This window comes from Sebastes umbrosus, chromosome 6 (assembly GCF_015220745.1).
Source record: "Sebastes umbrosus isolate fSebUmb1 chromosome 6, fSebUmb1.pri, whole genome shotgun sequence".
In the NCBI taxonomy this organism is placed as follows: Eukaryota; Metazoa; Chordata; class Actinopteri; order Perciformes; family Sebastidae; genus Sebastes; species Sebastes umbrosus.
Genome location: NC_051274.1, coordinates 29,811,005 through 29,949,718, shown reverse-complemented (window position 1 = coordinate 29,949,718; position 138,714 = coordinate 29,811,005). Strand labels below are relative to the sequence as shown.

The 138,714-nt window shown below is 40.2% G+C and overlaps 9 protein-coding genes and 1 long non-coding RNA gene across 18 annotated transcripts; 7 read left to right on the top strand and 3 right to left on the bottom strand.

The window, feature by feature from the left end:
* The first annotated feature begins 1,189 nt into the window (after positions 1–1,189).
* tsr2 (TSR2 ribosome maturation factor) lies at positions 1,190–3,630 on the top strand. Its single transcript, XM_037772745.1, has 5 exons — positions 1,190–1,342; positions 2,286–2,376; positions 2,705–2,796; positions 2,945–3,103; positions 3,317–3,630. The coding sequence occupies exons 1-5, from the start codon at positions 1,265–1,267 to the stop codon at positions 3,425–3,427; spliced, it is 531 nt and encodes a 176-aa protein (XP_037628673.1). The 5' UTR covers positions 1,190–1,264; the 3' UTR covers positions 3,428–3,630.
* abt1 (activator of basal transcription 1) lies at positions 3,257–6,399 on the bottom strand. Its single transcript, XM_037772730.1, has 4 exons — positions 5,709–6,399; positions 4,529–4,704; positions 4,259–4,444; positions 3,257–4,061 (listed from the first exon to the last, which is right to left on the bottom strand). Exons 1-4 carry the CDS (start codon positions 6,118–6,120, stop codon positions 3,879–3,881), a joined length of 957 nt encoding a protein of 318 aa, XP_037628658.1. The 5' UTR covers positions 6,121–6,399; the 3' UTR covers positions 3,257–3,878.
* A 558-nt stretch (positions 6,400–6,957) lies between these two features.
* rad51c (RAD51 paralog C) lies at positions 6,958–9,264 on the top strand. Its single transcript, XM_037772717.1, has 4 exons — positions 6,958–7,156; positions 7,482–7,758; positions 8,306–8,522; positions 8,631–9,264. Exons 1-4 carry the CDS (start codon positions 7,039–7,041, stop codon positions 9,129–9,131), a joined length of 1,113 nt encoding a protein of 370 aa, XP_037628645.1. The 5' UTR covers positions 6,958–7,038; the 3' UTR covers positions 9,132–9,264.
* A 1,664-nt stretch (positions 9,265–10,928) lies between these two features.
* Positions 10,929–22,162, top strand: cdk16 (cyclin-dependent kinase 16). Of its 2 annotated transcripts, XM_037772692.1 has the most exons (17): positions 10,929–11,147; positions 12,125–12,319; positions 13,377–13,532; positions 14,036–14,154; positions 14,581–14,709; positions 14,884–14,940; positions 15,468–15,582; positions 15,728–15,822; positions 15,916–15,978; positions 16,322–16,445; positions 16,687–16,807; positions 17,063–17,160; positions 17,250–17,355; positions 17,615–17,657; positions 18,161–18,251; positions 18,346–18,420; positions 18,536–22,162. In XM_037772692.1, the coding sequence occupies exons 1-17, from the start codon at positions 10,940–10,942 to the stop codon at positions 18,571–18,573; spliced, it is 1,833 nt and encodes a 610-aa protein (XP_037628620.1). In that variant the 5' UTR covers positions 10,929–10,939; the 3' UTR covers positions 18,574–22,162. The 2 variants fall into 2 exon arrangements, with proteins under 2 accessions (XP_037628620.1, XP_037628621.1); XM_037772693.1 differs by lacking the exons at positions 10,929–11,147; positions 12,125–12,319; positions 13,377–13,532 and adding an exon at positions 13,660–13,664.
* Positions 22,163–28,681: 6,519 nt separating this feature from the next.
* On the bottom strand, positions 28,682–35,963 carry LOC119489209 (alpha-tectorin-like). The gene is made up of 11 exons (XM_037771382.1): positions 35,918–35,963; positions 34,822–35,069; positions 33,750–33,906; positions 33,453–33,540; positions 33,313–33,375; positions 33,019–33,229; positions 31,876–31,996; positions 30,830–31,017; positions 30,358–30,512; positions 29,232–29,474; positions 28,682–28,992 (listed from the first exon to the last, which is right to left on the bottom strand). Exons 1-11 carry the CDS (start codon positions 35,961–35,963, stop codon positions 28,767–28,769), a joined length of 1,746 nt encoding a protein of 581 aa, XP_037627310.1. The 3' UTR covers positions 28,682–28,766.
* Positions 35,964–42,798: 6,835 nt separating this feature from the next.
* On the top strand, positions 42,799–67,827 carry otud5a (OTU deubiquitinase 5a). Of its 5 annotated transcripts, none has more exons than XM_037772699.1 (9): positions 42,800–43,755; positions 50,893–50,983; positions 61,925–61,989; positions 62,062–62,218; positions 62,331–62,479; positions 63,351–63,569; positions 64,538–64,754; positions 64,948–65,019; positions 67,036–67,827. In XM_037772699.1, exons 1-9 carry the CDS (start codon positions 43,108–43,110, stop codon positions 67,170–67,172), a joined length of 1,755 nt encoding a protein of 584 aa, XP_037628627.1. In that variant the 5' UTR covers positions 42,800–43,107; the 3' UTR covers positions 67,173–67,827. The 5 variants fall into 5 exon arrangements, with proteins under 5 accessions (XP_037628630.1, XP_037628627.1, XP_037628626.1 ...); XM_037772698.1 differs by having other exon boundaries at positions 42,801–43,755; positions 50,890–50,983; XM_037772701.1 differs by having other exon boundaries at positions 42,802–43,755; positions 50,890–50,983; positions 63,396–63,569.
* Positions 67,828–69,675: 1,848 nt separating this feature from the next.
* Positions 69,676–75,614, top strand: pim2 (Pim-2 proto-oncogene, serine/threonine kinase). The gene is made up of 6 exons (XM_037772731.1): positions 69,676–69,964; positions 71,247–71,347; positions 71,744–71,794; positions 72,736–73,114; positions 73,251–73,427; positions 73,541–75,614. Exons 1-6 carry the CDS (start codon positions 69,907–69,909, stop codon positions 73,702–73,704), a joined length of 930 nt encoding a protein of 309 aa, XP_037628659.1. The 5' UTR covers positions 69,676–69,906; the 3' UTR covers positions 73,705–75,614.
* Positions 75,615–77,691: 2,077 nt separating this feature from the next.
* Positions 77,692–92,086, top strand: slc35a2 (solute carrier family 35 member 2). Of its 2 annotated transcripts, none has more exons than XM_037772716.1 (6): positions 77,692–78,063; positions 81,184–81,366; positions 81,602–81,753; positions 82,514–82,636; positions 82,809–83,398; positions 91,811–92,086. In XM_037772716.1, exons 1-6 carry the CDS (start codon positions 78,000–78,002, stop codon positions 91,836–91,838), a joined length of 1,140 nt encoding a protein of 379 aa, XP_037628644.1. In that variant the 5' UTR covers positions 77,692–77,999; the 3' UTR covers positions 91,839–92,086. The 2 variants fall into 2 exon arrangements, with proteins under 2 accessions (XP_037628644.1, XP_037628643.1); XM_037772715.1 differs by lacking the exon at positions 91,811–92,086 and adding an exon at positions 84,008–84,248.
* On the bottom strand, positions 80,449–84,115 carry LOC119489836. Its single transcript, XR_005207265.1, has 3 exons — positions 83,985–84,115; positions 82,523–82,663; positions 80,449–81,353 (listed from the first exon to the last, which is right to left on the bottom strand). It is a non-coding gene; the product is annotated as an uncharacterized LOC119489836 (long non-coding RNA).
* Positions 92,087–95,712: 3,626 nt separating the features above from the next.
* Positions 95,713–130,722, top strand: slc6a8 (solute carrier family 6 member 8). Of its 3 annotated transcripts, XM_037772686.1 has the most exons (14): positions 95,713–95,728; positions 97,997–98,949; positions 109,496–109,627; positions 111,730–111,991; positions 113,871–114,003; positions 119,619–119,753; positions 119,879–119,982; positions 121,147–121,271; positions 124,344–124,456; positions 125,622–125,759; positions 126,738–126,840; positions 127,876–127,976; positions 128,466–128,636; positions 129,546–130,722. In XM_037772686.1, the coding sequence occupies exons 2-14, from the start codon at positions 98,619–98,621 to the stop codon at positions 129,678–129,680; spliced, it is 1,983 nt and encodes a 660-aa protein (XP_037628614.1). In that variant the 5' UTR covers positions 95,713–95,728; positions 97,997–98,618; the 3' UTR covers positions 129,681–130,722. The 3 variants fall into 3 exon arrangements, 2 of the variants coding, with proteins under 2 accessions (XP_037628614.1, XP_037628613.1); XR_005207257.1 differs by lacking the exons at positions 95,713–95,728; positions 129,546–130,722 and adding an exon at positions 128,115–128,284 and having other exon boundaries at positions 97,399–98,949; positions 128,466–128,607; XM_037772685.1 differs by lacking the exon at positions 95,713–95,728 and having other exon boundaries at positions 97,400–98,949.
* Positions 130,723–138,714: the final 7,992 nt, after the last annotated feature.

Sequence of the window (138,714 nt, the reverse complement as noted above, 5' to 3'; positions counted from 1 at the left end):
GCTCCTCAGGATTTAATATTTCAGATAGAGGAGGGAATGAATAATTAGTTTGATCTTCACTGGTGGATTCTGTAGAGCTCAAAACAAATAGAGCAACTTCTATTTTGTTTTACCTCAACTGTTAAATAATGATATGATAAATATATTTAAAAAAATATAAATAAAAAGCTCCTGTTATGTAATAAATTAACTCTCTAAATATGAGATTTAAAGGGACTGTTTGTAACTTTTTACACGTATAAATCAATCCGGGTCGGTGTCATATGCGCGCTCCCGTGTGGCTACGCTGTTCAGACTCAGGACTCCAACACAAACTACACGGAAGCAGCAAAACCGCGAAGCTCTATCTAGTGAAGCCCGTCTTGCAAAACAGTGTTGGCCGCGGTCGGAGGACGCGAGGGAGACCGTAGCTTTGGTCTCCAGAGCCGGAGTCTCTGCTGTACTCTGCTCCTCTGCTCCTCTGCCTGCTTGACTTCACTCAGCTCGCTCCACCTCACGTGCATGCGCGCACACTCCATACTGCAGAAGAGTTAGTAGCTCTGAGAATATCTAGTGAATGAACAGTGGACGTTTGTGCAGAAATAAATGTTGCAGCTCCTCCAGACCAACAGAGGTTTCCCGTGTCTTGTGAAGTGACGGGGCGCCGCATAGGGAAACGTTATCGTCTCCGACCTGGTGCCGATGTCTCCCCTGTTCCGTCCGCCATGATTCATGGAGAGTCCTTCGTCTGGTCAGCTAACATTACTGCCAAGCAGCTGAAATATAGAGTGATATTGTGTTTTTAGCTGACGTGTGTCGCCTCACTGTTTTGAACGATGCTCGTTCATGTCTATGTAGAGCGAGCACAAGCGCGAGCAACATGACGCTGACTTTCCTTGACTTAACGGCCACATGTGCCGCTGTTAACAAGCATTTGTGATTCTTATAAACAGTCCCTTTAAATAATGATAAATATATTAAAAAATATATAAATAAAAAGTTCCTGTTATGTAATAAATAAACTCTCTAAATATGAGATTCAATGACTGAAAACTCTTCAATCTCACTGAGAACAAACACTTTGATATTAAATGAGTAGAAGAAACACAGTGACTGATATGAGATCAGTAGAAGAAGACTGTAATATGAGATCAGCTGCTGCCTCCTGCTGGAGCATCCTGACATCTGCTGTCTCTGTCTGATCCTTCGGGTCTGGATCAGCTGCTTCTGTCTGATCAGGACTCTCTCTCTCTGAGCTCGACTGCTTCTGTCTGTCAGATCCAGCATGGCGGTCTCTGCATCTTCTCGTGATCTCTTCACTGAAGGAGTGAGAGCTGTTCTCAACACGTGGCCGGTTCTACAGGTAAATATGATCCGTGACGGCACACCTGGACCAACAGACACCAGACACACCTGAGCCACTGGGGCTGCATCCCAAAGCTCTTAATTGCATCCTCGTTTCACTCACTTGCGTCTTAGTCCCTCCCACCGGGGAAGCGTGGAGAGACGCAAGGAAACCATGCGAGGACAGAGGAAACGAGGACGTTTTAAGAGACATGAGACGTTGTTGTTGTTTCCTCTGAAGCGTCACGTGAAGCGACGTCCGTTTCTGATGACAGCAGCAGCTGATCACATCTGGATCAGCTGTCAGTCAGCTCTAACAGCTGTTTATGTCTGAACTGATCTAATACTAATAAAGACACAGTTATTCTCAGTGGCAGGGCAGCAGTGTTTTCTCTCTGTAGTCTGTTACCTGTTTAACAAACACCTGCACATGAATAACAGCTGGTCTGTATTTCTACTGTGGACTGAGTCCTGCTTAGAGGACCAGCAACCATCTCTACTGGCACAATATCTTTATATCATTTATTCATTATTAGCGTCTGTAGTTATTGATATTCTGACAGTAGAATTTATTAATTAGGCTGAATGTTTCAGGGAAAATGTAAATGATGTAACTCATATCAAACCCGAGGTTCAGGAATTATCAGCCTCATGTGACTGAATGGAAATGAGGATAAGTTATGTAAAAGGTGTTTGTTGCTGACAGACACTCTCCTTCTCTCTCTGACTTTAATAGTATCATTAATAAAAGTTAACGGGGGAAATAACAGATTATGAAAAGAAAAATCTTTCTAATAAATGAAGGAAGTTATTTTAAGTCAGTTTGTCTGCTGCTGTTCAGAGCTACAATTAACACCGATTTTAACTACATGGTGAATCAGAAGACAACTAAAATAAACATAAGAGTGACCCGGGTTGTTACTATAGATATAGACTCACATCCTTTGTGTTTATGTGCTCAGATCGCGGTGGATAACGGGTTTGGAGGAATGTACGGGCAGCAGAAAGCTGACTGGATGGTGGATGTGGTCCAGCAGTACTTCCATGACAATGGTAGGTAACCATGGTAACCGGTCAGCTGCTGACTATTGTATGTGTTTACACTGGGATAGTTTATCGTTTATTGATCGATTGAATGATTTATTAATCTATCACAGCTGCTCAGGTACTCTGTTCACTACCTGCTCAGGTACTCTGTACACTACCTGCAGAGTTTCTGTAGAAACTGTACTACAGTAACACTAATATTCGGGATTAGACTCTAATATATGATAGGACCTTTATTCTGGTGATATTCTGTACATGTCAGAGTGAGTCTGGTATTTACTGTATGTTGTCTCATATTGTGTGTGTGTGTGTGTGTCTGTCTGTGTGTAATCAGCTGACCTGGAGCGGTGTGAGGTCGAGGACTTCATTGCTGAACTGATGAATCAGGAGTTTGACACAGAGGTGGATGATGGGAGTTTACCTCAGGTACACACACACACACGCACACACGGACCAGGAGGTCGCCGCTTGCATGAGACCGACATGTGAAATTACCATCAGATTTAATATAAGGTGGTCCAGGTGTGAACGGTGTTTATCTATGATGTTAACCCTGTTCCACCTGTATTTCCAGGTGTGTGAAAGTCTGGTGCAGTTGTTCAGCCAGTGGCAGCAGGGGGCGGTGCAGCAGCTCAAACACACCATCAACACTCTCACACAAAAGACGAGTCAGAGGGCAAAGGTCACAGCTGCTCCCTCACAGTCTGATGAAGACAGTGATGACGACACACAGGTACGTCTCACCTGATACACAACTCTGATCGGTCAGTTTAACCTGACACATTAAGTTCTGATATACTATAATATAGTATAGTGTGATGATCAATGCATTATGTGATGTTACAGAGTATTATCTTACAAACAACAACAATCAGCAGTCACACAGTCACGTGATTCAGGAGTCTTCTTTATTCACAAATAGTAATTAATGTCTTCCTGTGTTCAGGTGATGGAGTGTGAATCCTCCGGTCCATCAGTCAGCATGAAAGATCCTCCTCCACCTCCTCCTCCTCAGGAAGAAGACGACGGGTGGACGGTGGTGCGCAAGAAGAAGTGAAGAGGAAGATGAAGAGCAGTATGAACTGTTGAACTCAGAATCAGCTGACCTCTGACCTTAAGGAGGAGCTGTGTGTGATGCTGAAAAAGACTGTAATGGTGTCTCGTGGTGTTGTGGTCTGCAGCCTGAAGGGACAGAAGCTTCATTAAACCGGACTCACTCTGGTTTCTCTGCTTGTTTTTATATTAAACCTGTGAAACTCCTGCGCTGTGTCCTGTACAATGTCATCACTCTACTGTGACTGTAATACTACATTCTGACATATACTATGACTACACAAAGTACTATGAACAGAACAGTACACTGTGCAGAGGACTTAACAAGTTCGTTAAGGCGGGAAGAATTGAATGGAGGCTGGGACACGGTCTTGAGTGCAGACCAGATTTTGTTGTCGTGACCTCCCTCCTTGTTTCTGATTTTGTCCTGCAGCCAATCAGCTGTCTCTCTGATGTTACTCTGATTGTTTGGAGTTGAAAATCTTGGCTAGCAGCGAGACGTTTGATTGGCTCTTCTGCTGTATGAGGTGGGTCTTGTCCAGGTGCTTCTGGGTAAAAGAGTCTTTCTTCTTCTTCTTCCTCATCTGGATCTCCTCTTCTGTCTGACGCTGAGTGAAGTCCCACGTCTTGTCCTCCACCTGACGACGACAAATAAAGTTTTAGAACAAACACAAGGGTCTGAGGACAGAGGGTCCGAGGACAGAGGGTCTCGTATGCTGTACAGATTGTAAAGCCCCTTGAGACAAACTGATGATATTGGGCTATAATATAAAGTTACTGTGACTCCACCTGTATTGGAACTACAGGTAGATTCAGCTGAGTGTTTATAGTTTACCTGTTGTCCGTCTCTCTGTCTCTTCTTCCTTAGCTTGTCCATGTTAGCGCTTTTATCCACATTGTTCAGGTAGAAGTTTGTTTCTCTCTTCGCCTGAGACACCTCAGTCCTGAGTCTCTGCTGGAGGACGGTCTGCTCGTAGGCCAGCCGCTCGCTCAGGTGAGTCCACTGGAACCTGTGCAGGTACTACAGAGACAGACAAGACAGGTGAGTCCTAGGATTGCATTTTCAGTCATTCAGATCTAGTTTTAGTTACTGAGCAGATTGTACCTTGATGGACCAGAGGTCGGAGGAGAATCGTTGGCGTTTCCTGGTTCCCATCGGTGTGTTGTGGAGAGACGCTGCCACTCTCTTCGCCATTCGTTTATCTCTGAACTCCACCCATCCTTCAGTAAAATCACACCTCCTCAACCCAGACTTCTTCTTCCTCCTCCTCACCTGACCATCTGAGGGATCAATAATACAGTGATCAGAAAATAAACAGGCAATAAAAACTGTCATCTCACCATCTGAGGACAGAGGAGACGAGGACAGAAGGAGAGGTAAATAGTAGAAATTTTAAGTCTCTTCCGGTTTGTCTGGTTTATCTCAGCGAGTCGGGTCTATTTCAGCGGGTCGGGTTTATCTCAGCGAATCGGGTTTATCTCAGCGAGTCAGGTCTATTTCAGCGAGTCGGGTTTATCTAAGCAAGTCGGGTCTATTTCAGCGGGTCGGGTTTATCTCAGCGAATCGGGTTTATCTCAGCGAATCGGGTTTATCTCAGCGAGTCGGGTTTATCACAGCGAGTCGGGTTTATCTCAGCGAGTCGGGTTTATTTCAGCAAGTCGGGTTTATCTCAGTGAGTCGGGTTTATCACAGCGGGTCGCGTTTCTTACAGCGGGTCGAGTTTATCTCAGCGGGTCGGGTTTATCTCAGCGGGTCGGGTTTATCTCAGCGAGTCGGGTTTATCTCAGCGGGTCGGGTTTATCTCAGCGAGTCGGGTTTATCGCAGCGAGTCGGGTTTATCGCAGCGAGTCGGGTTTATCGCAGCGAGCCGGGTTTATCGCAGCGAGTCGGGTTTATCTCAGCGAGTCGGGTTTATCGCAGCGAGTCGGGTTTATCGCAGCGAGTCGGGTTTATCTCAGCGAGTCGGGTTTATCGCAGCGAGTCGGGTTTATCGCAGCGAGCCGGGTTTATCGTAGTGAGCCGGGTTTATCACAGCGAGTCGGGTTTATCTCAGCGAGTCGGGTTTATCGCAGCGAGTCGGGTTTATTGCAGCGAGCCGGGTTTATCGTAGCGAGCCGGGTTTATCACAGCGAGCCGGGTTTATTACAGCGCGTCGGGTTTATTTCAGGGAGTTGGGAGTTGTGTATTTGTACCTTCAGGTTGGAGGAAGATGCGTCCGATCTCTCCGAACGCTGACAGTATTCGTGTATATATATATTTGTGTGTATTTTTTGTGTATTTGTACCTTCAGGCTGGAGGAAGACGCGTCCGATCTCTCCGTACACTGACAGCATGTTCCTCAGGTGTTTTGGGCGGAACCTCGGAGGAACGTGACCGATGTAGATGATTCCTGGAACACACTTCACTCCAGCAGCTTTCTGTTTGGTCTTCTTCTTCATCCCTGCACCACCACCATCATCATCTTTGTTTTCCTGCTCTTCATCACCATCTGAGTGTTCATCTTCATCATCGTCCCCTCCACTTTCTGCAGCAGCTCCCTCCTCCTCCTCCTCCTCCTCTTCCTCTTCTATCTGAGCAGTAGTCTTCATCTCCTCCTCCTCCTCCTCCTCTTCTTCTTCTTCTTCCTCCTCTTCCTCTTCTGCTTCTATCTGAGCTGTAGTCTTCATCCCCTCCTCTTCTTCCTCTCTTCTCTCCATCACTGTGTAACTATGTTCCTGTTGAACCCTCTGATAAACTGATCACTAATCGATAAACTGCTTTGAGATCAGATCGATCATCAGCTGTTTTTGATCAGTTTCTTCTTTTTAATCGAGCAGAATCACTTCCGGGTTTTCTTCCTTTCACATTAAAACGTTTCTCCTGTATAAATGAATGTGTAAATAAATCTCACCTTCAGTGTAAACTCCTCATCAACACTGAAACTAAACATGCAGGTCGCCTCTCACGTGTGGAACCTCTGTCGCGTCTTAATGACGTAACTGAGCGTCATGTTAGCAAAAACAATCAGCTGACATGCAACTTCCGGTTATGCCTTCAAAATAAGAACTTGGTAACTGACAGCATAGTATGAAAGTCTGTTTTTGACCTGGCAATCAATTCCATAATCATTCTTGGAAAGAAGTTTATACATAAAAATAGATTCCTGAAATCAAGATCAAATTTCTATGTTTTTCACAAGGAGCTGTGTTTTTACTTTTCATCTCTGAAACATATGAAGAAAAAGAATGCTATGAAGCTTTCAATGTTAGTTGAGGACCTTAACCTTACAGAGAACCCCTATAGCACTATTAGCACTATTCACACATTCCCTTACTTTTCTTTTTTTTTTGTTTGTTGTTTTTTTTCTTTTTTCTCTCTCTTCATCCACACTCTTATGCACTGTACGACAATTTCCAGGCTTGTCTGTTCCCTTGTAGTTGTGGACTGTTCTGTACGATTACATATTGTAATGTCAATTTCTCAATAAAAAAAAAGTGTTTTTAATCAGCTCAAAAGCTCCTGGATGCCTTTACTTTGAAAAGTCACCCCGGAAGGTTGGGGTCGGCTTCCGGTCATGGCGGGATGTTTTGAAGAGGAAGCTACCGGTAGTGTTGGTGTAGAGTTAACCAGTGGAGATGCAGAGGTCTGTGTCCAGTCTGTCTCTGAGTCCCGGTGTGAAGATGAAACTGGTCAACGCTGGTTTCCAGTTCACCGCAGACCTGCTGCACCTCAAACCACTACAACTCAGCAAAGGTAACTTATATTATTATTATGTTTACAGACATATACACACACACACACACACACACACACTCACACACACACACACACACACGCACACACACACACACACACACACACACACACACACACACACTCACACACACACACACACACACACACACACACACACACACACACACTCACACGCACACACACACACACACACACACACACACTCACACACACACACACACACACACACTCACACACACACACACACACACACACACACACACACACACACAGTATATTAGTGTTAAATGAATGTAATGGGATGTTTTGTGTTCTGTTGCAGAGGCCAGTCTGTCCCAGCAGGAGGCGCTGGAGGTTCTGCAGACTGTGAGGAAAGAGGGAGCAGGAGGTGATGGAGCAGCAGGAGGAGGAGGAGGAGGAGGAGGAGGTGGAGGAGCGTCAGCCTCTCTGACTGCTCTGGAGCTCCTGCAGAAGGAAGAGGAACTGAGGAGCATCGTGACGTTCTCCTCTCAGCTGGACGCTGCTCTCGGAGGAGGACTTCCTGTCGGGAAAACAACCGAAATCTGTGGAGCTCCAGGAGTCGGAAAAACACAACTATGGTCTGACACACTGTAACACACTGTGACACACTATAACACATTATGACACACTATAACACACTGTGACACACTATAACACACTGTGACACACTGTGACACACTATAACACATTATGACACACTATAACACACTGTGACACACTGTGACACACTATAACACATTATGACACACTATAACACACTGTAACACACTGTGACACACTGTGACACACTGTGACACACTATAACACATTATGACACACTATAACACACTGTGACACACTGTGACACACTGTGACACACTATAACACATTATGACACACTATAACACACTGTGACACACTGTGACACACTGTGACACACTATAACACATTATGACACACTATAACACACTGTGACACACTGTGACACACTATAACACATTATGACACACTATAACACACTGTGACACACTATTACACACTGTGACAAACTGTGACATGCTATAACACACTGGGACACGCTGTAACACACTATAACACACTGTGACACGCTGTAACACGCTATAACACACAACATCATCCTCTCAGCCTGCAGCTGGCGGTGGACGTTCAGGTGCCTCAGTGTTTCGGGGGGGTCGGAGGTCAGGCGGTCTACATCGACACTGAGGGCAGCTTCCAGCTTCAGAGAGTCGTCGACATCGCCACCGCCGTCGTCCAACACTGCTCCTTATTGATCGAGGACGAAGAGCAACGAGTCGCCATGACGACCTTCACCGTTGAATCCATCCTGTCCAACATGTTCCTGGTAATGACTGGTCGTCATGGTAACAGACCACCTCACTGTTTCACAGTGATGTCATCACACAGCAGCAGGTTGTAATGATTCCAACTGGCCGTCTGTCTCGCCTCTCAGGTGCGTTGCCATGATTACGTGGAGCTGCTCGCCGAGCTCCATCTGTTGCCTGACTTCCTGTCTGACCACCCAAAGGTCCGCCTCCTGGTGATTGACAGCGTGGCTTTTCCGTTCCGGCAGCACTTTGACGAGCTGTCGCAGAGGACACGCCTCCTCAACGGCCTCGCCCAGCAGCTCATCGCCATGGCAACCAGTCACAGCATCGCCGTGATGATAACCAACCAGATGACCACCCGGCTGCAGGGTGGCCAATCACAGCTGGTTCCCGCCCTCGGGGAGAGCTGGGGCCACGCCCCCACCATCCGGCTCCTCCTACACTGGGCGGGGTCACGGCGGCTGGCGGACATTTTTAAATCTCCAGATCACAGGGGGGCCACCGTTCAATACCAGATCACCTCTGAGGGATTCAGAGACGTCGAACAATCAGAGCAGCCGCCGAGCAAACGACCCCGGACACAATCCGTCGAATCAGCGGCCAGCCAGAGAGACAATAGCCGCTGATTGGTCAGAGACCTGAGAGTGACCCTGATGAACACGTTTAGAGATATTCAGTGAAACTCTTTCAGATTGGAGCGTGAAGCTCAAATTAAATGTTCTGTAATATTTACGGATTTAAATAAAGTTCAGTGAAACACGTCTGTGTGTCTGTAAACAGGATGAGAACGAGAACCAGCAGAAATGTGAATTTATTTAGTTGTGCTGCGTCTGTAGTCTGACTAGATGACGTCACGCCGAGGGAGTGAAGTAAACAACCAGGACGATGGCGTGGTCGTAGAATCCCAGCCAGCAGGTCAGTGTCAGGGTAACCCTACCTCTACTGTAACTCATCTGTTGTTAACACCTTTCCTCTCGCCCTCGCCCTGCACTTCCTGTTCACCTGTACAGTCTGAAGGCCGTTGACAGACACGGTGGAGTCCGGGATGTCGTTGGCTGCATCTCAAGTCTCCTAAACTGTATCCACGTTTTCTCACTTGCATCCTTTCCTTGCGTCCTTCCCACCGAGGATGCAAGGAAAGATGCAAGGAAACGACGCAAGTGAGGACATGTGAATGCAGAGAAACACAAAACACTCTCTTCCTGTCTGTCTGTCTGTCTATAATTATGATAATAATAATAATAATAATGTTAGAATACTTGTATTATAGTAAATATATATTATTATAGTAAATATGTTAAATAATGTTAGAATACTTGTATTACAGTAAATACCTATTATTGTAAGTATGTAAAATAATGTTAGAATACTTCTATTATAGTAAATATATAAAATAATGTTATAATACTTGCATAAAAGTAAATATCTATTATTATAGTAAATATGTGTAATAATGTTAGAATACTTCTATTATAGTAAATATCTATTATTATAGTAAATATATAAAATAACGTTGGAATACTTCTATTATAGTAAATATATATTATAGTAAATTTGTGAAATAATGTTAGAATCCTATTATAGTAAATATCTAATATTATTATTATAGTAAATATGTGAAATTATGTTAGAATACTTCTATTATAGTAAATATACTGTATATATTATTATTGTAAATATCTAAAATAATGTTAGAATACTTCTATCATAGTATATATATATTATTATTATTGTAAATATGTAAAATAATGTTAGAATACTTGTATTGTAGTAAATCTCTATTATTATAGTAAATCTCTATTATTATAGCAAATATGTGAAATAATGTTAGAATACTTGTATTATAATAAATATTTATTATTATTGTAAATATGTAAAATAATGTTAGAACTTGTATTACAGTAAATATATATTATTATAGTAAATATGTAAAATAATGTTAGAATACTTCTATTATAATAAATATCTATTAATATTGTAAATATGTGAAATAATGTTAGAATACTACTATTATAGTAATTATGTATTATTATTTTATATAAGAAATAATATTAGAATACCTGTATTATAGTAAATATTATTATTAATAGGTGAAATAATGTTAGAATAACTATTATAGTAAATATTTATTATTATTGTAAATATGTGAAATAACGTTAGAATACTTCTACTATAGTAAATATGTGAAATAATGTTCAAATACTTGTATTAAATATCTATTATTATTGTAAATATTGTAAATAATGTTAGAATACTTGTATTATAATAAATATCTATTATTATTGTAAATATTGTAAATAATGTTAGAATACTTGTATTATAGTAAATATTATTTTTGTTGTTTGTTTTTAAAAATGAACATATTATTTTTTATTTTTTATGATGACCTCATTCATTTATGTATTATGTGCGTGTTTATTGTTTGTATAATTAAATGATTTTAAGAAAACAGAGTACCGGGACGTGCTGTGACGTCACTCCCGGTGCTGTGAGTGTCTCCGTCAGGACGCACCGGAGGACCGGAGGAGGACCGGAGCAGCAGCAACATGGCTGCAGATTACTGGGAGCCAGAAAGACCCGAGACTCTGTCAGACTGAACCGAGCCGAGGACGACCCGGGACAGACCGGGACCAGCCCTCCCGGTGAGTCAACCACACCACCGAGCTCCGTGTGTTACCGGGGAAAACCGTTATATCCGTTATCCAAAGAAACGGAGAGAGAAACCCGCTCCGCTCCGCCTCCGCTGCTATTTATATCACACTGATGACATTTACTGCAGGACATAGACGGACCCCGTCCTCCACACTGATACAGTGAATACACAGTTACTGCAGGAATTAGACGGACCCCGTCCTCCACACTGATACAGAGGAAACAGCACGTAGACGGTACCACAGATCCAGGTACATAGCCAGGTGATAGCATGTTAACTGTCAGATAGTCTGTATTCATTTCACCTCGGCAGACCAGAACACAACACATAATACAAACTAAACACATCAATGGACCAGGTTAAATGATGTGAACTGGACCTGTTTAAAGGTCCCATATTATGCTCATTTTCAGGTTCATACTTGTATTTTGTGTTTCTAATAGAACATGTTTACATGCTGTAATGTTCAAAAAACATTTTATTTTCCTCGTACTGTCTGTCTGAATATACCTGTATTTACCCTCTGTCTAAAACGCTCCGTTTTAGTGCATTTCAACGGATTGCAACAGAATTGTGTTGCTAGGCAACAGCCTGGGTCCATGTTTACTTCCTGTCAGCTGATGTCATTCACATACACTGCAACAGGAAATAAACTGGGACACATTTAGAATGTTTACGTTTAAAACCGTGTAATGGTCTAAATATTGTATATTTGTGACATCACAAATGGACAGAAATCCTAACAGCTTGTTTCAAACGCACAATTTCTGAATACGGACTACTTGTATTTCTCAGTATATTGAGCGCTTTGATAGTTTAACAGTATATATAAAGCACTTAAACCTGCTTTATAATATAAAAGACATGAAAATCTCACTTTTTACGATATGGGATCTTTAAACGCTGTGAACTGGACCAGTTTAAACGCCGTGAAAAACCCTGTTGATTTCCTGTTTCCCTGTGCAGGTGTTGTCTGCAGGCTGGCTGCCCCGCCCCCCTTAGCGTCACGCCCTCCCCTGCCCCCCCGCCCCCCCCTCATGGAGAGGATGAGGAAGATCAAACGGCAGCTGTCACTCACCCTAGGGAGGGGAGGGGCCGGAGGAGGGGACAGGACACTGAGTGACACCATCAACCAGGAAGTGACATCACACAGTGACTCAGGTAACACACACACACACACACACACACACAAAGGATCAGGTGTGACCTCCATAGGGACACACCTGTGAGGTCACAACTTGAAGCATCACAGTGATGTTATGGAACAGTGTCACCTGACTCCTCCCTCTGATCTGATTGGTTGGTTGGATTTATGATTTTGATTGGTTGTCTGTTGAAACGATCAATCAGTCTGCTGCTGATCTGATGACATATTTCTTTTCTTTTTCTCCTTTTTTCCACAAAATCAACCAATCATCATCCCTCCATCACCCCTCCATCATCCCTCCATCACCCCTCCATCACCCCTCCATTATCCCTCCATCACCCCTCCATCACCCCTCCATTATCCCTCCATCACCCCTCCATCATCCCTCCATCATCCCTCCATCACCCCTCCATCACCCCTCTATCATCCCTCCATCATCCCTCCATCACCCCTCCATCACCCCTCCATCATCCCTCCTTCACCCCTCCATCACCCCTCCATCATCCCTCCATCATCCCTCCATCACCCCTCCATCATCCCTCCTTCACCCCTCCTTCACCCCTCCATCATCCCTCCATCACCCCTCCATCATCCCTCCATCACCCCTCCATCACCCTTCCATCATCCCTCCATCATCCCTCCTTCACCCCTCCATAATCCCTCCATTACCAATCCATCATCCCTCCATCATCCATCCATTACCACTCCATCATCCCTCCATCATCCCTCCATCATCCCTCCATCCCTCCATTACCCCTCCTTCACCCCTCCATCATCCCGTCATCACCCCTCCATCATCCCATCATCACCCCACCATCACCCTTCCATCATCCCTTCATCACCCCTCCATCACACCTCCATCATCCCTCCATCAACCCTACATCATCTCTCCATCACCTTTCCATCACCCCTACATCACCTCTCCATCATCCCGTCATCATCCCTCCATCACCCCTACATCACCTCTCCAACACCCCTCCACCATCCCTCCATCACCCCTCATCATCCGTCCATCACCCCTCATCATCGCTCCATCATCTCTCCATCACCCCTCCATCATCCCTCCATCAGAGGTGATGTCACTTCGAGGTTCTTCTGGAGGTTTGAAGGTTCGAGGTTCGTCTTCTTCAGTTCAGTCTCTTCTTCAGTCGTACAGCAGCTCACTGAGGAAACCTCGAGGCCTCGGACGCAGCCTGAGCTCCTACCTGAACCACACCGCACGACTGGGTACTAATACTACAAATACTACCTGAACCACACCGCACGACTGGGTACTAATACTGGAAATACTACCTGAGCCACACCGCACGACTGGGTACTGATATTACAAATACTACCTAAACCACACCGCACGACTGGGTACTAATACTGGAAATACTACCTGAACCACACCGCACGACTGGGTACTAATACTACAAATACTACCTGAACCACACCGCACGACTGGGTACTGATATTACAAATACTACCTAAACCACACCGCACGACTGGGTACTAATACTACAAATACTACCTGAACCACACCGCACGACTGGGTACTAATACTACAAATACTACCTGAACCACACCGCACGACCGGGTAGTAATGCATGATGGCCAGGTGTGGTACATCCCCCACCACGGGGTGTACCGCAGTGGCAGCCTTCTCCAGTCACTTCACCCCTCGGTAAAAGGTACCCCTGTTATGTACTGTGTTCATGTTCTCTGTGTGTATGTTTGTGTATTTTCAGAGATCGTCCATGAGGATGTAAAGATGAGTTCAGATGGAGAAAGTGATCTGGTGTCTTCTTCAGACGATGTTCCGAGTCCAGTTAAAGTGAGAATGAGAAACAAGAAGATCTCTACAGAGGTACACACACAGTAACACACATACTGTATACACAACAACCCACACTTACGTTGGTTTATTACACGGCCGTGTTGAATACTCGATTCTGATTGGTCAATCATGGCATTCTACGGTCTGTTTTTTCTTTATAGCAGACCGTTGCTATGTATAACAGACCGTTGCTATGGGCGCAGTTCTGATGTCGAATTCTGGCGGACCGTTTTTGTGTCAAATTATTGATTTCTTCAGTAAGTAGCCGTGTAATAAGCGGGATAATGTACAGCTAGCGGGTCATTGTTACGTCTGGAATGCCCTGCTACCTGCTGCCCCGCGACCCGGCCCTGGATAAGAGGAAGAAGATGGATGGATGGATGGAGGGGTAATTAACGCAGTAAGAATTATGATCTTAATGTCTCTCTCTCTCTCTCTCTCTCTGTTGTGTTTCAGGACATTAACAAACGTCTCTCGTTACCGGCTGACATTCGTCTTCCAGACGGTTACCTGGAGAAGTTTAATCTGATTGGTCCGGCTCTGTTCGAGCAGCCAATCAGCAGACGCCTGCGCAGAGTGTCTCTGGTATATCTACCTGCTTCTACTCTTCCGGTTTCTATTGTATTCTATTATTAGTATTTGATGTCTTCACAGATTATATTAACCATCTCCTGTCTGTCTGTCTGTCTGTCTCTCTGTGTGTCTGTCTGTCTGTCTGTCTCTCTGTCTGTCTGTCTGTCTCTCTGTCTGTGTCTGCAGTCAGAGATTGGTTTTGGGAAACTGGAGACGTACATCAAACTGGACAAACTGGGAGAGGTGAGGACTCACCTGACTGTGTTGATGTGAACAGACCAAACTGTTTGAATCGAACCCTCTCTACCTATCTGTCTCACATGTCTTCCTCTCACCTGTCTCCCTCTCACGTCACTCTCTCTCACCTTTCTATCTCTCACCGGTGTCTCACCTGTGTCTCTCTCACCTGTCCCTCTAAATCTGTCTCTCTCACCTGTCCCTCTAAACCTGTCTCTCTCTCACCTGTCCCTCTCTACCTGTTTCTCTCACCTGTCCCTCTCTCACATGTCCCTCTCACCTGTCCTTCTCTACCTGTTTCTCTCACCTGTCCCTCTCACCTGTCTCTCTTATCTGTCCCTCTCACCTGTCCCTTTCTACCTGTTTCTCTCAACAGTCCCTCTCTACCTGTCCCTCTCACCTGTCTCTTTCTCTACCTGTCTCTCTCTCTACCTGTCTCTTTCACCTGTCTCTCTCTCTACCTGTACCTCACACCTGTCTCTATTTCTACCTGTCTCTCTCACCTGTCTCTCTCTCTACCTGTCTTTCTGCAGGGGACCTACGCTACAGTGTATAAAGGTCGCAGTAAACTGACTGATAACCTCGTGGCTCTGAAGGAGATTCGTTTGGAACATGAAGAAGGAGCTCCGTGTACTGCTATCAGAGAAGGTACTACAGTACTTATGCTGTACTGCAGAAGCGATACCACAGTACTATAGAGTACTACAGTGTACTATAGCTGTGCTGATCAGACTGCTAGCTCCCCTAGTACCTGCGTGCGTGCGTATATTAATGTGTGTGTGTTCTCCCTCAGTGTCTCTGTTGAAGGATCTGAAACACGCCAACATCGTCACGCTTCATGACATCATCCACACACAGAAGTCCCTCACACTGGTGTTTGAGTATCTGGTGAGAGACACACACACACACACACACACACACACACACACACCTTGATATTTGGTGTATTGAGCCTTTAATCGTGTTTCTTGTGTGTTTCAGGACAAAGATTTGAAACAGTATCTGGATGACTGTGGAAACATCATCCATGTTCACAACGTCAATGTGAGAAAACCTGTAATGTACCTGTCAGTACTACCGATACAGCTGTTTGTATATATTTATTAGGGGTGGGAAAAAAAATCTAAAAAGTTCACAAAAATCACAATAACGAATTGCAATACTTAAAAATCGCAATACATATCGATTCGGCACATAAGTATCGTGATAGTATTGAATCGGGAGATGGGTGTATCGTCCCAGTCCTCATATATATACAGCAGTTTACAGATTACATATCACTGACTGACATGGCATCATTGACGCTGATATAAGACGTGACATGCTGCTCACCTGATGTTTACCTTCACTCACCTCTCATTCAGCTTACCGTTTTTTGTCTCCTCAGCTCTTTCTTTTCCAGTTGCTGCGAGGTTTGTCGTACTGTCACCGGAGGAAAGTTCTCCACAGAGACCTGAAACCCCAAAACCTGCTGATCAACGAGCGAGGAGAGCTCAAACTGGCTGACTTTGGTGAGTTTACTGCGTCTGTTTACTGCTGCTTTTTAGCACAACATGTTAACGTGGACAGTCTTGTGTGTGAGAATATGAATTCAAATGGTAATTTAAGATGTTACTTTTGTTCTTGTTGTGGATGAACTGAATTGAAAACTGCCAAATGAATGTAATGTAATGTTGTGATGTTACTGAAGGGTTGTGAACACAGTGATGATGTCACTATAATGATGTAACTCAGGTGTTGTGTGTGTTTCAGGTTTGGCTCGAGCGAAGTCGATCCCGACAAAGACGTACTCTAATGAGGTGGTGACGCTGTGGTACCGACCGCCGGACATCCTGCTGGGCAGCACCGACTACTCCACTCACATCGACATGTGGTCAGTACTGTAGTTTTGTGTATATATACTGTATACTGTATATACTGTATATATATATATATATATATACAGTATGTGTGTGTGTGTGTGTGTATATATATATATGTATACTGTATATATTTATGTATTATACCATAATTGATCAGTTTTCCAGAGATCCAGACTCTAATGACCTGTCTGTCTCTCTGTCGGCCTAATGGTCTGTCTACCTGTTTCTCTGTCTCTCTCTCTGTCTGTCTGTCTGTCTGTCTGTAGGGGTGTTGGTTGTATCTTCTATGAGATGTCGACAGGTCGACCTCTGTTTCCTGGTTCCACGGTGGAGGAGGAGCTTCACTTCATCTTCAAACTCCTCGGTGAGAACCAATCAGCTTCTGTTATTTCTGTTTATAGAAAACTGTGTTTTTTGTGTGTTTGATGTATATTGTGTATATTTCTTGTGCAGGTACTCCCTCAGAGAAGAGCTGGCCTGGGATCAGTTCTAATGACGAATTTGTGTCGCACAATTACCCTCAGTACCGAGCAGAGAGACTGAGTAACCACACTCCCAGGTACGCAACTGTACCGCACAAAGGTACACATTTGTACCGCACACAGGTACACTACTGTACCGCACACAGGTACACTACTGTACTGCACACAGGTACACTACTGTACCGCACACAGGTACAGGTACACTACTGTACTGCAGAAACTTGGCTTAAGTTGACTGTGTGTGTGTGTGTGTGTGTGTGTGTGTGTGTGTGTGTGTGTGTGTGTGTGTGTGTGTGTGTGTGTGTGTGTGTGTGTGTGTGTGTGTGTGTTGTTCAGGCTCAGCAGTGAAGGAGTCGACTTGTTGTCAAAGTTCTTGCAGGTCAGTAAACATCTCAACGTGTTTTTTTCTGGTTTCTGTCCAGTTCAGAATATGAATTATTCTATGAATAATTACTTTAAAAAAAATAAAAAATAATAATAAATAGATTAATAATAACAAATAGAATAACTCTAAATTGTAATGTATAGTAATAATAAAATAGAATAACTCCTAATAATAGTAATAATAATAAATAGAATAACTCTTAATAGTAATGTATAATAACAATAATACTAATTTATAATAATTATTAATAATAACTAATAATAGAATAATAATAATAATAATAATAATAATAATAATAGAACAGTGATTTTAAGATCCTTAAACTGAGATGATGATTTAATGTTCATGTCATGACGTTTAGTCGTCTCATTTAGCCACTTGTTAGAAACCGCCTTTTTTAAGACACATAAAGGCTTCAAAATTCAGTAGTGGGACATTTACTGAGGTGTCTATTGTGTTGTTTTCTTCATACGATAACTTTTTTATTTACACTTCAGTTTGAAGGGAAGAAGAGGATCTCAGCAGCGGAGGCGATGCATCATAATTATTTCAGTAAGCTTGGAAGCAAAGTGGTAACACTTCCTGACTGTAAGTTTAAACACGACCTTTGACCCCTGTTTTTAATCCATAACGTCACTGTGTACTGTGACATCACAAAATCACTCACTGAATGTTGTTTCAGCAACGTCCATCTTCAGTCTGTCAGAGATTCAACTGGAAAAAGAAGCAATCAGACCGACAGTCACACCTGATCCAGGTAACACGCACACACACGCTCACGTTTGTCTTACTATCCTGGTGACACATGATGCTGTTTGTTGAGTTTAAATACATTTTCTATTTAAAATAAAAACGCCTTTTTTTCTGTTCAGCAATCAGTCCGGCCAAGAGGCGGAGTCTACTCTTCTGACATGATCATGGAGGCGCGGTCTGGTCTTCTGACATCATCGTGGAGGCGGGGTCAGAAACAAAGGGAAACTGAAAGAAAAGGAGGTGATGATTTTTTTTTCTCTGGAGGAGTAAAACAAAAGAAGAAGACACTGAAATTATTGTTAATCAAGAGAAGAAGAGAAGAGAATGGCAGCCTGCTGTCTACACAGACAGACAGACAGACAGACAGACAGACAGACAGACAGACAGATGCAATAATGAATCACAGCAGCCATCTGACCAATCAGTTAACAACAGATTCATCTCCGTACATGAACGGATGACTGAGTTAAAGCTTATTGAACAGAACAGATGTTGGAGTGAATTCTGTCTTCCACTTTCAGATTAAACACATAAGACTTTGTTGTCATGGAAACAGCTGAATACAGGTGTCAGCTGTGTGAACACCTGCAGTGTCTGCAGCAACACTGTTAAAGTCCATAAATAACTCGTCATTAAATTTGAACTGCACTGAGTTCAAACTTTATTTGTTTAAATTTAAAAGCAGAACCAAACCATCGAAGAGAGTTCATCATCAGTTCTCACAGGAAGTGGTGCCGACAAACAGATTGATTTCCACCTGTTTTATACTATCCATCCATTTTGCTTCCTCTTATCCGGGGTCGGGTCGCGGGGGGCAGCAGGCTTAGCAGGGAACCCAGGCGTCCCTCTCCCCAGCAACGTTTTCCAGCTCTTCCTGGGGTACCCCGAGGCGTTCCCAGGCCAGACCAGATATATATCTCTCCAGTGTGCTCTGGGTCTACCCCGGGGCATCTTACCAGCTGGACGTGCTCAGAAAACCTTTAAAGGGAGGCAAATTGCGTCTCTGCAAAGAGCAGAGACGCAATTCTGAGAGCCCCAAACCGGACACTCTCCTCCCCCCAGCTTCGCCTTGAGATCCTGTCCATGAAAATCACAAACAGGATCGGTGATCAGGGACAACCCTGGTGGAAGCCAACACCCCACGGAAACGTGTTTGACTTTGTGCCGAGTATACAGACACAGCTCTCACTGTGGTTATAAAAGGACCGAATAGCTATTAGCAATCGTAAGCCTTTTCCAAGTCCACAGAACACATGTTGACTGGATGGGCAAACTCACATGCCGCCTCCAACAGCACTGCAAGGGTAAAGAGCTGGTCCACTGTTCCACGACCAGGACGGAATCCGAATTGTTCCTCCTGGATCCGAGGTTCGACAATCAGTCAGAGTCTCCTTTCCAGCACCGTAGAATAAACTTTCCCGGGGAGGCTGAGCAGTGTGAACCCCAATTGAAGCAAGCCCTTTGGTCCCCCTTTTTTAAAAATGGGAACCACCACCCTGGTCTGCCATTCCACAGGCACTTTAGGTTGCTGCCACGACGGGCACCGACGACCTTCCGACCACAACTCCTCGCAGCCGCTTCCACAATGGAGGCTTTGAACACGACCCAATCAGATTCGATGTCCCCAGCCTCCCCCCGGGATGCGCAAAATAGTCTTCCTAAGGTGGGAGTTGTAGACCTTGCGGACAGGGGCCTCAGCCAGACATTTCCAGTTCGCCCTCATGACACGTTTGGGTTTCCAAGGTCTGTCTGGCCGCCTCCCCCGCCATCTGATCCAACTCACCACCAGGTGGTGATCAGTTGGCAGCTCCACTCCTCTCTTCACCCGAGTGTCCAAGACATACGGCCGCACATCTGATGATACGACCACAAAGTCGATCATCGTTCTTTGGCTTCGGGTGTTCTGGTGCCAAGTAAACTTATGAACCGCCCTATGCTTGAACGTGTTTGTTATGGTCAATCCATGACTAGCACAGAAGTCCAACAACAAAACACCACTCTGGTTCAGATCAGGCAGGCCGATCCTTCCAATCAGCCCCCTCCAGGTTTCTCCATCATCACCCATGTGAGCGTTGAAGTCCCCCCAGCAGAACTATCGAGTCCCCAGTCGGCGACTCAAAGAGACTCTAAGAGACGCCAAGAAGGCCGGGTACTCCGAGCTGCTGTTTGGTGCATAAGCACAAACTACATTCAAAGACTTCCTCTCAGCGACTCGTAGTATCATAGAGGCGACCCTCCTGTTCTCTGGGGAGAACTCCAACACAGCGGCGCTCAGCCGGGGTCTGGTGAGTATCCCCACACCCACCTGGCGCCTCTTAACCTGGGCAACTCCGGAAAAGACGGGAGTCCAGCCCTTCTCCTGGAGTTTGGTTGCAGAACCAGAGCTATGCGTGGAGGTGAGTCCAACTATATCTAGTTGATACCGCTCCACATCCTGCACCAGCTCCGGTTCCTTCCACGTACCTAGAGCCAGTCTGCGATGCTGGGGATCAGCACACCTAGATCCCCACCTTTTCCTGCCGCCCGGCTCACACTGCACCCGACCCCAATGCCTATCCCCTGCGGGTGGTGGGCCCAAAGGGTGGCGGCTTCATGTTGATCTTTCGGGCTGTGCCCGGCCGGGCACCATGTGCCAAAGCCTGGCCACCAGATGCTCGCCGGCGAGCTCCCCTCCCAGGTGTGGCTCCAGAAGGGGGCCCCGGTTTCCTTTTTCCGGGTGAGGTTCCACAACTCTTTTGGTGCAGATTCATAAAGGGTCTGTGAATCGCTTTCGGTCTGGCCCCTCCTCTGGGACCACTTTGCCTTGGGAGACCATACCAGGAGCTAATGCCCTCGACAACACAAGTCACTGGGGCACACAAACCCCTCCACCATGTTTAAGGTGGCGATTTATGAGGGATGAAGGGTGTTTTATACCTGTTTTAAGTAATACATTTACAGTACAGTACTATATTGACAGTACAGTACTGCATTGATAGTACAGTATTATATTTACAGTACTACATTTACACTTAAGTGTTATTTATTATAAAACCGACTGAAAAACTTTTGTTTGTTCAAACTGAAATCCACGGAGAAAAGAAAAAGAAAAGAAACTTTGACTGTTTTTATTCTGAAATTGTGAAATTAGTTTCTGCTGTTCTGCATGTGTGTGTCGTACACTCAGACTGTATGAAATACTGGTAATATATGTACTAATACTGTAAAAATACAGTGATACTGCAAATATATATACAGGTATACTGTAAGTCTGCAGTAAACAGCTGTGAGCTGTTTTCTTTATACGTGCTCTTTATCACAGATCATTTTATTTTAACAGGATTTATTTTACTGGAGGTCAATAAGTTGTTTTTCCCACCGACTGTCGGGAACCAGGAGAGGACGGTGTGATGTCACCAGAGCCTCAGTGACAACCACTTATCGGAGGTCAAGGGCGGGGCTTATCGGTGGTCATGGGTGGGGCTTATCGGTGGTCATGGGTGGGGCTTATCGGTGGTCATGGGCGGGGCTTTGCCAGCAGATTGTCAGTTTCAGATGGTTTGATCTTGAGAATCTCGTCACTTCAGATAAAGTGATTTCTCTGAAAAACATCTTTTTAGGATTTTGTTTTTCAGGTTGAGGAGCGGTAATATTTTTTTAAACAAACTGATGTTGTTGCTGATGTGAACTTTTATTTTTTAGCTGTGAAGAAATATTAGCAATAGAGAAATATTGATCAGAAGACAATAATGATTGATCAGTGTTAATAATGATTCTTTAATCTGCTGTAAAGGTGACACATATGTACACGTTTGTATGTGAGAGGTTAGAAATATACAGTGCCCTAAAAAGAATGCATGTTTTATTGATTATCAGTGGATTCATTTGTTGCTGATCAGCAGAGCTCTTTAATGTCAAACTGAAAAATACTAAATAATTGATTCCAGCTGTGTTCGATCCAAATATGTATCAAAAACCACCAGACCTTCACCAGGAGTCCGCTGTTCATGTCCCGTCAAAACCGAAAGTCAACGTTGATTTATTTGTCACGTAACTTCTGTACTCAAGTTACATCACTTCCGGTGTCGCGTAACCACTTCCGGTGTGGTGTTACTTAACTATGATCTTTCCTCAACCTAACTACGTGGTTTTCTTACCTAAACCTAACAAAGTTGTTTCCCGTGAAGATGTAAGTTTATTTTAAAAAGACTGGAGCAGAAATTGGCGCTGGACATTCGTAGAAAAACTCACGAAAAATTTGGAACATTACAAGAACATTTCCAAAGTGTTAAAAATCTGTCAGAGTACAGAAACAAGAAAATGTCAGTGTGAAAATCTCTGCATTCAAGGATTTAGTGGTTGATATGTGAGGGATAATGTACAGCGAGCCCGTCATTGTTGTGAAATAAACCCCGACAGGGCGATGCCGCACTCCGACGCGAAGGGGTTTATTTCACAAAAATGACCTGCTAGCTGTACATTATCACGCTTATTACACGGCTACTTAAGAAATCAATAATTTGAGTCTGACATCAGAGCTGAGCCCATAGCAACGGTATGTTATACATAGCAACGGTCTGCTATAAAGAAATAACAGACTGTAGAACGCCATGATCGACCAATCAGAATCAAGTATTCAAAAAAATAATAACTTGAAGTAATTTAGGTTAATGTGTGACTTTAAATTATCTTTCTGTTGCTCAGCGTGAAAACATTTAATTTCATCCACTGACACTCAAAAAGTGATGAATTCGCCCTCAGAGAAGAACTGGAGTTTCTGACTTCACTGTGTTTGTGATGTCACAGGGTGGGGGGGGGCGGAGTCAAAGTGAAGCTTCAGTTAGCCATGATGGTGCTTAGTTGATGATGAATGTAACGACACACCGTTGATGTGGGCAGTAGTTTACAGTAATAACGTGTACAGAGTTCTTGATTATTACAGGTTAGTTTTAATCTGTAGTGTTGTGTTCCTCAGCTGCTCTTCGACTATCTGAAACTAAACGTCTCTTCAGGTCACTGGTTCATCTGGATTTTTGTTTTCAGGAACAGGAACTGATGTAAAACGTATAACCATATTCTCTATGAGAGAGACAGATTCTCAGCTGAGGGAAATACATGTTAGAAATGTAAACTAGTTGAGCCGTAACGTTCGTAATGCCACCGAACAATAACATGCAGTTACAGCGGCGCGTGTCATCAGGTAGGTTAATATCATCCGTTTTACACTGCTGCTGTTGCAGCTAATAGAACAGATTAGATTAGATCATTGATTGTATTCATCACAGATAATCAATCAATACAATTAATATCACGGTCGGCATTGAGTGGTTAAATAAATACATGCACTTATGAATTTACACAGCGAGTGATGTGCTGCCAGCATTCCTCTCTGGCCTTATTTTTGCTGTTTTATATTCTTCATAGCTCTCCGTTATAACAACCTGTTCCTCTTGACTGAAGTAGATTGCGATATTAGTCTCGTTTAGAGTAAAACAAACTTTAATGAGCTGTGGGGGGGAAATGGGTTAGTTTGTAGTCCACATGGATCCAGATGCTGTTTTCTCTGCTTTTGCAAAAATGAAAACGCTTTTGTTTTGGTCGACGACACCACACCAAAGTTATCTGCAATATACTGCACTGCATGATGGCACTCTTCCAGATAACTTCTATGCTGTTTATTCTTTGAATATTCTTCCATCTACCAGGAAAGCACTGCGACGTATCTGATGCTATAAAACTGATCTGCATACTTGAAATATCAGTCCAAGTATGGAAAATAAAGTATATCCTATTGTGTACAATTATGTTTACTACATGTATTCTGGATATGTTTAAAGTATATAAATATACATTAAAACTCTTTATTTATTATCAGCGATGGTTGGTTGTTTTTGTGTTTACCCCTGACCCCTCATCATTTATTATTATTATTCTATACTGCTGGTAGTTTCATCTATACTAAGACATCATAATTTATTATTATATTCTGCTGGTAGTTTAATCTATAATAATACATCACTTATTATGTACTGCTGGTAGTTTAATCTATAATAATACATCACTTATTATATACTGCTGGTAGTTTAATCTATAATAATACATCACTTATTATATACTGCTGGTAGTTTAATCTATAATAATACATCATTATTTATTAGTGGATTAGATTCTGTTTTAATAATCCGAATCTGCAAAGAAACTAAAGCTGTCAGATCAATGCAGTGTATTAAAAAGTACAATATTTAAGTACAGTACTTGAGTAAATGTACTTAGTTACAGTCCACCACCTTTTTGGAGGAAAATATTTTACTGTTTACTTCCCTACATTTATTTGATGACTTTGCAGATTCAGATTATTTATACAAAATATAATTAACTGATAAATTGTTATGGAATGAAAAGTTAATGCATCAATAATTATAATCCAATAATATAATATATAATATATAATATTATGAAATGGGACATTCTGTATAATGACTACTTTTTCTTTTGGTACTTCAAGTATATTTCGATGCTAACAGTATTTGTACACAGTGGTATTACTACTTTTATTTCAGTAAAATATCTGAGTACTTCTTCTTCTACTGTTTATTTGTACGTTTGTGATAATTTTTGACAGTTTTGAACTGTCCCACCAGCCGGATGTTTGAGGAGGTTTGAATCACCTCTCTACCTGTCGGATGTCTTAATATAGGCTGATCTACAGCTACAGGTGAGTGTTTGAGCTGCTTCACATCTCCTCACGAACCTTATCAAACATTATATGAAGCGTCTGAAAGCAGAAACATGAGATTTAACCGTGTTTTCACCTTGTGTGTCGCTGATAACTGAAGAGTTAATGAATCAGCACAGATGTTAACATGTTAATTACAGCGTGTTTTTACCTGTAAGCTCTTTAGTGTAGTTTGTGTGTTAAACTGGACTCTGTTACTGTCTTTAAACTCTATTTTCACTTAGCTCACTTCACTTTTGTTGCATTAACCTTTTAATTGTCCTATTTAATAAGTCTCTAATTAGTGTTAAATATCATAAACTGAAGCAGCAGTGGAAGAAATACTCAGATCTGATACTTAAAAGTAGTAATATCACAGTGTAGAGATACTCTGTTCCTGCGTTCAATGTGTCTTTATACTTGTACTCCACTACATCTACAATATTTAACAATATTTGACTCCACTACATCTCAGAGGTAAATATTGTACTTTATACTTGCTATTAGAAACATTTACTCTCCATCTCTGAAACGTTTGGCCGATATTGTAGCTCACTAGAGCCTTGAATCACAGTTTGTCATCTCAAATGTCTGTGATATCTGGATTCTGGCACCCAACAACACAGCAAGATGACAATTTAGATGTGTAACTTTAGCCCACTGCTAGTGTTAGCCTCCAGTCTTTCCTTTGTTTTGCCTCCAGCTAACACCGTGACGTCATCATGACGTTGACACAAAAAGGGTCTATAACCTTTAGGCTTTAGTCAGGAACTGAAGAATCACTGAAAAAACAACCAAACTCATCTGTCTTTTACCCACATTCCCGTTTTACCTTTTTTTTTATTTTGTGGATGCTTAAAAACAAACAAGACAATGAAAGAGAAACAGCTCAACAGATGGACGTTTCCTCAGACTGAACATCTAAACCTTCTCCTACAGCTGAACAGTGATGTTTTTCTTCAGTGAAGGAAACTGAAGTGACGTCTACAGCTGAGCAGGAACTGAGTAATGTGACGTCATATCCGTTCCGTATCCATCAACCAAAACAAACCAACCGGCTGTAGCGAGCCAAAACGAAAAAGTAGAAAACGGCGGAGGGTCGGCGTGGATACGACCTGCACCCTCACATGTTAAATCCAAAGTGGTAAACACTACACATCCAGTAAAGTATATATTTGACTTCAGGACATCTCTGACTACAGACAACTTTTCTTTTACATCAACTTTTTCCCATGGTCTTGTGTAAAAAAAAAGTTAACGAAAATCGCAATAAACACAATATTGAATCGCAATACTTAAAAATCGCAATACATATCGAATCGCCACCCAAGTATCGGGATAGTATCGAATCAGGAGATTGGTGTATCATCCCGGTCCTACAGTTTACAGTAAGAGTTCTTACGATGTGTTCAGATACGATAGATGTAACAACGTGGTTATATTTAAAATGCAAACCTCCACCGTGTTAAGTAAATAGTATTGTTTAGTATAGTAGTAGTATAGTGATATATTGATTATACAATCAGTCCCAGGAGCTCAGTATCAGTGTTTCCTCCTCCCAGTGGAACCATCAGGACAACTGGACTGAATCTTGATTGGGACGAAGCAAAAGTCTGGAATCATTCTGAAGGTCGACAGCCGGAAACAACCTGAGAAGAACAAACTAGTGTTACCCATCAGGCTTTTCTACAAACCTGCAGAGCAATGATCATTTTTAAAAGTGACATTTGTTGCTCTTCGTTCTGAATTCAGCTGACCATCAGAGAAAAACCTTCCCGTCTGCTGAACGTAAGATCCATTTCTACAATCATTCTTAAGGCCCTGACACACCAAGCTGACGGTTGGCCGTCGGACAGTTTGGGGCCGTCGGTGAGCGTCTGTCGGTCTAGTTTTTTCCGCTGTAGTCTGCCCGTGTCTGAGTTTTTTCGGCCGATTCAGCATGTTGAATCAGCGGCGGAGCTCGTCGGTGAGAGAAGTCACTCTGATTGGCCGAGAAGAGAAACGGAAGTGAGGAAAGCAAGCCAACGAGTAAAGTCAAGAGGAAAAACACAGAAGGCTCTTCTCATTTTTCATCTTCATCTCATCTGATCAATCCAATACACGGATATTTTCACAACCACATGGCCATCTGGAATGAAGCTAAGTGGTGAGTGAGAGTGGTGTGAAAATGGTCGACAGACGCCGCTTTGTTTCATGTACGTATCATGACAACGGCTCGTATATCTGCCATCCTCAGTTTTCCGGTTTCCCTTTTTGAATGACGAATACAGACTACCGGTGTGGACAGTTATTTCCTCTCACGCAGGCGCAGAACGTACGTGTTATCTGGCTGTTGGCTGTAGTCTTTGCGGTGTGTTCGAGTGCAACTTCTTGGCCAAGACAAAGGCGACGTGAGGCGACGCAACTGGTGGCTTTCGTCGCAGCAAGTTGTTCGATGTTGGGTTGGTGTGTCTGGGCCTTTAGAAATGACCATAGATCAACAAGTGGCTCCTACCCTCATGAAGAAGGTAAAGAACCTGCTGAAAGAACTTCAAACTACGTGTTTCAGTCAAGATTTATCTGTTAGCTTTGCCTGGTTGGCTGGACAGTTTCAAAGGTGAGAGTTCACCTCAAATGAACTCTGCTGAAGGGCTAAATTCACCTGGATCATCACTAAGACCAGGACACAGAGACGATGGCTGGGTTCTCATCTTCAAATAGAGGCCTGATGTATCTCCGTCTGCGGCTTCTTTGCTGGCATTTCTGACACAGTTAAAAACAGAGACAAAAGTTTCCTTCAGTATCAAAGTAATTGTTGTTTGTACATTCATGTGCACACTGCAGACAGGAGCTGATCACAGATCAGTCAGCACTCGGTTAATGGACACACTTAAAAATACAGGGCTCAAGTTGTAACTAGTAGTACTGGTATTAAACTGTAGTTTCAAAACATGGAGTGTGATTATCCCCCAAATAGACCTTTATGTTAATAGCACCCTTTCCTGTTAGTAACCATGATGAGGTGTTTTGTGGGCGGAGCGTAAAGTGGAGGCAGAATAATTCTCTGAACACGTTAGTTAACGCTGGCTAGCAAGTATTGTTGGCTTGTTTTTGAAACAGTGGTTGAAAGAAATACTAGTTTCTCTCAAATGTTCTGTCACTCACTCTCCAGGATCACGAGTGTTAGTTGAGTAAGTTAACATTAACCAACGGGACCAGATTAGCCGACCTCTACGCTGCTGCCAGACTACTTCAGGAGGAGAAGACGGCTGGCTAACGTTAGTTAGTTAGTTAGTTTGGATGACTATAGTTAACTATCCTTCAGTTAAGTCAGTCAAAAACAGAGTCGTACTATATCGGCGAAGTGTTTCAGAGATGAAGAGAAAGGGTTGCTAATATTTTAGCCTTCTGCTAACCACAGCCAACGGCTCACGGCTACGGTTAGCAGAAGGCTAAATATTAGCAACATTTACTCTCCATCTCTGAAACGTTTCGGCGATATCGTAGCTCACTAGAGCCTCGAATCACAGTTTGTCATGTAAAATGTCTGTGATATCTGGATTCTGGCACCCAACAACACAGCAAGATGACATTTTAGATGTGTAACTTTAGCCCACTGCTAGTGTTAGCCTCCAGTCTTTCCTTTGTTTTTGCCTCCAGCTAACACCGTGACGTCATCATGACGTCGACACAAAAAGGATCTGTAGGATAAAGACGAATAAATCGATATGTGTTTGTTGTACCGGCACACAGCCGGCGTCGCTCTTCAGACACAGCTTCATCTTGCAGCTAAGGAAGATGCCGCTGTTGCTCCCTTGGAACTGGAACATCTGGAAGGTCAGCGTGGTTCCCCCCTTTCCGTCCTCCACCACCTTCACCGAGCTGTCCTGCGGGTTCCCACAGCTGCTCAGAGACAAGAACACAACACAAGTGTGATCTCCTGTAATCTACATTCAGAACATAGACATGTTTTAACATCACTCTTCAAACTGTTGGGAGTTTAATTTACAACAAGACATCATATTTTATAAAGCTGTCAGGTAAATTAGTGAAGTAAAAAAATACTCAAGTAAAGTACAAGTACCTCAAAATTGTACGAAAGTGCATACATTAGTTACATTCCACCACTGCCTACTGCTCACCCGCCTATGACGAGGTCGTATCTCAGATTGTCGCCCTGTGCGTTGTCGTTGGCCCAGCAGTTCTCAATCACCAGGGTGATGATGCTGCCGTCTAGGCCGCCGGTGTTTAGGTTCATGTAGATGGTCTGGTCCGTCTGGATCCCGTCAGAGAAGTCGAAGGGTGTAGTGCAGGCGATGTCGGTGCACATGCTCAAAGACACACTGTAATTCCAAGATCCAGATTGGATCTGCTGCAACGCTTTGCTGCGGAGCATGAACACACACACACACACACACACACACATACAGTTGTGTTTCCATCACTTTAGAGCATTACAGCACTTACATCATTTCCTGGAGACTAAACCAAACCTTAAACCAAGTCTTCACCTTAAATGTAATGATTTACGTCCCCACAATGTGAGTAATACACACACACACACACACGTCCTGGAGAATGACACCAAAGAACGTACTATATTGATAAAAGTGAAAGTCAATTTGTTGTTCCATTGCAGCATCATCACCCAGCAGCAGAGCTACGCTTCGCCATTTTGGACTGAAAGCGACTACCTCACGCCAGTAAAACGTCCGCCTACAAAGTGCCGTACAAAAGTAAAACTAAATTATTTCTATTCTATTGTCATATTTAATATCTCTACTGAAATGTCCTGCCTTGAACAATAAAATATTCTAAATATGCATACAATTCTAACTATTTACTTATTTATTTATTAAACATTTTTGCCCAGCTGCTTCCCAGAGGAGCATAAAGTGAGCGATGGACACAAATGGAAGTTAGAAAAATCCATGTCAAGGACATGAAAAAGTTCCACAGACCATGGATGTTTAAGAGGTTGTGTCCTGTGATTTTGCCCTGTGTGTTAGTAAATAGCCTACAACTACATTAAATTATGTTTATGTCATGCTACTAGCACTACTAGCTACTGGCCGATAGCCGGTTGTTTGGAAACAGAGACGTTAATACATCCACCACGGTACAGGCTTACAGCATACAGCCTATTGGTGTATTATAAGATAATAAAAGTGATGAATTGAACGCCCACAATATATGTGGAAAAGGGGTGTATAGTTATTTAAAGAAGCTGTGTCTCAATAACGTGGTTAAACATGTTGAACTACTCACCCTCCTTTCATTTTGAAGGACAAGGCTCTGACGTCTGGCTGGCGGTAGAAGCAGGAGAAGTCGATGTTTACCAATTCTTGGCGAGAGAGCAGAGCAGACGCAGAGCTGTTGTTTGACTTGATGGTGTTTTTAAAGATGATTTTGTCGTTTGAGGCCTGCAGAGTCAGAGGAATTCAGATGGTGTTACTGCCTGATGTTAGAGGTGCAGGAAACTTCGGTCTGCCTCAAACAAAGTGCTCGTCGGACTGTAATGGACTACATTTTTATTGACTGCATTTATATTGCCATGAATCATACAAACAAGCATAACAGAGCACTTTTTCAGGCAGTATCTCCTGGAAAACATCAGTGTTACGCTCTGTTGTTGACTTGAAAACTGATGAAAGTGTTGAGAATTATAAAACAGAGAAAGGAGACTTCAGATTCCGACAAGCACTTCGTCGGAGGCCTTTATTAGAGGAGAGACGCCCACCATCATCACTGTGCCACAGGGTTTGCTGTTGTTAAAGCCGAAGGTCACCATGTGGGTCTCTTCATCCATCTGACCTCCGCAGGTTCGGTCGTTGAGGTGTAAGGCGGAGTGGTTGATGCCTCTTTCTGCCAGGAGACAACCAGCCAGGGAAACTGAAGCAGAGTCCTGCCCGCAGACCGTCGGGTCACCTGAACGCCAGGGCAGACAGGTTAAACACATGCAACACTGACATCTGAAGGTGTTTCTCAAGGAAGTATTCTGGGCCCTATTCAGTTCTTTTATACCTGCTCCCTCTGGTATGAGTCAGCATAATGTCAAATGTTACGCAGATGATACACAACTGTATATCTCTGTTTACAGCTCTTTGAATGTTATTACCTCTCTCACTGACACCAATATTTGGTCATTTTCTTTAAATGAATAAAAGGGATTCTACAAAAGTAGAAAGACAAGTTACAGATCTAGGAGTGATTTTAGACTTTAACTGTTTATTATCTTAGGAAAATCACCAAAGTTAGACCATTTTAACTCAAATGAATGAACCTGAAATGCTGATACATGTTTTCATTACAAGTCATTAGATTACCGCAACTCTCTTTTTACCAGGATACCTAAAAAGTATTTAAGAAAATTACAGTTAATTCAGAACGCCGCAACCAAAATCAAGACTAAAGAGCGACTGCCTTTCCTTTTTTGTTCCAACAAGAACTGATTTTCCACTGCCTTTCTTTTAGATGTTCCTCATCTTCCCCAAAAGAAATAACATTATTGATATAAGGGGATATTATGACTTTGAGCATTCACAACAATTAATTAATAGTGACCTTTTACATCTGTGTCTGAATGGACGAGTTTCATATTGTTTACTGTTGTCTGTATTATACACAGCTCACATTCTGGTCTTTATAAACAAATGCTGTTTGTATGTAAAAAACAAAGTCAATAACAAATGAAAAGCATCTAAAAATTCTTAAACGTTGTGCAACAATTTCAGGGAAACTTAACTTGTGAGGTCAGTGATGCTGCACAGAGTGAAACAGTCTTACCTAGAGCGTCTCTCGATCTGTATTTGGAGGCAAAATTAGCCCGACAGAGGCAGGCGGGTCGACCCGTGATGCCTTGGCCACAGAACTCGTGAGCAATGCAGAAGGTGTCCTGACAGAAGCCCTGAGGCGGCGCTACAGAGGGAAACAGTTTAATCAGCAATAGTTGAATAAACTCACATATGTGACCAGAAAGAGTGAAATTCTAAAAAAAGATATATAATTCATTTAGGACATAACAGTGCCCATATGGGGGTCGTGTCTCGATGGTAAGCCTTGATTTGCGAAACTCTGGCTAGATGGTTGAGGTTAGGATAGGTCTAGGGTTACCATCTAGACACGATCCCGTGTCTTCGTGGTCCTTTTGAGTCTCTTCGTGGTCATTTTGCGTCTCTTTGTGGTTGTTTTTAACCTCTTTGTGGTCATTTTGAGTCTCTTTGTGATTGTTTTAAGTCTCTTTGTAGTCTTTTTAAGTGTCTTTGTAGTCATTTTGAGTCTCTTCGTGTTCATTTTGAGTCTCTTTGTAGTCATTTTGAGTCTCTTTGTGGTTGTTTTTAGTCTCTTTGTGGTCATTTTGCATCTTTTTGTGGTTGTTTAGGGCCTCTTTGTAGTAATTTTGAGTCTCTTCATGGTCGTTTTGCGTCTCTTTTGCTTGTTTTGTGTCTATTCATGGTTGTTTTGTGTCTCTTCGTAGTTGTTTTGTGTCTCTTTCTAGTCATTTTGAGTCTCTTTGTGGTCATTTAACTTTATTACTCCTTTCATCCGTGACTAAGGCAGCGCAGACCAGATCCACTCCTCCTGTTCTTACCTTTCACAATAAAAGCCCTACACATGTAATATGTGAATATTTCGTATTTTCCTGTTGTATATTCGTCACGCCCCGGTCTGTAAAGGCCTTTTGTCTGATTTTCAGGACAAACAGGAAAGAATTCCGGATTTGGGACAACTGCTCGTAATTTAGGACCGTACATGTTCACCCTAAACTCGCATTAAACATGTAATAACAACATTCAATACTCAGACTTCAGTGAAACCTGAACCTGTGATGAAACTTTATGAAATCCTGACCTGATGTGAACAGTTTAGTAACATCATTCAACACAGACAGGTTATAAAGGTTATAGACAGTAGAAGACAGGGATGGACGTGCTTACAACATCTGGCCTTTGCCCTCCAGTCCTCCAGCGTGTCATTACTCATCAGGCTGCAGGCTCCGGCGTAGGCCTCCAGGAACTGACAGTTGAGACCGTCCACCGCCGGGTATCTGCACAGCGTGTCGTTGCAGGCAGTGATGTAGGGCTCTGGGTCGATGTGGCTGTGACAGGAGGTGAACGGCGCCTCCTTCAGGAGATTACAGCTGTTGTGGGAGATAAATTAATAATATATATGTGTGTTTTATGGATCAGAGGAGAGTTTGTGTTCAGGTGTGTCTCTGCTCACCGTTCAGTCATCTTGGTGCAGTTGATCCGACTGTCAGCAGGTTCACTATACAGCATCTCACAGCTAGGGGGCGAAACACAAACGGTGAATGTGATGAAGCAGCAGTTAGTGGATGTTCAGGTGGTGAAAAGGTCTCTTACCTGCCGGAGCTCAACTCAGAGATCTTCAGTTCACTCAGAGGGCTGCTGGAGTTCACACATAAGCCCTGCAGGCCGACCAGTCCTGGTCCTGTAGCCAGACACAGTATGTCAATACCTCCACATGCACACTGGTCCCTATAATGACTTGTCCTGGTTTGAATCATATTTGGGATGTGATACAGAACATAAACCTGGGTATTCATCTCTCTGTATGAATTATAGTCACATTAATCACATTAGCAGGTTTTTGACCTCTCAACATCCCATCAGTCATCACTTTCTTATATTTTTCTTCACCTTTACTGTGGATCTGTACGGTGGTGCCGTCAAAGAAGACAGTGGTGTCGTAGTTGGAGAGTGACACTTTGGCGGTGACTCCGTTTATGTCCTTAGAGAGCTCCACGCCGTGTTCCGTCTGAGGCGAGCCGCTCAGGCTCAGCGTTGTGTCGTTCACCTGCAGAAACAGACATCACATACACAGCTCAAGCACAGTTATATCTGAGCCTCAGAATCCCTCCAATGAATCGCTGTAAAAGTGTTAGAACTAAAAACACTCTTAACACAGGACTGAGAGTGATTTATAAAGCAGAAGGCTCTTCGTGGTCGTTTTGCGTCTCCTGGTGGTTGTTTTGGGTCTTTTTGTGGTTGTTTTGAGTCTCTTCGTGGTCGTTTTTAGTCTCTTTGTGGTCACTTTGTATCTCTTGGTGGTCGTTTTAGTCTCTTTGTGGTCGTTTTGTATCTCTTGGTGGTCGTTTTGGTCATTTTGCGTCTCTTTGCGGTCGATTTGAGTCTCTTAGTGGTCATTTTACGTCTCTTTAAGGTTGTTTTTTTAGTCTCTTTGTGGTCGTTTTGAGTCTCTTTGTGATCATTATACGTCTCACTAAGGTTGTTTTTAGTTTCTTTGTGGTCGTTTTGCATCTCTTTGTGGTCGATTTGAGTCTCTTAGTGGTCATTTTGAGTCTCTTTGTACTCATTTTGAGTCTGTTCGTAGTCGTTTTGCATCACTTTGTGGCTGTCTTGAGTCTCTTTGTGGTCATTTTGAGTTTCTTTGTGGTCGTTTTGATGTCTGTGATCATTGTATGCTGATTTTAATCACAATAACTCTGTAACGCTTTACACAATCCAAAACTTAAATTACATTTGTGATTGATAATTCTCAGAACTGGAGACGGTTAATTTTAATTCTGGCTAAAATGACCCTCCACAGCAGATGAGCAGGTCGTAAGTGGTCAACGAGGGTTGTCTGAAATGTAGAATTCAGTATCATCAGCAGCTCATGTGAGGTACTTGACATTATGCTGCCTGTTGAATTGATTCACCGAGAACATTTTTAAACCTTGGTGTGACCTTTAAACTGACTGTAGCTTACTTGTACTTTTCCGCCTTGTCCCAGTTGAATGTCAACAGCTGGCGCGTCTAGACGCAGGATCACATGGTCCAAGAAACTAACATCTGTGCGGCGCCGTTCCTGGAAGGTGGCCAGCAGCTGGAGGCCTGGACCTGACATCAGTTTGTACGCACAGCGATCCTGGATAGTTCTAACTTGGCCGCTGAAATCGATGACAGTGGGGCCGGTCACGGTGCACGTAATGTTGGTCATACTGATCGAACTTGCACCTGCAGACATGGTGAAAGTTCAGAAATAAAGTCAGTCAGCTGGAGCTGAGATGAGAAATAAAGTTAAAATTTTATGAAAAAAAATCTTAATATTTCAAGGAAAAACTCACAATATTTTGAGATTAAATTTATAATCAACTTTCTAAGAGAAAGTTGCAATATTTCAAAATCTAAATCGTAATATTGAGAGAATGTTTCAAGATTAAAGTCACAATTGTTATTTTATAAAAGTGGTGATATTTATAGATTAGAGTCTTAATATTTAGAGGAAATAATGACAAGAAAAAGGCGTAATATTTTCAGAAAAAGGAGATTAAAATCTTACTTAAAAAGGTGGATATTTCAAGATTAAAGTCCAAATGTTTCAAGTTTAAGCTCTTAATATTTTTAAATTAAAATCATAATATTTTTATATTAAAGTTGCGATATTTCAAGAAAAAAAACAAAACTGTAGTACTTTAAAATACAGCTTTGTTCTTAAGGTCATAATATTTCAAAATAAAAGTTCTGTCTCAAGATTGAAATCGTAATAATTTGAGATTAAGGTTGACATATTTTAAGAAAAGAAGTCTAAATATTTTGAAATTTGAAAATGTTGGACAAATGTCATAATATTGCGAGAAAAAGGTTGTACTATTCAGAGAAAAGAATTATTCCACATAAAGTCAAAAGCGTAATTATTTGAGATTAAGGTCATAATATTTCAAGAAAGAACTAATATTTAGAGGTTGAAGATTTTAATATTACCACTTTATACTGCACATGTTACAACATTTCCAGAGCTATGAGAAGTCATTGTGAGTGTAGATGGTGCAGGTGGAGTTGGATGAAGTCAGATGTGTGTTTACCTGTGAGCTGACTGAGTGCAGCCAGGTAGAGCAGGAGGCAGAGCATGTTGGAGGAGGTCAGTCAGCTGACGGAGAGCTGCAGGAGACACAGTCAGACATGTTTGAGTCATGCTAAAACCATGCTAATGTCATGCTAACAAAGATTAATGTCAATATTTTGAGATAAATTTTGGAGATTAAAAGCTGTAATATTTTTGGAAAAAAGTAACATTTTGAGAACATATCAGAATACATGATTATTATTAATGATATAAGAATTAATATATATAATTATATATTTACCTCCTCACAGTGTAACTTTATCAGTAAGCAGTACACTTCATGTGTTTGTGTTCATAGATAGCTGTTAACTGGCTGCTAAACTCTTATTGTTGTAACTAAACTGATAAAGGTCAGAAGTTCTTCTTCTTCTGGTGTTTTTGTTTTTGTTACCAAACAGCTCCAGGTGCATCTGGGTTTTAATTGAAATTACCTAAAAATCTCTTCATGGTAACATCAGGATCAACAGCAGCAGTGAGATCAGGCAAAAACTAAAATCTCTTTGAAACCCTGTTTTTTGTTGAAGACTAACAGGTCAGACGTGTCTGAAACACCTGCAGTCATTGTAATGACCTGTTGGTCTCTGTAATGACAGCAGCAGCTGACAGGATCCCTCAAACTAAAGAGCCCAAAAAAACAGACGAGGAACGAGTCTGACGAGCATCTCTCAGACATTCAGCCGTCAGTGTTCCTTCAGCTCAAACCATCGTTAGGCAACTTGGAACTTTTTCCACAGCAGAGAGGACATTAATAGCCTGTAACCTGGAGTATGAACCTGTAAGGACTTGTAAGGACCTGTCAGGACCTGTAAGGAACTGTAGCGACATGTCAGGACCTGTCAGGACCTGTTAGGACCTGTAACGACCTGTCAGGACCTGTTAGAATCTGCAAGAACCTGTCAGGACCTGTTAGGATCTGTAAGGACCTGGAGTGTGTTTGAATGAACTGATAAATATCATCTCCCAGTAATATGAAACATGAAGAGCTGCAGACTGTGTCCAGCTCCAGTTACTCAGTTAGAGGATCAACACCAGTCCATTAGTGACACTGACTAACTCCTGAAACTGAAGGCTGGTTTTAAAGCAGCAGTTTGTGTTTAGTAACAAAAGTAAAAGATCTGTTTCTGTTATAAACATTAAAACTATTTCAACTAAACAGTTCCAGTATTAAACTGAATGATTCTCCCAGTCCAGCCTGATTAAAGAGTTTTAAATAAACATTTTCTATTTTATACATGATGATATTCAGGATTCTAGCATTCTCACAATATTTATGTATTTTACCGTGAAAGAAATAAACAGAAACAAACAAAAAAAAGAAATCAAAAACAAAAAATCTCCACATTCAGAAAACTAATATATATATATTTATCTGACAACTTTAGTTACTTTACAAATAAAGATTTTTTACACAGAAAACACATGAAGAGTTTATGAAATCTGATGTTAAGTTATAAATTAAAGTCATTTTTGTTGTCTCTCACCTTGTGCAGGTTGTGTGGACGTTGAGGAGACGGACTGGTCTTCTGTGTTTTCCTCTAATCTGTAACGTCTCCACCCGACAGACACTGATGATGTTCGCACAGATTCCTGTCATGTTTTGACTCCTCAAACTGGTTCAGTCTCTGTGATCTACTGACTGTTTGGAAAACAATTCAGTAATTATTTGACATTTCATGCAAATAAGCTCAGACAGATTACCTTCTGCTCAGTGGTGGAAGAAGTATTCAGGTCCTTTATTTAAGTTAAAAGTAGTAATACAGCAAGGTACACATTGTGGTTAAATTATTATTAGCTAAATGTATTTGAAGTATAAAAAGTACTCATTAAGAAAACAGAATTACATTTATATATATTTTTGGAGTATTGTTAGTGATGCAACAAGAGAGTAAAGTACATTGACTCAAGTACAAACACTTAAGTGATGTACTTGTACTTTACTTGAGTATTTCCATGTTCTGCTACTTTCTACTTCTCCTCCACTACATCTCAGAAGGAAATATTGTACTTTTTACTCCACTACGTGTATCTGACAGCTTTAGTTACTTTACAGATTCAGATTATTAAAACAAAAACAAATCAACTAATAAATGATGATGTCTTACTATAAACTACCCAGCGGTATATAAATTCATTAAAATGAGATCCACCTTTACCAGCTGCAACATTAAAATGATAGACAAATAAAAATCCCCAAAATATAAGTAAAATACCAGAAACATATTAGTAAAATATGCTGAAAACATAAGTAAAATATCCAAAAAATATTAGTAAAATATCATAAAAATATAGGTTAAATATATAAAAAAATAATAAATTATCAGACACAAATTTGCTAAATATGTAAAAAAAATGTTTGTAAAATATCCAAAAAATAATGAAATGAGCTCCACCTTTACCAGCTGCAACATTAACGTGATAAACAAATAAAAAAATCACCAAAATATTAGTGAAATACTGTATTAAAATATTAGTAAAATATAAAAATATAAGAAGATTTAAAAAACTATTAATAAATGTTCAGACAAAAATTTGTAAAATATGTAAAAAATATTTGTAAAATATCCAAAAATAATTCACATGAGCTCCACCTTTACCAGTTGCAACATTAAAGTAATGAACAAATAAAATATCCCCAATATATTAGTAAAATACCTAAAAATATTAGATTTTAGACAAAAATTTGGAAAATATCCAAAATAATGAGTAAAATATCATAAAAAGAAAAACATTAGTAAAATATCCGAAAAGGTTTAGTAATATATCATAAAAATATGTAAAAACGTTCATAAGATATTCCAAAAATAATTAAAAGCAGCTCCACCTTTACCAGCTGCAACATTACTGTGACGAACACATTAATGCATCAATCATTATAATACAATAATATAATAGATTATTCTACAGAATGAATACTTTTACTTTTGGTACTTTAAGCATTTTTTAATGCTGATACTTTTGTACTTTCACTGAAGTAATATTTTTGAATGCATGACTTTTATTTATAATAGAGTATTTCTACACTGTGGTATTAGTACTTGTACTGCAGTAAAAGATGTGATTTTTCAGGACTTCTTCTTTTCTCTGTTTTATATCTCAGTAAACTGAATATATTTGAGTTTCAGACTGTTGGTCGACATTTGAGGACGTCACCTTGGACTCTGGCAATTTCATATTCTTTATATTTACCTCCTGAGATGATGAGAAAACATTCAGCTTGTTGATACTCTGAGTGACGTCTCCTACAAGGACAAACTATTATTGTTCTTATCACACAGTACATTTCTGTTTGTTTGTTTGTCTCTGAGCTCTTCTCTCTGGTTTGATGGAGCTCAACTGGAAAACTATTAAGAAATAAACCTGAAGATGTTTTGAATATTTCCTGTTGGGGATAAGTACTTGAAGCCAAGAGGCTTTAAAAACCAGTTCTTCTGTCTGCTGCTGTGTGTCTGACACCACCAGTTTACCACAGAGACAGCTGTCCAATCAGCTCATCAGAAACACAGCTCCACCCTTCACCCCCACAAGTGTCTCCTCTTCATCAGGTTATAATCCTGTTACTGTAAATCCCCCATAGATATGGAGGACGGAACCTGCCAAAATAAAAAATAAAAAAATAACTTGATAAATAAATAAATGTGTCATTAAATGCAGCAAACATAATATTTAAAATAAATGTGACATGAATTGATATTTCTGTTTTAATTTGCTTCTTCCCTTATTTATTTACTCTTCTGTTTAATTTGACTTTTTATGTATTTATTTTTTATTTTTGAATGTATTCATGTATTTTTGCAATCATTTTTTATTTATTCGTTTATTTTTGCATTTATTATTTATTTATTTTTGCACTTGTTTTTTAAAATTATTTTATATTTATTTTTCAGTGACAGACCCCTCATTTGCATAATGTGTAAAAAAAATGTATAAAGAAAAGAATACATAAAACGATGTGTGCAAAAATACATAAAATTAAATAAATACATTTAAAAATAAATATATAAATAATTAAAAGGGGAAATTAAACAGAAGAGTAAATAAATATTACAAACATAAATAGATGAATAAAGAAGCAAATTAAAACAGAAATATCGATTTATGTCCCATTTTATCAAATAATTAATGGCTACATTTAATGACATTTATTCATTTATTTTTGAATTTGGCAGGTTCCATCCTCCATACATAAGAATCTGACTCCGGTTACCAACAACATACAATGTTTATTAACAAGTCAAGTGTGATCAGTGAGTCAATAGTGCAAAGGAATAAATATTAAATGGATAAAGTACCAGATGACTTTACATACATGAAGTGTACAGTGTGTACAGTGTATACGGCGTACTACTTTACTACTTAAACATATGAGTTTTATTTAAGTACAGTGATAACCTGAATGCTGTATCATCTCAGTAAGGACTCCTCAGAAGGATGTTTTCCAAACTAGTTATTACTGAACATAGAAAAAAACAACAACAATAAAATAACATAAAAGGAATACACATAGAGAGATTTGAGCCATTAAAATAACATAAGATAAGATAAGATATTCCTTTATTAGTCCCACAGTGGGGAAATTTGCAGTGTACAGCAGCAAAGGGGATAGTGCAAAAAACAAGATGCATCAGCTAACACAGTAAATAAGAGCTAAACAAAATATGAACCATTTAAATAGAAGGAAGTATAAAAATAGGAGCAGTATATACAGTATTGACAATAAACAGACTATTAACAAAATTGCAAAAAAAGTGGAAAATGATATTGCACAGTGAGAATGAATGAAATTCCACCTGAAAATATCAGGTATTGTCAGTTTATTATATAAATAATACTAATAAAAATAAGGAGCTGAGCAGCAGGCTGGATTAATAAATTGTGAATATATATAGTTTTATGTCATGACCTTTTATACACTTGTTGAACTTCTGCTTATTGGTGAAATAATAAAAATAAAGATCTGATAAATGACCTGACGTAAAAAAAAAAAAAAAAAAAAAGAAGCTGCCGTCTCAACCAGGAAGTGACGTCGTGTCGCTCCGTCAGGCTGTGTTGATGTTTTGTGGAGTGGACGCTGCTGGAGAGAAGAAGAGAAGAAGAGGAGGAGGAAGAGGAGCCGCGTTTTGTTTTTGTTCAACTAAACCGTCGAAGAGAAGCCGCGTCGTTCATCCCCGTCGGCCGCTTCGGTTCGTTGGGAGCCTCAAGTCGGCGATTGGAGCCAAACGGAAAATGTTGGAAATAAATTTTTAAATGAAAAATATCAAAAATAAAAATCTGATAAACGGCCTGACGTAAAAAGTGATACACACAGTGATAAACAAGCAAAACACTAAATTGAAATATTGATTGAAATAATAAAATAACATACAAGGAATATACATAGAGTACACATTTTTATTTTTATTTTTTTGTATTCTACATGTTCGAAATAAATTTTGAAATGAAAAATATTAGTGTTTCGATACGTTCACAGTATTTATATAGCACTTAAGCCTGCTTTATAATAAAAAATTATCGGACACAACTTAGTAAAATATGTAAAAAATATTCGTAAAATATATAAATATAAGAAGACTTAAGAAAATATTAATAAATGATCAGTCAAAGAAAAAAAAAATACTGAAATATTGATTGAAATAACAAAATAACATAAACGGAATATACATAGAGAGAGTACACATTTCTTTTTTTTGTATTCTACGAAAAATATTAAAAATAAAGATCTGATAAACGACCTGACGTAACAAACCCCCGCCCCCCCAAAAAAACATCACAAATGGACAGAAATCCTGACGGCTTGTTTCAAATACAGAGTTTCTGAATACGGACTGTGTGTATTTCCCTGTGGATTCCCTGTGTTTCGATACTTTCACAGTATTTATATATGACTTAAGCCTGCTTTATAATAAAAAACATGAAAATCTCACTTTTTTATAATATTGGACCTTTAAGTACAGTGATAACTTGAATGTTCTACCATCTCAGTAAGGACTTGTTTTCCAAACTAGTTATTATTGAACATAGAAAAAAAAGAAAGAAATTATGAGTATATACAGTTTTATATCATGACCTTTTATACACTTGTTGAACTTCTGCTTATTGGTGAAATGATAAAAATAAATAAATACATTTAAAAATAAATTAAAAATAAATACTTGAATAAGAGTAAATAAATAAATAAATAAATAAATAAAGAAGCAAATTAAAACAGAAATGTCAATTTACGTCCCATTTTATCAATTAATTAATGGCTATATTTATTTGAAATATTGTTTTTTGCTACATTTGATGACATTTATTTATTGTTTATTGACATTTAGTTATTGTTTATTTATTGCTTATGGTGAAATAATAAAAAACATTGATCCGATATACACATTGAAATAAACAAGTACAGTGATAAACAAGCAAAAAAGAAAAAATTGAAATATTGAAATAACACAAAAGGAATATACATAGAGAGAGTTGAGCCATTCAAGTAATACTTATAAAAATAAGGAGCTTAGCAGCGGGCTGGATTAATAAATTATGAATATATAAAGTTTTATGTCATGACCTTTTAAACACTTGTTGTTTTTATTTAATTTTACATATAGACATATATACATAAATACATATATACACACATACAGACAGACGAACAATATTAATAATTAAATCAGAATTTCAAAGAAAGAGAGACATGACATTTCATGTATTTCACTTATCTAAAAAAGAAAACAAATAAAATAAAAGATAACTTCTGCTTATTGGTGAAATAATAGAAATAAAGATCTGATAAATGACCTGACGTAAAAAAGCAAAAAAAAGAAGCTGCCGTCTCAACCAGGAAGTGACGTCGTGTCGCTCCGTCAGGCTGTGTTGATGTTTTGTGGAGTGGACGCTGCTGGAGAGAAGAAGAGAAGAAGAGGAGGAGGAAGAGGAGCCGCGTTTTGTTTTTGTTCAACTAAACCGTCGAAGAGAAGCCGCGTCGTTCATCCCCGTCGGCCGCTTCGGTTCGTTGGGACTCTAAGGTCGGCGATTGGAGCCAAACGGGCCGGAGCCGGAGGACGAAAACACCGAAACATTTGATCCAGAAAGGAGAGAAGCAAAGGGAGGACTCGTCACCCGCTGACCCGCTGCTGCCTCCTCTCACACACACACCGACACACAGCCATGACGATCCTCCCGAAGAAGAAGCCCAGCTCTGGGGTGGGTGTCTCGGACCACGCTGATGACAGTCGGAGCGGCTCGGACCCGCACCAGCACCCGCACCCTCACGCGGGTCGCACCGGAGCCCGACCGAGAGCCTCCCCTCCGCCGTGGTCCTACCAGCCCGCTCCGCCCTCCGCTAGGGACGACCGGCGGAGCATCGAGGCGAGCTCCCGGCCGCAGCAGGCCTCTCCGCCGCCCGTCGGCTCCTCCGCGTCCCCGGTGGGGCCGGGCGACGGCAGCGGAGGAGTGGGGATGGGCATGGTGATGGTGGCCGGAGCCCGTGGGGAGCTCGTTGTGTCGGCTGGAGGCGGTGTCGGCTGCGGCGGAGGAGGTGGCGGAGGAGGAGGCGGCGGCATCGGCAGCTGCTGCTCAGGGCCCGGGTTGAGCAAGAGACGGCGGCAGCAGGCAGGCACCTGCTCCGGTAGTAGTGGAGGAGGAGGTAGTGGTGGTGTAGTGGCGGCTCTGGCCGGAGGAGGCCAGCCCGGTGTGACCGGACCGGGAGGAGTCGGCTCCAGCCAGGAGACGGAGGAAGGAGCCGGGAACAACAGCGAGGACGAGTACGAGAACGCCGCCCGGCTGCAGTCCATGGACCCGGCGACCGTGGAGCAGGTAGGAAGCTAACAGTTAGCTCACATAGCTAACATTAGCATGGAGCTACATGCTACATGCTAATGTGGCTACACAGGTGATAAACAGTAAACGGCTGTGTTGTGATGTGTTAGCATTTAGCTAGCTGGACTTCATAAAGACTTAATAAGCGTTTATTAATGTCACAGCTGACCACAATAAGCTCAGAAACATAATACTTAATAGAAGTAAGCGAATTATACTCAATAAATACGGATTTATCATAATAATAATGTGTTTTACAGTGAAAATCACGTTTTCTGATTGGCTGCCAGATGTCAGCTATCAGGACGTAATAAAGACTTAATAAGCGTTTATTAATGTGACAGGTGACAACATTAAACTCAGAAACATAATACTGAATGTCAAGATATTTAATAAATAGAAGTAAGCGAATTATACTCGATGTGTTTTAAATAAATAGGATAATAATATGTTTCACTGTGAACATCTCTTTATGTGCATTTAAAATCATGTTGCCAGGTGTGTTAAATGATACCTGTGTTCAGGTGAAACTAACATGTTAACACTGACTACAAAACACACTTTAAAACATGGAGGAGGATTTATAAACAGAGACATAATGGACTCTCAGGTGAGACCACAACCAGGTGTCCAGGTACACACAGGTGACCATGAAGAAACGTTTTTAAACATGTTTAAACATGTATATGTGGATGTGACAGGTGAAAACAGTAAACACAGAAACATAACACTGAATGTCAGAATACGTTTTAATAAATAGAAGTAAGCGAATTATACTGAATAAATAGGGATTTTTCAGAATAATAATGTGTCTCACAGTGAACATTCATGTTTTCTGATTGGCTGCCAGGTGTGTTAAATGATACCTGTGTTCAGTGTTCAGGTGAAACTAACATGTTAACACTGACTGCAAACACACTTTTAAACATGGAGGAGGTTTTATAAACAGAGACATAATGGACCCTCAGGTGTCCTCATAGAGACAACAACCAGGTGTCCAGGTACACACAGGTGACCATGAAGAAACGTTTTTAAACATGTTTAAACATGTATATTATGGATGTGAGAGGAGACAACAGTAAACTCAGAAACATAATACTGAATATCACGATGCATTTTAATAAATAGAAGTAAGTGAATTATATTAATATTATTTAATATAATTATTAATAACAACAAACACACTTTTAAACATTGAGGAGGATTTAAAAACAGAGACATAATGGACACTCAGGTGTTCTCATAGAGACAACAACCAGGTGTCCAGATACACACCGGTGGGATAAACAGTAAACTGGCTGTGTTGTGATGTGTTATTGTTAGCTAACAGGACTTAGTAAACACTTAATAAGCGTTTATTAATGTGACAAGTGACAGTAAGCACAGAAACATAATACTGAATGTCAAAATACGTTTTAATAATTAGAAATAAGCGAATTATACTCAATAAATAGGGATTTTTCAGAATAATAATGTGTCCCACAGTGAACATTCATGTTTTCTGATTGGCTGCCAGGTGTGTTAAATGATACCTGTGTTCAGGTGAAACTAACATGTTAACACTGACTACAAACACACTTTTAAACATGGAGGAGGATTTAAAAACATAATGAGACAGAATGGACTCTCAGGTGTCCTCATAGAGACAACAACAACCAGGTGTCCAGGTACACACAGGTGACCATGAAGAAACGTTTTTAAACATGTTTAAACATGTATATGTGGATGTGAGAGGTGACAACAGTAATCTCAGAAACATAATACTGAATGTCAGAATACATTTTAATAAATAGAAATAACCGAATTATACTCGATGTGTTTTAAATAAATAGGGATTTATCATAATAATAATAATAATCTGTCCCACAGTGAACATCTATTTATGTGCATTTAAAATCATGTTTTCTGATTGGCTGCCAGGGGTGTTAAATGATACCTGTGTTCAGGTGAAATTTAACATGTTAACACTGACTACAAACACACTTTAATATATTAATTTATTTTATTTAAACACAGACACATTTGTCCCTTTGGTCAGTGGACATGAGAGAAAAGACAGAATGGACTCCCAGGTGTTCTCATAGAGACAACAACCAGGTGTCCAGGTACACACAGGTGACCATGAAAAAACGTTTTTAAACATGTTTAAACATGTATGTGGATGTGACAGGTAATAACTGTCAGCATACGTAACTTCATACAAAGCGTTTAGCAGTTAACTGACTGGTGAAAGTAACTAGAGAGTTGCAGCGATTGGTCGATTCAGAAAATTAATCTGGGAAATATTTTGATAATGGATTTATTGTTTTGAGTCAATTTATTTTGAGACAAAAATCCCACAATGTTGTGGTTTGGTTCCAGTTTTTCTAATACTTCATGTCTCAGTCAACTGAACCTCTTGGTCAAAACAAGACATCATTCTCACTGTTTTCTGATGTTTTACAGATTAAATGATAGATTAGTTAATTAATTGAGAGAATAACCAACAGATTATTCATATTAATAATGAAAATCCCGAAAAGTAACCTGTTGATGAGTTAAACTGACTACAGACACACTTTAATATATTAATTTATTTTATTTAAACACAGACTTATTTGTCCCTTTGGTCAGTGGACATGAGAGAAAAGACAGAATGGACTCTCAGGTGTCCTCATAGAGACAACAACCAGGTGTCCAGGTACACACAGGGGACCATGAAGAAACGTTTTGAAACATGTTTAAACATGTATATGTGGATGTGACAGGTAATAACTGTCAGCATACGTAACTTCAAGCAAAGCATTTAGCCGTTAACTGACTGGTGAAAATAACTAGAGAGTTGCAGCGATTGGTCGATTCAGAAAATGAATCGCGGAAATATTTTAATAATGAATTCATTGTTTTGAGTCAATTTATTTTGAGACAAAAAAAACACAATGTTGTGGTTTGGTTCCAGTTTTTTTAATGCTTCATGTCTCAGTCAACTGAACCTCTTGGTCAAAACAAAACATCATTCTCACTGTTTTCTGATGTTTTACAAATTAAACGATAGATTAGTTAATTAATTGAGAGAATAACCAACAGATTATTCATATTAATAATGGAAATCCCGAAAAGTAACCTGTTGATGAGTTAAACTGACTACAGACACACTTTAATATATTAATTTATTTTATTTAAACACAGACACATTTGTCCCTTTGGTCAGTGGACATGAGAGAAAAGACAGAATGGACTCTCAGGTGTCTAGATGGTAACATTTAAATAACTAAACTATTGTTTTTGTGATATCGGAACACTTTTTTACTGACTTAAAGGATAACTTCTGTATTTTTTGAACCATGACCCTATTTTCACAACAACAATGGGAAAACAATGTTTCATATATAGTAACGAGCTGTGAGGTCAGTGAGCAGCGTCAGTGTAACGTTGCGTCCACTAACAGTGCTTGTTTTTGCGGCTGCCAGGCTCAGATTGTTAATATAAGTGTCTGACAACATTATGGAAAGAACCCCAGAGAGAAGTAAAACCTTTTTCTTACCTTTCACTTGATCTGGTCTGTTTGTTATTGTGTCCAAGGCCCTGTTCACACCTGGCAATAACATGCGTCCCGAGTGATCCGATCCATGTGTAGACAGCTCTAAGTACGTCTGTTCACACCTGGTATTAGAATGCGTCTCCACGTGCGTCTTGAGTGACCACTTGTGATCGGATCTCACTTCCCCGCTCTATATATGCAAATAAACACGTAGTAAACACACAGCTGATACAGAAGACGTTGTGACGTAATATTACACGAATGTCAGTAGTAATATCCTACATATTCCTGAATTCAGGTACATTTTATTAACATTTTATAACATTAAATTAAAGGTTATATAATTAAAAGGTCCGGCCTGCCTTTGCCGCTTTCGCCCGGCAACAGCCGGGTACAGAGGGGCGGTCGGGTGTCAGCTCTGTGCAAAGCAGGGGAACAAAAACACAGACAAAACACCGACAGTATGATAATAATGCAATTCTTGTCTGATAGTCTGTAGATATGTAGCCTATAGATAAGATATATTCTAATAAAATACATTTGTAGCGACAGAATACAGTAGAGCACAGAGGCCGTTTCCACGCTGCGAGGCGTCTGTCTGTCTATTAACATGAGGAGCGCAGTGAGACCAGCGGATCCCAGCGGGACGTCGGTAGAGTAGGCGGTTCTTCAATGTGGCCCAGGACACATTTACTACACACTGCTAAAAGAATGTGGTCATATGTGACCCAGACCACCTCTGAATGTGGTCTGAGTGATCCGATCTCAATGCGTCCTCAATGCGTTTTGAGTGCGTTCACACCTGTACTTAGAGCTGTCCACTTGTGATGCCGACTGTTGAGTCGCCTCATGTCGTCTTTGTTTTGGCCAAAAAGTTGCACTCGAATACAGCCGGCGTCATTATAAATGAATAAATGACTCGATAAATAAATAAATATGTCATTAAATGTAATATTAACATAAATGTAGCAATTAATTAATTAATTAATTGAAAAAAAAATGACAAAGATAGATATTTGTGTTTTAATTTGCTTCTTTATTTAATTATCTCTGAATGATTTTCTCTTTGCATTTCACCCTTTATTTATTTCCCCAAACTTATTTATTTCTGTATTTTTTTCTGTATACATTTCTTCATGCATTTCTGCCTCATTATGCAAATAGGGGGCTGTCACTCAAATATAAATATACAATAAATAAAAAACAAGAGCAAACATAAATAAATAAATGCAAAAATAAATTAAATATAAATAAAAAAATAAATGAATAGATAAAAAATAAATGCAACAATAAATAAAAGGGAAAATTAAACATAACATTAAATAAATAAGGGAATTAATACAAAGATAAATAAATAAAGAAGCAAATTAAAACAGAAATATCAATTTATGTCACATTTGATCAATTAATTAATGGCTACATTTATTTTTTATTGATTGGTTCATTGAGACATATTTCCTCGGGGCGACACTTAGTTTTGTGTTTGCACATGTAAATAATATCACTGGGTCATCATGGTTTTGGTGGGTCCTAAAATCAGCCAAATAAAAAGTTTGGTGTTAAATGACGTAATTAGAGCCTGTAGACCCCTAGATGATGTAATGGTGATGTAATGATGATGTATTTAATGAAATGAAAGTTAAAATGTGACAGGGAGGATTAACTTTAATATTGCTCTGATGGTGATGATGAGGTGGAGAAGATGAATCCAGCAGAGGTCACCTGTTGAGGTCACTCATGTGATACAGAAATGGTGTTGGTTTATGACCAAATACCTGCAGAACTAAAGACATTCATCAGCCTCAGCTGGACTCTGTGTGTTTACTGATCATTAGCTGATGTTTAGGTCTGCTAACAATTATTTTAATTATCAATTCATCTGCTAGTTATTTTCTCGACTCATTGTTTGGTTAAACATCAGAAAAAAGTGAATGTGACATCTTCAAATGTCTCATTTCAGTTGATAGAAAACAGAGAAAAGCAGAACATTTCGTGCATTGTGTACATTTAGTTTTTTTTCTATTTCCTACTTTGCCCTGCAGCTGCTGCACAACAACTTCCCTCTTGATAGATAGAGTTTTATCTTCTCTTAAAATCAGAGAAACTGACACAAGAGAATAGATAGACTGAAATGGTGAAATGATCATTTCAAAGGTTTGAAAGGTCCCAGGGGTATGGAGGACAGAACCTGCCAAAATCAAAAATAAATATATAAATGACTTGATAAATAAATAAATATGCCATTAAATGTAGCAAAAACAATATAAAAAATATATGTAGCCATTGATTTAAAATCTGACATAAATTTATATTTCTGTTTTAATTTGCTTCTTTATTTATTTATCTTTGTATTAATTCCCCTATCTATTTACGCTTATGTTTAATTTTCTCTTTTATTTATTTATGTATTCATTTTTAAATTTATTTATTTATTTTTGCATTTATTTTTAATTTATTTTTGCATTTATTAATTATTTACTTTTGCTCTTGCTTTTTATTTATTTTATATTTGTTTTTGAGTGACAGGACCCTATTTGCATAATGAGGCAGAAATTCATAGACCAATGTATAAAGAAAAGAACACAGAAATAATAATAAATAAGTTTGTGGAAATAAATAAGGGGTGAAATGTAAAGAGAAAATCTTGCATAAATAAATGAATACATAAAAAAAAATAGAGCAAATATAAATACATTTTTAAAATAAAAAATAAATACATAAACAAACAAAAGGGAAAATTAAACTGATACAGAACAAATATTTAAATAAATGTAGCCATTAATTAATTGATAAAATTGGACATAAATTGATATTTCTGTTTTAATTGTCTTATTTAATTATGTATTTATTATGATTGTATTATTTATTTACTCTTCTGTTTAATTTTCCGTTTTAATTATTCAGGTATTTATTTTTTATTAATAATTAAATGTATTTATTTATTTTTTAATTTGTGTTTTTGCACACATTATTTATTTATTTAATATTTATTTTTTAAATGTATTTATTTATATATTCATGCATTTATTTATTTATTTATTTATTTCTGCACGATTTCGTCTTTGCATGTCACCCCTTATTTATTTCCCCAAACCTATTTATTTCTGTATTCTCTTCTTTATACATTTCTTTTTACATTTCTTTATGCATTTCTGCCTCAAGAAAACAAGTGCAAAAATAAATAAGCAAAAAATAAATGAGAAAATAAAAGATAAATGAATACATTCAGAAAATAATAAAAATAAATACATAAATAAATAAAATGTAAGATTAAACAGAAGAGTAAATAAATAAGGGAATTTATACAAAAATAAATAAATAAAGAAGCTGATCAAAGCAACAATTTTTTAATGGCTACATTTATCTTTATATTATTATTATTATTATTATTAATAATAATAATAATAATAATAATAATAATAATCATATAATCATTTATTTTCACTCTAAATCCCTCTATAAGTAACACAATGACAGAATGTATGACAATTCAGGTCATGGGTTTCATACACTTTCTGTAATAAAACATCTAAAAGCAAACACCCTTCCATGGGGGAGCCTGGAACAAACTCTTAACATCTTAACATCTTAAATCTTGCGTGTGTGTTCAGCAGGAGCACTGGTTTGAAAAAGCTCTGAGGGAAAAGAAAGGCTTTGTCATCAAGAAGATGAAGGAGGACGGAGCGTGTCTGTTCAGAGCCGTGGGTGAGTGAAACACACACACTCACACAGAAAGACACACACACACACACACACACACACACACACACACACACACACACACACACACACACACCTTGCTCAACCCTCAGGTGTGTGTGTGTGTGTGGTTCTTCTGGTCACCAGCAGGTGTCAGCTGCTGAACTGTTTCTGTTTGTCTCCTCTCACTGGTATAAAGGAGGAGGAGCTGGCCAACTGTTAACGTGGACTACATGTGGTTGAAAAGTCTTTTAGATTATAACCTTCCTTTTAGGGCTGCACAATTAATCGAATATTAATCGCGATCACAATTTTGGCTTCCCACAATTAAATGAACATGATCGCCTGAGATATTGACGTTCAAAATGCTCCGCACATAGAAAACTCTGCAGCATATCAAAAAAACTAACAGCCAGCCACCAGCCGTCGATCGAGATGTTTTGGCTTCACTTTTGGGTATAGATATTATCTATAACAACCAATGTGTTTATGATTAAATTGAGAGCACAAAATTGTTTATCTAGCTCATATTGTTGCTATTTCTGCTCTAACAGTGCACCAGATTGAAGCATTTAACTTTAAAATGTAGCCGACACAGGGGTAGGGTGAATATTCCTGTACTTTTTCGTATTGCAATATACAGTATATATATTTAGCAGAAAAAAAAATATTCTAATGTCAGTTTTTTTCCAACATCGTGCAGCCCTAATTTGTACATTAGCAAGAATGTAGCACAGCATGGAAGTGAAAGCAGTGAAAGTGCAATAAAAATATGTTGTTGCTAAAATCAGTGAATAATCCTGGTATCAATATTGATCAAAATATTCATGATTATAGATAGATAGATAGATAGATAGATAGATAGATAGATAGATAGATAGATAGATAGATTGTAACTTATTGATTCCGAGGGAAATTCAAGTTTCCAGCATCACAGTTCCATAGTGCAAAACATATTAGTAAAAAGGCAGTAAAAAAGTTAGTAGTGCAAAGTACAAAAAAAAATATACCAGATATAAAAATACCAGGAGATGAAGAAAACTGTTAAAACTGAATATTGTGCAGGGTAACAACTGAGATACAGGACTTAAAAATGTGAATATAGTGCAGAAGAGACTGTTAGAAATAAATATAGTGCAAAAAGTGATATAGTGCTGGGTAATAAAATAAAGGAGATATACAGTAGAGACCAGGGGATTTAAGAAATGTCAAATACGGAATATAATGCAGGATGAGAACTGAGGTAGAGTTTTTTAAAAATAGACTAAAGTGCAGTATAAAGCTGTACATTGTTTGTAGAATACAGCTTTGAACATCATTTTGTCCGTAATCGTGCAGCCCTACTTCTCTCTGATGGGACTTCTGTGATTATATCAGCAACATTTTCACAGATTCTACTGGACAGATGTTGTTTATACAGTTAAATCCTGTATATTGTGAAAACGCAATATACAGGTTCAGCAGTGATGAGGCCTGTTGTGACTCTGCACTGACAGCAGAGGGTGCTCTGATACTGACACACTGTTTGTGTGTGTTGTGTGTGTTGTGTGTGTGTGTATAAATGTGGGTCACACTGAAAGATGAGTGTTTTCTGTGTCTGCCTTCAGGACCGCTCCATTCAGTGGAGTCCAGGTTGTGTTTCAGATAACGGCTGTTATGTCATCACGCTGTGTGTTTGTGTGTGTGTGTTGTACCTGTAAACACACACCTGTGTTATATAATAAACTCAGGTTGTCTCACAGCCTGAAGCTGCTCTGCCCTGTTTACCCAGCATGCTTTTGGGAGGGGTGTGTGTGACCTGTTATTGTGTCCGGTGATAAATGAACAGGCTGTGGGAGATGTGAGACCGTGGAGTCTGAGACCGTTTACAGAGTAAATCTCATGTTTAGTTTGTCTCAGTTTAACAACAACTAACAGTCCTGTTGGAGGACGTTTGAGTTGAGGTGATGATGTCACACTACAGGTGTGTTCAGGTGTGTCAGAGCTCTGCCGGAAGGCTGTTGTGTCAGGTACACAATAAAGGGTAACTTTTTATTTTCCAACATGAAAATATCTTCTAAGGGTGGGAAAAAATGTATTCACCTATGTATCGCGATTTTTTTTTTAAACAATTTTGAAATTGATTTTTTAATGCCAGAATCGATATATTTGCTTCATTTGAGTCTATGCGGAGGTAGAAGGAAGTTACCGCTTTTATTTTTGTAGTCTGAGTAACGTGACGTCATATCCGTTCCGTAACCGTCAACCAAAACAAACGACAAAATAGAAAACAGTGAAGAGTCCGCATGGATACGACCTGCACCCTCACATGTTAAATCCAAAGTGGTAAACACTACACATCCAGTAAAGGATGGAAACACTTTGGGTTTCACACATTGCAGGAAAAGCAGAGCTAGACATCACGGCTAAAGCTGCATGCTAACTCTGTCACGGACAGGAAACGTTGTCGTATCGCGGTAACGTGCGGTCAAGCCCGCCGTCACTCATCTCCGTAGTCAAATCATCATTCAACTTTTTCTCATGGTCTAGTGTTAAAAAAGTTAAGAAAAATCACAATAAATCGTAATATCGACTCGCAATACTTAAAAATCGCAATACATATCGAATCTGCACCCAAGTATCGAGATAGTATCGAATTGGGAGATAGGTGAATCATCCCAGCCCTAAAAGTTACCCTTTAAATGTGCTGTGTCCTCTGTTGGTCAACTCTGAGGTGTTTGAGTCGCGTCGAAGCCTCGCGTCCGTCCGACCTCAGAGGTTGTCGAGGTGTCTGTGGTGAGAGTGTTGGACGGACAGACAGGCGGACATGACTGTCTTCAGGTTTCACCTCTACACGTCTGACTTCTGATTCCTCTCACTTCTGTTTTCAGAGACCTGTTTCTCTGCTGCTTGTTGCATTTCACAGAAATCACACACAAACACACACATACACACATACACAAACAAACACAAACAAACACACACAAACACACACACACACACACACACACACACACACACACACACACACACACACACACACACACACACACACACACACACACCTGCCTACCTGAAACAGAAAGTGGACATCATGGTGTGAAAACAGTTTTGAGACATCAACCGCTAAACAAAGACAAGCTGTGTACCCGCTGCAGCGAACACGGGGGACTTTCTGATCAGTGGTTCCCGACCGTAGAGTCGGGACCCCCACACAGAGTCATGAGATGAGTTCCAGGCTAGTAAATAAGAAAAAGTCTGTGTATTTTCAGACTCTCGAATATGTTAGAGAAATTATTTAGTGAGCTTTTAAGCTTCTGTTTCCAAAGTCAATAATGAACCTTGAAGTTTACATTTATTGTTCATCTAAATTCTATGTTCTCTTCAAACCCTTCTAAGCCTTTTCCCCACGTGACCTGACGTAGGTTTCTGCATGATGACGCTGCTACATGTACAGTATATATACATCCTTATAGTCAGTGTATTAACGTTACATAAAGTAACTTAGAAGGCAGTCGGCGTGCTCCCAGTTTGGAGAAGCAAACGGGAGTACCGGCAGGAAGCTAAGCAATGTACTGCTGTGGACGCCACGTTAGTTCAGATCAGAATCACAATAACACAAACAAACTAACCGATCGATGCAGCGGTAGACCAGCAACTCCCCGTGTTCTGAGAGGGAAAATCACTGTTTTTTAATGGAGTCTGGTGGCTTTGATATAAGAGCTTCAGTTCCCCTTCAGAAAGGGCTGTCTGATGGCGAGGTAAAGCAGTGAAAATATTCTAAATATAGCGTACACTTAAACTGATATTGATTTTTTTAGGTGGCTAAAATCTGTTTTTCCGCTGCTCCCGTCCACAGCTGCTTTACCTCGCCGTCAGACAGCCCTTTCTGACGGGGAACTGAAGTTGTTATAGCGTTCTCTTCAAAGCCAGCGTTCACATCATTCATAACCTTATTGATTAGCTTACTGTGCTAACCTACGTCACTGCTGTGTGCTTACGGCTGAGTGGACGTTAACATAAGAAAAACACACAAAAGAAAGCAGTCGGACCCGCCCTTTAAGTTAATTACCTGAGCACTTGTTCAACTACATGTAAATACATCTGGGTGTGTTTCCGGTCGTCGGGTCACATTCCTGCTGTGAGATGAAACCTGACTGACCTGTCAATCATCCTCCCTGACACAGTTCAGCACTCTAAAAATAAGCTGTTATGTAAAAGCCTTGAAGGTTCTCTACTCGATATCCAGAGGATTATTATATCATCAGTTTTCAGATTGATTAAATCATCGTCTTCACTTCATTTCTGTGAGACTCAAACTGCAGCAGCTCACTGCTAAATGTCTGAGCGTCCCTGAACGCAGCACGTGACGATAACATCACATTAACAGATTATAAAGTTGACAACATGTTGAATGTTTGGAGAGTCTGTCTGCAGTCAGTTGAACTGGTTTCACTGGGATCACATTCCAAACTCTGCTGACTGAACCCGTCTGATCTGCCACTCTCCTTCGGTGTTACGGACTGCGTTGTTACGGTAACCGTGTCCGTCATCCCTTAAGGGTTTTTCCCTTCAGTCCCAACATCCTGTCAGGCCGGCGGCGTCTGACGCAGTCGTGTGACTCCTGATAGTATGGTTAGACTAATATAGAAAAGCGTGACGTGCGACGCCAGAGGGGGTCGCACGGCAGGTGCTCCGTATCACAGGAAAACAATACGGCTGAGATGATACGCCTATCTCCCGATTCGATACTATCTGGATGCCGATTCTACAAGTACTGCGAATCAGTATGACGATTTATTGCGATTTTTGTTAACTTTTTTAACACTAGACCAAGTTGAATCATACACTTCTAGGGACTTTTACTTTGGAAAATATCTAAATTAATCCAGTAAAAATGTTTGATTTTCAGCATGTATGTAGTCAGAGATGTCCTAAAGTCAAATATCTGGGGATTATTGTCTGGAATTATTTCTTAAAAAATTTTCAGCCACCCAAAAATCAAAGAATAAAGACATTTCCTTCACAAATTAGTGGTATATTCTTTTTAATTTATAAGGGACATTTCATGTTTTATACTTCTGGTGAATATAATCCAAACAATCTTATTTCCATATATGTATTTTGTATATACAGTTTCCTTTGGTATTACCTTATTTTGAAAACCAGACGTAGTCACAGATGTATAGTTAAGCTAACTTCGCTAAGTGCGTCTCTAGCTCTCCCGTCAGCTCCGTTCTCTTCATACATCCATGGTCATCTCCATCGGGGCCGTTTGAATGTATTTAACATAAATGTCAGTATATGACAAAATACACTTGGAGTGTTGTTTCAGTAGCGTTAAGGCCTCGTTTTTTTAGAAATAATTCAGAAAAAAACACTACCACAGCATTTTATGAAGCTTTTAAAGGAAGTGTTTTAACACACAGCTCAGCCGAACCTTGTACCGGGTCCGTCGGGGTAAAAGAGGTTAATGTTGCTCCAGGTTCAGTACATGATTTAGGCCCTGTGTCTAAACCTGTTTCATTATTTCACTGGTTATAGCAGGAGACTTGGAGGAATGGGTCATTTTGGCCCCGGGGACCCTGAGCAGGTTAGTCCAGCTGACTGACTGACTGACTGACTGACTGACCAATCAGGAGCTGGCTTCCAGTCGTGTGTCAGCGTTCCTCTGGTCCTCTGTGACTCAGCGTTTGAGTCATGACTCAGACTCACACAGCTGTTTGTCACTCATATGATCAATGATCTGTCAAACAATCACATGAGCTTTTTAAAAATAGTGCTGCAGCTGTTTCCACAGTGGAGCCAATCAGGTGACCGTTTGCATGACCTGCAGGACAGCTCGCTAAACATCAGTCACACCTCATATTGACAGTTTAAAGCCTCCCTCCAGTGTGTTTTGGCATTTCTATGATATTTCATATTTATTTGAGTCTTTTCCTGACTAAGTTGATTAGCCACACTGTTTTATCTTTTAACTTCCTCCACCTCAGTTTAGTGTGTTTATTTTCATAATGGCATTTGTGTGAAATCAAAGCAGTGAATTACACAAAATCCCACCGACAGAATTAACACAACACACCGACTGTCTCTCTCACTCGCTCTCTTCTTTACCGTCTCCTCCTGCTGGAGATAAATTAACGGAAAGCAGCCGATACCGGAGGTTTGCAGGCCTCTAACAGGTCTGAACGATGGGGAGCGTATAACTTTCAGCCCGAAAGAAAACAAGAGAAAAGTCCCGTTAGAGAATTAAATGATTCACAAAGCAGCCCGGTGCCGGATCTGAGGAGAGAGCGGCCGGTGCTGGTGGACGGTGAACCTCCAAAACATCCCGAAACTGCATTTCAAACGGCGGACCTTGCCAACATGTCCATCTGTCCTCCGGTGCACTGTGGCCGGCGTGCAGCTCCTCGGTGCAGCAGCAGCCGGACGGCCGCCTCTCCAGGAGGAGACAGTAAAGAAAAGAGCGAGTGAGAGAGAGTCGGTGTGTTGCGCTAATTCTTGTCTCATTTGTGGTCTGATAAACAGTAAATTCATCTAAACTGTGTTGAAAAACGATGCAATCTGGTTTCCATGGTAATGAATTGCGTCAGACTATTAACCACACCCCCAACAGGTAGTAAAACTGGCTGGAGGGGGGGAGCTTTAAGTTGCACTTCTCTGGCATGTTACAGCTGCTAAACATTAGCATGTTAGCATGTAGCTCAAAGCCCGGCTGTGTCTCAGTACAGCCTCACAGAGCTGCTGGCAGGACTGAAGACTGGTGATTTGGTTTTTAGCTGCTGCTACAGGGTAGCTGAGTGCACGTGTAGTGGCTAGAAGGGAACCAGCAAACCGGGGAAACTCTTGCGAGATTGTTAAGGTTAGGCATTGACCTTGAGGAGTTAAGTGAGGGTAGGTCGTCAGGCAGCGAATCTTTCGAGAGTTTTTGCAGATCTCAGATCAGATTTCACAGTTTGCGTGTCTCTCTTCTAGACACGACTGTGTGAACTCTGTCAAAGTAACGTCTGACCCGATTAACTGTTTGTGCCCAGACAGTTTGTGTAAAGAGGAAACTCCGCTGTTTCTCCATCAGTCTGTGTGTGGGTAAGAGTCTGATGTGGGTTTAAGGTGAACTTACACTCAATAGAGTTGTTTGTTTGACAGAAACACCGTGAACAAAGAGGAAGAAAGTGTCCCGCAGGTCTGATAACGGAGATAAAACCTGCATCCAGGATGTTTGGAGCTCTGAGGGTTTGACTTTTTACAAAACCGTAGTCAGAGGTCAAAGCTGTAAACTATCACAGGCTGTAACAAAGAATTGTCCCCGATCGGAGCCCTTTAATATTGATTATCAAATTGTATGACATCATAAAGTTTGATTATGTAAACAGAAAAGATCACTAACAGTTCATTTGTCCAGTTGTACATGGTAAAGTTTAACTCCCTATTTTATCTGTGATTTATCCTATAATTATTATTACTGTAAATGTGTACTTTATTTTTTATTATTTATGTTTTTAATCTTATTTTCTTTTCTTTCTTTTTTTTTCTCTTTTTTTTAAATTTAATTTAACTTTGTTTTTTATCCTTTTTGCATCAGCAGTGGGTGAGAGGGGACTTTGGGGAAAAAAATACCGAAATATGGAGCGACAATCATCTTTCAAATATTTTTTATTAGGGAAGCAAAATAAAATAAATAATAAAATAAATAATAATTATAAAAAACAAATCCACATCAGCGCCATAAAGCACACAGTTCAGGTAAACCATAAAATCTTCAGTCTGTCAGCTAAATTTATTGATTTGATAATAAATAAAACGTGACGTGATCAGCTGGAGGTCTCACTCTGTTGGAGTTGTTGGAACTACAAAAACACTTATGACTCGTGATCGTACGTCATCAACCTGACAGGAAGTTAGTTTAGATGTGATGTCAGACTGACGCGCTCCCGTGACGTCAGATTAATAATCAAATAATCAAGCATCTTTATTGATCATGTCTTTATTCTCTCTGTGTTTGAGCTTTTCTGGTGAACTACAGTACGCAGAATACTTTGCAGGTGGCAGGCCTGGTGCTGGTGGTCGGGGTGGTGTCAGAGGCTGTGAGCGTCAGATAAAAACTTTATCGACAGCAGTACTTCATTCCTCTTAGGCCCCCCCCCTTCTTAGAATAAGGTCAAGACTGACCAATCAGAGCGCTCGCTGTGGTTTCCTGTATGTATGTGTGTGTGGTTTATTATTACTTCTGCAGAAGTCTATCAGTGTTTCTCACCAACCAACACATATTTACCGTATAGTCTCCTCCTCCTCTCTCCTTGTTTCCTCTCCTTGTTTCCTCTCAACACTGAACAGACACGTTCCCAGAAGGCAACAGGTCAAAATAAAACTGAAAATACTAAATACGGTTCCTTTTTCTTCGTCCTGGTGATCATCACATCTGGGTGATGCTGTTGGATGTGTTTCCATTCTCAACGTGATAACGGCACCACTGCGCTCTGAAACCCGTTATTTCAAATGGCTGCAGCGCCCAAAGCCCAAGTTTGAGCTCAAACTGCGCTTTGTCGCGAGCATAGACTGCTCTGTTCCGCCGGGAAACGACAGTTGGTGTAGCTCTGTTGTCGTCCGGGTGGAAACAGTAGGGATTATACACGCTGTTCAGTTCCAGAAACAGACTTAGATAACGAAAAGATTCAGATTCAGACAACTTTATTGATCCCAATAAGGGCAATTCAATTCACAGCTTACCCCATCACAAACACACACAGACAACATCCAGACAAACATCCAAAATGTTATGTCAATCACAGATCAGTAAAATTGACAAACAGAGGTCGGTAAAGGACAGCAGATAAATTCATAAAATATAATAAATAGCAATAAAATAGAGAAAAAGAGAAAACAAATAGGTAATAAATAGACATTGTTACATGAAAAGGAAAAAAAAGTGTGAAAAAAATACAGGAGAATTGTGACGCCGGGAGGAAACCGGCAGAGGGCGATGAAAAACGTGAGTCTCCCGGGAAAATCGGGAGGGTTGGCAAGTATGAGTGCTAACCTCAGCACATGTTGCTAACGGCGTGTGGCTGAAAGTTTCCGGGTGAAACTCCCGCTTGTGAACTCATTGAACTGACTGCATCGGCATCGGACCGTGAAGGTTCGGTATGAATACAGAAACAGAAACCGTTCCAGTCCTGACCTGCAGACAGATGTTGTTTGAGTCAAAGTATCAGAATCATCATTTAGAGAGAAATGCTGCGACACCAAAACGTTAAGATATTTTTAAAGCAGAACCAACAAAATTATGCTCATTAACACACCGCCGTGCATGACATGATATGACCTTAGCCTGCAAAGAAACACACACACACACACACACACACACACACACACACACACACACACACTGTTTCCTCCACCCTGTGTTTGTTTCACCTGCCGCAGCCCAACCAGGGTGTTAGTTTTGTTATGAGTGTGTATTCTGCTTTCTGTGTGTGTGTGTCGTCCATCAGTCAGCAAGTTCAACATCGCAACTAACTGACTTTACACACACACACACACACACACACACACACACACACACACACACACACACACACACCCACACGCATTGTTGATGAGAAAAAGGAAGTTGTCAGGGAGGTTCTGAGAATCGCCGTGGCGACAGACCATGTGACTTGCTGGAACTCAAACCCAAGTGATGCTCATTTGCATACCACTGAGGAAGTGTGTGTGTGTGTGTGTGTGTATGTGTGTGTATTTAGAGGTGTGAATCCTTGGAAATCGGGTTCCCTTGTATTCAGAGGTTATTTGTGTATTTAGGATGTATTCTGTATTTAAACCACTGAGTGCGTATAACCTCCAAATGTTGAACTATTCCTTTAAGTCAACGCGTCTTGTTGAAGCTCTCTGTGTGACTGAACACACCATGACAATGATGACAACACACACTCCAGTAAGCTTTAAAGCTTAGGTTTGTGATGTATTTTAATGATGTTCCTGTTATATTAGTGAAGTTCTCATCACATCACAACAGCAATCAATAAATTTAATGCTCTGACAAAACAAAAAAAATAAAAATATCCAGTATCCGTGGCTGTCAGGACTGTAATAAACCGTCCAATCATTTCATTCAGCCCGGATGTAATGACTGGACGGGCTTCCTGCCTACCTGTCTGCCTAGGGCTGGGACGATACACCTATCTCCCAATTCGGCACTAGCACGATATTTGGGTGCCGATTCGATATGTTTTGCGATTTTTAAGTATTGGGATTCGATATTATGATTTATTGTGATTTTTGTTACCTCTTTTAACACTAGACCATGGGAAAACGTTGAATCATACACTTCTAGAGACTTTTACTTTGGAAAATCTCTGAATGAATACATTAAAAATGTTTGATTTTCAGCGTGTATGTAGTCAGAGATGTCCTGAAGTCAAATATATCAGTCATTGTCAGGACCAGCAACCCAGAAATCAAAGAATAAAGACATTTCCCTCACAAATTAGTGGTATTTTCTTTTTAATTTATAAGGGACATGTAATGTTTTATACTTCTGGTGAATATAATCCATCAATCTTATTTCTATATATGCATTTTGTATATACAGTTCCCTTTGTTAACAACTTATTTTGAAAACTGGACGTAGTCACACGTGTATACTTCCTTTAACTTCTCCAAGTCCATCTCTAGCTCTCCCGTCAGCTCCGTTCTCTTTAAACATGCATGGTCAGCTCCATCGGGGCCGTTTCAATGCATTTAACATAAATGTCAGTATATGGGTGCTCTACAGTTGTAGCGTCGGCCCCAAGCCTCTGCTTTTCCTGCAATGTGTGAAACCCAAAGTGTTTCCATACTCTGCTTGGTGGAGCAGACAGACGGGACTTAGGTGAACACACATAAGTTTTCATGTGAACACGGTGTTATAAATGTGATGGAAGGAGTTTTAGTGTTCCCTCTAACCCGGAGTGTGTGTTTGTCTCTCAGCTGACCAGGTGTACGGAGACCAGGACATGCATGAAGTGGTCAGGAAACACTGTATGGACTACCTGGTGAGTCTCTCTACTTTTTACTGGCATTATTTAAACTTTTCTTCTGTCATAATAAAGTTGTTTTCCTTCCAGATGAAGAACGCCGACTATTTCTCCAACTACGTGACAGAGGACTTCACCACATACATCAACAGGAAGAGGAAAAACAATTGCCACGGCAACCACATCGAGATGCAGGCGATGGCCGAGATGTACAACAGGCCGGTGGAGGTGTACCAGTACAGCACAGGTGAGTCTGTCTGTCCAATAACAAAGCTCCAGATCTGTCAGCCAATCACATCCCACCAACCTCACCCCTCCTCCTCCTCCTCCTCCTCCTCTTCTTCCTCCTCCTGCCACAGAGCCAATCAACACGTTCCACGGCATCCACCAGAACAACGACGAGCCAATCAGAGTGAGCTACCACCGCAACATCCACTACAACTCAGTGGTGAACCCCAACAAGGCCACGATCGGGGTCGGACTGGGACTGCCCGCCTTCAAACCAGGGGTAACAGAACCTTTAAAGTTGTTGTTCACACCAAGAGCAAACCAAACTTTCACCTCACTTTACTCGCGCGAGTTGGACCGCCGGTATCATTTCTGTTCATTCGTGCTAGACGCGCCGGAGAGGAGAAGGAGCTTGTCTCCATAGATACCAACAACTTTTCTGTGCACCATTTCCTCCATCAACCATGGAAGAAATAACCATTGTTGCTGCTTTGTACATGTCGTGGAAGACCCAGATATGTGAGAAAACCACTCGGTGGCGAGCTGTATTCACATACAGTGCCTTTTCACTTACTGTATCTAGCAAGCCACACGTCGCTACTGCGGTATGAACCCAAAATAAACAGATTTTGCCTTGATTTAACTGCAATAAACGGATGAAAAAGATGCCGAAATAACAACATAATGATGTTGATTTGTAAAAAGTCTGAATTCATGCTTTGTCAGGTCTGTCCACAAGACGACAAGCAAACAACTTTTAAAAGTTTGTTTTCTGAATGGAGTTTGGTTCCATCAGTGGCAGGCTATGCAGCTGCTCCATCAACACTCAACATAAAGTCATCTAGGCATAAATACGGCAGCGACGTTGTTGTTTCTTCCATAGACAGTCTGTGGTTAATACACATACATTTCTACATGCAAAACGTTTGCTTCGCTCTTGGTCTGAACACACGTTAACACCTTTAAGACCAGAGAGCAGCTCCAGGGTTTCAGACTGGGAGGCGTCTGCAGAACTTCACTATGAATCCTCATGTTTTTAATTTTCCTTCAGTATCACGGTTATCCAGTGATGTGAACTGCTGATATTTAATACTAGCCAGGAAAAGTGTGTGTTCAGTACTTTGTGGGCTGGTTCGTGTATTAACTGACAGAGGACCCCCCCACCCCAACCCCCCCGTCCTCAGTACGCGGAGCAGACGCTGATGAAGTCGGCCATCAAGACGTCAGAGGAGTCGTGGATCGAGCAGCAGATGTTGGAGGACAAGAAGAGAGCGACAGACTGGGAGGCGACCAACGAGGCCATCGAGGAGCAAGTGGCCCGGGAGTCCTACCTGCAGTGGCTGCAGGACCAGGAGAAACAGGCCAGACAGGTATGTCACCACTCCCCGCAGTCAATCGGGGTCATATGACTGGTTCCACTGGCTGACGGAAACTCCTTCAATCATTATGTGTTGAGTCTAATTAGAAAAGAGGAGCAGCTGATTAACTGGAATGTGACCTGCATCTTAAAATCAGATGAAACTGGTTCATCGTCATTATCATGTTTACCTGTTAAAACTGTAAACATGTTCTGTCCCACATAGAGCTCACTGTAGGGAAACACATTTACACCCAATCTTCATCCTGCAAAAAAGAACCATAAGAATATAATATGTAGGATACAATATGAGAATAAAATATGTAGTATAAAATATAAGAAAAAAATATACAATAGAATAAGAATATAATATATATTATATAATATAAAAAATATATAATATACAATAGAATAATAATATAATATATATTACACAATATAAAAAATATATAACATACAATAGAATAAGAATATAATATGTAGCATACAATATAAGAATAAAATGTTGTATAAAATAAAAATAAATAAGAATATAAAGAAAGAATATATAAGAATATAATATACAGTATAATATACAATAAAATAAGAATATAATATATATATATATATATATATATATATATTATAATATAAAAATATATAATATACAATAAAATAAGAATATAATATATATTATACAATATAAAAATTATATAATATACAGTATAATAATAATATAATATATAATAAACAATATAATAATATGTGTAATATACAATATTATAATATAATATATACAGTATAATAATAATATAATATATAATATACAGAATAGTAATATAATATGTAGTATACAATATAATAAGAATATAATATACAATATAATCATATAATATATAGCACTAAAATTTCAGAGCCAAACATCATTCATTACCTAATAGTTTCAGATGAGAGTCAACATGATGTGAGAGGAATGTGTGTAACATTATTCATCGTTCTCAGCCCCGTAAGGCCACCGCAACCTGCAGTTCGGCGACAGCAGCGGCCTCCAGTGGACTGGACGACTGGAGCGCCCGGTCGCCACGGCAACGTGACTCCGACCCCTCCCACTCCCATTCCCACTCCGACCTCCCGGCTGCCCCGTCGACCAACAACAAGCCTCCCTCCCCCGCCGGAGCCGCCCTCATCCTGAGCAAACCGCCCTCGCCCTGCGCACCAGGTAACACACACACGCACACACACACACACACACACACACACACACACACACACACACACACACACACACACACACACACACACACTCTCCCTGACCCCTGTCCCTAAAGGCAGAACGATCAAGTGCAACAGCCGGCCTTCATCGCCGCTAGTTCTCTGATGTCGGTTTGGTCTGTGTGTGTGCGTGTGCGTAGGTCCCAGTAATCAGAGTCGTCATCATTTGGAGTACAGAGCCATCATGCAGGAGATGTCACCTACAGCGTTTGGTAAGACTCTATTTCTAACTACAACTAGTACTACTACAGTTAAGGTACTTTCAGACTGCATCTGCAACATCTTGTTGTGTATTTTGATCAGGTAGCAGCAACACCTGTACCAGGTGCAGTACACTACAGACTAGTGATGTCACCATAAATTTAGTAGTCGATACCAATACCAGTGAAATTCCACGATTCTCGATACCAATTCGATACCACGGTAAAAAACAACAGTAAAACAGTAACTCCCACGTACTTCAACATTCACTTCTTTATTACCGTTGTCATACTGTTTTTTGTTAGGAAGGTAAACAGGTCATAATTCCCTCTCTATTTTATATTGCTGTGAAACATCACCTTCAAACGACTATTCAAGTTTCTCACCAAAAACTACATTTTACAAGATTAACGCATTAACACAACTTGTGATTTTTAGGTCGTAGCGGGCTCAGTGTTAAAGCTAGAGTGAAGATACTGGTATCATATGAAACTAGAAAACCTAAGAAATCCATTGATAACGCTCTAAACTGTCATTGCCTTTTTCAAAGGGGTCCCTTGACATCTGACCTCCAGATGTGTGAATGAAAATGGGTTCTATGGGTGCACCTGTGAGGGTTTCTGGACAATATTTGTCATTGTTTTGTGTTGTTAATTGATTTCCAATAATAAATATATACATACATTTGCATAAAGAAGCATATTTGTCCACTCCCATGTTGATAAGAGAATTAAATACTTGACAAATCTCCCTTTAAGGTACATTATGAACAGATAAAAAATGTGATTAATATGCAATTAATCATGATTAAATATTTGAATCCGTGGACAGCCCTAATTTGAACACATCATGATAACGTTAAAATTGGCCTTCTGCCAATACTCATTTTTACTGAATACAGCCTGAACGCATCATATGTAAATCAATTTTCCAAACCACGGAGGAAAAGAAGCTGAGCAGCATTCAAATGTCAACGTGATGAATGAAGCTTCCAAGTACTCGGTACAGCTCTAGTTAATACTACTAGTGTACTCACTACAGTACTAGAACTGCTGCCATGTTTACTACTACAGTTACTGTAGTACTGCTGGTACTTGTACTGCTACAGAGTTTGTGTGTGTGAGTGAGAGGTTATCTGAGGTGAAGCAGTATTTTTGTATCTAGCAGCTGAGTTTTATCAGATGTTTTCAGCAAATCTGTCAACACTGAAGTATTGTACTATCAGAGTACAGAAAGTACACCAAGATGTTTCTGTCTGTTTCCTTTATTCCTGTTTTCCTCACATATTATCAGGAGCTGTTATCACTGAACACACTGCCGTCCTCTTGGCTTCTCTCTCAGCTGGAGTCTGAACAATAATAATAATAATATTAACCTTTATTCATACAGAACTTTTCAAAACAAAGTGCTTTACATGGTTGAACCAGCATTGAAATATTTCATGTGGACGCCTCGTTAGTTTAGATCAGAAAGTCACACAATAACACAAACTAACTAACCGATCGATGTAGCGGTAGACCAGCAACTCCTCGTGTTCTGAGAGGTTAAATTGCTGGTTTTGTGAATGGAGTCTGGTGGCAATAAAGCAGTGAAAATAATCTAAAAATAGCGTACTATTAAACTGATACAGATTCTTTCACAGCAGCTTTACCTCGCCATCAGACAGCCCTTTCTGACGGGGAACTGAAGGCGTTATATCGCTCTCTTCAAAAAGCCACCAGACTCCATTCACAAAAACAGCATTTTGACCTCTCCGAACCCGGGAGTATACATACAACCCCACTTCAAAAAATCTGAATTAACCATTTCAGTTATTTCCAAACGTATCACAGCTAACGTTGACTCAGCTAGTGCTAGCGTTCACATTATTCATAACCTTATTGATTAGCTTACTATGCTAAACTACGTCATTGCTGTCTGCTAACGGCTGAGTGGACGTTTCAACAGAACGCCGATGAACCCGGCCTTTAAGTTCGGTTCTGAATGCAGGACTCTTACTGGTGTGTGTGTGTGTGTGTGTGTCTCAGGTCTGACAGACTGGGAGGACGATGAGATTCTGGCGTCGGTGCTGGCCGTCTCCCAGCAGGAGTACATGGACAGCATGAAACACCAGAGCTCCGCCGCCATGCATCGAGAGAGAGAGCCGTCACCCGACAGCAGCTGATAGCCGGCCGACACACAACAACACACACAAACAACACAACGATGACCTTTGACCCTCCCCAACCCCCCTTCACCTCTGACCCCCCAGAAGGAGATCGACCAGGGAAAAAAATAAAACATCAAACAAAGAAATGCACACTTGTTTTTTTCTGCAGACGTTTTAACTCATCCGCTCATCGTCTCCTCTTCCCTTCCTTCCTTCCCTGTTTCCTTCCCTCCTTTCCTCTCTGTCTCATCTTTCCCATGATACCCTCCTTCCAGCCAATACTTCACCTCAAGTCTTACTATGTTTTAAAGCTAGTTCCTGCTAACACCGCTAACTGGTTAGCTTAGCTGTCTATAGCAGAATGGTTTCCCGCTCATTCTCACTGCTCTCGTAGCTCCCACTGGCGGCCACTTTGTGTCGAGCAACACACTTTCCATCTTCATCTGGGGAAAAATATCTACAGCCAGCACTGACTTCACAGTCTGGAACACCTCCTCTCTCTTTCTCCTTGTTGTCCTCCTCCTCCTCCTCTTCCTCAACACCACCATTACTTCCTTCATCATCATCGTCATCATCATCATCATCGGACTTATTTAGCTGCATGTTTAATCGACCACGACCAATATCATCATAGAGAAAAAGCGACAAATAAAAAAAGGAGATAAAAAAATGTGAGAATTGTCATACTTATCCTCTTAATGATTGATTATTATTGTTGTTATTATTAATAATATAAGTTTGTTTTATTTTATTTTTTCGTTTGGGATGAAATACCTTTTTTTTCTTGGAATAAAAAGAGGAAAATGTTTCTGAAAAAAAAGATTTTGTTTCTTTTCTGCACTCAAACACGCTGACCTTCTCTTCTCTTCTACGAGTACAGAGCACGTGTCAAACAACATAATGTGTAAAGTTATAAAAACAGGTGCACAGAGAAAACACAATTGTTGTTTTAACCCTTTTATTGGGATAACATACAGTTCAGACTGTCGGAGTCGTAAACCCTCGAGGTCACAAACACGTCCAGACTAAATAAATTGAAACAACAAATGTCTTTACAACGTTTTTGTTCGCAGTGTAAGCAAAAGAAGAGATAAAAAGTTTTAATTTCACAAACCAAAGCAGGAAAGGCAGCGGAAATATTAACACATGCAATATTAAAATGCTGTTTACACATGCATAGATCACTAATTCAACAGTTTTAATATACAATAATATATTACTCACAGAACCTGTTCTGCTGCACAAACAAATACTTTTGATACTTTAATACCTTTTGTTGATAATATTGTCAGTAATATTTTACTTTATATTGCAAGTAAAAGAAGTGAAAACTACAAAAAAATGTGTTATTACAAAAATGATTTCTGTTTTTACAAAACATTCATTACACATCAAATTTAATAAAAACATTTTTTTTTCAAAACCGTAAAATTAATCAGTCTCGTCTTATTTTGACAGTCAGGCAGTGGTGGAATGTAAGTACATTTACTCAAATATCCTACTGTGGCCTACAAATTCGGGGTACTTGTACTTCACTTAGTACCTATTTCCATTTTCTGCTACTTTCTACTTCTACTCCACTACTCAGTGAAATATTGCACACTTGTATCATCAATACTTTTACTTTAAAGGTCCCATATTGTAAAATGTGAGGTTTTCATGTGTTTTATATTATAAAGAAGGCTTAAGTCCTATATAAATACTGTGAAAGTATCGAAACACTGAATCCAAAGGGAAATTCTAATCGCAATTCTATTGCAATTCCGTCAAAATGCGCTAAAACGGAGCGTTTCAGACAGAGGGTAAATACAGGCATATTCAGGCTGACAGAATGAGAAAAATAAAGTTTTTTTTTAACATTACAGCATGTAAACATGTTCTAGTAGAAACACAAAATACAAGTATGAACCTGAAAATGAGCATGATATGTCCCCTTTAAGTACATTTAGATGATAATACATACTTTGAGAGCAGGACATTTACTTGTAGTGGAGTATTTCTACAGTGTGGTATTAGTTCTATTAAAGGATGGTCAGTCAGGGGTTCTATTTTGACCTTTCTAGTAAATTCTTGTACTGACACATTTATTTTGACAGGAACAGGAAACCGATCTGATCTGAATGTGTGCGTGAGAAAGAACGAGAAAACGCGCCAATAGAGGAACCGTTGGTTTATTTCGATACTGTGTGTGTGTGTGTGTGTGTGTGAGTGAGAGTGAGCGTGTGTCTGTGTGTGTGTGTCATGTTGTGCGTGTGTGTGTGTGTGCGTGTGTCTGTGTGTGTGTGTGTGTTTTGGGGAAACCGTCATCCTCTTTCCCGTCATCATCACCATCATCAGCTTCCTCCTCCGCTCTTCTGAATTCTACGAATTCCTATCGCGGGATTTGAATATTCATGAGTCGAAACCGCAGCTTGAATCTGATTGGCTGAACGGTTCAAAACATTGAGGCCACGTCTCTGCGCTGATTGGACAGCGGAGGGCTGAGTGGGCGTGGTCGGACATTAGAGGTATAAATGCAGATCAAAACAATACCGTAAGGCAGACTAGGCGCTCAGCAGGAAACTCAGAGGACTATATTTTCAACGTTGTTTAACCGAAAGAAAATAGCTTTTTACAGTAATTATCTTTGCTGAAATTGGATTTAAAAGGCAGCATCAGTCGCTTTAAGACGGTAAAAACGTTTAATAACGACTGAAGTGGAATTCAACCGACGACAGGATGGATTTTATCAACTGAAAACTTCCAGAAGATGTTGGAGAAAAGAGCCGCGGAGCCTCATCTGGAGGAGGAGGTCAGGGGGAAGAACGGTGAGATAAACAAGCTTAAAAGCAGGTTAAAAGTGAATAATTTAAGTTCATTTTCACCCTGCAGGCTCCTTATACACTAACCACTCTATTAACTAACTCTAACTAAACTTTAGCTGCTTGTTTTCGATGTTTTGTAGCCGCTCTTTTAGCTCAAAACACCAACTAATTTAACGTTATTTTAAAAGTTCGTATTAACGTTCCACCAACCGTCGTTTCTTTGCGTGATGACGTTTAGCTCCTATAGAACCGTGACGTGATTACTACAGTTTATTCTAACAACAGTCTCGCTTATTTTCAACGTTGTTTAACTGTTTTAACTGCAAGAAAAGAGCTTTTTACAGTAATTATCTTTGCTGAAATTAAGTAAAACGTTAAAATTTAGACCTTCCAAATACCGTTCAACCAATGTGGTCAGACTCTCGCAGACACTAACTAATTATTTCCGTTAAAAACTGATTTTTACCGGGAATAAAAGCGTTAATTTAAGTTTACCAACGTTTTATCTGAAAGAGGGATCCGGTTTCTGTTGTTTGCTCGACTTCCATTTTAATCCAGGGCGCCAACAGTTAACACAACAAACAAACTAACAGTGTAAATGTTTAGATATAAACACTAATAATACACCACACTGATATATGGAAGACCATTTCTGCCAGTAAAATAAAAAAAAAGATGAAAACTTAAAGCCTTGTGATGAAACAATAGATCCTGTAAGTTATTATAACAACACACTTTATCAAACTAAAGAGAAACTTCCTCAATATTTTGACTTGACTTGCAATCATCACATTGGCGGAAATGGGCTTCTATGTTGACGGATATCATATGACTATTATTTTTCTTATATACTTCCTTCTCTTTGTCAAATTCAAACTTTATTCTTCGATTTCTTTTTAACTTTTAATTAGAGAAGCACAGATGGAAGGTACCTGGGATAAACATCAATTTATAATATTAACTGCAAATTTGGAGCAAATTATTTTCCTTATTGATTGTTGTTTTTTGATGAATATATTAGTCTATAAATGTCATAATTTGAGTTGTATTCGTGAAAGAGTTTAGTTAGTTCAATTTGTTTTTCCCGGGCTTTCAACCACACATCACTGACTTCATCAACAGATACTCATTTGTCTTGAAGAAGCACACAACAGATTAACGAGACAAATATAAAAAATATATCCAAACACAGTAGTCAGGAAACATCTGGATCATATAACTATATATAGTTCTTTGTGTATTAATGTCCACAGCTGGCTGATGTTTTGTGTTATCTCTCTTTCAGTGAAGGAACCATTCTGCAGCCAGTATCGCTGTGGTTCTCTGCTCGGCAGCGGGGGTTTCGGTTCAGTGTTTTCAGGCCAGAGGCTGTCTGATGGACTGCAGGTCAGACTACACACCTTTATAATCAAATTTTTAGATATGTGTGTATATATATATTGTTGGATTTGTTTTAGTTTTGCTTTGCTTTCTTACTTTAATCCTGTGAAGCAGCTTGTTAACTTTGTGTTTTCTGAAGTTATTTGTCATTACCCCCATAGTTTAGTCATAAAATCAACTTCTTTATCTACATTTAATGAGGAGGAAATGACAATAATAATAATAAATTTTATTTATACAGCACTTTTTCAAAACTAAGTTACAAAGTGCTTTACAAGACAAAAAATAAATAAATCTTAAGAAATGTCTGTTATGTAAGAGGGATTTAAAATGATGTATTACTATTCTACACTTCAGTTCCTGCTACTGTAAACTCACCGTCTGTCCTTTTTGTCCCTCCAGGTTGCCATTAAACAGGTTTCCAGGGACAGAGTTCAGCAGTGGGCCAGACTGGTGAGTGACACAACCATTAATTGTTAGAAAACAGTGAAAAATTACAATTTTGTGACGTCTTCAAATGTCTCGTTTAGTCCGACCAACAGTCCAAAACTCAGAGATGTTCAGTTTACTGAGATATAAAACAGAGAAACTGTCAGCAATTGAAGTTAAACTATGAATCTAGTAATTCAGTAATCAGGTCATAGTTTCAGCTCTACAGTAAAAACCCAGATCATGTTCTGTGTTTATAAAGTTAATTAAACTAAAGGGCCAGCTCTGCCCTCTGCTGGACCAACAGATGAATCATAGCCGTGGGTGGGGGCCGACCCTCCGTGATGTCACGGTTCAGTAAATGACGCTGTAGGATTTTCCCCTCAGTGACAAACTAATTTCTTATTCATCAGAACTTTAATGGGGAACTCCCCCACCACATAAAAACACCTGGAACACACCTGCAGGTGTTGATTTATGGCAAAAAACACCACAAGAAATCAAACTGGGGTTTTTGAATGAATTAGTGACAAATAAAAAGTACCTCCCATGACTCATAATGAAAGTGTTATTGTTAGGTACTCTACTGTTATTGGTCTATTTATATCATACAGACCTTATTACTATTATTTAGGTAGCAGCAATGTTATTATCACTTTAATTTACAGTTAGCTTCTGTAATTTTTTAAGTTTTCTCATTATTTGCAGGTCATTAAGAATCAGACTGTTTTTTAAATAGAGCTGAAACATTCAGTCATTATCACATTATTTTTGGTAAATCGTTTCAGTCGTTTTCAAGCAAAAATATTAAATAAACATGTTCATCTTTGTGTTTTGGACTGTTGGTAAAAAAAAAAACGAGACGTAATCAGGAGTTTAATCAATAATGAAAATAATTTAATATCATTAAAAAGGTTTTAATTTCAAGGGTGTATAAATAAATATATATAAATGATCTCTCTCAGCCTGGTGAGGTCGAACCTGTTCCCATGGAGATCGCTCTGCTGCAGCGGCTGTCGGAGGTCGGGGGTCACGGAGGGGTCGTCCGCATGCTGGACTGGTTCGAAGTGGAGGGGCAGGGCTTCCTGCTGGTGCTGGAGCGACCGCCGCATTGTCAGGATCTGTTCGACTTCATCACTGAGAGAGGAGCGCTGCCCGAACGCCTCGCACTCAGGTTCTTCCGTCAGATCGTGGAGTCGCTGCGGTTCCTTCACTCTCACGGCGTGGTGCACCGAGACATCAAGGACGAGAACATCGTGGTGGACACGAGGACGTTGGACATCAAGGTCATCGACTTTGGATCAGGAGCTCCACTCAAAGAGACGCCGTACAGCGAGTTCGAAGGTAGCGACACGCAGATTCTGAATATAAATGTCCTCCAGCTGAATGATGATCAGACAGTTAGACCATTAACAGAAATTAACTGGCAACTAACTTGATCTCTCCTTGTCTCCTCTCTCCTTGCCTCCTCTCTCCTCAGGTACCCGGGTCTACAGTCCCCCTGAGTGGATCATGTCTCACTCCTACGAGGCTGTCTCTCTCACCGTCTGGTCACTGGGCGTGTTGCTCTTCGACATGGTTTGCGGCGACATCCCGTTCGAGCGCGACCAGGAAATCGTCCGGGCCACGCCCGTTTTCACCAGACGGGTCTCTAAAGGTGAGCAGAGGCTCCGCCCACCACTCTATCTGATTGGCTCAGATGAGAAGTGTGTCACCGCCTTGTTCTGTCCAGCTGTTTAACCACAACCTCACGTCATTTTTTCTTCCCAGAATGCCAGTCTCTGATTCGCTGGTGCCTGTCCTACCGTCCCGAGGAGCGTCCGACTCTGGAGGAAGTCCTGTCTCACCCCTGGATGGAGGGAGGAGAGGCGGAGGAGGAGGAAGGAGGAGATCTGCAGGTGGACCACAGCTCACTGCCCAACCAGTCCCTGTAACAAAACCCTGAACACATAGGGATCTGGACGGACACAACCCTGAACACATAGGGCTCACGAACACAACCCTGAACACAGGGCTCAGGTCGGACACAACCCTGAATATACATAGCTCTGGACGGACACAACCCTGAACACATAGGGCTCACGAACACAACCCTGAACAAACAGGACTCTGGACTGACGCAACCCTAAACAAACAGGACTCTGGACTGACGCAACCCTGAACAAACAGGACTCTGGACTGACGCAACCCTAAACAAACAGGACTCTGGACGGACGCAAACCTGAACAAACAGGACTCTGGACGGACGCAACCCTAAACATACATGACTCTGGACGGACGTAACCCTGAACATAGATGACTCTGGACGGATACAACCCAGAACATAGATGACTCTGGACGGACACAACCCTGAACATAGATGACTCTGGACAGACATAACCCTTAACATACATGACTCTGGACAGACGCAACCCTGAACATAGACTCTGGTCCCTGGCTTCACTCTGACTGTAGAAGACCTGCAGGACTCCCTCACTCTCAGCCAGCAGGGCGGCGACAGAAACTAAAACCTCACACTGGATTTAAAGGAGCAGATCAGCGGCGTCTTCGTGTTTTAACCCTTTGGCTACAATTCACATAGACTCAAAGCCCTGTTCAGAACATTCATTATTATTATTCACTGTGCTTCTCAGTAATTGAACCCAACCAATGGTTAATGGGTTAAATCATGATGAAACGCTGCTGTGATCCATTTACAGAGAAAATTATTTATTATTTTTTTTTTTCCTTTTCTTGTGCTGCACTCTGCTGTTCTACTGTTTATTTTATTTTTATTTACCACTGTTGGTGAAGGCAGCCATGTCTGATTTATTTATTGAGTTGACTATTTATTTGGTTTTGAAGATAAGTTGAACACTGAACAAACAGCGGTACATCACTCTCCTCTTGTTCATTCTCTACAAAAGTCATTTTCTAGAAACAACCCCTATATATACTGTTTATATTAGAAAGATGGAGAAGATGTTCAGTTACTAAATAGTGGCTTGTGAACTAGAGTGAAGCAGCCAGTTGATCACCTGTGGAGCTTCAGTAACAGGTGAATGTCTGTGTGTCAAAACTACCAAAAATGTCACGATGCAACATTTCACAATGTGAAACGGACGGCTCCACCTGCAGCTAGAAGACCAAATAAAAAGAGCTGCAGATAATCTTTATTTTGGTTTATTAAAACAAGTCCTCACAGCAGAGAAGCTGGAATCAGAGGATGTAGTTTTATTGGAGAAAAAAAAAGAAATAAAACCCATCATCTCATTAATAACATCTGGTTCTGGCAGGTGGAGCTGTCTGTGTTTCCTGCTATGTGTTCATATGGACGTTCGCCTGAAATCTTTGGGAGTTGATAATATGTAGTGTTGAGATTTAAAGAATCACCTCGATATCAACACTGTTTCTAATCACTAGATAACCTCCTAAAGTCTGAGATATAAGCAGCTAATAATTTTCCTCCTTACGTAGAACCAAATTACACAGATCCGTACGAGGAAATGTTACGCATCATTTAGAAGTGATTTGGACATGAATCTAAAATAAAGATGGCGTCCAGTAAAACTAGAACAGCTGTTTTTCAGCTCTTTAGTTCGACGGCTGAATCGTAATTTAAAGTCAGAACGGAGGTATTTATTTTCTGATTCCAGTTTCAGGTGGAAACCAGTGGACGTGGTTCGAAGTGACACGTTGGTGTTTGGATGTGATGTCACTGTTAATACTTGTGTATTATTGGCTGGTTTCATGATCAAAGTGGCTCGTTGGGTCACTTGTTTCTGTTTATTTACATTAAATAAGAATTTATAGATCGAAAGAAGAAGAAAAAGATCTAACGTTTTGATTAAAAACTTTTTCATGATATTGTGTCCTGACTGTTGTTGGCTTCTCTGTGATAATACATTACCCACAATTCATAGTGTTCACAAGGGAAAACGATCTATAAGCAATTTAAAACAGCAGTTTACATTCAACCTCTAATGAACATCGATACAGAAATAAATAAATTTCATACTGTGATTTTTTTTTTTGCCATTTAGAGTATTGATTTAAAAAAGGAAGTGACTTTATTTTTATATTATATTTTATGGCACCTTTCATACAATCATGCAAATCAAGAACAGCACAGACACTTAAGTAGAAACAAAACATACAACAATAAAGAAAATATTAAAAATAAATAAAAGTCACTAGAATAAATAATCATGAGAGATAAAAATAAAAACCAACAATTAATATATAAATAAACACAAATATATTATATATAATTATCAAAAAAAAATCCTGTGTAATTTGAATAAAACCACCCTCTTAAATAAATGGTATTAACATCAATATAGCAAATTTCTCCACTTGGACTAATAAAGGATTATCTCATCTTATCTTAACATGACTGAAATTGAATTGTGCATAAAGTATAAATTATATATTTGCAGGTTCCACGTGGACATGTTGAATTACATAATACACATTATGTTACTTTCAATAAGGGAATGGGTGAGTGGCGCTGAATATCAACAACCTCTCTGACAGGTGAGGTGTTCAGCCAGCAGCCAATAGGATTCCTCCATAGTCCACCTGCATGAGAACAAGGAAGCGATTGTAGTCAGCAGGATCAGAGAGGTCTCACTCTGACTGTTTATTCAGAGCTCCTCATCCCAGACTGTTCTTATAGACACTTTATACTTCAGCCTCAGTTTATTTCTCTCATGTAAGAGTTGTTGAGAACATTTCAGTCACACAAATAAGATAAAAAACAGCTGTTTCAAACACACTTATATCCTGCTAATAGGAAAAATACTCTGTCTGCGGTTTCATTTATTTCACAGTCATTTTACATTTACAGATTTAAATTTACAGACACACATTTTTTTTTAATCTGTGGGGTCTATTATATTTTGTGTATTTAAACTTGTGTGGTTAATGTTGTGATCTTTTTCAGGAATACATTTTGTTTTACAACAAATCATTTTTTAATAATTTTTGGCATATTTTTGTGGTATTATTATAACTGTTTTTATTATTCTTCCAGGCACTGATGATGTATTTCATCACGATTCTATATTCCCTTCTTTTTTTTTATTTATACATTTAAGAATAAAAAGTAAAGTTTTTTGTTTTCATTTCATTGTTATTTATCATTGTTGTAGGTCTATGGTACGACGGAGTATTAGGGCCACATTGAGTAAAAAAAATTATGAATAATAAAGTCGGTTTACGAGAAAAAAGTCGTAATATTACGATAATAAAGTCAAAAGTTTAAGAGAAAAAAAACGTAATATTATGAGAATAAAGTCATAATATTATGCAATAGTAATTCTATGTGTTATTTTCTTTTTTTCTCGTAATATTATGACTTTATTCTGGAAATCTCAGATTTTCCCCTCTAATACTCCGTAGCACATTCGCACTTTGGCCCTCACTGCATTAGACTTATATACTATATACTTAGACTATAAACTGTGTTACCTTCATCACAATGCTCAAATGTTTTGTGGCTCCACAGATTTTTTTTTTCTTTTGTTGCCTTACATGGCTCTTTTGATAGTAAAGGTTGCTGACCCCTGGTCTAGGCTATGTTATGCCATTATGTTATGATATATGATGCTGTTATATTATTCTATGCTATGCTATATTATATTATTATGTGTGTCACATTTATTTATTGTACATACTACTTTTATTTATTGAAGGACTGTATACACTATGTTCACCCATTCACTCTGTATCTTTTATATCTCTATTATTGTTTTATAATTTTTCTATACCTGTACCTGTCCTGTGTTTCACTCTGTTTGCTGATATTGCTGCGTTGACACCTGAATTTCCCCTCCTGGGGATTAATAAAGGTTCATCTTATCTTATCTTTGTGTATTACAGCACAGTGACACGGAAGCAACACGTATTTTTCCCTCAGAGTGATGCATCCTGTCAGTCCGTCCCGTCTCTGCAACTGTAGTTCATTCACTTCCTGAACACCTCAGTCAGCTCCTCACCTCAGTTTTCATCCAGGTGCTCCTCTAACCTCAGCTCCGGCTTAGTATCCGGCTGACTCCCGCTTCTGTAACCCAAACAAACAAACAAACAAACCGGAGGTCTGTGCTCCGGTTTAGGGTCTAAACTACTGTGAACCAGGGGGAGTAGAGCTAGCTGGCTGGGAGGCTCAACGTTAGCCGAGCAGCAGCAGCAGCAGGTGAAGGAAGCATCGCTCCGGTCTGGACCTGACGGCGGGTAGAGCGAGCGCAGCATGGCCGCAGGGAGCAGCAGCCTTGCGGGGGAGGAGAAGACAGCGAGCCGGAGTCAGAGCGACGGTGAGTGGGTCCGGAGGGACGGAGAACCGGCGGACGGGGTAACCTCACACGGCCCAAACACTCAGTCACTGTGGGGAGCTACCTGATGGGAGGACCGGCGGGAGGAAATAATAATATGAATGTCTTTAAATAAAGTCCTAAACTGAGTCTGGTTCTGCATCAACGCTCAGAGCGGTACAGGCTAGGTAGTTAGCTGCTAGTTAGCTGCTAAGTAGCAGCTAAGCTAACCAAACTTAGCTAACTTAATGAGGGTTTTTATTAATAAAAGTTAACCAGAGAAGTTAACTTGTATGCAAACTAACACATGTTGACATTATTTAACATCATCACAATGTTTAATTAATGAAGATAGTGTCGTATTTGGTTTTAATTTATTTAAACTAACTAAACTAGCGTGCTAGCTGAGCTGGCTAGCAGCTAACTAGCAGCTAAGCTAACCAAACTTAGCTAACTTAATGAGGGTTTTTATTAATACAAGTTAACTAGTATGCTAACTAACGAATGTTGACATTATTAAACAACATCACGGTGTTTAATGAATGAAGATAGTGTCGTTTTTTGTTTTAATTTATTTAAACTAACTGAACTAGCATGCTAGCTGAGCTGGAGGCTAACTTCACTGTTTACTAGTGTAAAGCTAGTTTGTGTGCAGCTGTTAATAATTAATGATGATACTGTACTCAGTAGAGGCTGGAGCTCGACGGCTAATGCTAACACACTGATAGACAGCATTATTACAGGTGAATAAACCACCAGGTGTGTTAGTGGTGGGCTGTCAGAGGGCTGCTGACAGCCCACCACAAGTACAGCCCTCTGACGTCCACGTCACAGGGCTGCTGACGTGGACGTTTGTGTGTGATTAGACACACACACACCCACACGCACACACACACACACACACACACACACACACACACACACACACACACGCACACGCACACTATTGTTTGCTGGGTCACACCTACACTTCAGTACATCAACATACATGTGCAAAGTTTACGTTGATAGATTAATAACACTATTAGTAATACACACTTTGCTAATGTATATAGAATGTGCCACTGGTGCACTTTAAACTTTAAACTTACTTTACACTGCATCCCATATACCATGTTATAGACTGTACATATTACATCTATTTATTGTACGCTACATTTTTTATCGATGGACGGTACACGCTATGTCCATTCACTATTTCTATTTATTGTTTTATAATCTTTTGTACACCTGTACCTCTGTATCTGCGCTTTGCTGCTTTGAAACCTGAATTTCCCCCCAGGGATTAATAAAGGTTCCTCTTATCTTATTTTAGGTTATTCTATGTTTATATTTTAGATTATTTTATGCTAGTTGTGGTAGTCGGGTATGTTTATAGTGTTTTCCAATATTCTTTATATTGTGTATTCTACTGCATAGATATATTTCTCTAGTGTTATTAGGGATGCACCGATCCAACTTTTTCTGTCTCGATACTGATAGCGATACCTGGGCTTTGGGTATCGATCCGATACCAGTGTTTAATTAATAAGCTGTATGCCTCACTGTGTGGAAGTGACTGGGATCATTGTTTTTTACGTGTAAGGCAACATCAGGCTTGACTTAAACATTGCATTCCTAACTTTGTAAAACAAAATAACAACTTTATTTATATAGCACCTTTCAAAAACGAGGTTACGAAGTGCTTTACAATAAAAGCATGATAAAAGTAATTAACATCCAGATCTTAAGATCTAAACAAGATAAAATTATATAAATACTTACAACAATGCACCATCAGTTAAAGGGACTATTTGTAACTTTCAGAAATGCTTGTTAACAGCGACACCTGTGGCCGTTAAGTCAACGAAAGTCAGCGTCAGGCACGTGCTTGCTCGCTCTAAATAGACATGAACGAGCATCGCTCAAAACAGTGAGGCGACACACGTCAGCTAAAACCACAATATCACTCTATATTTCAACTGCTTGGCAGTAATGTTAGCTGACCAGACGAAGGTCTCTCCTTGAATCACTGCTGATCCTAGTGTTGGCCTTTCCTGCCTCAGCCCCCGGTGCTGAAGCAGGAAAAGCGAGTCGGTGCTGGGGCTGAAGCAGGAAAAGTGGGTTGGTGCAGGGGCTGAAGCAGGAAAAGCGAGTCGGAGCCGGGGCTGAAGCAGGAAAAGCGGGTCGGTGTCGGGGCTGAAGCAACAAATTGGTCAAAACTTGAACAGAAATTAAAATTCCTGTATATAAACATAGAACTTAATTTAATTGATCGGCCCTATTGTCACTGATATCCGATCCAGCTATTTGTGTCAGTATCGGCCCGAGGTGTGTCCTTTTTTTATTGATAAATTCAAAAATAATAAGTAAACAATGCAGGTTTCACAATTAGAAATAATCATAAAAACGATATGTTATATTATCTTATATAAATATTAGATTATATTAGCTTTGTCTCTATTAGCCCTGTAATTAGTTTAATTAGTAGTTAATGTAAGTCGCTAAATGAATGTACTGTACAGTGTAAAGTGTTAGATTATAGAGTTCTTTGAAAACATTATTAGGAAATCAGACCCACAAAATGAAAAGTATTTTTTACTTTTATTCAATCTGATGATTACTTTCTCGATTAATTAATTAGTTGAAAGCACAAGGAGACGTCTTCTAATGTTTTATTTTACAGGACCAACAGTCCAAATATATTCAGTTCACAGTCAGTTAAATAAAGGCAGCAAATCGTCACAGTTAAGAAGACGGAACAAGGACTCAATGGAAATAATTAATTCATTATCAAACTAGTTTGCGATTAATCAACAAATTGGTTCAGCTCTGAAAAGGTGTTACAAAAATAGCAATTTTATCCCAAACTAGAAACTTTTAAAAAATATTTTTTTGTCTGAAGAAGAGAAATATTGATACTAAAATCATACTGAAGTAAAGTGATGGAAATCTAAAAACCTATAAAATCTGATGGATGATTTATAAAATGATCAGCAGGAATGTGTGTTTGATTTGTAAAGTGAAACTAATATAATCTGCCAATTTAACTGGAGTCTGCTGACTGACGGTCAGTTTATAGTAGAAACAGGACAGTAGAGACGGATGGAGGTTTGATCGGTGTGTTTTGGTGTTTCCCTGCAGTCAACAGGAAGTTGAAGTACATCAGCCTGGCGGTGCTTGTGGTCCAGAATGCGTCGCTCATCCTCAGCATCCGATACGTACGCACGTTGCCGGGCGATCGCTTCTTCACGACGTCAGCCGTCGTCATGGCGGAGATCCTGAAGGTCCTGACGTGTCTGCTCATCATCCTGCTGCAGAAGAGATGTAAGTGGATCAGACACATGACGAGTGTGTTTAGGAAGTGTTCTGTGTATTAAATGTATATATTATATATATTCCAAAATCATTAACAGGAAACTTGAACACGTAAACACACTCAGTGGGTCCTCTTCATTATGCTAACCTGTCTCTGTCTCTGTCTCTGTCTCTGTCTCTGTCTCTGTCTCTGTCTGTCTGTCTGTCTGGGTCTCTGTCTGTCTGGGTCTCTGTCTGTCTGTAGTCAATGTGAAGGAAACGGCGCTCCTCCTGGTCGACTCCATTGTGTTTCAGTACAAAGACACTCTGAAACTGGCCGTTCCTTCTCTCATCTACACGCTGCAGAACAACCTGCAGTACGTCGCCATCTCCAACCTGCCAGCCGCCACCTTCCAGGTCAGACTTCATATCATCAAAGAGTTTAGAAACAAAGAGACTAAAGTCTGGTGCTTTTTTTAACAACAGCCGCTAGATGGCGCCGTGGAGCCATTTTGGACTGAAAACGCCAATGAGTCTGTGTCCATGGATGTATAAAGAGACTGTAAATCAGAGAATCATTTTTTTTTTTTTAGGTAAATCAACTTCCCAGTAGGAACATTTAAATAGCCCTCATTTAAATCATTATGTCCTAAAAGTTTTAAAATGAACTAATATCTGAATCCAGAGTTATTTTCCTCGGCATAATAAACGTGCATCAGACCCACGGGACTGCACCGCCCTGCATGCCGACGTTTGACTGGCGTTTGGTAGCCGCTTTCAGTCCAAAATGGCAGAAGCGTAGCTCTGCTGCTGGGCACTTCAGCAACAGAGCTTCTTATCACTTCACTTCTTATCAATATACGTTCTTTGATATCATCACCAAAAACATGTTAGTCTCTCAATACTGTCTGATGTCTGTCGCCCATTGGTTGTTACTGAAGACGTGACTTTGTTGGGGACTATTTTCAGCGGCGGATGAATCCACATGTGGTGCTCTAGTGAGTGTTAGTGTCAGCAGGACGGTGTATGTGGGATTGAGTCAGCATAAACTACAGTGTGTGTGTTCACGGTGATGAAGGAACAACAGTGAGGCTCACTGATATAAGGGTACTAGTTAGTAGATACATTCACTGCTGGTTGGAGTGTCAGTGTGGATCGTCTCTGTGTTCTCCGTCAGGTGACGTACCAGCTGAAGATCCTCACCACCGCTCTGTTCAGTGTGATGATGTTGAGGAAGTCTCTGTCCAGAGTTCAGTGGATTTCTCTGCTGCTGCTGTTTGCTGGAGTCGCCATCGTTCAGGTACGTCCCCCTCACCTTCAGCTCCACCTGTCTGAGGAGTCATTTCAGATAAACACTGGTTTAACACTGGTTACTGGCGGTAAAGTTTGGTACACCGGTTCGGTCCGACCCTACTGATCAGTAAGTGAAGTGATTGATTGACGATAGATGTTATTGATGCTCTCCCTCTCAGGTGCAGCAGGAGGGGAAGAAGGAGGCGTCGGTGGCGGACAGCTCCAACCAGAACTACATGGTTGGTCTGGTCGCCGTGGTGATCAGCTGCCTGTCGTCGGGCTTCGCCGGCGTTTACTTTGAGAAGATCCTGAAGGGGAGCTCCGCGTCCGTCTGGATGAGGAACGTGCAGCTGGGGATCTTTGGCATGGCGCTCGGCATGCTGGGACTGTGGTGGAAGGACGGCGACGCCATTGCCGAGCACGGCTTCACGTTCGGCTACACCAGTATGGTGTGGTGCGTCATCTTCAACCAGGCGTTCGGCGGGCTGCTGGTGGCCGTGGTGGTGAAGTACGCCGACAACATCCTGAAGGGCTTCGCCACCTCCTTCTCCATCATCGTCTCCACGGTGACGTCCATCTACCTGTTCGGCTTCCACGTGGACCTGCTCTTCACGGCGGGGGCGGGGCTCGTCATCGGCGCCGTCTACATGTACAGCCTTCCCAAAGCGGCCGGTGGCTCTTCGTCCCCGAGCGCGTCCTCGTCTTCCTCGGCGTCTTCGGCGTCGCCGAGGACGAACGAAGGCGCCGAGTTGGAGGCGTTTCTGCCAAAGTCAGTGCTGGTGAAGTGACTCCCTCTATCTCTCTCTGTCTCCTGCTCTTTGCAAAGGTCTCTCCACCTCCTCCTCACCTTCTCCTAACCTCCTCACCTTGACCTGAACTCCTCCTGATCATCTGCTGACCTCCTCCTTACCTCTCCCAGATTTCATGACCTTCTCCTGACCTCTTTCCTCCCTCTGACCTCCTCCCCTCCTCCTGAGACTCTGACGGCGGTGGAGAAAAAGAGGAGGAGACTCTTTATTTTCTTTCTTCTCTTTTTTATAAAACTTCTCCCTTCTTTCCGTTTCCGTCTCTCTGCTCTCCTGAACTCAAAACAAAGACCTCCTCGCTTCCTTTTTTCCTCCTCCTGTGATGAAAAGGAGAACAGAGGAGTCGATGAAACTAACATTTGGTTTGTGACGGGGAGGAGAGCCGAGACTCACTTTCCTGCTCCTCTACTGTGACTCTGAACTTTCTCCTTCCAACTCGAGGAGGAAGAAGAGGAGGTGAGGAAGGAGAGCAGCGCTCCTAACGTCTGGTTTTAACTCTGCTTCTCCTCCCACCTCCTCCTCTTCCCTCCCTAAACACTAAACACTAACCTCTCCTCTGTCCTCCTCCTCAGAGCTCAGGGAGGTGTCGCGTCTCCTCCTGCCATCCACATCACAGACTAACTGCTCAAAGCACAAGAGGAGGTGGAGGAAGAGGAGGAGGAGGGGGAAGGAGCTGTCTGTCTGTTTCCTGTCTCGCCCTCTCTGCCTTAACTTAACTCTTTACTTTACTAACTGAATGAAAGAGGAAACGCCTTACTGTTCGCTGAGTATTGATTCTAGTTGTTATTGCTGGAGGAGAATTTGCAGTTTGATCGGATGTTTTCACTGAGCATTCCTCAACATCCGTTAAATGTTTATTATTTAATGATTATTTTCATTGATTTGATGAATCATTAATTTAAAAAGTGAATTAAAACAGTGAAATATCTCAGAGTCCAACGTGACGTCTTCAGATGTTTTGTTTAGTTCGACCAACCGTCCAAAACTCAAAAGAGATTCTTTAGATTCACTGTGACATAAACAGAACATGTGAGACATTAGAGGAACTGAGACATCGTCCTGTCGGGGTTTATTTCACAACAATGACCCGCTAACTGTACATTATCCCGCTTATTACATGGCTTCTTACTGAAGAAATCAATAATGTGACACAAAAACGGTCCACCAGAGAACTCCGCCCATAGCAATGGTCCGTTATACATAGCAACGGTCTGTAATACATAGCAACGGTTCGTTATACGTAGCAACGGTCTGTAATACATGGCAACGGTCTGTTATGAAGAAATAACAGACCGTAGAATGCCGTGATTGACCAATCAGAATCTAGTATTCAACAAAGCCGTGTAATAAACTGAAAGAAAATCCACAGAAGATGATCGGAAGTTTAAATTCTCAATAACCTGTATTATTTCCTCATTGTTATTGATGAATGAACGTTTCAGCTGGTCGATGAGACTGAACGTCTGAAGAGTCACTTTGGATTCTGGGAACTAGACATGTTCTGGGATCAATGAGTTGATAGAAAAATAATAATTAAATATGATTCAATAATGGAATCAAAACTTTATCAGCTGATTACAACATTCATGTTTTTCACTGTTTTTTTTAAATGAATAATTAATTATTGATTGAGCGGCTCAGTGAAAACCGGTCGCAGGTCAAACTCCGCTTCCTGTCGGCGTCCACGTTGAGACGTTTGTGCTCGGTGCCTTTCCTGCTCATCTGTACAGAAGCCATACGATAACGTTAACGTGTACAGAGAACATCCAGAACGGTTGGTTGGTGTGAGGGACACAAACAGCTCCCGTCTCATCTGACGGGGGTCTGATAGGGTGGCGGTGCTCGTTGATTGGAGCACCTTTTTTTTTTTAAATGAATGAACCTAATAATCATTATTCTAAAGTTCGTCCTGCTGCAGGCGTCTTGTTGAAGAAGACGTCCTGCGCAGGGTGGCGTCCTGAATGTCTTTCTGTCGGTACGGCGGGCGAGTCGGTCGCTCGGAGTCGAGTTCGTCCGCTGAGCTGCTTCCTGTTGTTGCTGTTTGACTTTGGGAGGAGGGGTTGGGATGTTTTTGTCTCCAGACGGCTGCAGGAGGTGACGAACAGCCGACCGCCAGAGTCTGGTTACAATCCACCGCATGTAGAGACGGTCCGTTTGTTACCGAAGCACATTATAATCTGAAGGCAACGCCTCCGGTATTACCTGATCAGCTGATTACCTGATCTATTCACTGATGAAGTCTTTAGTCTCGGGCATCACAATTTCTCGAAATTTTATCAAAATCGCAGTTTGGCCTACTGCTGTTGTCAAAACGCAGGATGAGGAAATCGCAATATTTGTTAAAGCTACAGTAGGCAGAATATTTTTGGCATTATTGGGCAAAAATTCCATAATAACCTTTCAGCATATTGTAATTCAAGTGTTCTGAGAGAAAACTAGACTTCTGCACCTCCTCGTGGCTCTGTTTACAGGCCTTATAAAATCTAGCCTGTGACGGGAGACTTTGACCAATCACAGGTCATTTCAGAGAGAGAGAGAGAGCGTTCCTATTGGCTGTGCTCCGGCTGGTGGGCGGTGCTTGGTATTTCCTCAACTGATCTCAACATGGCTGCCGGGTCACTATCTTTCTCATTTTACAGCTAAACAGTATACTACAAGATGTTTCTGAAGACATTTGAGGAGAGAAATAGGCATTACAGTAACAGAATATTGATTCACATTTGATCAGCACTGAATAGTTTGACCGTTTATTCGGAGTTCACGAGTGATTGACAGCTGCTCAGAGACGGCAAGGTTCCAGCTCGGCTCTGATTGGTGGTTTTCCTCCGGTCTGTGAAGTCTTGCAGATGCTATTAGGAGCACCGGAGGACACATGATTGTTTCAGATTACCTGTCTCATGCATTACTGTCAGGATATAGTGACTGTTTTATAAAAATAACTTTTTTTTTGGATTTCATGAAATGGAAAATTTAAAAAAAGTATTTTATAATTAGATATTTCAGCTTCACGGAGAAACAACAAATATTTCCTTCAAGAAAACAAGGAAATGAGTCATGGTTAATTATCTTTCTGTAGAAACGTTCTTCATCTCCTGCAGACCGACGTGGAGACAAAACAAAAATGTTTTTTTTTCTCCCAAAGATTTTGTGTTTTATTATCATAAGAATCAAAAAGAAGTGAAGAAAAGACAATATTTTTTTGTTACTTTCTGTTTTTGTAAAGAAAAGAAATCAGTTTCTGTCTTTTGGGAACTTTAAAACTATATTAATATATCATTTATTTTTTATTTAATGTGGGAATGAGAGGTTGATCTGGTGGTTGGTTTTGTTGCTGGGTGGTGGAGGAAGAAGAGGAAGAGGAAGCTCTCAGATAGAGACTTTATCTGGTTGTCGTTGAGATTTTAGGATTCAGCGGTTGCTTTGACGGCGAGTATGACACTATCCGTTAGTATTATAATCAGAATGAAGTTTAGTACGAAGCTGATTCATTATCTCCATCACAAGTTAATTATTTTATCTCACAACGATGACGTTGTTTTCTCCAGATAAATATCCCGAGAAAAAAAAGAGGAACAAAATATTAAACTGATCCTGTTATCGCAAATACATAAATAGTGTTATCTGTCTGTCCATACTGGAAAAAAAATCTTGAGATTATGAGATAAATATCTGGATTATCCCAAGATAACGAGACCTCAACATGCACACACTATTATAAATTAGACATATCAGCTGGAGATAATGGGATCAACATCATAACACTCGATTTATCGTGACGTGTAATAAATATCTGATGAGATAATTCGCATTATTTAACAAAACGAGAGCATCTGTGCTCACTAACGCAACGCAGAAATGTGTCTTTATCTCGAGATATCGCTAGAATAATCTCTGGATTATATTGAAATAATCATCTCCACAAAACAGCATTTAGTTTTTTCATGAAAGCAACATATTTATCTCGTTATACTGAGATTACAAGTTAATTATATGGGAATGACAACAAATTTTTATCATAATCTCAAAATAATAATGTCACTTGTTTTAGGGGAGTGACAGGAAAACTATCTGGAGAATCAAGAGGCTCAAATACTGATATCAGGATGATTATCTTCTCATGTCTAGAAAACAACATATTTAACATATAATACTGAGATCACAAGTTAATGATGGTATAACTCATCTCGTTCGCACAAGAAAACAAAAGGTTGTTTTTTGCGAAATATTTCGTTATCGCTGGATTATTTTTTTAAATAACAGGATAAATATCTCGGGAACACAAAAGGTTGTTTTCTGGAGATAACAAGGTAAATATACCGTTGTCTTGAGAAAACTAATATTGAAATCCCAATATTCTATTTTGTTTTGTTTTGTTTTGTTTTATTTTATTTTATTTTATTTTGTTTTTATTTTAATTTAATTTTATTTGTTTTGTTTTGTTTGTTATTGTAAAATGTAATATATTAAATTATATATTAATGAAAAGATATTGGGATTATTATCTAAATAATGACATCTTGATTTCTGGTTTAAATTACATATTTTTCTGATTATCCTGAGAAAACAACCTCTGATTCTCCAGATATAATTAACTCACCGCCTCTAGATAAAATCATTTTACGTCTGCTCTCCGTTGAATAGTTCGATAATCTGTTCAGTAAAATATCACATCCTGTTTACACTAAGTATTAAGATTGAACAGATACTAAAAGAAGCAGCTGCTTAATTTTGTGTTTAATTTTTTTTAATAAATTGCACAGATTTTTTTTTTTTTTTTTTTCCAAAAACAAACAAAAAAATCAAACAAATTTTTGAAATTTGTGCCAAACTTTAAAAATTGCAGATTTAATTTTCAGGACTCAACATCCATAATTCCACTTTTCACCGTCTGGAGCGCCACCTGCTGGCAGTTTAACAAAAATCCTGTAAAATTGACTGCAGTTAGTGTTAAAGTCTGTTATTTCTCCGACTGTCTGAGGGATGTTCGGTGTTTCCTGATTGGACGCTGCAGGCGGAGAACCGTCCAATAGGATCCGTACAGGATTGTTTTCAACTTCCTCTTCCTGTCTGGACGTTTGTGTTTGAGGGATCGTTTGTTAGTTTGCACTTGATTGTTGACTTGTACCAATGCCTCTGAACCTGTAAATACTTCTTTTGGTAAAGTTTTTTATAAACAAGGACATGGACTCAAACACTTTGGAGTTTGTCTTAATTTGTAGGTAAATTATAGTAAAACTATCTCAGGTTGTTTCCTTCAGATTCACTTTATTTCTTTTTTCTTCTACACCTCTGTCAGTTTCCACTGAACAACCTGTTAGAAATAAATCTGGAGAAGAATAAAGCTGAAATATTTGAGAATAAAGTCATTATATTAAAAAAAGGTTGTTAGATCACAAGATTTTAAACTTGTTGAAGTAAACCGGTAAGAAAAGTTTATTTAAAGTTACCTGATAACTTTATTCTCAAAATATTTCAGCTTTATTCTTTAAATCTTAGATTTATTTGTCTCTAATACTCCATAATCTAAAGAAACTGTTTGTTTTCCTCCTAAAAGAAACAGTTTTTTCAAATCACCGCCACTTCTCAAGCCTTAGGGTCGTCTTTTAACCATTATATGCTATATAAGTGTCTAATTATTAAATAATGTTATAACAAAGTAATTTTCGATTGATTTTTGAGGTAAATATTGTGGTAATTTGGCAGTAATTCCAAAGAAATTTCAAATAAGTTACTTGGTTACTATGAGGAAAATGAAGCGTTACCGAAAACACTATTGGGTATTTCTCTCCCCTGAACTCGTCCTCTCAGGCAGAGCCGTGTTTGACCCCAACGAGCTCCACTAATCAAAGCCAGATAATTTCTAACCGCCTAAACTAACCTTGTGATTTCTGGAGCTGTTGGGACAAACAAACTGATCTGAGAAGACCTCATGTGAAATGTCGGACTGCTCCTTTAACGATGAACACAATCAACAAAGCAGATTTTACACAGCGGACATTTTGACTCTCAGCCTGTTTATAGAGAAAGCTCAGATTTCACCAGCCGTTAATGTCAAACTTTCAAACATCTGATTCCGGTTCCAGTAACGAGATGTTCATCAGGTCTGAAGGTCTCGTCTGTCCGACTGTTTTTTTTTAAATAGTTTATTGAATTTTCCCAAAACACAAAAAGGAAAACTGAATTCATAAATCTACGTAAATAATTCAAAATCACAGCGGAGGAAGTGAATGTGTGTCGTTGTGTAGTTTTGACGTGTTGATCAGCTTCACACTTCATTTGATCAAACATTTGATCAGTTTAATAATCTGATGTACAGCTGATTAGAGATCAGTTCTCCTGCAGCTCTGGGAACAGCTGTTAGAATCGTCATGGAGACTGAATGATGTCATAACACAAGTTGTTTATAAAAGCATAAAATATATGTATTTATATATATATATATATATATATATATATATGTGTGTGTGTATATATATATATGTATGTAACCGGACATTTTCCTCCCCCCTGGCTGCGCCTTGAGATCCTGTCCATGAAAATCTGCAAACAGGATCGGTGAGAAGGGACAACCCTGGTGGACACCCGCTGGAAACATGTTTGACTTTGTGCTGAGTATACGGACGCAGCTCTCACTTTGGTTATACAAGGACCGGATGGCTCGTAACAACAACCCCGGTACCCCATATTCCCGCAGTAGCCCCCATTGGACCCCCCGGGGACGGACACGGTTGTAAGCCTTTTCCAAGTCCACAAAACACATGTAGACTGGATGGACAAACGGCCGTGACCCCTCCAAGAGCTCTGCAAGGGTAAAGAGCTGGTCCACTGTTCCACGGAGTCTCCTTTCCAGCACCCCAGAATAAACGTTCCTGGGGAGGCTGAGCAGTGTGACACCCCTATAATTGGAACACACCCTCCGGTCCCCCTTTTTAAAAAAAACGGGAACCACCACCCCGGTCTGCTATTCCACAGGTACTGTCCCTGACAGCCCAACAATGTCCAGAGCCTTCAGCATCTCATCATCCCGACGCCTTGCCGTCAAGAAGCTTTTTGACTACCTCAGCGACCTCTGCCAAGGACATGGACAAGCCTTCCCCCGAGTCTTCACACTCTGCCTCCTCCATGGAGGATGTGTTGGTTGGGTTCAGGAGTTCCTCAAAGTGCTCTTTCCACTGCTTGATGATATCCCAAGTCCAGGTCCGCAGTTCTCCTCCCCGGCTGAACACAGCCTGAGTCAAACCCTGCTGTCCCTTTCTAAAAACGTTTTTTCAGAACTTCCTTGAAGCCAACCGAAAGTCCTCCTCTATGGTCTCCCCGCATTCCTCCCACACCCGCATTTCTGCTTTGACGACCGCCACAGCTGCGGCCCAACCGGTACCTGTCAGCTGTTTCTGGAAACTAAGCCCAAAAGGCCTCCTTCATCAGCTTGACGGCCTCCTGGGTTTTTAGGTCGCCGCCACGACAGGGACCTTCCGACCTTCCGACCAGAACTCCTCATAGCCGCTTCCACAATGAACACGGCCCACTCAGATTCCATGTCCCCAGCCTCCCCCTCCCCCCCCCCCCCCCGCCATCTGATCCATCCCACCACCAGGTGGTGATCAGTTGACAGCTCCACTCCTCTCTTCACCCGAGTGTCCAAGACATACGGACGCAGATCTGATGATGCTACCACAAAGTCTTTGGGTGTTCTGGTATCAAGTACACTTATGAACTGCCTTATGCTCGAACGTGTTTGTTATGGACAATACATGACTAGCACAGAAGTCCAACAACAAAGCACCACTCTGATTCAGATCGCCCCCCTCCAGGTTTCTCCATCGTCGCCCACGTGAGCGTTGAACTCCCCCAGCAGAACGTTAGAGTCCCCAGTCGGCGCCCTTTCCAGGACGCCACCCAGAGACTCCAAGAAGGCCGCGTACTCCGAGCTGCTGTTTGGTGCATAAGCACAAAGTCAGAGACTTCCTCTCAGCGACTCGTAGTCGCATAGAGGCGACCCTCTCGTTCTCCGGGGAGAACTCCAACACAGCGGCACTCAGCCGCACATAATTAATCTTTTAACTTTATTGACTAAATTTCATGTTCATTAAAGGAAAATTACAGATAAAAAGCTGAACGTCTGCTTTCACCAACACTTCATCGACTCGATCCAAAGGCTGTTAGAAATATGAACAACCTGTTTTATGTTTAAAATCTTTGTTTGAGTTAAAACTGTGTTATCTGTTTTCATTTTGTGACAAATTCAACTTTAATTAATTTGTCCATAAAGAAGGAAAACCCTGACGAAGCAGGAAACTATAAAAATAGTGGAGAGACCCGTTAACACAACAGGAAGTCTAACCTCTTCTTCTTCTCTGCTTGTGTCTGTCCTCCAGGTGTTCAGGTAAACAGAAAGGGTCCTGAGTGACAGACGGCTGTCTTCATCCTCCCTGCTGACGCTAATGCAGTGTTATTATGGTACTACAGTATTATTATTATGGTACTGCAGTATTATTATGGTACTGCAGTACTGAACTGTGTTATAGGTACTTATTACACGGCTTTGTTGAATACTCGATTCTGATTGGTCAATCACAGCATTCTACGGTCTGTTATTTCTTTATAGCAGACCGTTGCTATGCATAACAGACCGTTGCTATGGGCACAGTTCTGATCTCAGACTCTGGCGGACCGTTTTTGCTCCAAATTATTGATTTCTTAAGTAAGTAGCCGTGTAATAAGCAGGATAATGTTCAGCTAGCAGGTCATTGTTGTGAAAGAATCCCCTTCAGGGCGAAGCAAGACCCTCCGCATTGCGTCGTCATAACTATTATTACTGTGGCTCCTCTCAGCTTCCATATAAATATTTATTTATGGTTATTTAATCTTTACAGTGTTTCTGTTGTCGGCTGAAGTTTTATTTTTACTTCACTGACCTGCAATTTTATAGCGTCAAATATGTTAAACATAGTTGAACCCTTCAATTTAAATCTTTAAAAAAGATATAAAACATACAAGGTTGTTATATGGAAGAACAATCATACCAGGAAAAGAAATAAATAGATGAAATAAAAAGTGTTTAATGTTAAAAGTATGGGATAGTAAATCAAACATAATGACATAAATCAAAATGAATTATTTTTTATTTAAAACCTGATAATCTTGATTTACCGTATAGTATACCAAGTATTTTAACTTTTATCACAAATGTTTTACATATATACGGAGGAGTGGAATATCCATCATTTCAAAATAAAACTTCTTATTTCAAAATGGATTTTGGAAGTAAAAAAGTCAACTGTTTTTGTGAACATTTCTTCCTTAAATTAAATTAAGAGATTTACTTTGAAACTGAAAACTGACCTGTAAGTAAAAATCATGACATAAACCAAAATTGTGACTTACAAAGTCAAAATGATACTAAATATAAAAGATGCAATCGTTGGTGGAAATGTGGATATTTTTAAATCAAAATGTCTTGACTGTTGATTTACTTCGTCAGAATTTAGACTTAGTGTCTTGTTTGTTTGGTTTTTTAAAACAAGTGGAGTCTGTCATTTCAAAATAAAAGGTTATATTGATTAACATTTAGGAAGGAAATGATTCAAACTGTTTTACATTTCAAAGTAAATCAAGATGATGAGATTTACTCATAAAGAGAAATCTGACTTTAAATAATAAAGCCAAAAATAATGAGATAGTTAAAACTGTGAGATTTTAAATATATAATAATAAAAATAATATTTCGACCTACTAAATCGAAATGAGATTTACTATGTGAAAATGTCGAAATCTGAGTCAGTGTTTCAAAGTTTAGAGTATTTTAGATTTTTCATCTTTCTTTCTTTTATTGTTTTTGTTTTTTTCTGTTTAGTTTTTACATCTTATACATTTCAAAATAAAAGGCCATATTTATTATTCCTACATGGATTTGAAACTATATATTTTTTTAAAAGTGAAAGTCTGTAACACTAAAGTGCCTAAGAGCAGTGACGTGATTTCATTTCAAAGGGAAATCAACCTAAAGTGACCTTAGCTTTTATTTTGAAGGTTTACAGTTGTTAATATGAAAATGTGTTTTTCTTTTTGAAGACGTATTCTATCTTCAACACTGTAAAACTTTCTCTTCACCTCGGTGCCTTAAAGTTTCTGTTGTTGAGCTCCATGTTGTGAAACTGAACTTTATATTTGTTAAATGTAGACATTAAAGTGGAATCTGTTCTCATCAGAAAGTTTGTACGTTTTGGTTTTTAGCTTTTGTGAAGGAAAACATCTCTGTGAGATTAAACTGGCGATAAAAAACTCAAAAGATTTGATGAACGCAGGTCAGTTTTGTTTTTTTGGTTGAATGTTTCCTTTAAAGTGCCTCAAAACAAAACAATGAAATTATTTCAGTCTGTGACCTAAACCGATTTTTAATCTTTACAAATCTGTAAAAACCTGTTTGTTGTTGTTGATCATTTTTTATTCTGTAACTTTATTAAATCTGTTATGATTCAGTCTCATCACTCGCAATGTTTCATTTTATCAACTTTAAATTCAAGAAAAGATCATTAATAATTCAGATTATACAACATTAAGTTTTTGTTCACACGTTTTATTCATAAGAATTTAAAGTCTCATTGTGTCGTCAGGTGAGAATATATTTAAAGAGTTGACTTCACAGACCTCACAGTTCATATTTTCATCATGAAGCTGTTTTTTCTTTTTTGTTTTCTTTTCTCTCGGTGCCAAACAGGTGACACATTAACACAAAATATGATTATGATTTGAATATGATACAGATGTTTTCGTCTGATTTTGTTAGTGGAAAGTATTGTGCGTGTTTGTGTGTGCATGTAGTGTGTACATGTAGTGTATGTATGGAGGATGGAACCTGCCAAAATCAAAAATCAATAAATGACTCGATAAATAAATGTTATTAAATGTAGCAAAAATAAAATAAAAAATAAACGTAGCCATTAATTAATTGATAAAATGTGACATAACTTGATATTTCTGTTTTAATTTGCTTCTTTATTTATTTATCTTTGTATTAATTTATTTATTCTTCTGTTTAATTTTCCCTTTTATACATTTATGTATTTATTTGTATTGATATTTAAACGTATTTATTTTTTATTTATTTGTTTTATTTATTTATTTTTGCATTTATTTATTTATTTGCTTCTTTATTTATTTGTCTTTGTATTAATTCCCTTATTTATTTATTCTTCCGTTTGATTTTCCCTTTTATCAATTATGTATTTATTTGTATAGATATTTAAACGTATTTATTTTTGCATTTATTTTTTTATTTTGTATTTATTTGTTTTTTATTTATTTATTTTTGCATTTATTTATTTATTTATTCATTTATACACAATCTTCCCTTTGCACTTCATCCTTTATTTATTTCCCCAAACTTCTTTATTTCTGTATTCTTTTCTTCTTCTATCTTAAATGTTGGTTGTAGTTTGCATTGGAGCCACCAGGAGGAGACAGCGACTGTTTCAGTGTTGGAGCTTCACTGGTTTCCATCCTGAAGAGCTCAAAGAAGAAGAAGAAGCAGCAACCTGCAGGCTGCAGGCTGCAGGTGGACAACAGGTCAGTCAGGAAGAAGTAGAGGAGAAATCAAAAGATCTTCTTCTGCTTCTGAAGAACTTTCCAGTTTCAACACAGTGCTGGATTTTAACAGACTGAAAGTAAATGTTGAGGTCACCCAACTGGCTGGAAAACAGCTGAAGGGAAACATAAAGGAGTCAGGTATTAGCCTGCACCTCCACACAATGCCAAGTACTTCCAGTCTCTGCCAGGTATTAGCCAGCACCTCCATACAATGGAGGTATCAGCTAGGACCGTTCACTCTCATTCAGATTTTAGTTGCAGCCCTCAAATATTGTCCTGGAAGTTAAGGTTCCTGTTCATTTCCAGGTATTTGTCCTCATCTACGAGTATTTTGAATCCACAATACTAATAATGTCAGACTGTCACACAAAATACAAGATATTAACCCAAGTCGTCAGATCCCTACCTGCCAACCAGTTGGCTCCAGATATTAGTTGCAGCCCTCCAAACATTCAATCATTGCCAGGTATTAGTCAGAACCCTTCATTCCATGTCAGGTTTTAGTTAGGGTCCTCTAAACAATGGTATTATTAAGGCCCTCCACCAGACATTTCCAGATCATGAGCCTACATCATTAGTCAGGTTTTTATCAGGACACTAATCACTTCTGGGTATTAGCCAGGTTTCTCCTATCCACTGACGCACTGTTTTCTCTGTTTTCTCAGGTCTCCAACTGTCAGTCTGTACTGATGAAGAAACTCTGAGAGGTGAGTCAGTGTTTAAAATCTTCCTAAACTGGAGGCATTGTGGGGCACGGACATGTGAAAGGCCTCTTGGATCCCTTCCAAGGCCTCCACCATTTCTGACGTCAACAAACACGTCACAACTCGTGAACTCTGAGCTTTCAGAAACTTTCCACTTACGAGGTCGTGAATATGACAAGAGGAGGGCGTTCATATGGACTCATCGCGTAAACACGGTAAACACCTTTACTTTTAGCTATTTCAACGGTTTACCCATTATGTTTAGCTAACAACGTTAACTGTTTATCTATTACTTTAAGCTATTTCAACTGTTTATCCATAACTTTTAGCTTTTAGATGTGGTCTTGCGTCGCCCTGAATGGATTTATTTCACAACAATGACCCGCTAGCTGCACATTTATCTCACTTATTACACGGCTACTTACTGAAGAAATCAATAATATCAAACGTCCCGCCAGAGGTCCGACACCAGAACTTTGCCTATAGCAATGGTCTGTTATACATAGCAACGGTAGGTTACTGCTCAGTACGTCCGAAAAGATACATACTACTGTTTATTCACACAAAAGTATTCTGAACGATAGTACAACTATTGAGTATGTAGTGCATATAGTATGCAATTTCGGACGAAGCCATATAGTATACAAAGGAGGACGGTCTGCAAAACAGATAATGCACACAGTGCTCTTTCATAGACTAAGCTACTGGAGTTACCCTGCACTATACTCATTTTTAACAGTCTCTTCTGCACTATATACACTTTTTTAATAGTCGTGTATCACAGCGGTTACCCTGCACAAATACAAGGAGATGAAGAAAACTGTTAAAACTGAATATATCTGGTATATTTTTTTGTATTTTGTACTTTGCACTACTAACTTTTTTACTGCCTTTTTACTAACATGTTTTGCACTATGGAACTGGGATGCTGGAAACTCGAATTTCCCTCGGGATCAATAAAGTTACTATCTATCTATTGATCCCCATGTCACAGCAGCAGTACCTGAATGCACCACATGGTGCAGAGAATACTGCAGATCACCAATATACTCACATCGGAGTAACTGTGCGTGTGCATGTGTGTGTGTGCATGCACAAAGGGTGGATGGGGGGGACCCCTGTGACGTCAGAGATGTAGATCAAAAAGGAGGGTTGACTCGTGAAGGTGGAGAGAGGGAGGAGTTATCCTGATGACGATACATACTAGATAGATTGATAGATAGATAGTAACTTTATTGATCCCGAGGGAAATTCAAGTTTCCAGCATCACAGTTCCATAGTGCAAAACATGTTAGTAACTGTTAATTCACACAAAAGCATGTCGAACGATAGCACAACTATCGACTATGTAGTGCATAGTATGCGATTTCGGACGAAGCCATCTAGTATGCATACTGATCCCCATGTCACATGCAGCAGTACCTGAACGCACCACATGGTGCAGACAATACTGCAGATCTCCAGGATACTCACATCAGAGTAAAAGTGTGTGTGCGCGTGCGTGCATGTGTGTGTGCATGCACAGAGGGTGGATGGGGGGACCCCTGTGACGTCAGAGATGTAGATTAAATAAAGGAGGGTGGAGAGAGGGAGGAGTTATCCTGATGACGTAGAAAGGGGGCGGGATCGTGTGCGTGACATCACTCTGAGCAGCCGCTTCTCCTTTTAAAGCCGCCGGACGGACGGAGGGACAGACAGACAGACAGACAGACAGACAGACAGCAGCACTTTAAATACCCCGCAGCCTCTAACGGGACATTTGACAGCTGAGACGCGTTCACGTCTCTCCGGACACCCTCCCTCTCTCTCTCTCTCTGTGTTCTCCTGTGATGGAGCTCCTGGATCAGTTCCTCCAGAGACCTCTCCTGCTGCTGCTGCTGCTCCGGGTCTGAAGCTGCTCCGCTCCGTGTCCTCCTCCTCTTCTCCTCCGTCCTCCTCTCTGTCTCTCAGCGGGCCTCCGTCTCCTCCGTGACTCTCTGTTCTCATGCGATTCTTCAGACTCACATTCAAGTGTTTCGTGGATTGTTTTTGAAGGTCGCCGTCCCGTCGTTGGTTTAATTCTCTTTATTTTTTATTTTAAAACACATTTTTTTTTTTTTAAATCATTATTTTCGAATAATCTCTCTTTTCTTTGGATCTGAGAAAAGAAATGTCTCCAGATTATTACTAGACATTAATTAAATTCGTCTGAATAAAATTGGATTAAAAAAGAAAAACGACCATTAAACCTGCAGCTTTGCTGAGAATAATAATAATCTTTATTATTATTAGTGAAGGAAACAGAGAATAGAGATCTGAACGGGACGGAGCTGGACCTGCTGCGGACTGACTGACTCATCTGTTTCTGACTGAGTGGTTTGTTACTGGGAGGAAGAAGAGAGAAGAAGCTTTTAAAGGTACAAAAAAAACTGGTAAATTAAATTAAAGGGAACATTGAGACTGATTAGTTTTTGCAACCAGTACGAACTGCTCCTTTAAACTGTTTTTTTGGGGAAGAAGTGATATCAAGTGAGATAAAGCTGCAGGAATCAAAGGGAAGCTAAGAGAGAGAGGTTTTGAATTACTGGGTTTGTGACGGGTGTCTAACTGGGAAAAGACAAAAAACTTGCCAGAATTAAAGGGAGAAGAGACTGAAACCAGTGAAACCAGTGCTGACTTACTGGTATCCGACAGTTAGGAAGAATCAGATTTTATACTGAAAGAAAAAGAAGAGAAATTAAAAAAAAAAACTGCAGAGTTAAAGGGAGAAGAGACTGAAACCAGTGCAACCAGTGCTGACTTACTGGTATCTGACAGTGAGGAAGAAACAGATTTTAGACTGAAAGAAGATTTCAAAGTTACAAAAAACTGCAGAGTTAAAGGGAGAGTTGAGACCGACTGGTTCCCGCCCGTGATGGAGAAGCAGGCCCTGTCAGCCTCCTCCTGCTCTCTGGTTCTCCTGGAGGAGACCAAGAAGAACCCCCTCCCCCTGTCCAACGGCAGCGGCGGCGGCGACCGATATGCCGCCACGGCCTCTAACGGCAGCCTCGTCCCGCTCACGGCAGCGGTGGCGGGGTCCGGCGGCGCTTGCGGCGGACCGGACCGGAAAGTGGTGACGGGGCCAGGATACCCGGAGCGGGAGACGTGGACGCGGCAGATGGACTTCATGATGTCCTGCGTGGGCTTCGCCGTCGGACTCGGGAACGTGTGGAGGTTCCCGTACCTGTGCTACAAGAACGGAGGAGGTGAGTGTTTGTTTTGTTTTTGTGAGTGACAGGAAGTGGGCGGGGCTTGAACTTGGAGGGGGCGTGGTTTCTGCTAACTTGTTTTGAAGCTGTTTAGCATGTTTGGTGAAGACGCGTCTGTTATTGATCAGAGTGGCAGCAGCAGGTTCAACTGATCAGCTTTCATCACATGTGTGTGTCTGGGAGGGGGGGGTAGAGATCCTGTTACCGGCTCTGGTGTTTCACTATATATACTGTATATATAGTATATATATATATGTGTATATATATATACTATATATACACATATACCAGTTCAATGTATCCTGAGCATTTTCTAATTTTTCATGGGTTTTCCTACGAATGTCCAGCAAAGACATGTTCCACTCGTTACATGCAAACAGTCTTTTCAAAATAAACTTCCATCTTCACAAAAGTTTGTGGTTTGAGTAACTTAAAGTGATCTTGCAATCTGGAAGATTTTAATCTAAATAAATGTGTCTGTTAAATCACTATCTATCGCTGAAGGAGGCAACACAATAGTGATTGTCTGCCACTTCTGAAATCTATGTAGAACGCTTGAGAAGTGTAAACTCTAGGGCTGTGTATTGGCAAAAATCTGGTAATGCGATATGTATCATGACACAGGGGTTACGATTCAATATATTGCAGGACTGTAAGCAAGGCCATATATTGGGATTTTAAAAAAAAAAAAAAATCTAATTTTAGGAATACTGTCATAGTATAAAGAACACACCGCCATATGCATAAAATCTGAGTAGATTTGTTTTTCTTTGAAATTATTCTGTCTTTATTATTTATTTAAAACTCAAATTAATGGAGAGGAGGAATCATCCCAGCACCCCTCTCCTCTCCCCTCCCCTCCTTTCCATCTCCTTCTCCTCCTCCGCTCTTCTCTACTCCTCCTCTCGTCTCTCCCCCTCCTCTCGTCTCTCCCCCTCCTCCTGTCTCTTTCCAAACTAAAGTTCACCAGCGGAGACAAATAGCTGAGAGAAAGAAAAGAGATTTGATTCATCTCACCTGAAAAGGTCTAAACGTTCACACACACAGAGAAAGGAGGAGGAGGAGAGAGAAAAGAGAGAGGAAGAGGAGGAGGGGGGAGAGAGAGAGAGAGAGAGAAGAGAGAGGAGGAGGAGGAGAGAGAAGAGAGAGAGAAGAGGAGGAGGGGGGAGAGCAGAAGGTCAGACTGGTGTTAAATCACTGTAAAGGTTCAGTTGTCTCATTAGTCTCTAAAGGTTTTCTCCTTCTCACCTGATTCATCAAACTGTCTCTTTAAAGGACAGTCTGTCCTCCCCTTCAGTCTGTCCGTCCTCCTCTTTAGCTTGTTGTCCTCTTCAGTGACTCCTGCTAGTGTCCTTTAGTCTGTCCTCCTCTTCAGTCTGTCCTCCTCTTCAGTGACTCCTGCTAGTGTCCTTCAGTCTGTCCTCCTCTTCAGTCTGTCCTCCTCTTCAGTGACTCCTGCTAGTGTCCTTCAGTCTGTCGTCCTCTTCAGTCTGTCCTCCTCTTCAGTGACTCCTGCTAGTGTCCTTTAGTCTGTCCTCCTCTTCAGTCTGTCCTCCTCTTCAGTGACTCCTGCTAGTGTCCTTCAGTCTGTCCTCCTCTTCAGTGACTCCTGCTAGTGTCCTTCAGTCTGTCCTCCTCTTCAGTGACTCCTGCTAGTGTTGATCAGTCTGTCCTCCTCTTCAGTGACTCCTGCTAGTGTCCTTCAGTCTGTGCTCCTCTTCAGTAAAGACTGAAACCTCTGAGTGTCCTTGAACACACCAGCAGCATGTTTTTTGCTATCAGCTACAACACTCAGAATATCACACATGTATTTATTACCTGCTGATGAACACAGGTCAGTGATGACCTTTGACCTCTCGGCTCCTTAAAGCTGTGACCTGAAGCCCCTAGAGGGTCCGCAGAGGGTCATAGAGGGTCCATAGCTGCTGATCTACCTGTTAACCTGCAGTAGCTCTGACGTCACTGTCTCCTTACTCCTGTCCTTTCTGTCTTCGTCATGTCCTTCATCATTTCGTCCGCTTCCTCCCTCCTCTCCACAGAGTCACTCAGATTTATCATCCTGCAGCATGTGTGTGTGTGTGTTACTGCTGCAGTCACCCCATCAAGGACAACGCACGCACACACACACACACACACACACACACACACACACACACACACACACACGCAGTGATTCTCTGCTCCACCGATTATAAAATGACCTGCAGCTCAGTCAGTGTTCATCTTTCAGAGATCAGCGGCCACAATACACTCTGTGTGTGTGTGCGCGTGTCCGCGTGTGCTTCTATCTTTGTGAGGACCAGCTTGGGGTTTAGACCTCGTCAGTAAGGACATTTTGTCCAGTCCTCTTCATCAGCGTTCACACTTCACAGATTCAGTTCACACAGATTCAAATGAACTAGTTCACGTTCATTTCTTCTGTTGTTCTGTTTTCCTGGTCGACGTTATGGCATTTGATTAGTCTTTTAGACTAATTTGCAGCATCCGGTCCTGTATGGGGCCCATTATTGTAGCAAAACTATTTGCAAATGTGTGTGGAGAGTTGTGTAACTGTTAATCAATCGGTGTGTGTGTAGTCAGATTTGTAAATGTGTAAAATAATCTCTAAATGTGTATTGAGATCTGTGAATGTTTCATTCACCTCGAGTTCAATAAACCTTGAGCTCTGATTTATAACAGCTTGAGTTGAGTCTAGTGACCCTTGAAGAATTTCCAAGGGTTATTGAGGGTGTTCCAGTGGTCCTTGAAGAGGTTCCACGGGTCCCGGAGAAGGTTTCAGAAGTCTTGGAAGATGTTCCAGGTGTCCTTGAGAAGGTACCAGTTATAGTGATGTTATACTAGGAGGGCTTGAGGAGTTCCAGGGGTCGTGGAAGTGGTTCTAGTGGTCATTGAGGAAGTTCTGAGGGTCCTTGTGGGGTCCCAGTGGTCCTTAAAGAGACCCCAAAGGTCCTTCAGTGGGGGATGCAGGGGTTGTGGAAGTTGAGGAGGTTCTAGTGACCCTTGAAGAGTCTCCAATAGTCCTTGAGAGAGTTTGGTTCTGATCAGAACGGATCAGCCCCGACTCTCTCACTGGTCAGTTGAGGCATTCATGCTTTGCTGCACGTCGCCATGGCAATGAACCTTTGCTCGGGGTCAACGGTCAATGGACGGATACATTGTGAGCTTGTGTATGTGAATGAAGACAGGCTGCCAAGTGTGACATCATCATCCCTCTCGCCACGTGGATGAGAGATTAACAGGAGTGGCCTGTAATCTTTTAATCCTGTTGGCAGACCTCACTGCTCCTCCTCTCCTTGTTTCCTTTCCTCTCTAGGACTCTAGGGGTCCTGGAGGAGATGTTGGAGGTCCTTGTGGATGTTCCTCGGGGCCTTGACACGTTTCCAAGAGATATCAAGGGGGTTCTATCGGTCTTTGAAGAGGTTCAGTGCTTCCTTTAGGAGGTTTCAGGGGTCAGTGAGGGGGTTCCAGTGACCCTTAAAGAGTTTTGAAGGGTCCTAGAACCCCTAACAAGTATTGTGTAGAGATGTTCTGATACCATTTTTTCATTCTTGATATTGATTCTGATACCTGAACTTGCAGTACCAGCATGATGAATATAATATCTTCGTCGCTTTGGGTTATCGGAATTTATCTCGGCGTTGGAATTGGGTTTCCAACGTTTGCTGCTGCGGTCCGTCCCTTTTTTCCCCTTTGCCTGGGTGAAGTCGTCGTGCTCTTTCGCCTGATGCGTCTTCAAGTGTTTATAAGATTGCTGGTGTTGAAACACCCCTCGAAACGGAAGCCTTACATACTGCCGTACATATTGCCGTTTTCCACTGTGAAATATTAACAAATGGCTGACATTTTCCTTACTCTGACTAAGAAGAACGTATATTGCCAAGAAGTGAAAGTCAATTGTTCGTTCCATTGCAACATCAGCGCCCAGCAACAGAGCTACGCTCCCGCGCATTTTGGACTGAAAGCGGCTACCGGACGTTGACAATGGTCAGTGCATAGACTGGTGTACTCACCGATACCCGATCTTGAATTTTGGGCAGTATTGGATGCATTTCCGATACTGGTATCGGTATCGGAACAACTCTAGTATTGTGCCTGAGCAGGTTCTAGTGATCCTCGTGGAGGTGTCAGAGGTCGTTGTGAAGGTTATTGAGGACATTCTAGTGGTCCTTAAAGAGGTCCTTTGCATCCTTCAGAAGGTTCCTTGGGGTTTTATGGGATTTCCAGGGGTTTTAGAGAAGTTACCAGAGATCCTTGAGAGTGGAAGAGATTAGACTGGTCCTTGAAGGAGTTCCAGTATTTAGGGAGTTACAGGGGTCCTTGAAGAGGTATTAGAGATCCTTGAGGTCACTGCAGAGTATGGAAGAAGTTACAGTGGTCCCCGAGGTTCCAGAGGGCCTTGAGAGGGCTTTGTGTCGTTCCTGAGGATGTTACACAAGATTAAAAACATTAAACGTTAAACACATTAACACATTAAAAACATTCCAGTGGTCCTTGAGGAGTTTTCAAGAGTCCTTGATAGGTGCCAGGGTTCCTGGAAGAGGTTCCAGTGAGAAAATAAATGATGTATAAATGATATCATCAGTTAGTCGTTAGTGGTTTGAGAATCTGATGGAACTCAGTGAAGGTACAGATGAGGTTAAACATGTACTTATTTTATCAATAAGTATTCTCTTTCAACAGTTTGTGCTCTCAGATCACAGAGATGGTAAACTCTTAGAGAAGGTGAACATCAGTAATCATTGACCTGCGTCTCTCAGGTCGTCCTGATCATAGTTTCATGCAGCAGCGGTCATCACTGTTATGTCACCGCTCCCACACACACAAACGAGGCAGTCCTTTTAAAAAGCCGCTCTTTTATTTGAACAAAAGGCGGTAGCTACAGTTAGAAAAGCAAATAACAAAAATCTGATAATTTTCTCTCTCTGAGTCAAACGAGGCTGGAGATCAAATATAAAATGTGTGAGTAAAGGAGAAGGCAGAGTTTGCTTCAGGTTCAGGATGTGAAATACACTTTTTTACTGTCTGTATGAGACAAGAAGATATGAATCTGTCTGTGTTACTGAGTACAGATGTGACTGCATGGCTTCACACAGAGGAGAGTGACAACAGCAAATGCATGTTTAAAAGCTCACTAATAATGGACATGCTGCCTCTTGTTTGTTTACATAATGGAACTTTTTCTATTACTATTATTATTATTATTATTATTATTTGTCAGGTTGTTGGAGGGTTTATTCACTTCACTCTGGGTGTTATTTATCATCTCTCCTCACTCTCCTCTGTGCTGAGCCTGCTGCACACCAAACACAATAATCAATCTGTTCAATGAGGTTATAGACAGTTTACTGTGTGGTCGGGTTGGGTTCTAAATTTGTCAGAAATGAGTCAGTTGAGTCATTTTCCATCTCTCAGTTTATTATTGTCACTCCCCGTTCTCCTCTGCACCCAACCTTGTTTAATCTCCAAACATATAATCTATATTAACACAATAATGAATCTGTTCCAGATGAGTTGGCCGACTGAATATCATTTGGTTCAAAGTTTTTAATGATAATAATAACTTTATTAGTGTAGCACATGTGATGTAAACATGCAGCCCAAAGTGTCAGTAAGTCAGCACACTGACATACTGATAGCTGTTGTAGCCTGGTGGGCTTTAGTTTGTTATGATTTGAGCATATTTTTTATGTTAAATGCAGTACCTGTGAGGGTTTCTGGGCAACATTTGTCATTGTTTTGTGTTATTAATTGATTTCTAATAATAAATATATACGTACATTTGCATAAAACAGCATATTTGCCCACTCCTATGTTGATAAGAGTATTACAAACTTGAGAAATCTCCCTTTAAGGTACATTTTGAACAGATAAATGTGCGATTACTATGTGATTAATCACAGTTAACAATTTTAATCGATTGACAGCCATAATAATCATAATAATAATAAAGTAGGCAGTGGTTCAGCTGGTGTTGGTTGACCTCGGCAGTGAGGTGCAGAGTCATGTTCAGTACAGGTGAGCTACTCGGTGTCCATTCAGGTACAGTATGTGGGCCAGTTCATCTGCAGCGGTCTGCCAGGGGAAGCTAAACTCTGCTAAGCTAAGTTAGCATTTGGCAGAAAGTATTTGGTCACTGAGGCTATTGGCAGACAGACAGACGGAGAGCTGGAAGACTTTAGAGTGTTTTATTTCCTCGTGCTTGTAGAGTATATATCCCATCATGTTGTTGAGGAGGGATGGGGAAAAAAAAGATTCACCTATGTATTTACGTAGGTAGAAGGAAGTTATCGCTTTTGTTGTTGTGGTCTGAGTAACGTGACGTCATATCCGTTCCGTATCAGTCAACCAAAACAAACCGCAGCGAGCCGAAACGAGGAAGTAGAAAACGGTGGAGGGTTGGCGTGGATACGACCTGCACTTTAAATCCAAAGTGGTAAACACTACACATCCAGTAAAGTATGGAAACGCTTTGGGTTTCACACATTGCAGGAAAAGCAGAGCTAGACATCACGACTAAAGCTGCATGCTAACTCTGTCATGGACAGGAAACGTTATAGTATCGCGGTAACGTGCGGTCAAGCCGGCCGTCGATTTCGTCTCCGTGGTCAAATGCGCCGACGCTACAACTGTTATACAGACATTTATGATAAATGTATTCAAACGGACCATGGATGTATAAAGAGAACGGAGCTGACGGGAGAGCTAGAGACGACCTTGGAGAAGTTAGAGGAAGTAAACACGTGTGACTACGTCCGGTTTTCAAAATAAGGTGTTAACAAAGGGAACTGTATATACAAAATACATATATAGAAATAAGATTGATTAGATTATATTCACCAGAAGTATCAAATATTACATGTCCCTTATAAATTAAATGACAAAAACACTAATTTGTGAAGGAAATGTCTTTATTCTTTGATACATGCTACATGATACATACGTGCTGAAAATCAAGTTCAAACAAATTCCAGTTATTTTCCATCGAAACTAGTTCTGACATGGGCCCTGTAACATACATCGGTATGTGTGTGCGTTTCGCTGCGCTCTACACTGTATCGTGTACAGTTGTGTAATAAATCTTTGAATCTTAATTAAAGCTTGTTGGAGCGCGTTGATCCTGAGGCAGCTGGCAGCAGATCAGATGGAGGCGAGCCAGAAATGTTACCTATAGATCATGACTCAAACTGAGCTCAACTCCATCACTGTCGATTTAACCTCCTCAGCTTTTACTGAGAACGTTGTGACATCGTGTGACAGCCAAGCTCTGTATTTGGTTGTAGACTGGCAACACAACCTAAAGGTTATCTGAACGTTTGGCTGATATTGTAGCTCGCTGGAGCCTTGAATCACAGTTTGTCATCTCAAATGTTTGTGATATCTGGATTCTGGCACCCAGCAACACAGCAAGAGGACATTTTAGATGTGTAACTTTAGCCCACTGCTAGTGTTAGCCTCCAGTCATTCCTTTGTTTTGCCTCCAGCTAGCACCGTGATGTCATCATGACTGGCTTCACTTTTGGGGAGCTGTCATGTCGTCCATCTTTACATACAGTCTGTGCTGCGTTCGTGTGATATCGTTTAAACCGTAATTACAAGTAGCCGGAAATATGTTCAAGTTAGCCTCCGACTTGTAGGCCTAATACAAAGTCTGTGATATCAGTATTAGGCGCTAGATGAAAGGTTACTACAGTTCATCCTGAATGCTTCAGGTAGAGTTTGCAGGTTGTTTGACGTCGACGGGACGAATACGTCAAAATAACAGCTGACATGAGCGCGATGTCACTCTGAAGAGAAATGAAGTGGCAGTCCAGTCTGATTATCAGGGCAGTGATGATGATGATGATGATGATGATGATGATGATGATGATGATGATGATGATGTTGATGATGATGATGATGTTGATGATGATGATGATGATGATGATGATGATGATGATGATGGTGATGCTCGTGCTCTGTCATCATCAGTCTGTCAGTCCCTCAGCCGGTCAGTACTTAGCCCAGTGACTTACCCCGGATTAGCCAGCTTAGCTAGCTAACTGTAGCGTTGCAGCTTAGCGGGCTAACTGCAGCCGCAGTATCTATTCTAGTCTATTTCTGTTTCTGTCTCATGTTACTCAGTTTAATGATGCTCTACTTCACTCTTTGTCCTGATCCTGTCTCTCAACTCTCTGAACTCTAAAGAAAAAAACGCCCTTTACTTAATTTACTTTACTAAATTGTGTTTCTTTTGGAGACTTTCTACTTTTTCTTTACTACGTTTCAGAGGAGAATAAAACACAAATAAAAAAAATAATAGAGCAAATAAATTGTTAGAATTATTGTGTTTTTTTATAATAATGGAACAAAAAGTGGAAATGCTCTGTAAATTCAATTCAATTTATTTTTATATAGCGTCAAATCATAACAGAAGTTATCTCGAGACGCTTTATATAAAGAGCAGGTCGTAAACCTTTCTCATACTTTCTCATAGATAATTGTTGTATTTCAGACAAACAGCTTTGTGCTTTACTGTCTTATTTACTACCAAGGTTCGGTTCTAGCGTCTTTCTAGAACAATATAAGCTGTAAATAAAATACTTTTTTTTTCAAAGGACAATCTACCCTGAGCTGTGTCTGCAGGTTTTCCTTTCAGGTTGCAGACTGCCTGATAAGCGAAACCCAGGACACAAACCGCACTGCACTCTCTGCACTGTTGCGTCAATGAAATAATTCATAATCATAAAATATATATATGAGAGAGAACGCAGAATAAAGTTTTGTGGTTTTGACTAAAACAGGAGTGTGTGGAGGAGCTGGTTTGTGTTTCCGTGTGTGTGTGTGTTTCCGTGTGTGTGTTTGTGTGCACGCAGCTGACTGTTATGAGGCCATACTACTCTGTAATCTCATCAACACTGAGTTACTGACAAGCTAACAGCATTACACCACTTAGCTACCCGTTTGTGTGTTTGGGATTTTTATTGAGCTGCTGTCAAGCCCCCCCCCCCCTTTAACCCCCAGTAGATCAGCAGTTTTTTAAATACTCAGACCAGCCCGTCTGGCACCAACAATCATGCCACGTTCAAAGTCACTTAAATCCCCTTTCTTCCCCATTCTGATGCTCGGTTTGAACTTCAGCAAGTCGTCTTCACCATGTCTAGATGCCTAAATGCATTGAGTTGCTGCCATGTGATTGGCTGATTAGCTATTTGTGTTAACAAGCAATTGAACAGGTGTGCCTAATAAAGTGGCCGGTGAGTGTATATATATATAGCTCTCATATAGCGTCACGTCCAGTTCCCCTGTTTAAGGAGAGACGGCTTCACAATGAGTTCAGATCTCGTTGTGTGTGTGTGAGATACTGTATATATATATTATACTATTCCTTTAAAGGTACAGTTATGTCTTTCATAAGGTTATCATGTGTTATATGTTGGGGGTCGTAGCGTAGAGAGTCTCTCTCTCTCTCTCTTGTATAATAGCTCAGTGTGTAATGGCAGCTGCTGTTATGTAACTCCTGGCTCCCCTCCACACCCCTCCCTCCCGCCGTCCCAGTATCATTTCAGTTTGATTCCATTCATACCAGTTCCTGGTGGCACTGTGACCCAGTTACCCCCTGTTGTGTGTTTGTGTGTGGACCCTCATTCACACCAATTAAAATACCAACAACAGAAAGAAAGAGAGAGAGAGCATTCCTAATTGTTCATTCATGTCTCTCGCCCCACTTCAGAGTGAAGGAGAGGGCGACGAGTATTCATTCATTCATTCATTCATTAGAGAGAGACAGTTTATCATAAACACCAGCAGTAACTGTGTCATCAATATAAAGCTGTTAATCATTTATTATTTGATGATGTGTAGATTTGATCCCACAGTTCATTGTTATTTATGTTCTCATCTATAATAACTTTGTGTTGAAGCCCATTTCTGCCAGCAAAAGAAAACATGAATGAACTTTTAGCAATAACGAGATTAAAGCTTCTCATGACGAGTCAATTTTAGAGATATTAACTCATAATTGTGATATTTTAAGTTGAAATGTTTATTAGTCAAAATTATGACTATTAGTCACTAAAAACTGTGGCTGTTTAAATAAAAATTAAGTCTAGTTAACATGAGTCAAAATGATCACTAATTAAGTCAAAATGATGACTTTTTAGTTGGAATTGTGAGATAATAAATCAAAATTATCATAATTATAACAGCTATTATAAGTTAAAATAACGACATTTAAGGTACGAATCATCAAGATGATGACCTCTAAGGCAATACACTCTATATCTATATATAGATAGACAGACATATAGAGATCTATATATATAGTGTGCGTCCATAATTTGTGCCCACTATCTGAAGACCAACACACTGAAATAAACCCAAATTACAACCAGAGTCGCTCTGACTTATTAAAGACAGGCGGTGTTAAAGGAGCAGAACGCCGTTTAATGCTTCAGGTTACAGATAGTTTCACCTCCAGTCTGCTGGGACATTTCTTTATATACGACGTGTTGAAAGAGACTTTAATAAAGTGTGAACTCATCCTTTAACCTCTGTCCTCCTGCAGGCGTCTTCCTCATCCCCTACCTGCTGATCGTGTTCGTCGGAGGAATACCGATCTTCTTCCTGGAGATCGCTCTGGGTCAGTTCATGAAGGCCGGCAGCATCAACGTCTGGAACATCGCTCCGCTATTTAAAGGTGCAGTACGCCACAACTCTGACTTTGTGTCTGGGACAGCTTTACTTACATCAAAGAAAAAATCTTCCACACAGAGTCTTTGATTTCACCCACTACAACATAACATTTTTATCTACAATATCACGTGATGACTTCTAGCCGAGCAGACCTCTCTTATGGTGTGTTCAGACCAAGAGCGAAGCAAATTTTTCCAGTGGTGCGATTATATACAAAGTCAATGCAAAGAGGCGCAAATTCACGCTGGGCGACACAAAAGCGTATTCGTGGGAGTTGAAATATTTTAACTTGAGCGAGAAATTTGCGTGACGCTGTATCGTAGCATTGAGATTCTCCTCCTGTCGTCACTACTAGCTTTAAAACTGAGCCCGCTGCAACCTAAAAATCGCAAGTTGCGTTAATGCATTAAAGAAATTAGTGTCGTTAAAATGAATTTGCATTAGCGTGTTATTATTGTGTTAACTTTGACAGCTCTAATTAAGACAAATTTTTTTTTATATATATAATAAAACGGCATTGACTCTCTTTTGCACAAAAACCCTCGACATCCCCGTTTGAGGTCACGTTGCCGTGGCAACGGGCATAAAATCCATGCAGTAAGCAGGTTTGGGTGAGTTTGGGTGGACACGTCAGTCTGCAATCGCACATTCAGCTTTCTATGGAGGTTTATCTGGAGGTGATAATCTGTGATCCTGCTGCTGTACGTGCCTGCAGACACGGCTGGAAAACTACCAGCAACACACACACACACACACACACACACTGTCGGCTGATTCCTTTGTGTTTTTGTTAGCTTTACACAGAGTTTATCAGATGTGTGATCTTTACAGGCGACCACATGACTCTTAATGGCCGAGTCATTAGCTCAGTTTACTACACAGACCTTACTCTGACCTTTAAACTGCATGTGGTGTTGACGGAGCTCCACATTCAGTCAAAATGAAGTTAAGAGGGAACAACACCAACAGTCAACATCCCCATGATTTATCAGTGTAGTGGAGCTAAATGTGTAGTTCTAACTCACTGATATTTCAGAGCCGTGGTCGGGGCAATAGATTCTAACTCACTGATATTTCAGAGTCGTGGTCGGGGCCATAGATTCTAACTTACTGATATTTCAGAGCCGTGGTCGGGGCCATAGATTCTAACTTACTGATATTTCAGAGCCGTGGTCGGGGCCATAGATTCTAACTTACTGATATTTCAGAGTCGTGGTCGGGGCCATAGATTCTAACTTACTGATATTTCAGAGGCTTGGTTGGGGCCATAGATTCTAACTTATCTATGGCCCCGACCATGGCTTTGAAATATCAGTTATTTAGGATCTACGTCCTAACTCCTACGTCCGGTCGTCGTCACAAACTGTGAAAAATGTCTGAAAAATGTCCGACAAACTATGATTCAAACAATGAAATGCAGTTTAGCATCTAACCAGAAGTGCAAAAAGCTGTAAAGTGCAGAGTAACGTATGTATGAACATCTGTCTATTCATAATATAAATAATAATAAATAAGACATTATATAGAAAACAAATAGCTGGAGGAATGATATAAATACGGTGTATACACTATAGATCAGATATGTACAGTGTGATAAATTAAAGTGATTTAATCAGACTGTAAGACGATGTTGTTGTTTGTCCACTGAAAGAGGAGTTTAGTAGTTGTAATATAGTTGTCATGTATGGCAGGCGGGTTGTATTGTTGGACGTACATCTGAATGAAAACTTTTTGTTGTTTTCACTCATAAACTCTTCCAAATCAGCTGACTCAGTGTGCGGTCTTTCAAGGACAAACTTTATCATCAGCCATAACGCGGGTGCTGATAATGCGCGTCTGTTTCACCTCACAGGAGCTGTACGTGTTCACGTGTTCAGAGTAGATCAGAGAGCTGAGTTGAATCTGATTTAATGTTACCACAGCTCATAAACCAATAAATGTACATTTTACAGCTTTGACCCAGTTCAAAGAAAGTGGAACAGCTCGACCTCGCTCCTGTTTTCTGTTTTATGTGTAATGATCTCTCTTTAGTCGGTCTGAATGTAGTTTACACAAAACCAAACGACAGGAGTAAATATTGATAATGTGACAAATTAACTTCCTCAGGTCTGGGTTATGCCTCCATGGTGATTGTGTTTTTCTGCAACACCTACTACATCATGGTGTTGGCCTGGGGCTTCTACTACCTGATCAAGTCCTTTAACTCCACCCTCCCGTGGTCCACCTGTGACAACGAATGGAACACGGCCAACTGCATCGAGATTTTTCGTCGCCAGGACTGCAGCAACGCCACCAACGCCACCTACATCGGCAACATGACCTGCGCCGAGCTGGCTAATGCACGGTCGCCCATCATCGAGTTCTGGGAGTGAGTTCTGCTCTGGTTGGGGTTCTGGTCAGTGGGGCGGGTCATTGGGTTGTGGTGAGGGATGTTGGGTTGTGGTTGGTCAGGTCAGACAGGTGATGTTGGGCTGGACTGAATCCATTGGTTTGATGAGTCCAGATCATTTTGGGATATTCAGGTCATGATGGCCGGGTTGGAATTGCTTTGTGGGTTCAGGTTTGGTTAATTTTCTTAATATTTGAGTATTATTAGCTATAAGTTCGTCTGATTATTTGCCATCACCAAAGCTGGACCCATGAAAGGAAGACGAGGGCCAGATTTACTGAAGTTTTTCTGCCTGTTTTTCAGGTGCAGATTTGACACATTCTGCTTTAAAGGTCCCATATTGTAAAAAGTGAGATTTTCAGGTCTTTTACATTATAAAGCAGGTTTAAGTGCCATATAAATACTGTTAAACTATCAAAACGCTCAATATACGGAGAAATACACACAGCCCGTATTCAGAAATTGCGCGTTTGAAACAAGCCGTTAGGATTTCTATCCATTTGTGACGTCACAAATATACAATATTTAGACCATTACATGGTTTTAAACGTAAACATTCTAAATGTGTCCCAGTTTATTTCCTGTTGCAGTGGATGTGGATATAGCGACCGCTTTTTTTTAATCATATTTGCTCCAATCTCGCCTACTTCAGCTTTAAATACAAACAGAACAGCACGCTGGTCCTTCCAGATGTTTAATGTTGTGAAGCATCAACTGATGGTTGATAACTAATGCTGTGTGGAAAGAGGAAAAAACAAACTGGCATTACCGGCTCTCAGTAATAAATCAGCTGATGGAAAAAGCTCTGGCATTGTTCCCATAAATATGTCTAAAACGGTTTTATCCTCCTATTGAAAAATGGAAAATGACGAACCGTAGCTGCAGCATCATCACATCTTCTATTTTTTTCTTTTCAAACTGCAGACTGAACATGTGACGTCTGTCTGTGTTACACTTGAGTTGTTATCGTTTTTGAAGATTATGTTTTATTGCCGCAGCAGATTAACCTTCTTCCTCGTGTAAATCTCTTGATCCCGTCTGAAACATGGTGGCGTGTTTGTCAACTTGCTGAGTTCCTCACAGCAACCAAAACCAAAACATCAACAGAGTCCATATGTTTGTGGACTGCAAGAAACTTCTCTGCTGCCAAGAGGAACACGTCACTTTCCTGTGCAGAAATGACTCCTCAGACCTCCTGCTTTGTAGGAAACGTTTAGTCTTCAGATTAGTTTCTGACTCGTAGGTCCTGATTTTAAAGAATAAATCTGGTGATGCTCTATATGCTTCTTCATGTTCAGACTCAAACAAATAGTGAATGTATCTACTAATTAGTATTGTGTATTTAAACACTGTTTGATAAGTGACATCAGAATCAGAAATACTTTATTGATCAGTTGTTCCATTTTAGGATAAAAATATATTTAAACATAGATAACTTATAAGAAAAATAGAAATAAGGAAATGGATGAAATGTAAATATGTTTGCATTATCAAAAATAAATGCAAATATAAAATGAACCAAGAAGAAATCCCATAAACTTAAGTATAAGGAGTTTACTGCATACCATTTCATTTTTTTAATGAATGAATTATTACATCTAAACATTTTTAATTAAATCAAAATAATTTAAAGTTACATGTTCTGTCATCTTTTATTCCATTACTTTTCCTGATGTTTTAGATTTTGTCGTGGTATCGTTTCAGTGTTGGTATCGAGATATTTAGGCAGGGTATTGTATCGAAGTCAGACTTTCGGTATCGTGACAACACTCCTCTGATGAAACCTCAGATCTGCTCTCTGACGCTGATGTTGGTTTGATGTTAACGTCGTCCTCTCTCTCTCTCTCTCTCTGTGCAGGAACAAGGTGCTGAACATCTCTTCCGGTCTGGGTGACACCGGAGAGTTTAACTGGGAGCTCATGTTGTGTCTGATGGCCGTCTGGGTGATGGTTTACTTCTGCGTCTGGAAGGGAGTCAAATCCACTGGGAAGGTAACACACTTCATCTTGTGCTGACCATGTTGAATGGATGTAATACAGTATTTTTTTTTTTTTATGCTGTTCCAGGAAGCTTTTTAGTTTCCACTAATTTCTGTACAACATGAAAACCTTTTAGCTCACTCGTAGCCTGGTTCCAGTGATTCAGATAGGTCTGGTGTTGTGCCCGTTAATAATGATCCAAGCACAATGCTTGGCAGAATATACAATTAAAGCCTTTAAGATATGGTGTTTTGAAATAAAATAATAAATAATATATAATAATTAATAAATAAATCCTGGAAAGTTTTATGTCCAAATTCATCACAATGGTCTAACAATCAAAAATGAAACTTTTCATTTTGCCTCTGAAATGGGGGAAATCACCTTATGGGACCTAATAGGAGATGAGTCCCCACAATGTCGAATCAGGTCTCATAAAATACTAGAGGAAAGATTAGGTTTATGTTTGCCTTTTCAAACATAGTCGTTTTGTTTTGATTTGGGCAGTACACCTCCAGAAGTGGTGTTAAGCCTGAACCCAAAACTAAATTGTGACCTGGGGACATTTATAAAGGACGGAACCTGCCAAAATAAATGAATAAATAGATAAATGTCTTGGTAAATAAATAAATGTCTTCATAAATGAATGAATAAATAAATAAATAAATAAATAAATAAATAAATAAATAAATAAATAAATAAATAAATGTAGCTATTAATTAATTGATAGAATTTGATATAAATTGATATTTCTGTTTCAATGTTGCTGTTACTCTTCTGTTAAATTTTTCCATTTTATCTATTTATTATTTTTATATATTTTTAAATGTATTTATTTTTGCATTTCTTTTTTATTTATTTATCCAAGCATTTATTTTTTATTTGTTATATTTATTTATTTATGCACGATTTTCCCTTTGCATTTCACCCCTTATCAATTTCCTCAAACTTATTTATTTTTGTGTTCTTTTCGTTATGCATAAAGAAATGTTCTTTATGCATTTCTGCCTCATCATGCATATGAGGGGCCTGCCACTCAACCGGTGTCATCATCAATTTATGTCACAGTTTATTAATTAATTAATAGCTACATTTATTTTTAATATTATTTTTTCTACGTTTAATGACATATTTATTTATTTAACGAGTCATTTATTTATTTATTCATTTATTTTTTTTAAATGTGTTTTAATTTAGGCAGTTTTAATAAATACAATTAAATAAAAAATCTTAAATTAAATAACAAATACGTTATTGTTTATTTTGTTTTCTGCTTCACATTGTTTTTAATCCTGTTTCTGTGAAGCACTTTGGGTCACGTTGGCATGAAAGGTTCCATTCAAAACAGTTTTATATGACTATTATTAGACATCCTGCTGCCAGCGTTGTACTGACTGTCAGCTAGTGAAGCGATCTAACAGCTGGGGGGTCATTACAGTTAATTACATAACACCCCTGAAGGTCAGAGGTCACCTCACAGCTGATTGATCAGCTTCCACACAGCTGCATCACGTCAATAAGAGAGCAGACGTAAACCAAGCGATACCTCGGCCGTTGGTTTGTCCCGGTTTCTGTTTTTATCACATCTCTGGTGTAAATCTGGATTATTCTGAGGGGTGTGCTTTCATCTCCATTGATGGAGCTGAGCTAGCAGCATCCTCTATCTAAATGAATGTGGGACTGTTCCTTTAAAGCCTTCAGACGGGGTGTATAGAAGAGGCTGTATAGCTGTGACTCACTGTGTGTTTCATTGGCTCGTGATGATGAGACTCGTACACACTGCTGTCACATGGCGGGCCTAAGCGTTGCCATGACTACGACGGGGTGGGGTAGAGAGGGGACAGTGTGTTGTGGGGGAGCTGTGAGGTGGCAGATTGTGATTGGTTTGCCTGTGGGAGGGCAGCTTGACTGCAGTGGGACGTGACTGAGAGTCATACAGAGAGAATACACATGTACTGTACTGTATATGTACTCCTGTACTGTATGTGTACTCCTGTACTTATTGTGTACTGTGTGTACTCGAATGTCACGAGAGACACAGTAAATGAGATTTTTTTTAATTTTTTATTGGATGATACGATGAACGAGCACTTTGACCTTCTAGTTTATTTATAAATCCAATAAAATACACCCCTTAACACTCCCTTAAAGGGAGATTTGTCAAGTATTTAATACTCGTATCAACATGGGAGTGGGCAAATATGCTGCTCTTTGCAAATGTATGTATATATTTATTATTGGAAATCAATTAACAACACAAAACAATGACAAATATTGTCCAGAAACCCTCACAGGTACTGCATTTAACATAACAAAATGTGCTTTAGTCATTAGTCCTCAGTGTCAATATTAATGAATGCACACAGAAGGATTTACAAATGTATTTGGGATTTATATATAAATGACTCCTCCACAAAAATATGCATACAAAAATAGTTATCGTTGTATATAAATGTAAAAAAAAAAAAAATCCACAAAAAATAAGGTTCACTAATATATTTCTGATCTCACCCACATATTTGTTGTTTTAAACAAAAGTAAATATATGTATTTAAAAGTATTTGCAATTTTCATCAAAAACACATCTGGATGTCGTCAGAAATTTTGGTCAGCCGCCTACAGCCACGAGCCGATTACCCAACGTCAGCGCCTTTTTTCTCCTCTTTTTACAGTAATCAGAGCGCAGCTAACAATGTACAATAGATATAGTTAATAAAACGTAGTTAGCTTACCTCCAATTCTCTCTGGACAAACCATACTGTCTACGTCTTCCTCGCCACCTGTGAGTCCGTATACGCCGCCGCTTCTTTTTTAGACGTTTCAGCAGACAAGAAGTCAAAGATGCCTTGTTAGCATTGTGACCCGTACAGACCTCTGCTAGGAAACACACTTTACCTGCCTCAGAGCTTTCAAACAAACCTTTATTGACAACTGTCAACAGCTAAAACGGCCCTCAGAGGCTGACGGGCCGTGTTTTCTTTCTATTTTACACATACAGTGTGAGCACATAAATCGTGAGCTTCGGCTTTACATCGCAAACGATCCACTCGTACAGTAGGAGTAGGAAGTACACATCAACATTTCTGAAATCGTACAGTGTATGCTCAGCTGCTTAAACTTCATTTTGTAGGAGACGGGGTTGATTTAATGAGCGATGTTGGAGGGAGCCTGAGATCTAAGATCTTCATTACCAACGACTGCTTCTCTGTAATTATTGTGCACATGACAATAAATAAAGAACTTGAAATCAGGATCAACTGTGTACTTTCCACTATCTTAAGTAGAAAGTACTGTATATAAATATATAGGATACTGATTTAAAGAATCAGTTTGACTCCGGTTTCATTAAGACATACAAAGTGTGTGTGTGTTTCTGGTCTCAGTAGAAACCAAACGGCGTTCTCACGGCTCTCAGTACCAACAGAAACAGTTTCTGTTGTTGGACGTCAGCAGGAGGCTGAAAGCTGAGCGTCGCATCAGAGCGGAGCGAGAGAGGCTGAGACACACTGAGAGAGAGAGAGAGAGAGAGAGAGAGAGTCCATTCATAGAGCTGCTCGAACCCACATCACTGTCAGCTGAACACCTCCTAACTCCACACTGCTTTATTTACACACGATAAAGTCATGATTTATAATGACTTATCTCTTATGTCTACTGTTCATGTAACTGATTAAAGTTGCAAACAATATTAGTAAAAGCAGAAATTAAATACTACTAGTAGTACTACTACAGTTACAGAGCGCATTACTTGGGAAATTCAAGATTGAAACTACGGCTGTCAATCAATTAATATATTTAATCACAAATTAATCACACATTTTTTATCTATTCGAAATGTACCTGAAAGCGGGATTTGTCAAGTATTTAATACTCTTATCAACATGGAATTTAGCATAAAAAAATATGCTCAAATCATAACATGGCAAACTGCAGCCCAACAGGTAACAACAGCTGTCAGTGTGTCAGTGTGCTGACTTGACTATGACTTGCCCCAAACTGCATGTGATTATCATAAAGTGATCATGTCTGTAAAGGGGAGACTCGTGGTTACCCATAGAACCCCTTTTCATTCACATATCTTGAGGTCAGAGGTCAAGGGATAGTTTTTCCTCACCAAAATTTAGCGCAAGTTTGGAGCGTTATTTAACCTCCTTGATGACAAGCTAGTATGACATAAAAATCACAGGTTGCGTTATCGTGTTATGGATTCCTTAGGCTTTCTAGTGTCATCTATCTAAAAATGTCAAAGTTGTACTTTTAGATACTTGCCCAAAGTATGGCCGTACTAAATTTCAAGACTTTGTACCGAACAAATGTGGCATTTTTCCTTTTTCAGACTAAATATAGTCTTTGGGCACAAATTGGTTAATGATTGAATTTTATTATTTTTCTGTAAATTCTGAACAATTTAAGGGAAGTTTTGGAGTTTCAGTGAAGTGATTTTTACCACATTGAACTCAAAGACCTCAGTGTGTCATAGTGAGGTGTGTGTGTGTGTGTGTGTTAACCTGAGCGTGTGTTGGATTCTTGTAGAAAAATGTCCTCCGCTGTGATTTGACTGAAACTTGACTCCACCTGGGACCCGACGCTCAGCAGGTCTCATCTCTTTTTTGTTTCCTCAGATCAGGTTCATGTTTGTCTTCTCCTCGTGGTTGTTTTCTTTACCTGATTCTCACCGTTAGAGGAACATCTTTAAGGCACTTTCACTTCACACGGCCAACATGTTGAAACTGTACAAAACTTTAAATACCTCGGTACAGTTCTGGACTCCCAGGTGAGCTTCTCTGAAAATACAGAGTGTGTTTTCAGTGACGCTCACAGCGACTTTATCTTCTAAGGAAACTTAGTGGCCTCGGTGTCAGTCAGCAGATATTAGAGTTAGAGCACTAAACTATTGTTGAGAGTGTTTTAACCGTTCACCTTCCTGCCTGGTACGGTCACATAAACTATAGATATAAGAATAAAGTCTCTAGGATTGTGGGCCATAAAGATTTATTGTATTGTATAGAAATGCCGAAATACACCGGAGGAGGGCTTTAAACTTTTTACAGAGTATTTTTACAGTGTAGTATCAGTACCTTTACTGCAGTAGAAGATATGAATATGTCGTACTATCAGTATATATCAGTACTTTTACTGCAGTAGAAGATATGAATATGTCGTACTATCAGTATATATCAGTACCTTTACTGCAGTAGAAGATATGAATATGTCGTACTATCAGTATATATCAGTACTTTTACTGCAGTAGAAGATATGAATATGTCGTACTATCAGTATATATCAGTACCTTTACTGCAGTAGAAGATATGAATATGTCGTACTATCAGTATATATCAGTACTTTTACTGCAGTAGAGGAACTCAACAAAGTGACTGAGCAGATTAATGTGTAACATGACCTGTCAATGTGTCCGTTTTTACTAACTGCTGTCTGTTTTTAATGTTTGTTTTTTATTGTTGTTGTTCACCCTGATGGACAATAAAGCTTTATTGTATATTGTAATGTATGGTTCATGTTTTACCCGCTGGTCACGGGTCAGAGGGATAAGATAACGTAATCAATTTAATTCTGATTAAATAGGCAACATCAGCATCTCATGTTTTTTATGGTAATGTATGTTTCAGATTGTGTACTTCACGGCGACATTCCCCTACGTGGTCCTCATCATCCTGCTGGTCAGAGGAGTCACACTTCCTGGAGCCTACGACGGCATCATGTACTACATCAAACCTGATTGGTCCAAACTGGGGGAGGCTCAGGTCAGTTCACGAAGTTTTAAACATATGAAAAGTGAAGCCGTGAAATGTCCAGATGCTGAGCTGAGCAGTGAACGCATCACACACACACACACACCTGTGACCTTTGACCTCTGCCCTCTGTTCAGGTGTGGATCGACGCCGGCACGCAGATCTTCTTCTCGTATGCCATCGGGCTTGGAGCGCTGACGGCTCTGGGCAGCTACAACCGCTTCAACAACGACTGCTACAAGTACGACACACACACACACAAACACACACACACACACACACACTACACTCTCTCTACACTTGTGAGAACCCTCATTGACATAATGTGTTACCGAACCATCACAACTAACGTGACCCTTCAATCGAATCCTTTAATAGTTACTTTTTAAGCATATAAATGTACCGGGTCGGGACACATGCGCGCTCGCGTGTGGCCGCTGCCTCTCCTCCTCTGCCTGCCTGCCTTCACTCAGACAGCGCGCGCGTTCTTGCTCAGCTCGCTCCACTTCTAGACGTGAACGCGCGCTCACTCCACACTGCAGAAGAGTTACTTTAGCTCTGAGAATATCTAGTGAATATACAGTGGACGTTTGTGCAGAAATAACTGCTGCAGCTCCTCCAGACCAACAGAGGTTTCCCGTGTCTTGTGAAGTGACGGGGCTCTGCAGAGAGACACGTTATCGTCTCGTTACCGACCGGGTGCCGGTGTCTCCCTGCTCTCTCCGGCTGTTAAATTAATCACCAACTATTCTGATAATCGATTAATCGGGTTGAGTAATTTTTTAAAGAAAAAAGGTCAAAATTCTCTGATTCCAGCTTCTTAAATGTGAATATTTTCTGGTTTCTTCACTCCTCTATTACAGTAAACTGAATATCTTTGAGTTGTGGACAAAACAAAACATTTTTTAGGACATCATCTCGGGCCTTGGGAAACACTGATCGACATTTTTCACTATTTTATGATGGCATGCATGCTCCTCTCCTATTCAGGGGGAGTGTTTGAAGGCTGTTAAAATAAACTATCAAGCATTACCATTTCTTCTAGAGGCTGTCTACAGAGCCCCTGAGAGTGGATTTTATAGTTTATACTGGGTCCTGGGTGATGGGGGAGTAGTGGGGGACTTGTATTCTAGTAATAGATGAGCTAATAGACGAGCTAATAGAGATGTATATGTCACTATGTCAGCCTGTCTGGCAGTCAGAGTAACCAGGTCTGTGTAATAAGGTTGCAAATCCATTCCTAGAATTTTTGACTCGGTTCCAAAAAAAAATCCCAGAAGTTCTTTAGTTCGGGACAAAAACAGAATGTACTATATGAGCTGCTCTGCAGGGTGTGGTGCAGAGACGTATCTTGTTTTTATAAAAGTGGACTCATTCTCCTCCTCATCTGTCTCCTCTCCTGCAGAGACGCCTTCGTCTTGGCTCTAATAAACAGCGGAACCAGTTTCTTTGCTGGTTTCGTGGTGTTTTCTATTCTGGGCTTCATGGCTGCTGAGCAGGGAGTCGACATCTCGCAGGTCGCTGAATCAGGTAAAAAAAACACACAAACACCAGCTGTTCTCTCTCAAACACTCCTGAGGTTTCTATGCAACTTTATTAAAGCTATTCTGGTTATTGGCCTACATACCTTTAAACCTCAGAGGCTCTTTATATCAAGACAGAGGTTGAAATAGGTTGGAAAGAAACAAACATCCAAAACAGTCAGATTACAATAAAAGGTGCATCAGTGTGTTGAAGACAGGACAGACGTTCATACTTAGAGTTATTAGTCACTTTATAAGATGATAATATGTCTGAGTTTATAAGTTAATGCAGCTTGTGTTCACCACAGACCTTATTTCAGCCATCTAACTACAAACCCATTGACTTCTAGACGAGGGAACAGGAAGTGATAAAATGCTGTCTCATTACTGAAATACTGAACATGTTTAATATTTATGATATGAAATCGGAGCGGCCAGGATGGACTTCTGAGCCGAACGGGGATGTAAAAAAACACTCTGAACATACCTCACACCACAGGAATATCTGGACTAATATCTTTAGTCAGTACGGGGGAATCATGCCCAAAATCAGCTTGATTCTCGTGTTGTGTGAACTCGAGAATCTGTGATGATTTGCAACTTTTCCTGCAACAAAACATTCAGGAGAGCTGCTGAAGTCCTGAAGAATTCACATTTCTGATCTTGTTTTACAAGAAAATAACCTTCGACCCTCTGAAAGGGGGGGCATTCTGCATAAAAGAATACTTTTACTTTGGGTACTTTAAGTACATTTTACTGGTAATACTTCTGTGCTTTTACTCAAATCGACTTTTACTAGTAATACTGTGATGTTGCTTCTTTAGACTTTAACCAGTCAGAAGAAACAGCTTCACTTCCTGCAGTCAGTTTACTTGAACAATGAAGGCCTGAATGTTTGACTCAGTGCAGGTTTCAGTCTGTGTGTGTGTGTGTGTGTGTGTAGTTCTATGTGTGTATTGTCAGCCAACTGTACGTTTATTAATAGCTTTGAAGCACATGACGTGACATCACAAACCCCAGTTATATTTAGTCTCTCCACAGAAGGCGTCACGCTGCAGCGCTCTGACCGCCGCAGTGTGGATTCATCTTTTCATTGTGTTAATATCCTCCACCTCATTCATTCATTCATTCATTCATTCATTCACTCACCATGATAGTGAGCTATTGACAATCAGACTGCTGAAGCGCACGGCTCTGTTTTGAATAATATAGCACCAGTCACCTCTGACTGATGGTGTACGTCACACATTCAGGGTCTCATCTTACACGCGGCGTACAGCGTAACTGTCATTGTTAGTTTCAGACCGACATAGTTGTCATTTTCACACCCAGCGACCACGTTGTGCGAGTAGAAAATGTACTTGCGCCCATGAGTGTGTTGGTGTTAAAATGTAAATGTGCTCAGGCGCATTGTTGGCGCATTGCCAATCTTGAGACAGCAGAAAAGCCTGGTCTAAGGTCTGGCGCAGCATTTCAAGGGCGCATTATTATTCTAATAGTAAGATGCGTCTTCTTCTCTTATAGGCAGGTTCATAAAATGCGTCCACTCTGCTTGTTACACACACACAGAGACGCAGCAGCTCTCCTCCTCCTCAGTTCAACAGTGTCGGCACTACAACAAGGCTTTAATTGATGTTCAGGAAAACACTAAAATTCAGAATATAATGAATATAATGAAGTAAGGCTCTTAAGCATTCTGTATTGATCAACCTGAAGCGCTCTCTCAGTGCTCCTCGCCGTGACCAGAGAGATCACAGTGGTCACACACATACACACACACACACCTCATCCCCCTTTGTGCGAATGCAGACATAGGCTACTACAAAGTTTGCGGCTCTCTCCGCACGTTACGCACCCCCTCTCCGGCAGCGCCCGGCTGTACGCCCGTGCATAAAGCATCTCCGGAGGATTCCGCTCAGACGGTCCGAGCCCCCCGGTGCGTTGCATCGGAAAGTAATACAGTTTTCATTATTTATCAATACATGCTTATCATATTTATCTAGTGCTTATTATCATATAATTAATTTAACCTGCACCGTCTAAAGGTTAGGTTATCGGTCATTTGCTCAGATGCAGTCAGAGACTGGGAGACGGCGGAGGCAGAGTGTCCACATGGGACCACATACATCTGCTCGTACACTTTCACTTAGTGAACGAACAGATCCGTTTCATCAGCAGAAAACGGCTTCTCCAATTTGCTGAATCTTCCTTTTTAAATAGCAATGCGCCCGGTGCAGACGCAGCTGGCTCTTAAAGGGAGATGACACTCTGATTGGTTTAAAACACACCTATGATTAATTAACAGACTAAATACAACCCCTTTGCGCATTACTTTGTGCCCAGATTATGCCCCGCTTAACTGGCAAAAGTAGAGTTGGACACGCCCTAAATACACTTTAGACCATGCGCTGTAGATTGTAAAAATAGGTCTCTAAGTGTGTGTGTAAATAAAGAGGAAGCAGCGTGAGGACATGAATCTTTTTATTTTAATCTCTTTGCAAAAAGAACAAAAGCAAATCCAATTTACTCTGACATGTTTACAATGGTTTAAAGTATTAGCATCACTGTGTGTGCGTGTGTGTGTATATGTGTGTGTGTGTGTGTGTGTGTGTATGTGTGCGTGCGCAGTATTAACTGACGGATTATTTAAGCCCTTTCACCTCATGACATGTGACTCATGACTTTATTTCCGAAGCACAGAATGAACCTTGGATAGAGTCGTGCTGTAAATGAGCGTAATGCACCTTTAATCTGACAGTTTGAACTTGAGGAAACGTGTCGCTCAGTACATTTGATTTGCTTAAAGGTGGAGCTGACCACAGCTGACTGGATGACCCACCTGTCAATCAAGACGGACACCTCTTTAAAGACTTAAAGGGCCAGTCCGTAAAGTTTTAACCTGTTCAGGGAAATTTACATTGTGAAGCCAGAAAGGTTGTGACCCTCTGTTTTAATGAAACGGTGATTCTGGTGATCAAAAGGAGTAAAATTAACAGGTTAATAATAGGTATAAAATAAAGCTTGACGAGTGTTGTAGTTTATTAAGCATCTAACGTGTGTGTGTGTGCGTGTGCTTCAGGTCCAGGTCTGGCCTTCATTGCGTATCCGAAGGCGGTCAGTCTGATGCCGGTGGCTCCTCTCTGGGCGGCGCTCTTCTTCTTCATGCTGCTGCTGCTCGGACTGGACAGTCAGGTGATCAATATTTCACATTCCTGCTCATCATATTCACCGTATAGATTGATCTCCTTTCTTCCACTCAAGTCAGTTTATTATTTTTCACATTATCATCATGTGGTGATGCAGTTTGAGAGCCTCTCCCTGGTGGTGCGTTCAATGAAGCTCAGATGAAGCTTAACATGGACGAGATGTGTTGTCAGAAAATTAAAGCCAGGAGACATAATCACCATCACGGACAGCATGAAAACAATAACGTGAATTTAAACGTTGCAGCAGACTCTCAAATCCCACTTGGAACGCTGTCCGCTGCATTATAATGAAATTATAATGTCACTTAATGTTGACTATGATCATCTATCTATTAGTACTCATTATTTACTTATTGTATTTGCCCACATATATTTATGGAGGACCACAAAAGTCACGCAAATAGTAATAAAGCATAAATATAAATAGCCATTAATAAATTTGTTCACAATATAAATGGACTAAATTACAAAGTAATTCATTATTTGACATTTTAATGGGCACTAAAAATAATTATTTTTATTTCATATAAAAAAGGGCTTTACAAAAACGCCATAAAACACTCAAAAAATTCATCATTTAAAAATACATGAATTAATTCTAAATAATGGAATTTAAATTTGAAAATGCAGTTTAAAAAAAGAAGTAAATAATTGGATTAATATTTCATTTTATAAATTCTTTTTATAAATCTTTTATTTTTATTGCCCATTAAAATGTCAAATAATTAATTACTTTGTAATTTGGTCCATTTATTTATAGATTATTAAATCAATTTGTAAACAAATTTATTAATGGCTATTTTTATTGTACAATTAGTCATTAATCAATTAAATGCCTTATTATTATTTACATGACTCTTGTGGTCCTTCGTATATATTTGCATAAATATGTGAACTATTCATTTATGTAGTCTATTTTAACGTATATAGCTTTAAAAATTAAATTCTCTTATTTTCTTGACTATTTTATTTTATTTATTGTATTAAAATAATAATATATATATATTTTTTGGTTAATTAATCTGTCTCTTGTGCTGTTGTGACGTAACATGGGGATCAATAAAATCTTATATATGTACAGTAAGTTCCCAGTGTTTGTGTTGTGCAGACAGACTAGTTGTTAATCTGTCTTTGTCTCTGTGTGTCTCCAGTTTGTCGGGGTGGAGGGTTTCGTTACTGGAATCCTGGATGTGTTTCCTGGCAAGCAGAACTTTCGCTACAGAAGGGAGATCTCTGTGGCGATATGCTGTTTACTGTGCTTCATTATTGACCTCTCCATGGTGACGCAGGTCAGTTACACACTGCCTGTTTCTTCTTAAATGTAAAAATACTATTTAGGAAACTGTTTTTCTTTGTTCATAACTGCTGGCAGCAACAAAAGTGACGAGAGAGATGGAGCTTCTGACTGAACTTAAAGGGCGGGTCCATCTGCGTTTTTTAAAAATGTAAACGTCCACTCAGCCGTTAGCAGAAGGCAGTGACGTAGCTAATCAATAAGGTTATGAATGATGTGAACGCTAGCACTAACAGAGTCAATGTTAGCTGTGCTAAGTTTGGAAATAACTGAAAGGGTTAGTTCAGATTTTTTTGAAGTGGGGTTGTATATATACTCCCGTGTTCTGAGAGGTAAAATTACTGTCTTCAAAGCCACCAGACTCCATTCACAAAACCAGTAATTTTACCTCTCAGAACACGGGGAGTTGCTGGTCTGCCGCTGCATCGATCGGTTAGTTTGTTTGTTTGTGTTATTGTGTGACTTTCAGATCTGAACTAACGTGGCATCCGCATCGGTACATTGCTTAGCTTCCTGCCGGTACTCCTGTCTGCTTCTCCAAACTGGGAGCACAACGACCGCCATCTAAGTTACTGTATGTAACGTTAATACACTGACTATAAGGATGTATATATACTGTACATGTAGCAGCGTCATCATGCAGAAACCTACGTCAAGTCAAGGTTTAGAAGGCTTGAAAGGAAAATAGCATTTTGACGCGAAAACATACTTTAACCAAAATGTGTATGTCCCATAATACATAAGGAACACCACTGGGAAGCTACAGAATGATATAAACACCTCAAAGAACAATGGTCTCATTAAATATTTAAAAGAAGAGAAAAGAAGAAACTCTTCACACTTTAGCTGATAATTAAGTTTAATTTTGGGTTAAACTGTTGCAATAAATGAAACACTTTATCTTATTAAACACTGAGTTGTGTCTCTCTCTCTCTGTCTCTCTCTCTCTCTCTCTCTCTCTCTCTCTCTGCAGGGAGGGATGTACGTCTTCCAATTGTTTGACTACTATTCGGCCAGTGGAATGACTCTGTTGTGGCAAGCATTCTGGGAATGCATAGTAGTTGCCTGGGTTTACGGTATGACACACAAACACACACACACACACACACAGTGTAGTATACTGTTTCACAGCAAAGTATTGGCATACTGTGTCTGATCTTAAAATAGGTGTGTGAATAGTTATATGATGTTACAGTGAAGGTCACAGTTCAGTCTGTTTAAGTATAATTTCTCATAGTGCAAAATTGTATGTGTCAGGAGTTTTCATAGGAACGCATTTCATAAAAATGTCAGTGCAGTATTTGATATAATATATATATATTCACATAGATTGAAAAACATCAACAAATTCATAGTATAGTATGTCGAAACAAAAAAAACACATACTATACTATGACTTTTTTTAGACAAAATGTACTATGACTTTTTTCGACAAACTATATTATGACTTTTTTTTTTAACTTTTTTTGACATGCTATACTATAACTTTTTTTCGAATTACTACACTATGACTTTTTCGACATACTATACTATGACTTTTTTCGACTTTTTTTCGACATACTATAACTTTTTCTTCAACTCTTTTCGACATACAATACTATGACTTTTTTTTGACAAACTATACTATGACTTTTTGTTTTACTTTTTTTGATATATTTTAGTCTGACTTTTTTTTACACGACTTTTTTCAACTTTTTTTGACATACTGAACTAAGACTTTTTTTCGACTATTTTCGACAAACTATACTATGACTTTTTTTTTTTTACTTTTTTTGACATGCTATACTATAACTTTTTTTCGAATTACTACACTATGACTTTTTCGACATACTATACTATGACTTTTTTCAACTTTTTTTGACATACTGAACTAAGACTTTTTTTAGACTATTTTCGACATACTATACTATGACTTTTTTTTCAATTTTTTTCGACCTAATGTACTATGGCTTTTTATTTTGTTTCTTTCGACATACTATACTATGACTTTTTTTGACATATTATACTATGACTTTTTTTTTTCAAAAAAAGTGGTTATATGTTAAAGTCTTCATGTGAGAACATACTGTATGTAACAGTGAAGGATAAAGTGTTGTGTGTCTTCGTTGCAGGTGCTGACCGCTTCATGGATGATGTAGCTCGTATGATTGGCTACCGGCCTTTCCCCTGGATGAAGTGGTGCTGGTCCTTTATAACTCCATGTGTCTGCATGGTAAGACTGAGCAACACCGCCCTGTTGGAAAAAAAACAACAACATAACATTGTTAACATAAGTACTTTTGTTTACATACTAATACAGTAATACCCTCAAGTGTAGATGCAGTATTATTCATTATCTATACTATACTAGTAGAGCCGCTGCTCCTTCATGTTGAACGGAGCCAGTTGAGGTTTCCTGGGTACGACCAGCTGGTTGGAAACCCCGGGGTCGACCCAGAACACGCTGGAGAGAGATTATAATATCTCATCTGGCCTGGGAACGCCTCGGGATCCCCCAGGAGGGGCTGGAAAACGTTGCTGGTGAGAGGGACGTCTGGAATACCTTGCTTTGATAAAAAAAAAACTACAAATACAATACTAGATTCAAATATGAGACTAATCCTATATTAGGGTTTGTCTGGGGAAAACATATTTTTAACTATTATGTCTTAACAAAAACAGTCCTGTTTCCTGCTTGACGCTCCCCTCCTCTCCTCTACAGGGCATCTTCCTGTTCCACCTGGTGAACTACAAGGCGCTGACCTACAACAATACGTATGTGTACCCGTGGTGGGGCGAGGTGATAGGCTGGTGTATGGCTCTGTCCTCCATGCTCTGCATCCCCGTCAGCGTCCTCTACAAACTTTTCAGCGCCAAGGGAACCTTCAAAGAGGTCAGCGCTCACTCACACTGTAACAAACACAAGCAGTTATGATATTGCATTAATATTGGGTCAATTTTCTTTACATGCTAGAAAGTTCATTTATGGCTGGAGTCACGTATAAATCTGTCTAAAATCTGAGGCTGCCCATCTGCTGTTAGTACTGCAGTTAAAGTACTAATACCACACTGTAAAAATACTCTGTTAAAGTAAAAGTACGAATACCACACTATATTTTATACACAATACATATCAATACCTGGTGCAACCCATTCCAGGTCTATACATGTTTTTCACTAATAAATGTGAGAGTTTCTGTGGTGGAATGTAATTAAGTACATTTACTCAAGTACTCTACTTGAGTACTATTTTAAGATACTAGTACTTTATTTGAGTATTTCCATTCTCTTCTACTCACTACATCTCAGAGGGAAATATTGTACTTTTTACTGCACTACATTTATTTAATAACTTTAGTTACTTTACAGATTCAGATCATTAAAACAAAATACTAATACTAATACTAATAAATGATGATATATTATTATAGATTAAACTACCAGCAGGATATAAAGTTGTTAAAGTGATGAACACATTAATGCAACAATAATTATAATACAATAATATTATATATATTAATGGGCATGATGGGTACCTTTTACTTTTTTTACACTAAATATATTTTGATGCTGATACTTTTGTACTTTTTAAACAAAATCCAATGTAGGACTTTTACTTGTAACAGAGTATTTATACACTGTGGTATTAGTACTTTTATTTAAAGGGAGAGTTGTGTAAAAGAAGTGAAAGTAAAAGATCAGATTACTTGTTCCACCTCTGCACTGATCTGTGGATGCGTTACTCTTTAACCAATCGGAACAACATGTAAACGTCACATCTCTCTGTGTCTGTGTGCTGCAGCGCTGGGCTCACCTGACCACTCCTGTGTGGGGGGCCCATCACCTGGAGTACATGGCCCCCGACATCAAGGCCCTGACCTTGCTGTCCCCCGGCACCGACGAAAACAAGGTCATCATCTTTGAGAGCGTCATGTAGAGGCTGGACTCCACCAATCACAGCGCTCCATCTCCATCCAGACACCTCAGAGTGACCACCGGTCGGTTGCCTCTGGTATCAACTCTTCAGCACTTCCAAAACGTCAGCAGCCACCAAAGCTACCAACATGTTTCACACCTGTAAAAGAATAAAGGAATGAAGCGGCTCCTCCAGGAGGGTTTTTATAATCACAGCAACAACGAAATAAACTAAACTAAATGAAACCAGCAGATCACTGGCTTCTTTAAGGCTTTAAAAGTCTTCCATTCCTCCGGCTCTCAATATGGAAATTGTAAATAATACTCTCTTGGACTATTTAAAGGATCAAATGCTAATTTTCCACAAAAACCTGGAGGGGCTGAAGAAGAAGAAGAAGAAGAAGAAGAAGAAGAAGAAGAGGGTCGGGGAGATTTTCACTGTGTTCAAAAACAAAACGCTGCTGAACGTCGGGCTTCCTCCATGTTGGATGAAGCGTATCAATGCAAACACACACCTTATAGACGGCCATCACACACACACATACACACATTTCATCATCACAGGGACTTGGTGCTCAAGTCTAAACTTCCCGTGCTGTGTGTGTGTGTGTAATGGCTGATTATTAAGACAGAGTTGTAGACAGACTGACCCCGAGAGAATGACCAGAGGTCATTTGCGTCGTAACAGGAAACATAGCAAACCGCTCTGCTCTTCAGTCCTGTGGTCAAAATGAAGGAGGTAAGAAAAGATGATTGGTGGCTTCCCATCAATGAGGAGGAAGTAGATCCTCCAATTTAGTTGTCAAGACACTTGTAATAGAAAAAGTTTCCATGCTGACGAGGGATGGGAATCGAAAAGTGGTTCCAAATTGAGACTTTCTTGACTTGCAAAACTATCTTTTAAATTGACAAACATCATATGTGTGAAATGTCTCTCTTGCCGTTGACTACTGTTCATATTTTTTCCGAAATAAGGTCCCATGGTGGTCCACCCGAAGGGGCGGGACTTTGCCGCCTCTCTATAAAGGAATCGATAAAGAATCGGGCCGATGAGCAGAATTAGAAGAATTAAAAAAAAGAAGGTATCAATAAAATCCTATCCCTACGTCCGAGTGTCTTTTGCAAAGTTGCGGGAGTTCTGCGATCTTTTTCTTACAACCCGACTGAATGTTTGGCAGCAGGACTGAGGTGCGAAAGACGACGAGTTCCTGTTACAGAGCAAACTGCGGTCCATGAACTCACCATGCTGCCAGGAAGCCGGACTGATCTCAGTGGGTCCTGAATGCATCATCAGTCCTTCCTGATGTCTTCACTTCCTGTGACACTCTGATTGTTGTCGATCTAGAACCCGATCAGGACTGAAGTCGTCCCGATGTGGTTCGTTTGGTTCGACGTATCGGCGCAGCTCGTTTCCGTCCAGCTCTGAAGCTAAATAACTGTGAATCACCAGCTCCTACAACTGACCCCAGAACAGTCCTGACTCCTGAGCAGCGTGAGGTTCTCTGACCGCCGACCTCCGGTCGGTTTTCAACAGTCTCGCCGAGGTTCGATAGATCCGATATTAGAAGGAACGATCCAGTGAGAATTCAGTCATTTTAAGTAGATTTTTACATCCGGGTTTCTTATTCACTCTCTGACTCTGTGAAGGTGAAAACAAATTCAACTTACTTGTTGCCTCCTGAAGCTTTCGACCACGACTCCTGGGCTTCCTCAGCGAAAACCTGCTTCACCCTTCAGGCTCAAGCCAAGTTTGTAGTTTTCTCTGAATGCAAATAAACCAAAATACAACGGTTGGCTAAACAGTCTCAACTCAAAATTGGCAGATTAATAAAAAGAATCATTACTCGTAGCAAAGACTGGATTAATGAAAGCAGTTCAGTTTGGACATTATTTGGTTAATTGAAAAGCTGAAGTACTAAATCTTTATTCACCTCAGAACAGGTCAATCCCGCCGTGGTCGCGTACGTCATCAGATAAAGTACCTGACATTTTCTGCGGCTCCGCCTCCCGTCAGTCACATCCAGCCAATCACAGGCTCCCCCAGTACAGTAATGAAAGACTGAACCCACACTGGATCTGACCTTTAACCTCTTCATGTTCAGTATCTGACCTCCTCGTGAGGGGAGAATCCGGTCCAAAGGTCGGGCTTCGGCTGAAGTGCCAAACGGAGCGGTACTGATCCTAGACCAGGGCTCCAGGCTGCCAATATCAACCTGTTCACTCGTCTTCTTCTTCTCTGCCATCAGTTCATCGTTAACGCTGAGGTCCTCCCACCTAACATCACGCTCTCCTCCTCAACAGCTGATAGTCTCACGCTCTCAGTTTTATACCAGAAAAACTGTAAAACTCTAAGAACTGGTTTCCTGGGTTGGTCTAAGTGTCTTTTAATGAAACTGAACGACAGACCTGAACTCAGTTATTATGCAGCAATACGGACGACAAAGATGAAGTTGCAAAAATCTTTGATCAGCCTTTTTTTTTTTTTTACTTTTCTGTCCAAGAAGAGAGATTCTGTTCAGACCAAGAGTGAAGCGAATTTTCCACGCAGTGCGATTACATACAAAGTCAATGCAAATAGGCAAATAGACGCGAATTCACACCGGGCGACGCGCATGGAGTGAATTACGTGACGCAAATATGCAAATCTATTTGCGGGAGTTGAAATATTTCAACTGTAGCGAGAAATTCTCGTAACGCTGTGTCATGAAACTCTATCAGCGTTGAGATTCTCCTCCTGTCGTCACTGATGTTGAATCAGAAATGGAGGAAATAAATCTTGTATCTGTCTGAGGTCACCCAGAGCTACGATAGTACATCACATCTGTATGAACCACAGACTGTCTGTGGTAGAAACAACAACGTCGCTGCCGTATTTATGCCTAGATGACTTTATGTTGAGTGTTGATGGAGTAGCTGCATAGCCTGCCACGGATCGATCAGAACTCCATTCAGAAAAGAAGCATTTTAACAGTTGTTTGCTTGTCGTCTTGCAGTCAGACCTGACAAAGCATGAATTCAGACCTTTTACAAATCAACATCATTATGGAGTTATTTCGGCATCCTTTTGATCCGTTTATTGCAATTAAATCACAGCATAATCTGTTTATTTTGGGTTTATACCACTGTAGCGACATGTGGCTTGCTAGATACAGTCAGTACAGCACTGTTTGTGAATACAGCTCGCCGCCGGGTGACGTTATGAACCCACACACGATGCGTTTGCGTTTTTTGACACATCTGGGACTTCCACAACACTTACAAAGCAGCAAAAGAAAAGTTGTTGGTATCTATGGAGACAAACCCCTTCTCCTCTGTGGCGCGTCTAGAGCAAATGAACACAAATGATACCGGCGGTCCAACTCGCGCGAGTAAAGCAAGGCAAAAATTCACTTCGCTCTTGGTGTGAATGCAGCATTAATATTTAAAAAAGAATAATTGGCTAAACACCCATAAATAGATATTTTCCAGTAAGTAAGATATTTGTTAGCAGCCTGACAAATGGCTGATTTTAGTTTGAAGAAGAAGAAGAATCCGTATTTACCTGCCGTCAGCTGGTGGAGAGATGAGAGCCGGAGGACTCAGCCTGATGCCAAGCGTTGCCTTACGTCGTTGTCTTAACTCTAGAGCCCGTACGAGCCAAACGCAGAGCCCGACAGGACGGCTCTGGTTTCTATCCCACCATTCGGCAGTCTGCGGGGGCGTGTCTACAACTCTGTCTCCTAGCAACCACCCACCATCCACCTGTCATGGATGAAACACATTGATCAGAATGTAAAATATACTAAAACATACATTTGCACATTGTTGTGAAATAATGTTGCTTTTAAAAAGAATCGTGTTTTGTTTTACATATTGTAAAATGAATCAGAGATTTATTTTGTGGAGGCTTTTATTTTGCTGACAGTATGACAGATCTATATATATATTGAATATCTTTGTGCGTTATCTATATTTGATGCAGTATGTAATTGTGATGATGACGATTTCTGGCTGACTGTTCACGTTTTAGCAGGCGAACACGAGCGACGACGCGCCGCCGGCTTCGACCAACTCAAGCTTCAGGCTACCTCACTCCTCATTCAGACTTTCAAAATAAACTTCTGTTAGCTTTTTATGCAAATGTCTTGTCGGCGGCGGCCGGCAGGAGAGGATTCTGGGAAGTGTTTCTGGAAACATTTCCCTCCTCGGCCTGTTCCATGTTGCTGCTTTAAAGGTTCTCCAACACCAATGAAAATATAATAATCTGAAGATCAAATTTATGCTGTGAATTTAAAAACTGGCAGTAATCTCTTTGAAAACTTTATGATGTTTTATTGGACTTCAAAGTGTCACATTTTTGTGCCTCTATTAATTTAAACTGTATTATATTGACCTACGTTGGTGTTGTGAGAACTTTAAATGGTGTCTGACCGGCTAATGTGAACAAGCAGCGAGGGGCGGGGCTTTTATTTTGGCGGTTTGCTGCGATGCAGTGATGTTGAGGCTTTGTGTGGCTCTGAACACACCACGAAAGGGAATTCTATTTTTTTTCTTTACTTTTTTTGATTTCTAAGATTTTCGAAGTGCTTAAAGTGTTTGAAGAGTTTTAGATTTAGATGATTTATTTTTTTTCTGAATATCAGTGTTTCGTCCTCAGACCCCCCACGGCTCACATTATTATTATTATTATTATTATTATGATCATTATTATCATTATTTCAAAGCAGAAAGAACAATTTAATCTGCCTGTCTCATCTCATAGAATTAATTTTAACATATTCTACATGATGGCAGATGGTGAAATAAATCTTATCTTATTTTTATTTTAATTTGAAGGCTGAATAACTGTCGACTGTGACTTTAAAATAATCAGAAGGTTGTCATAGTAACAGTATGCAGTAGCACAGCTACCTCAATAAGATACCTGCAGTAAAACTACCAACACTACAAAGATCAACACGTAGCAGAAAATAATAACTTCGTGTCCCAGCAGTCAGTGGGAGCGTCCAGACACCAATCACACCCGGAGACTGATGGTGCCTTCAAATGAAACTCGTTTTTACAACATGGGAAGTCGTGTACAAGATATACATTGCGTTCAAGTGGTTAAGTCGTGAGAACGCCGCTGCTAAGCAACGGCAATATTAACGTTACTGTCAGCTTCTAGAAGCCACAGCGGCAAGCTAGCTAGTGGGTAACATAATGCAGTAAATGCGGCCTCAGACATATTCAAAAATTACCAAGAAAAACAAAACTCGACTAAAATTAACCTCCATGGCCTCCGCCATTTCTGACAAGGTCAACAAACACATCACAACTCGTGAACTCTGAGCTTTCAGAAACTTTCCACTTAGAAGGTCGTGAATACGACAAGAGGGGGGCGTTCATATGGACTCTTTTTGTAAACACGGTAAACACGACCCCATTTGAAGGCACCATGAAGAACACCTTGATACCATATATGGTAAACCAGTTAATTTCAATTAAAGTCTAAACATGAATATCTTTCCAACTCTACAGTCCAGTAAAATATTACTGATTGCACCTTTAAAAAAAATATCTGATTATTTTCTGTCTTTGAAATGAATCTGTTGGACTGAAAACATCAGTTTCAATCATTGTAGATTGAGAACTAAAGATGATATTAAATTAAAACATCAGCCTAATTAACGATGAAATGAGTGGAGCTGATGTTGATTGGCCGGTCTGGATTTAAAGTGACGGCATACAGAGATTATTACTGATGATTAAAACTAGAGGGATTAGGGATCGAATGTTGTTGTAGAGGTCCAGTGCCACTGATAACCCATATTTCACTAATCAAACTAACTATTTTATAGAAACATTAACTCAAAATGACATTTCGAAGTCTTTTATTTTTTAAATTAAAGTTGTATCACTATTGTTTTGTTTGTTTTTTAACCGTCTCATTTCTGGACTGGAGCCTGGTGGGTCGGAGGGGGGAAATAATATAAACATCTGCAATTTAAGACAAAAGAAAATGAAAATGCACATTACCGAAATCTGACGTTGCTTCATGTCATTTTGTCTTTGTGCTCTTCTGCCAAAAAAAAATCCTCGTTGTGACAGAATCTTTGATCCAAAACTGGAAACCAACCGAGCTGCATGGAGACAGAACAGGAAGTCAGATTTAATTAACTAAATAAAACAGGTGTGCTGTATGCCAATGATTAAGGTGATCAATAAGGGTTTTTTAACAGATTAGAGACACACTGATGTGGGATATAATACATTTTGAATAAAATATTATCTAATGTCTTTTTCAGGCAAGTTACATGTTTGCAAAAGATATTTTTGTGAACACGATAACTTAAAGGATATTTTCTTTATAATGTAACTTGTTGTGAAAGTAGAAAAATTACAAAATTGAATCACAACTATAAACATAAAACATAATAAAGTGATTTAGTGTTTCTCCTCTCAGAGCTTTCAAACAGGGTGGCACACTTTACAGACAATGTTATCGGACATTTATATTAATAAATAATTCAGGTGTCTGGATCTAAAACTCTAGAAGAGTCTGTCTGTTCGTCCTCGGCAGGTTTTGATAATCGATTCTGTCCAACAAACTTCACCGTCAGCTGGTTTCCGTCAGAGAGCGCCTGTTTTCCCCCAAAAAAACCCTGCTGTTCTCAGACCAGCACAGTGGATTTCACTCACAGCTTTTAAAAGTAATTCAAATGTATTATTTCAGCTTCATTTTTACTGTAGATGATTATTGTTTTATAGATTTTTTTTTTTTTTTTTTAAATATTGTCACTGATTTTTATAGCCAAAAACATTGCCAAAGTGTTTTTTAACCTCCAAAAATAAAAAAATGAACAAATATGGAAGTTTAAAGGGAAAAAAGATGATTTTTGTTTCTGTTTTGTTTCTTATGATCACGAGGAAGTTATTAAAGGTTGTTCTCGACACAACAGGCCGGTTTTTACGATATTGCTGGTGCTCCAGAAAATCTTTGATCGTGATATTAAATAACTTTCTCACCTTTGCGTTTTTTGGGAGGTCGGATCAGTGGAACCAGCAAGAGGCGCTCTCCCATCGTGTTTGGGCTGGAAACCCCGCAGGCTTTAACGTACGGTGCTGGACGGCGAGAGGAAACACCCCACTGAAGGTTTCTGTTAACAAAAACATTGGATATGAAATAAATAATAGACGTTATATAAGAAGTTCCGGTTGAGCTAAAATAAGTAGATAAAAATGAGGTATATAAGATATAAACCGTCTTGCATCAGGTTGCCATTATGACGTTATACTTACTGTTTACATCTACCAAAGCATTATGGGAACTGTAGTTGGCCCACAGTGTCGGAGTTTAGCACATTTGTTTGTTACATCTTACAAAACTGAACATATAAGACTCAATCTACTCCAAATTTTGAAAATGTTTCTGTGATCGTCCTGTTTGTGTTTCCAGCTCAAACTCAGCTACACGGTGACCTCATCAATCCCATCATGTCGGCCATTTTTGTTGTGACTGTGTCTCTGTGACTTTCTGTGAACCTCCAAGTCTTCCATCCATAACTGTAGATTAGACAATCGATTAAAGGTGATAAAAGTAGCTTGCTTAATTAATTGTGCTGTGTACTAACGACACTCAGGGCTCGACGTTAACGAGTTACCAGCCTCCCCCCCCCCAAAAAAAACAACAACAAAACTCGCTGACTCGTCGGTGATGTCAGAGTCAACTTTGAGCCCTGATGATGTCACCTGTGTTTCATTGACCTTTGACCCCTGTGGGGGTCTCCGTGCTGTACACCACTGTGATCACTGTGCTCATTCACCAATGACTAAAACAACGGCAATAAAACTAACGTCATGACAAACAGCTGATCTGTCTCCGTGGTTACTGGGTTTGTTTTCTCAACTGTTGTTTATTTGGTTCTTTTGTTATGAAACATGGAAGTTTGAATCGAGTCTCCAGAAAAGGATCAAACTTCTACTTATATGTTACAGGGGGCAAGTTTGTTTTTAAATGTGGGGGCACAATTAAAAAAATGCCTTTTATATCAATCCAGCAAATAATACATTAACGGATGCGTTGAATGTCAACAAGATTTAGGCCATGTCGACGGGTCATGGGCGACGTCGATGGGATGTAGACAGTCTCAACGGGATGTAGACGGTGTCAACGGGATGTAGACGACGTCGACAGGATGTAGAGGGTGTCAACGGGATGTAGACGGTGTCAACGGGATGTAGACGACGTCGACAGGATGTAGAGGGTGTCAACGGGATGTAGACGGTGTCAACGGGATGTAGACGACGTCGACAGGATGTAGAGGGTGTCAACGGGATGTAGGCGGTGTCGACAGGATGTAACCGATGTTGACGGGACGTAGGAGGTGTCGATGGGATGTAGGCGACGTAGATGGGACATGAGCAATGTCGACGGGATGTAGGCGATGTCGACGTAATGTGGGTGATGACAGGACATAGAGGGGGTCGAAGGCAATGAAGGCGATGATAAGACAGACGTGCCGATGGGACGTAGACGACGTCGACTGGACATAGGCAATGTCGAAGGGATGTAGGCGGTGACGGGACGTAGGCAACGACAACATGACGTAGGCGACGATGACGGGATGCAGGCGCTGACGATGGGACGCAGGCGATGATGACAGTACTTAGGTAATGACGGGCCGCAGGCGATTGCCGAAAGGACGTAGGTGCAGACGTCGTATGGACAGAAGAAGCAGTCAAGTCACAGCAGCTGAATGTGCTGATCCAAGTACCAAATGTGATAAAACTGCTTCTTCTTTTTGGTTTCTTTAAGAATTGTGATATGTGATTTTTTGAGCGATACAAATAAAATTGACAAGACAACGGCATTGTTGTCTTTATGTGACGATATTGAGTCGGGTGAAGACAAACGACAAAGATTCCCAACTGGAATCAAACCGGAAACGTTGCAGTTACCTAGAACTTGTCTAAAACCACTTAACCACCAGGGAGCCTTAAAATGCTTTTCTGTAGAACTGAAACACCAGACCGCTTCATCCCGACCAGATACTCTGATATCAGTCGGTTACTGTGAGGAACAGTTCTCTGCAGCA

What these genes read in the sequence shown, in the direction of transcription:
- tsr2 (XM_037772745.1), top strand. Translation starts at nt 1,265, where the DNA reads ATGGCGGTCTCTGCATCTTCTCGTGATCTCTTCACTGAAGGAGTGAGA. An exon ending in GCAGTACTTCCATGACAATG is followed by an intron (nt 2,377 to 2,704) that starts GTAGGTAACCAT and finishes GTGTGTAATCAG; the next exon opens with CTGACCTGGAGCGGTGTGAG. An exon ending in ATGATGGGAGTTTACCTCAG is followed by an intron (nt 2,797 to 2,944) that starts GTACACACACAC and finishes CTGTATTTCCAG; the next exon opens with GTGTGTGAAAGTCTGGTGCA.
- abt1 (XM_037772730.1), bottom strand. Translation starts at nt 6,120, where the DNA reads ATGGAGAGAAGAGAGGAAGAAGAGGAGGGGATGAAGACTACAGCTCAG. An exon ending in CGTCTTCCTCCAGCCTGAAG is followed by an intron (nt 4,705 to 5,708) that starts GTACAAATACAC and finishes TTGATCCCTCAG; the next exon opens with ATGGTCAGGTGAGGAGGAGG. An exon ending in GACAGAGAGACGGACAACAG is followed by an intron (nt 4,062 to 4,258) that starts GTAAACTATAAA and finishes TGTCGTCGTCAG; the next exon opens with GTGGAGGACAAGACGTGGGA.
- rad51c (XM_037772717.1), top strand. Translation starts at nt 7,039, where the DNA reads ATGCAGAGGTCTGTGTCCAGTCTGTCTCTGAGTCCCGGTGTGAAGATG. An exon ending in ACCACTACAACTCAGCAAAG is followed by an intron (nt 7,157 to 7,481) that starts GTAACTTATATT and finishes GTTCTGTTGCAG; the next exon opens with AGGCCAGTCTGTCCCAGCAG. An exon ending in TCCTGTCCAACATGTTCCTG is followed by an intron (nt 8,523 to 8,630) that starts GTAATGACTGGT and finishes CTCGCCTCTCAG; the next exon opens with GTGCGTTGCCATGATTACGT.
- cdk16 (XM_037772692.1), top strand. Translation starts at nt 10,940, where the DNA reads ATGATTTTAAGAAAACAGAGTACCGGGACGTGCTGTGACGTCACTCCC. An exon ending in GACCGGGACCAGCCCTCCCG is followed by an intron (nt 11,148 to 12,124) that starts GTGAGTCAACCA and finishes TTCCCTGTGCAG; the next exon opens with GTGTTGTCTGCAGGCTGGCT. An exon ending in GACATCACACAGTGACTCAG is followed by an intron (nt 12,320 to 13,376) that starts GTAACACACACA and finishes TCCCTCCATCAG; the next exon opens with AGGTGATGTCACTTCGAGGT.
- LOC119489209 (XM_037771382.1), bottom strand. Translation starts at nt 35,963, where the DNA reads ATGCTCTGCCTCCTGCTCTACCTGGCTGCACTCAGTCAGCTCACAG. An exon ending in CGTACAGATCCACAGTAAAG is followed by an intron (nt 33,541 to 33,749) that starts GTGAAGAAAAAT and finishes GTCTGGCTACAG; the next exon opens with GACCAGGACTGGTCGGCCTG. An exon ending in TACGACCTCGTCATAGGCGG is followed by an intron (nt 28,993 to 29,231) that starts GTGAGCAGTAGG and finishes GTCTCTGAGCAG; the next exon opens with CTGTGGGAACCCGCAGGACA.
- otud5a (XM_037772698.1), top strand. Translation starts at nt 43,108, where the DNA reads ATGACGATCCTCCCGAAGAAGAAGCCCAGCTCTGGGGTGGGTGTCTCG. An exon ending in AACACTGTATGGACTACCTG is followed by an intron (nt 61,990 to 62,061) that starts GTGAGTCTCTCT and finishes TTTTCCTTCCAG; the next exon opens with ATGAAGAACGCCGACTATTT. An exon ending in GCCCTCGCCCTGCGCACCAG is followed by an intron (nt 64,755 to 64,947) that starts GTAACACACACA and finishes GCGTGTGCGTAG; the next exon opens with GTCCCAGTAATCAGAGTCGT.
- pim2 (XM_037772731.1), top strand. Translation starts at nt 69,907, where the DNA reads ATGTTGGAGAAAAGAGCCGCGGAGCCTCATCTGGAGGAGGAGGTCAGG. An exon ending in GGAGGTCAGGGGGAAGAACG is followed by an intron (nt 69,965 to 71,246) that starts GTGAGATAAACA and finishes TCTCTCTTTCAG; the next exon opens with TGAAGGAACCATTCTGCAGC. An exon ending in GCCGTACAGCGAGTTCGAAG is followed by an intron (nt 73,115 to 73,250) that starts GTAGCGACACGC and finishes CTCTCTCCTCAG; the next exon opens with GTACCCGGGTCTACAGTCCC.
- slc35a2 (XM_037772715.1), top strand. Translation starts at nt 78,000, where the DNA reads ATGGCCGCAGGGAGCAGCAGCCTTGCGGGGGAGGAGAAGACAGCGAGC. An exon ending in GAGCCGGAGTCAGAGCGACG is followed by an intron (nt 78,064 to 81,183) that starts GTGAGTGGGTCC and finishes GTTTCCCTGCAG; the next exon opens with TCAACAGGAAGTTGAAGTAC. An exon ending in TTGGAGGCGTTTCTGCCAAA is followed by an intron (nt 83,399 to 84,007) that starts GTCAGTGCTGGT and finishes CCTCCTCCTCAG; the next exon opens with AGCTCAGGGAGGTGTCGCGT.
- slc6a8 (XM_037772686.1), top strand. Translation starts at nt 98,619, where the DNA reads ATGGAGAAGCAGGCCCTGTCAGCCTCCTCCTGCTCTCTGGTTCTCCTG. An exon ending in CCAAACTGGGGGAGGCTCAG is followed by an intron (nt 119,754 to 119,878) that starts GTCAGTTCACGA and finishes CCCTCTGTTCAG; the next exon opens with GTGTGGATCGACGCCGGCAC. An exon ending in AGTAGTTGCCTGGGTTTACG is followed by an intron (nt 126,841 to 127,875) that starts GTATGACACACA and finishes TCTTCGTTGCAG; the next exon opens with GTGCTGACCGCTTCATGGAT.